At 33.1% G+C, this 144,179-nt stretch overlaps 5 protein-coding genes and 1 long non-coding RNA gene across 7 annotated transcripts; 4 read left to right on the top strand and 2 right to left on the bottom strand.

Moving 5' to 3' along the window:
- Positions 1 to 6,291: 6,291 nt before the first annotated feature.
- LOC143052242 (beta-1,3-glucan-binding protein-like) lies at positions 6,292 to 19,575 on the bottom strand. Its single transcript, XM_076225232.1, has 10 exons — positions 19,416 to 19,575; positions 17,748 to 17,857; positions 13,192 to 13,266; positions 12,674 to 12,740; positions 10,806 to 10,973; positions 10,375 to 10,452; positions 9,527 to 9,641; positions 8,543 to 8,614; positions 7,712 to 7,838; positions 6,292 to 6,619 (listed from the first exon to the last, which is right to left on the bottom strand). The coding sequence occupies exons 1-10, from the start codon at positions 19,537 to 19,539 to the stop codon at positions 6,422 to 6,424; spliced, it is 1,134 nt and encodes a 377-aa protein (XP_076081347.1). The 5' UTR covers positions 19,540 to 19,575; the 3' UTR covers positions 6,292 to 6,421.
- Positions 19,576 to 36,780: 17,205 nt separating this feature from the next.
- LOC143052241 (uncharacterized) lies at positions 36,781 to 43,148 on the top strand. Its single transcript, XR_012971048.1, has 6 exons — positions 36,781 to 36,903; positions 38,731 to 38,923; positions 39,979 to 40,089; positions 40,976 to 41,112; positions 41,822 to 41,930; positions 42,735 to 43,148. It is a non-coding gene; the product is annotated as an uncharacterized LOC143052241 (long non-coding RNA).
- A 2,581-nt stretch (positions 43,149 to 45,729) lies between these two features.
- LOC143050762 (papilin-like) lies at positions 45,730 to 83,188 on the top strand. Its single transcript, XM_076223882.1, has 16 exons — positions 45,730 to 45,921; positions 47,284 to 47,476; positions 48,523 to 48,690; positions 50,176 to 50,312; positions 50,769 to 50,877; positions 52,534 to 52,745; positions 66,264 to 66,456; positions 70,513 to 70,677; positions 71,496 to 71,620; positions 72,066 to 72,180; positions 73,097 to 73,254; positions 77,724 to 77,919; positions 78,968 to 79,132; positions 79,957 to 80,084; positions 82,070 to 82,181; positions 83,031 to 83,188. The coding sequence occupies exons 1-16, from the start codon at positions 45,877 to 45,879 to the stop codon at positions 83,177 to 83,179; spliced, it is 2,370 nt and encodes a 789-aa protein (XP_076079997.1). The 5' UTR covers positions 45,730 to 45,876; the 3' UTR covers positions 83,180 to 83,188.
- A 14,789-nt stretch (positions 83,189 to 97,977) lies between these two features.
- LOC143052239 (uncharacterized) lies at positions 97,978 to 112,894 on the top strand. Of its 2 annotated transcripts, none has more exons than XM_076225228.1 (11): positions 97,978 to 98,096; positions 100,265 to 100,411; positions 101,432 to 101,665; positions 102,328 to 102,537; positions 104,302 to 104,364; positions 104,895 to 105,017; positions 105,776 to 105,919; positions 107,593 to 107,649; positions 108,866 to 108,979; positions 110,989 to 111,553; positions 112,691 to 112,894. In XM_076225228.1, the coding sequence occupies exons 1-11, from the start codon at positions 98,045 to 98,047 to the stop codon at positions 112,878 to 112,880; spliced, it is 1,899 nt and encodes a 632-aa protein (XP_076081343.1). In that variant the 5' UTR covers positions 97,978 to 98,044; the 3' UTR covers positions 112,881 to 112,894. The 2 variants fall into 2 exon arrangements, with proteins under 2 accessions (XP_076081343.1, XP_076081344.1); XM_076225229.1 differs by having other exon boundaries at positions 97,991 to 98,096; positions 100,265 to 100,415.
- A 5,533-nt stretch (positions 112,895 to 118,427) lies between these two features.
- On the top strand, positions 118,428 to 131,528 carry LOC143052240 (Rieske domain-containing protein-like). The gene is made up of 3 exons (XM_076225231.1): positions 118,428 to 118,819; positions 129,453 to 129,568; positions 131,219 to 131,528. Exons 1-3 carry the CDS (start codon positions 118,627 to 118,629, stop codon positions 131,318 to 131,320), a joined length of 411 nt encoding a protein of 136 aa, XP_076081346.1. The 5' UTR covers positions 118,428 to 118,626; the 3' UTR covers positions 131,321 to 131,528.
- A 3,855-nt stretch (positions 131,529 to 135,383) lies between these two features.
- LOC143052238 (potassium voltage-gated channel protein Shaw-like) lies at positions 135,384 to 143,142 on the bottom strand. Its single transcript, XM_076225227.1, has 3 exons — positions 142,803 to 143,142; positions 140,714 to 141,016; positions 135,384 to 137,505 (listed from the first exon to the last, which is right to left on the bottom strand). Exons 1-3 carry the CDS (start codon positions 143,130 to 143,132, stop codon positions 136,597 to 136,599), a joined length of 1,542 nt encoding a protein of 513 aa, XP_076081342.1. The 5' UTR covers positions 143,133 to 143,142; the 3' UTR covers positions 135,384 to 136,596.
- Between the last annotated feature and the right edge of the window lie 1,037 nt (positions 143,143 to 144,179).

Genomic DNA, 144,179 nt, shown 5'->3' with positions numbered 1-144,179 from the left:
TCTATGTCTTTTTTCACATAATTTTCAGGGCGGGGGGGGGGGGGGGATAGAAAGAACCTTCGATTGCAACACTTCATAGAAAGCTAAAAAAAATGAAAAATAGGAAAGTGCCCATGAGGTAAACATTTAAATACACAAAACATTGACCAGAAAGCAATCGAAATACTAGTTCTTGTTTGATAAATATGGATGTATACAAACGACTCAGTGAACACTTAATTATTCAAATCAACCAGGATCGTTAAAAATGTTGCAATATGTTAGCGTACAAAAATACCACACAACACATGAAGCAACTAATTCGCGCATCAACGTAAGTAAAGCTGAATAGACGAGAACATTTGTTGTTTTTCATCGCCTTCCAACTTGTTTTGATGCAACGTCATTGTAAATCCCTTGAACACGAGGTCAGAGCAGTTACTAATCAATTACATCACAATATGTCAATGCAACCAATTTAAAATTTTATAAAAAGAAAACAGTAAAACTAGAATACTTTTTAGATGCCTTTTTTAAATTCTTACAATAAAAACAATAGTTTTATAGATACAGTTACCTTCATATTTCATCTTTTTTTCAAGCTACTTTATTATTTAAACAAACTATCAATTATTTCTTACCACAAAAGATATGGCGTTTCTTTTTTTTTATATCGGATTTCCAAAAAAATTAAATATATCTTACATATCAAACAAGATTTGGTATTATTTTTTAAGAGACTAAATTTGTTAAGTCTGCTATCATCGATAAGGTAAATGTGATATTTCTTCAATACATATATATATATAAAAGAAAAACTGGAATTCATGGTTCAAAAGAAAAAGGAAAAAATGTATTTATAAAAAATTACCAGGTCATAGAGTTATGTCGAAAACAAATTACAAGTAATGTAACTTAATTTTCGTTAACCTCACATAGAACATTAGAATGGTGTACATACATGTGCTGGTGATATGTTGTTGTTGTACCAACTATCATAAAGGCGTTTTAGGTAAGACACTATCAGTCATCTAAGTATCTTAGCATTCTTTTGATATTATAACTACTACAAACTTTTACAAACAAAGCAGTTAAAGATACTTGACGGACATTCTTACTAATAAGTCGAAAATAAAATGACAACGCCATAGCAAAAAAGGGAACTAGACAAAAGGACAAAAAACTGTACAAAAAGCAAACCATAGAACACTACAATTGAGTAACACAGACCCTAATGCATATTCCTTAATACCACGTGAAGTTTGAGGAGACATTCACAAAATAACTCAATATGAAATTATTCTTTTCAAGAACACACGAGTTCACCTTCGATGTTGACAGTGGTAGTTCTAAATGTCATCTATGTATTTTCAGCTTTCAAGGGTTTTTCTGGCGTTGTGTAGACAGAAGTTCCGATTGCAATAATACATAGTAAACTCAGAACTAAAACCACGAAGCACCCCTGACGTAGACATTTGAAAACACAAAAAAACAATCTTTTTTCAAACGTGTCATCAGATGGATGGAAGACATAATCTTTCATTCAATTTAATTTACGTCTCGAGCTGGCATGTCAGTTAGGAGATATATATAACTGTATCGTATTCTAAGCTCCGACGGCATCAATTGGGGATTTGATGGTCTCAAATTAAGTTTACTGGCGACTCGTTAGCGGAGACAGTAAACGGGTATTTGCGACCATCAAATCCCCAATTGATGCCATCGGAGCTTAAAATACAATACAGTTATCTCCATTCTAATGAAACTGACAGAAAACAACGTTAAAACATGTATTTAAAATCTGTCATATGCCGTCTGCGCTTGCGCGTACGTCACATAGCATCAATTATCAATTGATGCCATGTAAATAAGTGACGTTATCCAATCAAAATGAACGTTACAAACGTTGTTGCATAAGAATAATTGTTTGTAGTACTTTGTTAGTTTTGTGTATACTGGTCATCAGATGGAAGACATAATCTTTCATTCAATTTAATTGACGTCTGGAGCTGGCATGTCAGTAATTGTTTGTAGTACTTTGTTAATTTTAGTGTATACTGGTCAGTTTGCTAAGTTTCTTCTGTTATGAGAGGGTTAGCGCTATAAAACCAGGTTAAATCCACCATGTTCTACATTTGAAAATTCCTGTTCCAAGTCAGGAATATGACAGTTCTGGTCTATTCGTTTTTGATGTGTTTTGTTATTTGATTTTGCCATGTGATTATGGAATTTCCGTATTGATTTTCCTCTAAGTTCAGTATTTTTGTGATTTTACTTTTTTCTGTTACCTATGCCCAAAGGGTGAGTGGGGAATATAAATGTGGTCACGATTGCTCTTCCTACGACCGGTAGTAGAACCCTCGCCAAAGTAGGGCGTACGTTTGGCTGTACAAGATGTATTAAGTTCGAGCCCCGTCTGGTCAGAATGGTGACGCTAAATACTATATCTCGTATAGAAAGTGTACCACGCTCTTTGTACGTTGAGAACCATTGTTTTTTCTTTCTTAATTGTGGTTCATTCTTGTGTTTTTGGAGTTCCATATTCGATGAAATAGTAAACAGATTAGTCAAGCTGAAGCTGCCATTTTGGTGAGGGATTTTTTTGCTGTGTTTAAACCCATTGGTAGCCTTGGGCTACGTTCTGTCTCTTGGTCGGTTTGTTTACTCTTTTACGTGATCCCCACTTTGCATTGTATGTAACATGTATTTTTGTGTTATATGATTTTGCCATCCTTATGATGTGAACTAATATGCAATACTTGACTTATTAAAAACGACACATTTCCTAGTAAATTATATATTTAGTATTGATAAACCTTCTTTTTTATTTAAGTTAGGGGTCAATGTATCACAGAAACAAATTTGCCGATCAATTGATTATGATTTAATTATCTAAAATGTTATCATGGTTATTGAAGCTTTCAATTTGTATCTGTAGATTCATAGTTTAACCCCAGATTGCAACACATTTTCAATTGACGACGTGTAGAATTTTACATTTTTCGATTAACAATATAAATCCATGTTATTTTAGGTGATCGTATAAATGAAGTATACATTGAAACGTTTTTAAATGATACAATAAACGTTGATATAAAAGACACGTACAAAGGCTACACAAATCTTACACCTTTTGGATTAGTTCCGCCAGTTTCAGAAAATATAATCATCTTGGAATTTGCTTGCTTTGGTGGTTGTATATTACTTACTCAGAATGCGGATCTAACCGGAACCGAATTCTATGAAGTTTGTTTCGCATTTTACGGTGATTTGATTATAATGTGGAAGATATCAGACGGGGAATCAGTTGAACTTGCCAGAAAAGCTGTTCCGAACCTTCTATCTTGTTCTGAAATGACTGTAGTCTGGGTAACATGGGATAGCGGTGTGATAACGTTTGGTACCGGAAATCCAGAAAGCAATGGAGTTCTATCAGCAATAGATGACAGACCCTTTAATATTCACGGTGTTGGCGTTACGTCTATAATCCTTGGTGTATGGAAATTCATTATCAAAGGTAATAATATAAGTATTTGAATAAACTTTAATTAAAATAATGAATTGAAAATAAAATTTCTCATAAATGTTTTTTTTGAAAATCGGCTTGGTTTTACGTAGTTTTTGCAAATATTTTTTTTAAAACGTCTATGATTCAGCAATATCAAGACTTTTACATCAGAAAACTATTATTATTTCTACACCGAATGTTTAACAAATGCCATTTGTCGGCCCCTTCCGACGGACTATCATCGTTTCTCATGACCATACTCGCAAATAGTGCCAAGGGAGAGCCGCAAATTCAGTTCACGAATTATTTTCCCCGCGGAGCGGGGTTCGAACCAGGAACCTTTGTCATGTTTGTGTTACATGTAGCCAGCTGTTCTTAGAGATCATTTAAGTCATTATTAATGGAAATGAAGGTCATGCGGTCACATGTTAGCGTTCGCTAGTTAAGTCTGATTTGAAAAAAAATATTCCTAGTAATGAAGAGAGCAATTAAGACCCTGGGCACCAGTTCAGTCAAAAACTGCATCCGTGCTGACTTTGAATTTGTAACGGTTTACTTTTTAATAAAATGCAGGACAAGCACGATCAAATTAAAAGTAACGACATGAACACGGAATATAAATCCCGGGAAATACGAAGCACCCACATCGAATCTAACACGGGAAAACGTCTAAACACGAAAACATGTTAAATAAAAAGGCCAAAAACGTTGCATGACAATACTCCTAATTAACAATTTGTATTTTCCCCATGTATATGTTGTGTACAAGATGTAAGTGTGTACAAACTATAATTTGTACAGGATTTTTGTACAAATTATAAGTTTTTTGACACATACCTTTTTGCACCAATTGATACAGGTTTATCTTCTAGAATGTACTAGTTTAATGTTCTGAATTCAAATTTATATACCTCAACCTAACAGTTAGTGCTAGTCTCTTTGACCTCAAACTGGAAATAGGTTTAAGTTCTAATTTTATTTTTCTCCTTATACCATATTCGTACCCATAGAAAGGTTTTTTGTGGTCTTATATTTTTTTTGTAATAATGCTCAATATTAGAAGTTATGATGAAGTTGTGAAAATGTGACAGAAATCTGCAAAGTAAAAGACTGTGTGTTTGCATCATCCATTAGTGTTAAGCAGTTCCTAAAACACTAAAAACTTGTACAAAAAATCTGTACAAATTATAACTTGTACACAACATGTATATGATATGTATTGTTTGAAACGATACTTTTACGGATGATACATGTACAATACACTTGTACATACATATTTTTACTTAAATTACAATACTAAATATATGCATATTCACCTTTTAGCAAATCCAACAGGATACTACTGCAGAATGTCGTATACTTATGCAACAGGATATCTTATATCAATAACAACACAAAAGACGCGCACATATTGCGCAATAGAATGTCAAAAGTCGAATGACTGCCTTGGATTCAACTTCCGGTATGAAGGCATATTGAACTGTGAACTTGTTGAAGGAGGACAACTCGTTATAAAAGATGAGCATTACGAGTGGCATTTTTACTCAAAATGCTTACAAGACAATGATGGTTGCGTTTCGTGTAATGTTTAAAAAACGTTCAAAACACAAATTTGAAATGTTTGCACGATACGTAAATAAAACACTTTTAAGGAAACAAAATATTAGTATGTGTGTTTATAGTCCAGCGGCTAAGCCTAATATATTGTCCCAATTGATAACTTTGTGGTAAAAGCATGAAACTTAGCAAAATGGTTTACCGAGACATTCATATTTGGAACAGCAATACAAGTGGTGTTTCTTTTACTTTTAATTCTAAAATCTTTGATTTACCCGCTCCTGTAAATACTCCCGATTACCCAGTAAGTGGTGTTCCTAAGATAAGAAGCTTATACACAAGAAAGAAAGAAAGAAGTAGAGACTTTATATCTTCAATAAATGTGATATCTTATATGTTCCTATCCGCTTTTAATAGAGAAATAAAGTAGGTTTAACTGATTGATTGTTGGTTGCTTTATGCCACATTAGCCCAAAAAGGCTAAATCGCGGCGAGAGCTAATTCGAATATTTTTACAGTTTAAAGTACATGTAGGTTTAACGTTAGTCAGATTAACGACTTACATTTACGAACATATTCGTAAACTTAATATCAAATAGTGTACACCAATTGTGAAATTCCTTCTTTTTTGTAATCGTACATGTATGTGTTTAAGTGTTGTTTTAGTTTTTAGTAAAATGCCAAAATGCGTGTCTACGTCCATGTCTAAATTATAAGCATCAATTGTCTTTGATTTAAAATAAAATAAGAAAGATGTATTATGATAATGAAAGAGCCAATCCAATATTGGTATTGATTATCACAAGCATAAATTATACAATTTTTTTCTCATGATTTTATGTGTTTACATGTTATAAAATTGAGAATAGAAATGAAGAATGTGTACAAGAGACAACAACAATCCGACCAAAGACCGGAAAACAACCTAAAGCCATCAATTGGCTTTCGGTACAGCAAAAAAAAAATCTGCACCCTTGGGCGTGCTGCATTTCGGCCTGTTCAGTTTTTAGTAAATTACCCACTAGGTGTCGATTTCTACATGTTAGCATCAATTGTCTTTAATATAAAAGAAAAGATGATGTGGTGCAATAATGAACAAGATAAGTAACGATCCATTCAGCCCAAAATCGAAGATGTGAACAATAACGGTCACCGTGCGGCCTTTAACAATTAGCGTAACCCGTACTATATAGCAGGCTATACAGGTTTTCAGTCTAACAAAAGGTAAAATCATGCAAAAACGAAAACCGAACGACTGAGATTTATTACAACAAAGATTTATCAACTAAAGACACACTTTATGAAGAGTAAAAACAGTTCAAATTACAAAAAAGAACGATATATTTTACAATTAACACATGAACTCTTCCATGTATATTAATATTGGATCATTTCAACGTAATCAACAATCATTGCAGCATTATCACCTTGCCATGAATTTTGCCATTGGTTTCGGTGCTCCCAAAAATCTCTCTTTGCATGGCGAGACGAGTCTGTCCATGGACGTGTATAAGCATACTGATAATCGTTTTTAAACCAATTGCCTCCCACAGCAACATTAAGTACTAGCTGAAACTAAGAAATAAAATAATATCTATTAAAACGCACTTTTTCTGATCAGAAATAATGTCCTACTGTATAAAGTCATAACTAGAATGAAATTCAAAACAGTGTAGCTGTGGCCATTGATTGACACATTAAAATCATCCATTGACTGGGACAAGTTAGGTGAACGTTTGTATGTAACGACCAATGCTCACTATGTACTTTTTAAAGACACTTAAACTATGGGTCACCAAAGGTTCTCAACACCGAAATAAAGTAATTCGAAAAATTAATCAGAAATAACACGATATTTTGATTTATATCAATTATAAATCAAAACACAAAGGTTATTCCTGATTAATTTTTCGAATTATTTTATAATTAAAGGCGTTAAGAAACCTTTGGTGACCCCACAGTTTAAATGTCTATCGTAGGTACGTCGTGAACAGTGGTCGTTACAGACAAACGTTCACGTAAATTGTCCCAGTCAATGGATGATTTTAATGTGTCAATCAATGGCCACAGCTACACTGTTTTGAATTTCATTCTATTACGTTTGCCTGTCGTATAGTTGATTTTTCCTTCAACTAGGAATTGTTTTCATTCGGTGCTTCTAAACAGTAGTATGTAGCCAAAAATCTATATTACGTACCAAACCATAAGCCTAGTATATTTTGAGGGATCGTACAACCCCTGGACCGATACTGATAGTGGTGGAAGTTTTGTCACCAAGAAATAACAGGGTTGTCGCCCATTAACGGCAAATGTTACTGTTAATAACATGTATTTAAATATTTGCAAACCTGAATTTTTCTAGATTTCTAAAGTCTTATTGGTTTAATGTTTTAGTTTTCAATGGATTTCAACTTTGATTCGCTGTCTAACTGTTATGATTGTTCGTTTTGTTTTCTATACACGAAAATGGCGTATGCATACAAAATGTATTCTTTCTTTGTTTTTTTTTTTTTGGCAATTTGAAGAGACACCTATGATGGTTCACTTATATAAATTGTAACTTGGATGGAGAGTTGTATCATTGGCATTCAAACCACATCTTCCTATATCTATATAGAAAAATTCGGAAAATGCCTGACATATAAGAACAACTCAAACCAAACTTACGTATTGATCGAATGGAGCATCTTTGCCGCCATGTTTCCAGATGTTGTCCCCCGAGAAACCTCCATATGACCAATAACTATTACTAGGTGTGTCAGTCCTCAAAATAATTTCATTGTCAACATAGGTACTAAAAAGGATAAGAAAACATTAATACAGTTATACAATTAATGATTAGATTGGTTTCCTGTAAACGAAAAGTTGTATGCAAGCCTTTCGTAATGCAGCTTCTCGAGGTAAAAAACAACCTTTATTCACACTATACGTTCTTTGAAAGTCATTTTTTTAATTAAATTGAAAAAAAAGATTTGACTGTGGATTCATACTACATGTATCTTAACACATACATGTAGGTCTAATATGCAATAAGCCCGATCTTCGCATGATCTAACTGCTACTATTTTGTCTGTACCAAGTCATGGCAGACAGTTGTTATCCACTTGTTTGATGTGTTTGAGCTCTTTGTTTTGTCATTTGATTAGGGACTTATAAAAAAGAAGATGTGGTATGATTGCCAATGAGACAACTATCCACAAAAGACCAAAATGACACAGACATTAACAACTATAGGTCACCGTACGGCCTTCAACAATGAGCAAAGCCCATACCGCATAGTCAGCTATAATAGGCCCCGATAAGACAATGTAAAACAATTCAAACGAGAAAACTAACGGCCTTACCGTTTTGACTTTTTATCGGAGTTTTTTTTTGTGATTTTACTTTTTAGATATGTAAATCTATAAAGATTCCGTGGAATAACTATAAAGCTATGTACAATTGTAATTGCATCGTTTGCTTCTGCTGATTTGCGTTGTACAAATGTAAAATACTAACTACAAATGGTCAGCTGTCCACTCTAAAGTATATACATGGAAATCATCATGCCAGTCACCACTAGATTTTCGTCTGAAATTTAAAAAACTTCTTTTCGTTTAGACAATGAATAATCTTGTTTTTTTGTTTTTTCTGTTAAGACGACAATATGTCTATTGCAGTATTATTAAAAAAAAACAATTCGGTCAAAAAGGTCTATATACACTTTATTTCTACTTTTGAAATAAGATTCACAAGTTCGTTTTACCGATGTAAATGCTAATTCGATCTGTGTCACACCGTATATCGTATGAGTACTCGAATTGTATACCTTGGATTATAAATTGTAAACCTTATTCGATCCGTGCAATAGTTAAAATACGTACACATGTATATAATCGATGTCTCAACTTCCAGGATTGCGTTTAATATCGTAGAGGCTACGTAGTGCTACATTATTCCGTCTACTGAACGAGTAGCTAGCCTAGTTGCTATCAATATGTATGTAGCAGCTAGGCTAGCTACACGTTCAATAGTCATAAATCTACGTAGCCCTATGTAGCCGCTACGATATTGAACGCAAGTAACCCTGCACTTCTAAACTAAATTGTAGTTTCTCTCAATGCATATGTACTATACGGTATTGATCTTTTCTCATTGTTGAATGCCGTATGCTTGCTTATAATAGCTTACATCTGCTTCATTGTTACTGTGACGGAAAGTTGTCTTATGGACAATAATGTGTAACATTACAACATTTCATATCATTTTACAGCCTTGTTCACAAATCCGCATTTACGCATGTCGAGTCAACATCATTTAAAGGTACGACTGCTTGACAAGCACTAAAGAGACAATTACAAGCACACACAGAGATAGTCTTCTAAATTAAAATTCAAAAAATGTCAATCATATCATTCGTTCAGATACTGGTATACACATTCCGAAATTTGTTTTACAGTTTTTTCCAAGAGCCGTGTTTTTGTACTTAAATTATTTACTTACTTGAATACCTGCGTTTTGTAAAATTGACTTGTATCTCCAGATGGACCCCAATCTAGTTTTGACATTACTTCATTAACTCCATGATTAACGCCGCCACCCATTGCAACGGCGTTACCTGTACGTATAAACAAAAATGACAAGAAAAAGAACAGACATGTCTGATATTAAGGTATAATTTCTCGTTTCTCGTTTTTTTTTTTTATATAGATTAGACCGTTGGTTTTCCCGTTTGAATGGTTTTACACTAGTAATTTTGGGGCCCTTTATAGCTTGTTGTTCGGTGTGAGCCAAGGCTCCGTGTTGAAGGCCGTACATTGACCTATAATGGTTTACTTTTATAAATTGTTATTTGGATGGAGAGTTATCTCATTGGCACTCACAACACATCTTCCTATATCTATATAAGGGGATTAAGAGTTCCGATCGCTTGAGGTCGACTTATTTTAACATTCTATTTCATAGGTTTGTTTAGCATACGTGAATGTTGGTAGGAATAGGGTTTACAGAGTAGGAAACAATGGGCGAAATACATTGACAAGAGGAAAACATGTCGAATAAAATTTCGAATAGAGAATGATAGAATGATATCAGAAATGCCGGAAAATAAGATACAAATTGTCGATCTCTTGAAAACCACATTTGGAAACCCATTTATATTGTCTAGCATATAGTGGGAGATATCGTGGCTGCTGGCCAGATGCCCTTTAAGATTTACATATGATAGTGGATTTTCAATCTTGTTTTTTTAAACGTGGTGTAGTTAATGTGTTTACTCCTGACACAATCGAGAAAGTCACATGTAACTGTATGTAAAAGACGAACTCAAATGTATCTTAATCAAAAGTTACCTCTCGATTCCATGATATCCATAGCACCAGACTGAGGCCAGCCACCATACGTATTATTACGTGGTAACGTCCATATTGCTACAATTTTGATGATACTAATTGTAATTTCATAATTATTTTGTTCCATTCCCATATGATGTCCTAACAATATTTACAACAACAAAAATATTTACAACAACAAAAACACTTACATATAAATTATAAAAAAAAATGATCAGTGCCAATGGGACTATTTTCGATCAAAGTCACAATGTGTAAAAAGTTAACAATTATAGGTCAAAGTTCATACATATTTTTGTTTCACATTTTCAATAAATGCCAATCGTGCTCTTTAGAATAGTATCAAATTTAATAGAAACTACGGTTCTAATTGTAATTTGCATTTCAAAATGTGCTTTGTAAATTTGAAACATTACGCCTAATTTATTTACCTGGCCATGTCCAATCTGCTTTTGGAAGCTTTGCCCTGATGTTCATTCGTCCGTATTTGATGGCCGCTTTAGTAGTTATATATCCTGACATTACTGGTGGTAGAATATCCTGGCCGCCATGTTTGTTACATCCGCTGTTACTCCCCTGTGTACAATACCCCCATAGTCCTTAGCAAATAAAAAAAAAGATTTGGTGTGAGTGCGAAAGAGTTACATGTGTAGCTTTCCATCCAAGTCATAATGTGTAAAAAGTAAACAATTAAAGTTAAAAGTACGACCTTCACCACGGAGCATTTAAGTCTTAGCTCACACCGAACAGCATACCAATGGGATATCAAAACTCTTAAGTCAAAAATGAACATCAATACTATGGCATAAAAAAACCACTACAAGACAAACACCTGTACACAAAACAGAACAAATAAAACTAAAGACTGAGCCTAACAAGTTTTATATAGTTATAAAGGGTCCCAAACTAACTAGAATAAAATGGTTTAGATAAAGAAAACCAAAGGTCTAATCTATATAGAAAACGAGAATCACTTATGAGCCACTTCAACAAACGGCAACCATTGGACAACAGGCTCCTGACTTAAGGATGTTTTCTTCTGACTTTTCAGTCTCGTTCAGTCTCGTTGAAATCTCGTTCTTGAATTATTTCCAAAACATGTGATACAAGTGGAAAATATTAATGAATTTTAAAAATATTATACATAACTCTGTGAAAAAATTGTGTATTAACAATGAATGGTTTATGAGTAATCCAGTTTTCAAATTTTAAAATCAATCAAGTCAGTTTTTTTAGCCAAAATTTTGAGAAAATGGGTTAGGGATACAAAAAATGATTTTACAAGAAACATGTACATCCCATATCATTTTGGTCTTTTCAAATTTCTTAGATATGTATTTTTTCAATCATTTATAACAAAAAAGTAGAAATAATATGCATTTTGTTCTTAAAACTGAGAAAAATCACAAAAATACAAAATTGACAGCATGGTAAATTTTACACAAAAAAGCGTCAAAATATGATAAAAACTTTCTTATATTAACACCTACCTATAGTTTTTTAAGTAAAATTTATTCAAATTGGTTCACTCCATCTTTATAGAAAGTATGAAAAAAGTTTAATTGTGGAACTGTGATTTTTTTTCACGATAATAGCCCAACAATAGGTAAAAATCAATGAACAATGGGAAAATCATCAAAATTGGGCATTTTCAAAGGTCCATAGCCAAAAAAAAAAGTGGACCACCATATGATTTTTTTCTTAACCAATTATTATGTTACAGTCTTTTAAACCCAAAAATTAGGTTAAGAAAAAAAGTTTAATTCTAGAAATTTTTGGCTCCTCAGAGGTGTACATCCTTAAGAAAGACAACGTTGAACTTTTTGTAACAACATATAAATAAGTTAACCACATTGGTGTATGCTTAATAGCTTAAATTCAGCAATTGTTTTTTTTTCATTTAGAAACAAAAAAACTATTGATAATTTGAAAATCGGGGAAATTTTAATTTGGTCATTTTTAATAGTTACTGTAAAAGCAAGCATCTACCATAAATACATTTGCAAGTACCAACAAACATGTGTTTAAAGGACAATGTGTTGTCTTTTGTTGACAGCAGAAGTAAACTGAGCATCAAAAAAGTGAAATCAGCGTAAACATGAAATACAACATGTTGATTGGTTTATTTTGGAGTACGAGTACAAAAATCGTACTCGAAATTTTATGACCGTGAGGCCAGATGATACAACCCTTAAACAATTCAGAGATAAGAAACAAAGTTTATGAACACGAAGGCAAAACTCTTGGAGAAAAAAATGGATACACAAAACGGATTATATACAGCTAAAAAAGAACCTACCATTTAGATCCATTTGTCCGTGGTACAGCTTCACTTCGTCAAAATCTGGATGATTTACTGTCAACGTCTGATAAATAGATAAAAGTCCGAACAATGAAGATGAAATTCATTTCTTTTAACATTGTAAATTTAACAGTCTTATTATCGAAATGAACTTTTATTATTTATAAATAAATCTGACGTACAATGTGTTTGCTGATATTAATAAAATCACACAGTACATATATATCTTCTACCTATTTGGTATCATTTTGAAGTATACAACTTCGACTTGTTGAACTGATTATATAAATTTACGTATTAGCGATATAAAATACAGATAGGGTTACTAATTGCTCTTTATTGTATACCGTTTATGATATAGTGGGATGTGCTAAATATAAGTGTTGTGTATATTGTTTTGTAAAGACTAACGGACATACTATTTATTTGATAGGGGTGTTTTTTTCGCGAATTCGCTTTCACTGACTTTAACCAATCATATCTGTGTACGTGTAACAATTTTACTGTACACTTACGGGTTTGATGTACAAGTGACCATTCTTTGTGAATAGATTTGATTGTCCCGGAGTATAAACCTGTAACTCGTTATTCTGAAAGAAACAAAAACAATTATTACATATAACGTCAGCGAAGGATCTCAAAGGGTCCTTGATCCTAGTTTGGAACCTCTTTTAAAAATGGCTTGATACGCTCCAGACCTTTATTATTATTACAGTTTAAATAAAAGAAGATGTGGTATTATTGTCAATGCGTCAACCCTCCACAACAGACCCAATGACAGATAAATTCAACCTTCGACCTTTAACAATGAACAAACCCCATTTATTTGGTTATTGAAAACCACATTTAATAGCATAACTTTCAAATACATTCATTCTCATCTTCCTTGTATCTCCCCAAACATTGATATTAAACAAGATTTTGTTCGAACGAAAAAAATATAAATATTGTTTACTTTTTACGCATTGTAAATTGAATGGATAGTTGTCTCAAAGGCACTCATACATGATTTCTATTTATTTTTTAATTATCAACTGTGATTATATGGTAATTAAAAGTTAATCATTTTGTTCGATTGTACGCATTCAAAATTAATTTTAACGATTATCGTCTATTAAAATGTACACTTTTAAAATAACCCTTCTTTTTTTTAACATTTTCAATTTATTTTTGCAATTATTGTTAATATCTTCCCTCTGCAGTTCATTCATTCTAAAAAGGTATAACATAAACAAAACTTATATACAAGTATCCTGAAATTATAATTCAAATGCGATTTGTTTTCATTTCCACGATTCATCAAAAACTCGAATTTCCGTTTGTTAACTTTGTTTATTTTACAAAGCGAACTGACTCTAAAGTACCGCGCTAGCTAGAATTCTTGCCTTTTTTCAGGCTTGATCAATACAAGAGTCCTCAACAGAGTTACTGTCTTCTTCTGTTATGAATCAATACGAGTGAGAGCAAAGACAGGTAAACTAGGAGTCAGAATAAAGTGTCAAAATTTTAAGATATGACTTGAGAGCTATTACACTTAAATTACGACACGGCATATGGTTGCGTTACTTGCGTAGAATCGATATATATATTCTAATCCAAGTGACATGTTGTGTGAATATGATTGTAATAATTGTCGCTGGACGTTAGACAATCGTCTAAAAATGCATGTGATATTTGTCGCTGGACGTAAAGCACTCGTCTGAATATACAAGTGATATTTGTCACTGGACGTTAAACACTCGTCTGAATATGCAAGTGATATTTATCGCTAGATGTTAAGCACTCGTCTGCATATGCATGTAATATTTGTCGCTGGCTGTAATCTCTCGTATGAATATGCATGTGCTATTTGTCGCTGGACGTTAATCTCTAGTATTATTTAACCCATCTCTTTCCTTCCACAAAAGCAATCGTACAATACTACCATGTCAAACCTGCTGCATGTGTTTACACCTGTCCTAATACAGGGACCTGTTGTTGTACGGTTTGTGTGGCTTGTTGGTGTGGTCCATAAGTGTTTCTCCTTTATCGTTTTTGATATAAATGAGACACTGGTTATTAAAACGTTGGTTCTCCCGTTTGAATTTTTTTACACCAGTCATTTTGGGCCCTATGATGCTTGCTTTTTGATGTGATTAAAGGCATTGTTTCATATAGCAGTCCTAAGTATGAAATTGTTCAAATTATTATGGCATATTGTTATTCTAAACTATTTCCCAAAATTGATCGCCCTGAAGATCATAAAAAACATTTTATTAAAAAATTAAAGATTTTGATTTTGTAAATATTGCCGGTATATTTAACGACCATTCTGTTAAAGAACAAATTCCTGCATATTTTGACAATACTGAGCTACCTATTATTTGTTATCTTTACAAGAAATCTACCCGGAAATTTGTGTTTAATTATAGTCAACTGTGTAAAGATGTTGATATCAGTGAAAATACACCTACTTCGTGTAATTGTAGTACCTCCGAATATATTTATGGACCCATTTCCCATGTTATAACAGGAGATCTTAACATCGTTCAAGACCGTGAGTTAAAAATCATTCCTCAGTAAAGGACCTAAATATCGTCCCCCGTCAATTATTAATTGGAATGAGTGTCGTAATATCATCAACGACTCACTCCATACTTACTGTATGAAATGGATAAAACGGGAAAAAAGCTGACAAAAAATCTTTGGACTCTTTTTTTAAATTCAGTAATGAAGATAGTTGATATACGTATTCAACATTTTAAAGAACATTTTACTATTAACAATAACCACAAAAAACCTATTTCTCGTATCAAACATAAACTAAAAGAACTAGCCAAGAAATTTGTTTTTGTCCCGACCGATAAAGCTGCTAATAATATTATTATTGTTTGACGTAAATTTTACATTTGAGGTTCTGAAAAAAGAAATCACCAATTCACCAACATTCCAACTGACTCCATTTTCAGAAAACGACATCTGTAACAAACATAAACTTTTAGCTACCGCTTTACAAGCAGAGCCAAATACAATGAAAGTTTCAACTATGTACTGGCTTCCGAAGCTACACAAAACACCTTACAAATATAGATTTATTTCGTCTTCAAGCCATTGTTCCACTACTAAATTGTCTATTCTTCTTACCAGCACACTTGGTACAATTAAAAACCTGATAATAAATTGTTCAAATAAGGCCTTCGAAAATAGTGGAATTAATTACTTTTGGATTGTCAAGAACTCGTTGGAAGTACTTGATAAATTGCATGCTTATATTGGTGATTTTAAATCTGTTCAAAGTTTTGATTTTTCTACCCTGTATACAGCATTGCCTCATATTCTCATTAAGAAAAAATTCACACACCTAATTAAATGGGCATTTAAAAAGTCAGAATGTGAATATATATGTTCAAACTCTTTTAGGTCATTGTTTAGTAGCAATAAACAAAAAAAACTATGTCAATTGGACATGCTTTGATACTATATATGCCCTTGAATTTTTACTAGATAACATTTTTGTTCGCTTTGGGGATTCCGTATATCGTCAGATTATCGGAATTCCAATGGGGACTAACTGTGCACCACTTATTGCGGACCTGTTTTTGTATTGCTATGAGTTACAATTTATGACAAAAATAAGCAAAGACCCATCGAAACAACATCTGATAAACAAATTTAATAATACTTTTAGATATTTGGATGATATTTTGGCTCTCAATAATGACGACTTCAGTATGTATATTAAAGAAATTTATCCTGTTGAACTTACTTTAAATAAAGCTAATACTAACAATGACCACTGCCCTTTCCTCGATCTTGATATCTGTATCACTAACGGAAAGCTGAATACTAAAATTTATGATAAAAGAGATGATTTTTCATTTCCTATCGTTAATTATTCATTTTTAGATGGTGACGTTCCCTTGTCACCATCTTACGGTGTTTATATATCTCAACTTGTACGATTCGCTCGTGTATGTAACAATGTTTTAGATTTTCACTAGAGAAATTTATGTATTACTGAAAAATTATTACACCAAGGTTTTCGATATCACAAACTAGTCAAAACATTTACTAAATTATATCATCGGTATAAGGACATCATTCGTAAATATAGCTCAACATGCAGACTTCTTATACGTTCAGGTATTTCACATCCAATTTTTTATGGAAATATTCGTTATAAAGCACAAAGGTGTCAGTATTCACCTCAAAAACCTTTGAATAGACTTATTAAGAAGGGATATAGTTACGATACTGTTGTCAGGTCATTAAAGATTGCACATTTTGGCATTAATATTGATTCACTTATAGGGTCCTTGCATCGGAACTAAACACATTTATTCAAAAACCAGTTGTTGGCATGACATGGGTTATGTTCTTCTCATATGTGTTATGATGGTATGATACTAAACCCCTAACGGGAAGGATTGTGCCTGATGTTCATATGATGAAATCATAATCTTTCAGTCAGTTTAATTGAAATCTGGAGCTGGCATGTCAGTTAACTGCTAGTAGTCTGTTGTTATTTATGTATTATTGTCATTTTGTTTATTTTCTTTGGTTACATCTTCTGACATCAGACTCGGACTTCTCTTGAACTGAATTTTAATGTGCGTATTGTTATGCGTTTACTTTTCTACATTGGCTAGAGGTATAGGGGGAGTGTTGAGATCTCACAAACATGTTTAACCCCGCCGCATTTTTGCGCCTGTCCCAAGTCAGGAGCCTCTGGCCTTTGTTAGTCTTGTATTATTTTAATTTTAGTTTCTTGTGTACAATTTGGAAATTAGTATGGCGTTCATTATCACTGAACTAGTATATATTTGTTTAGGGGCCAGTTGAAGGACGCCTCCGGGTGCGGGAATTTCTCGCTACATTGAAGACCTGTTGGTGACCTTCTGCTGTTGTTTTTTTTTTTTCTATGGTCGGGTTGTTGTCTCTTTGGCATATTCCCCATTTCCATTCTCAATTTTATTGTGTTGAAGGCCGTACTTTGTTTTATACATCTAAACTTGGCTGAAGAGTTGTCTCATTGGCGCGCATACCTCATATATCTATTTATATGTAATTGTAGTAAGCAAAATTATCTTACCCCTCCTCCCCAAGCAGTGCAAGCCACGTGATAGTTGTTGGGATTCCAACTGTTAAAGTCATCTCTAAATGCCGTCACAGATCTAATAGTCTTTGGTGGTAAAATAGCTTCTGAATTGAAAAAAAAAATAATGGGCATCTTCTAAAATTAAATAATTAATTAAAAATGAACAAAAACAATTGCTAGTATCCGAACCTTATTCGTGTTAATATAAACATTATAGATTGTGAAAACAGAATATAATTAATAAGTCATTTGAATAATGTAAGAAAAAGAAATGTGTTTTTATAAAACAAACGGTTCATCATGATAACAACATATAAAATCAAGAATGGATATGAATAACGTGTCAAAGAGACAACAATCCGACCAAAGAGCAGACAACAGTTGCATGAAATAATATTTATTTAATCTTTTTTTTTATAAATAATTCATGTGTGTTAAAAAACATACAAATTATTGATATTGTTCAGAACTTATCATTTAGTTTTACAACGATAAAGATGGAAAGTTTCTTATTTGTAAAACATTGGATTATCAACAAACTAAACAATATATCAATGAGTATGTTGTAAAAAAGGGGGTAAGAGGTCACACGTGGGTAACACGTTATTGAAAAGACTTGCTCATGTACAGTCTCGGGTTACGAGTGTTTCACCTTTCGGAGATTTCATTTTTTTTTTGTTATATAAAACACATTCCTAAATAAATAAAACGTATACTTAAGATATTTCTTGTCCAAACAGAATGATTTTTTTTAATATCAAATACAGTTGAGATGTTCGCTTTTTCTTGTATAATTAACGAAAATAATTTTGTTATTAATATTGTTAAAACAGGTGTTTGTAAAAGACACATACAAATTCTGCAGGAAAAAATGTATAATCTCATATAGGAAATATTACACCTTATTCTATATTTGTATACAAATATTGATATCTCTGTACTGAAATAACGTAAATATATTTCAGAAAACCATAAAAAGAACTGTAAACATTTGTGAGTTAAATTTTTCTCAAAATCGGACCTCAAATTAGTTTTTGACAATATTCTCAAAAAATGTGTTTTACATAAAATAATAGAAGAATTTGGAATAGGTGAAACCCAATTGATCAAACAATGTAGTTGTTTAGGGGTAGAAACAACACGGATCGTAAAAAAAATACACATGCGCTGATATGATTGATTGATTGATTGATTGATGGTTATTTGCTTTACGTCCAGTTGCAAATATATCAGGCATGTTCAAGACAATAACAATTTTAAAACAATATTAAGTAAAATAGTGGTCGAGCGGGATGACAGGCAATTGAACGATGACGGAAATTAATCACGCTCAAATGCGAGTTTTAAAACTTTATTTTTATTTTGCCCAAACATATCAAAAGGACAATAATAAGACTTTAATGGAAACATAATATGTTTTTTTTCTTTTTGTCTCAATCTTATAATATACCACTTTCGAGTGCTCTGATAATGATGATTATGAATACGCTTGATGTATTTTCATAGTGCAGGATACTGCCAATTCCTTCTATCTGGAAAATGATATTGTATAGCGCGCATAAATAGACGAACTTTTCCGGTGAAGGACATATTTATAACTCGAAAGTGGTCAATTATTAAACATTTATGCATTTTTCCAACACCTATACTGTTTTAGTATACCTTTAATTAATGTTCGACTGCTTTTTTGATCCGTCGTTTCCCTTTTGTGTTGAACGCTTTCAAATGAACCATCGGTAGGAAAACTTACAGCCAAAAGACAAAACACATTGAGAAAACTAAACATTTTTAACCTATATTCCTCAAGTAAGTTAGACGTCTTATTTATAAGATTATGCCAATTGACGAAATGAGACGATATCCTGATAAGAAGGCAATGTACTGACTAAAGTACACATTATGTTTCAATAAGTCATTGACCCAACTAGTGATCATTGGTACAAAAATGTATATTACCATATTCAGATTCGCAGGTATCCACAATTTAGAGCAGATTTATGAGGGTGTGGACTGGGTTTACAGAATAGAGAATATTTGATTAATTAAAAGCGCAGAATAGAGGACAAAAATATAAAGAAAAGAATAAAGAAAAATAGGCAAAATTTGTTTAGATAATAACGGGGTGCTAAAATATAAAGAATGAAGAATAATGAACAAACTCAATAGAGAATAGAGAATAACGGCTTAAATTATAAAAAAAAAAATACATAATTAAAGGATCCCCTTGCAGACCCTCATCTATTATCTGCTGCACATCGACACATCACTACCTTATCGATATTGCTTCCCATTAAATTGGTGTATGGTCAGTTCATATATCATTCTTAGTAGAAAGCAGGAGCGGGTCCAGCCAATTTTAAAAGGAGGTTCCAACTTTATGTCCCCATTCAAATGCATTGATCGTCCAAAAAAGGGAGTTCCCCCGAAACCCTCCCCCTGGATCCGCCACTGGAAAACATATAATACCACACGAAAATTACAAAGCTGACCATAATGGTTATTATTCAAGAAAAATATGTGTCCTAAAGGAAAAATTTAATTTAAGTTCACCAATGAACATCATTCTTACGGATACAGACAAATGTTGGCACACCAAAGATTAAATAAAATTAATTACTATTTTAGAAGAAAAGAAAATTTGACGTATTAATTTATCACTTCTATGTGAATCGGATGTTATCGTATCTTTATGGCTAACGTCCCTCAGATCCGAGAAACTAATATGTAACACATGAAGTTGAGAATGGAAATTGTGAATGTGTCAAAGAGACACCCGACTGGGATCAAACCCGCGATCTCAGGCACCCGAAGCTAACACGCTTCCACGAGACTACCAAGGTGGATACATAATTTAAGAGTTATTAAGAATACTGATAAAAAGAATACAATAGCCGCTATATTTTTGATAGGTTCTTTAAAATTTCAAAACTTTTATACAGAACAACCCTTTGCCAGACATTGAGCCAGCTGTTGAGTGAAAATAACTAAATGACATCTAGGGAGACAAATAGTTTTCAGCTATTGACATGTATCTTGAATTTTACAATATGTCAAACACTAAATCGCCCGAGTCTAGAAAACATTTGAATGAATTAAATAAAAAGAATTAAAAAAAAATTTGCTATTTGACAAATATTTTCATTGGTCTGTATCGATTATAACGTCACAGTGTATTGGTTAGTTATAAGAAGATCTGGTATGAGTGTCAATAAGACAACTCTCCATCCAAAAAAAGTCAAACGGGAAAACCAACGGTCTTACATGTATTTATATAATAAACGAGAAACATTTATGAATCTCATTAACAAACGACAATCATTGACCATCAGGTTCCTGACTGAGGACAGGTGCGTTACATATTACATATTTATAAATCATTTCATGTTAAAATGTATATACAGTGAAACCTGTTTAAACCGAAACTTTTTGGGACTATAGATTTTGTTCGGTTTTACCCCATGTTCGGTTTTATCAGGTTCAAAAGCCATACAATTTAATATGACGGTGCTTAAGAGCATGTTTGGTTTATGTGTATGTTTATTATCCTCATTAAGGAGAGTATGAATATACATGAAACATACATACAAATGAGGTATAATACAGAGCGTTGATAATGAGAATTTAAATAACGATTTGAATAAAATAAAAGAATAAATAAATATTTATATTAATGAATTATTAAATAGATCATTGAATAAATAGAATAGATAAGTTAATGTTCAGATGAATCGAAAAATGTCTTTTAAGATGTTCCAGTTGTAATAAATATCAAGTTATCTGTCATATTCCTTACATAACTTATATATAAACTTTACACATGAGTGGGTGAAACTATCTGCATCTGATTTTTCAAGAATGAAACATTTGTCACTATTACATGATAGCAGAGTTAGTGTCAAGTATATGTCTTCCATAGTATGGAGCGTTGCACTAAACACAATGGGTCCAATATTTATCAGATCTATCCAAAACAAGTCTCTTGACATACGCTACACTACAACATTGTATTAAAATGTGCACAATTGCGTTGTCATAGAAAAAACACACTTATGACATAACAGTAATTCAGCATTAGGTTCGCTTGGCCTAACCAGGGCGCACAGAGATATGACAAATTTTGCTTGAAAGTTCAAAGATAGATACTGGCGCAAGATGGTCCAAGCACGATGTGGTTCAATAGAGTTATGAATAAGTTTAAAATATTCAAAGTCATTGTCACTATCTAGGCGCTGTTTAAGAACGTTCTCTTCATACTCATATACACGTTTTTTAACTATCGATTTCCATTGCTTCTGCACAGGAAAGTTACTTGTCGATATTAGTTTTTCAATATGGCCTACTGATCAGAATCGTATTTCTGCATTATCTGGATGACATCATTCACAAAGCCAAAGTTATTTTCAGTACGTTTGTGGTAAAACACCAAAAGTCTTGACATAAGGACGTTTTTCGGCAAATATTTAGATGGCATTTTACCCAGCCTCCCAAAGAATAACAACTTATTAATGTTAATGATACTTTCAATAGGAATCCACCCTAGCAAAGAAGTGCACTTGTCAGTTCTCGTCAACCTAGGCAATCCTTGTACGTATTTGCAAATATACCGATGCGTTCTTTCAAGTAATAATAGTTCGTGTTTAGTCAAGTTGTTCCACAGTTCACATCCATACAGGCCTTTGCTATAACATAGTTGGACAATAATTTTTCTACATGTGATTGGATTAAGTAGAGACGAATGAACACCAATTCTGATTATAATTCCGTGCTGATCTTATAGATCAACTTGATAATTTGCGTGAGGAAAACCCAAAAAGTTATTGGACTTTATTAGAATCCCTTAAAAATTCAGACAAAAAACAGAAAAATCATCAAATATAACAAGCACGGAGTGGGCTGAATATTTTAAAGATCTTAACAAAAAACCAGTAACTCCTTCTCCTAATATAATAGAATTTTTACGTAATTTAGAAAATGCTAAAGTTTTTACTGAATTAGACATCCTTATCACAGATAAAGAAATTTCTGATGCAGTTCATACTTTAAAGAATAAAAAATCATGTGGCCCAGACAGTATTTCAAATGAAATGATAAAAAACAGTCAAAGTTTTCTAATTAAAAGTTTAAATCATGTTTTTAATAAAATACTAGTACTTTCAACTGGAAACTATCCTCAGATATGGGCTAATGGTTTTATAACTGCCTTATTTAAAAATGGTTCAAAGGATGATCCATCAAATTATCGTGGACTAACTGTGACTAGTTGTCTCAGTAAAGTATTTACAAAAATTCTTACTAAAAGAAAAATTTTGTATTAAAAGAAATATCATTTGTCCTGAGCAAATTGGTTTCTGCAAAGGCAAGCGTACTTCAGATCATATGTTTGTCATGAAATGTCTTATTGATAAATATACTCAAACAGGTTTAAAACATTTGTATACCTGCTTTATTGATTTCAAAAAAGCCTTTGATAAAGTTTGGCATGAAGGTTTATTTTATAAATTAAGAAAACTTGGTGTTAGTGATCTATTTTATAATGTTGTTAAAGATATATATAGTAAAACTTTATTGTCAGAGAAAATTGACCCTAATCATGTAACTGACACTTTTTCATCTTTTATAGGAGTGAGACAGGGAGATAATTTAAGTCCCATCTTATACAACATTTTTGTTAATGATATTCCATAAATATTTGATGAGGATTGCTTTTCAGTTAAACTAAATAATACAAAACTTAATTGTCTGATGTATGCAGATGATCTATTTTGCTTTCTGAAACTCCTAGGGGTCTACAAGAATGTCTTGATAAACTATTGCAATAATTGGGGACTGGAAGTTAATATTACTAAATCCAAAGTCATGATTTTTAGCAATTCTGGTAGACTTCTTTCTACTCAATTTCATTTAATTAATACCCCCCTAACGAACACAAAAAAATTATACCTACTTGGGTGTCAAATTTAGTATTAATGGCAAATTTACAGATGCCCAACATGAAATGTATAATAAAGGGTTAAAGGCCTTATTTAAACTAAAAAAATGTTTCTCAGGTCATAAACCAAAAATAAAAACTCTCATTCATGTTTTTGACCATACAGTTAAATCCGTCTTAATGTGCAGGTGGCAGTTAGGTCCGCTGCTGTATGCCCTGAGGTAATCGGTGCCCTGAGGTAATCGTGGTAATGCGCCATTGATTAAATACGCACGAAAATATAGTTCTTATTCAGATAGATCTTAATACCAAATTTTAATGTGACCAAATACCAAAGATGTCAACAAACTTCCCAAATGAGTTTATTATTGTATTCACCGATATCATTTATTTCGTATGTACGTGTAGGGTGGGGATGGCTGGTAAAATTATAAACTTTTTTTTTTTTATAAAAGTTCAATTAATGATCTGAAGTATTCATTCATGACAGGGTTACCTGAGGTAACCACTATTATAACAACAAATACAACCATTAAACCCAAGTCAACTGAGGTAACTTTATATATACATCACATAAACAATACAAATCTATGAAGTCCTACATTCTAAATTAAGAAATTGTGTTATTAAAATATAAATGTATACACTAGCAAAGTATGTACTAAAAATTCTGTCATAACAGGGTAACCTGTGGTAACCCAAACAATAACAGCAAATACAACCTATTTAACTCAAGTTAATTCAGATCACCTTTACATATACATCACATAAACAATATAATTTCAATGAATTCCTACATAACAAAAGAAGAAAATGGTTTGTTACAGCTTAAATGCATATACTAGCAAAGTATCTACTAAGTATTTTGTTATGACAGGGTTACCTCAGGTAACCCATAAAATAGCAACAAGTATTATCCATTGATATCAAGTTAACTAAAGTCGCTTTTCCGATATATCACATAAACAATACACATCTATGAGGCCTACATGTAAAATAAAGAAATTGTTTGATTACAACATAAATGTTTTCACTAGCAAACCATCTAATAAGCATTCTTTATAACATGGGTACCAGAGGTAACCCAAGACATAATTACAAATATAACCCACTTAACTTAACTGAAGTAAACTGAGATCACCTTTACATGTACATCAAATAAACAATACAACTTTCATGAAGTCCTGCATTTAAAATAAAGAAGTTTGTTTATTACAATAAATGTAAACACTACCAAAGTATCTACGAAGTATTAATTCATGACAGGGTTACATGAGGTAACCCCAATAATTACAATAAATACAACCCATTCAACTCAAGTTAACTCAGGTTACATTTATATATACCTCGCATACACAATACAAATCTATGAAGTCCTACATTTTAGATTAAGAAATTGTGTCATTACAGAATAAATGCATATACCAACAAATTATCTACGAAGTATTCTTTCATAACAGAGATACCTCATGTTATTTCAAAAATAACAACAAATATAATCCATTCAAATTAAGATAACTAAAGTCGCCTTTCCTGAATATCATATAAACAATACTTATCTATGAAGTCCAAAATGAAATAGTAAATGGTTTATTAGAAGTTAAATGTATACTCTGGAAAACTATCTACGACGTATTCTTACGTGACAGGGTTACCTCAAATAACCAAAACAATCACAACAAAGATAACCCATCTAACTCAAGTTCACTCAGGTTACCTTTAAATATATATACATCACATAAACAATACAAATCTATGAAGTGCTACATTTCAAATTCAAAAATTGTGGAATTACAATATGAATGTATACACTAGCAAAGTATCAACTAAGAATTCTTTCATAGCAGGGTTACCTGAGGTAACTTAAACAATAACAGCAAATACAACCTATTTAACTCAAGTTAATTCAGATCACCTTTACATATACATCACATAAAAAATATAACTTCAAAGAATTCCTACATTAAAAATCAAGAGGTTGGTTTATTACACCATTAATGCATATACTAGCAAAGTATCTACTAAATATTCTGTCATGCACGGTTACCTCAGGTAACTCATAAAATAGAAACAAGTATTATCCATTCATACCAAGTTAACTTAAGTCGCCTTTCCAATATATCACATAAACAATACCCATCTATGAAGTCCTACATTTAAAATAAAGAAATTTTTTGATTACAACATAAATGTTTACACTAGCAAACTATCTAAAAAGCATTCTTCATAACATGGGTACCAGAGGTAACCCAAGACTTAATTACAAATATAACCCACATAACTGAAGTTAACTGAGGTCACCTTTACATGTGCATCACATAAACAATACAACTTTCATGAAGTCCTACATTTAAAATAAAGAAGTTTGTTTATTACAATTAATGTAAACACTAGCAAAGTGTCTACGAAGGATTCATTCATTACAGGGTTACCTTAGGTAACCATAACAACAACAACAAAGATAACCCATCTAACTCAAGTTCACTGAGGTCACCTTTAAATATATATGCATCACATAAACAATACAAATCTATGAAGTCCTACATTTCAAATAAAAAAATTGTGGAATTACAATACAAATGTATACACTAGCAAAGTATCTACTAAGAATTCTTTCATAGCAGGGTTACCTGAGGTAACCAATACAATAACAACAAATACAACCTATTTAACTCAAGTTAATTCAGATCACCTTTACATATACATCACATTAACATTATAACTTCAATGAATTTCTACATTAAAAACGAAGAAGTTGGTTTATTACACCATAAATGCATATACTAGCAATGTATCTACTAAGTATTCTGTCATGACAGGGTTACCTCAGGTAACCCATAAAATAGCAACAAGTATTATCCATTCATATCAAGTTAACTTAAGTCGCCTTTCCGGTATATCACATAAACAATACACATATATGAAGTCCTTCATTTAAAACAAAGAAATATAAATGTTTACAATAGCAAACTTTCTAAAAAGCATTCTTCATGTCATGGGTACCTGAGGTAACCCCAGACATAATTACAAATATAACCCACTTAACTGAAGTTAACTGAGTTCACCTTTACATGTACATCACATAAGCAATACAACTTTCATGAAGTACTACATTTGAAATAAAGAAGTTTGTTTATTACAATTAATGTAAACACTAGCAAAGTATCTACGAAGAATTAATTCATTACAGGGTTACCTGAGACAGGGTTACCTCAGGTAACTAATAATAACAACAAATACAACCCTTTAAACTCAAGTTTACTCAGGTAACATATATCTATACATCGCATAAACAATACAAATCTATGAAGTCCTACATTTTAAATTAAGAAATTGTGTAATTACAACATCAATGCATATACCAGAAAAGTATGTACGAAGTATTCTTTCATAACAGGGTTACCTCAGGTAACCCCAAAAATAACAGTAAATATAATCAATTCAAATAAAGTTAACTTAAGTTGCCTTTCCTAAATATCATATAAACAATACACATCTATGAAGTTCAAATTTATAAAAAAGTAAATCGTTTATTACAACTTAAATGTATATTCTGGAAAACTATCTACAAAGTATTCTTACATGACAGGATAACCTCGGGTAACCGTACCAATAACATCAAATAAAAATACAAATCTATGAAGTCCTACATTTTTAAATTAAGAAATTGTTTGATTAAAATACAAATGTATACACTAGCATAGTATCTACTAATATTTTTTTCATAACAGGGTTACCTGAGGTAACCCAAGCAATAACAGCAATTACAACAAATTTAACTCAAGTTAATTCAGATCACCTTTACATTTACATCACATAAACAATATAACTTCAAAGAATTCCTACATTGAAAATGAAGAAGTTGGTTTATTACACCATAAATACATAATCTAACAAAGTATCTACTAAGTATTCTGTCATGACAGGGTTACCTCAGGTAACCCATAAAATAGCTACAAGTATAATCCATTTAAATCGAGTTAAGACAGATCGCATTTTCTAAATATCGCGTAAGCAATTTACATCTGTGAAGTCCTACATGTAAAATAAAGAAATTGTTTGATTACAGCATAAATGTTTACACTAGCAAACTATCTAATAAGCATTCTTTCATAACAGGGGTACCTGAGGTAACCCCAAATATAATTGCAAATATAACCCACTTAACTGAAGTTATTTGAGATCACCTTTACATATATATCTCATAAAGAATATAACAATGAATTTCTACATTCAAAATGAATAAGTTAGTTTATTACAATTAGTGTAAAGACTAGCAAAGTATCTTCGAAGTATTCATTCATGACAGGGTTACCTCAAGTAACCCCAATTATAACGACAAATACAATCCATTTAACTCAAGTGAACTCATGTAACATTTACATATAATCGCATAAACAATACAAATCTATGAAGTCCTACATTTTAAATTAAGAAATTGTGTAATTACAGCATAAATGCATATACCAGCAAAGTATCTACGAAGTATTCTTTCATGACAGGGTTACCTCAAGTAACCCCAATTATAACGACAAATACAATCCATTTAACTCAAGTGAACTCATGTAACATTTACATATAATCGCATAAACAATACAAATCTATGAAGTCCTACATTTTAAATTAAGAAATTGTGTAATTACAGCATAAATGCATATACCAGCAAAGTATCTACGAAGTATTCTTTCATAACCGGATTACCTCAGGTAACCCAAAAAAAAACAACAAATATAATCGATTCAAATCAAATTAACATAAGGTTGCAGTCTTGTTATTGACTGCTCCATAGGCTTACATGCAAAACAGCTGATCTTAGAAAAAAAATCATGTTCATATCATGTATGTACCAAAGTGAAATTGTGATTTAATTGAAAAAAGGGGGTCTTGCCACGAAGAATAAAACGTTACGCAATCGTGAAGTCAACTCATTTTTTTTTCTACTGTCTGTTTGCTATTTTTACTAGACCTCACCACTTCAAGTAAACATGATATCCTTCCATTTTCCTGGAATGATATCCCAAAAAGATGCAAGATTTTTTAAAAAGTCTATATTTATGTTTCCATTCACCATAAACCTATAAACAAACAGAAAAAAATGAGTTCAGAAAAAAATTCAGTCTACTAAATTATCTGTAAATCTCATTCTTGTCTATCTTTATGAATAACCTGACCATGCACAGTTGTACAGCGGTTCACTGAGGTAACATGACCATGCACATTAGTACAATGGTTCCCTGAGGAAACTTACCATGCACAGTAGTACAATGGTTCCTGAAGTATTCTGACCAGGCACAGTAGTGCAATTGTTCCCTGAGGTAACCTGACCATGCACAGAAGTACAATGGTTCCCTAAAGTAACCTGACCATGTCAATAGTACAATGGTTCCCTGGGGAAACCTGACCATGCACAGTAGTACAAAGGTTCCCTGAGGTAACATGACAATGCACAGTAGTACAATGGTTCCCTAAGGGAACCTGACTATACACAGTAGTACAGTGGTTCCCTGAGGTAACCTGACCATGCACAGTAGTGCAATGGTTCCCTCGGTAACATGACCATGCACAGTAGTACAATGGATCCCTGAGGTAACCAGACCATGCACAGTAGAACAATGGTTCCTTGAAGTAACCCGATCATCATGCACAGTAGTACCATGGTTCCCTGAGGTAACCTTACCATGCACAGTAGTACAGTGGTTCCCTGAGGTAACCTGGTCATGTATAGCAATTTACATATGACCTGAGGTAACCTTGTCATGTACAGTAATTTACAGATGACCTGAGGTAACCTGGTCATGTACAGTAATTTACAGATGACCTGAGGTAGCCTGTCCGTGAAAAAAAGAACATAGATGTTATCTGGACGGACTAAGCTGACGAAGGGAGTTATGAACATTCAATTGTGGTCACCTGAGGTTTGTAGAAAATTAGCGTTTTGCAAAGTTTATCTGCGGTAACATGCAGCTGGTACAATGACCATGAAGTTGTGACCTTAGGTAACCTCACCATATTCTAATATACAGGTGTTCTGAGGTTACATATTTATATACAGTAGTTAAGAAATGACATTAGTTAACATGTGCACTTGACCATGTATAGAAATGCAGAAGTGCGCCGAGGAAAACTAAAAAAATAGTGTTTTGTAAAGTTTATACAAAATGTGGTACCGTATAGGGGGTTATTTTCGCGGGGTGTAAATTTTCGCGGATAGAACAAAATCGCCAAAATAAATTCCGCCAATTTTAAAAATGTACATGCAAAGGTAATGCTAAAAATGTTGAATCCGCCAAAATAATAACCGCCAAAATTTTTCGTATACCCTTTTCAATGAAAATCGCGAAATTTTACACCCGCAAAAATAACCCGCTATACGGTAATACGAGTATGTGCAGTAATACAGAGTAACCTCACCATGTACAGAAATACAGGGGTAATATTAGGTAACCTCACAATGTTCAATCATACAGAGGTGACCTGAGGTAGCTTCACCATGTGAGCAATCATAGATATGATCTGAGATACAGGAAATACACAGTAATTTAGAGATGACCTAAGGTTATCTGACCATGTACAAAAGTCCACTGGAGATGTGAGGTTTTTCCTTGAAAATATCCAACATCTCTCAAATAAGATTGATTAAGACAATTAACATTCTAAAAAAGCAGTTATATACTGTATAACCTGTGCTTGTAACTACGTTATTTTCAAAGTATTGTCAAATGAAAAAACAAATAGATTACTGTTCGTACTGCAATGTTTCTCTTTTTTAATAATGGTGAATAAAATCATTTTAGTATGTACTGGCTGGTCATCATCGCGTATGATACGATTTTGATACTCATACACAGCTAATGAATATTATGCATGAATATAGATAAGATCAGCACGTGTGGCCATAGACTGAGAGTTGTAGATTTGTAGTGTAAATATATAGATGCCGTTTATAGAATACAAAATTAAATCAGAAACATAGTTATTAAAATAGAGAAAGGAAATGGTGAATATGTCAAAGCGACAACCACCCGACCATAGAGCAGACAACAGTCGAAGGCAACCAATGGGTCTCCAATGTAGCGAGAATTCCCGCAGCTGTAGGTGTCCTTCAGCTGGCCCCTAAAAATATGCATAATAGTTCAGTGATAATGGACGTCATACTAAACTCCGAATTATACACAAGAAACTAAAATTTAAAATCATACAAGACTAACAAAGGCCAGAGGCTCCTGACTTGGGACATGAGCAAAATTGCGGCGGGGTTAAACATGTTTATGAGATCTCAACCCTCCCCATATACATCTAGCCAGTGTAGAAAAGTAAAAGCATAACAATACGCACATTATAATTCAGTTTAAGAGAAGTCCGAGTCTGATGTCAAAAGATGTAACAAAAGAAAATAAATAAAATGACAATAGTACATAAATAACAACAGACTACTAGCAGTTAACCTACATGCCAGCTCCAGACCTCAATTAAACTGATTGAAAGGTTATGTGTTCATCATATGAATATCAGGCACAATCCCTCCCGTTAGGGGTTTAGTATCATACTATCATAAAATATATGAGAAGAACATAACCCGTGTCATGCCAACAACTTTTTTTTTAGAAATAGATGTGTTTAGTTCCGATTCAAAGACCTATCAGTGAATCAATATTAAAGCCAAAATATGCAATCTTAATGACCTGACAACAGTATCGTAACTATATCCCTTTTTAATAAGTCTATTTAAAGGTTTTGTTAGTTTCTGAGGAGAATACTGACATTTTTGTTCTTTATATAGAATATTTCCATAAAAAATTGGATGCGAAATACCTGAACGTATTAGATGTCTGCATGTTGAGTTAAATTTACGAATTATTTCCTTATACCGATGATAAAATTTAGTAAATGTTTTGACCAGTTTGTGATATCGAAAACCCTGGTGTAATAATTTTTTAGTAATACATAAATTTCTCTCGCTAAAATCTAATACGTTGTTACATACACGAGAGAATCGTACAAGTTGAGATATATAAACACCATAAGATGATGACAAGGGAACGTCACCATCTTCAAATGAATAATTAACAATAGGAAATGAAAAAAACATCTCTCTTATCAACAATTTTGGTATTAATCTTCCCGTTTATGATATAGATATCAAGATCGGGGAAAGGGCAGTGGTCATTGTTATCATTAGCTTTAATTAAAGTAAGTTCTATAGGATAAATTTCTTTATTATACATACGGAAGTCGTTATTATTGAGAGCCAATATATCATCCAAATATCTAAAAGTATTGTTAAATTTTTGTATCAAATATTGTTTTGATGGGTCTTTGCTAATTTAAGTCATAAATTGTAACTCATAACAATACAAAAACAGGTCCGCAATAATTGGTTCACAGTTAGTCCCCATTGGAATTCCAATAACTTGACGATATACGGAATCTCTAAAGCGAACAAAAATGTTATCAAATAAAAATTCAAGCGCATAAATAGTATCAAAGCATGTCCAATTGACATAGTTCTTTTGTTTATTGCTACTAAAAAATGATCGCAAAGAGTTTGAACATATGTACTCGCATTCCGACTTTTTAAATGCCCAGTTAATTAGGGATGTGAATTTTTTCTTAATAAGAATATGAGGCAAAGTGGTATATAGAGTAGAAAAATCTAAACTTTGAACAGATTTAAAATCACCATTATATGCATTCAATTTTTTGACACTCCAAAAGTAATTAATTCCACTATTTTCAAGGGCCTTATTTGAACAATTTATTATCAGGTTTTTTATTGTACCAAGTGTACTAGTAAGTAAAACAGACAATTTAGTAGTTGAACAATGGACAGTGGCGGGTCCAGGGGTGTTCTGAGTATAGGCACCTTTTTTTTAGATCAATGCATTTGAATGGAAACATATAGTTGGAACCCCTTCCTTGTGTCCTGAATTGGGAACCCCCCTTTTTTAAATGGATGGATCCGCCACTGCCCCTCATGCAGTCGGACAAGATGGACTGATTTTCAATAACCTATCTATTAAATGTTATCATTTTCTACTTATATATGTTACTTTAAAAAAAGTAACCAAAATCAATATATGCGTAATCTGTCCATATGTTAGTGTCATATATTATTAACTACTAGTATTTTAAAGCCAATCGAGTAAAATACGGATCTATAAATGTATGCTTTGCTTAATATACTTTGATATAATTGATAGAATACTTTTCACATATCGATTGTTTGTACAACTTTTATGAGAAAAAAAAACGTATGTGCCTGCCCCAAGTCAGGAGCCTGTAATTCAGTGGTTGTCGTTTCTTTACTATTTGTTTTTGTTCATTTGTTTTATATAATTAAGGCCGTTAGTTTTCTCGTTTCAATTGGATTTCATTGTTATTTCTGAACCTTTTATAGATGACAATGCGATATGGACTTTGCTAATTGTTGAAGGCCGTACGGTGACCTACAGTTGTTAATTTCTGTGTCCTTTTGTGGACAGTTGTCTCATTGGGATTTATACCACAGCTTCTTTTTATATGTATCATTATTGAACGCATACATATCGTCATCTAGGTTCCTCTATTTTAATTGTATATATATATATTTATATCTACTACCCCTTTCGAATAAACAAAGAATGGTACACAAAGAAGCTTTAAATAAAATACATTTCAAGCAAAGATAAGAAAAAACCAACGAAAGTGTTAATTATTTAACAATTTTGCATTAGTGTTAATGCTAATCTTACAGTGCAAGATGCATACACTTAAATTCAAATAATGCCGTGACAGTTTATAGCGATATTTTTTGTAACAGCTCAGTGGCGGGTCCAGGGGTGTTCTGGGGATAGGAACCCTTTTTTTTGGAGATCAATGCATTTGAATGGGAACATATAGTTGGAACCCCCTCCTTGTGTCCTGGATTGGGGACTCCCCCTTTAAAAAAAAAGGAATGAATCCGCCACTGCCTCTCATGTAGTCGAACAAGATGGACTGATTTTAATAACCTATCTATTAAATGTTATCATTTTCTACTTATGTTACTTTAAAAGAAGTAACCAAAATCAATATATGCGTAATCTGTCCATATGTAAGTGTCATATATTACCAAACACAGTGATAGTCAAAGTTTCAACAGGACATTCACGAACTTAGGCAGCAATCATTTCATTTTCAGGGGGGGGCTATGTTTTTTTTAAAGTTTGCTTGCTTCTAACTGTTCTGCCACTATATGTAATGCTAAAATTGAAATGAAAGAAAAAAATGTTTTTGACCTGTCTCCAAAAAATATTGTCTTTCGCCGAAGGAAAAAATTCCATAGCCCCCCCCCCCCCGAAAATCAAATGTTTGCTGCCTTAGGCATGTGTGGATAACTTTTATTCTTTAATAGTTAGTTTAAATAATTGTATATACATTTATTTACATAAATCTCTATGAAACCAGTTTTTGACAACTATTATTATAAAAGTTTAAATCGCCATTCAAAAAGTGTTTTCTTTTTAATTATTTTAAGTCATTTACGTTTCACTAAATAAATATCTGTTCACGTTGCAATAATCACAAATAAACCAAATATTTGAATTTTTTCGTGAATTATTTGTCGTAACTTATTGTAAAAATTGTATGTGTTCCTGTTTTCTCCTATTTTTCGCACATATACTGTCAGTCGAAATAGAAAGTACAATGATGTATTTTTAGTTTATTCTATTTTTAGATCATGTTATTACTACGCAAATGGGCACTATTGCCACGATTACCTGAGGACACCGATTACCTCAGGGCATACAGCAGCGGACCTAAGTGCCATCTGCTCTTAATGTATGGCAGTGAACTATGGGGTGACATTAACTTTCACAAACTAAACACTCAAGGGGATAACTATTTCAAAAAACTATGTGGAGACCTGGCAGTAGAGAAGGCTCATTTAAGCTTTTGTAAATTTATTCTTGGAGTAAGTAAACAAGCAACAAATATTGCAGTTATGGGTGAACTGGGCAGATATCCTCTATTTTTGGAGGTTTTGTTAAATATGTTTAAATATTATATACGTTTAAAAAAATCTGATGACTTATTATTAAAAGAGGCTTTCAACCTCTCAAAATCTCTACATGATGAGCAGAAAAAGAGCTGGTATACCAGTATTCAAACTTTATTTAAATACTTTAGAATCAATCAAAATTATGCACTTAATTTAAAGACGAAGTTAAAAAACTATTTATGCAAAAGATGCAATCAAAATATGATTTAACATGGCAAACTGAGCTTAATAATGATTTCAGAGGCAATAAAGTATATGGTAACAAGCTCAGAACTTATAGACTTTTTAAAAGCAGATTTCGCTTAGAAAATTACCTTTTGCAGGAAAATTTTAGATATAGACATTATTTAACAAAATTCCGTATCAGTGCTCACGATTTAGAGATTGAGAGGGGAAGGTACAAAAATCTGACAGTGTCAGAACGTATCTGTCAATTGTGCGGTACTGAGGTTGAGGATGAAATTCATTTTCTTCTTCAGTGCCACAAACTTTCAAATATTCGTTTCAACTTTTTAAATGAAATAAAATAACGGTTTTAAAATTTTAGTGGTTTAGATATTAAATCACAATTTATTTGGCTAATGTCCTCTGAAGATACTTTCATACTCCAGAAACTCGGAGAATTATTGGAAAATTTATCCTCATATAGGAAAGTTTCCTTAAATGATTTATAGATATAGAAATGCCCAGTGACCCCCCTTATATTATTAAACACTGTGCTTGTTGTATTCTTGTACTTGTCTAAATAAATTAATTTTTGGTTTGTTTTTTTTTTTTTTTTATATAACGCCAAAGACGCATCTTTGCTCTCATACACCTGGTGAAAACTGTGAGCAACCAATTATAATCAAAAGTTTAGAATCTGCCCCCGTTTAATGGATTTTACGAATTTTTGAATATATGCATGATCGTAAAATCATATCTGCTAAATTGAATGTAGGTGTTTCAGGTGTATATCTCAATTGTCCGGTGCTTTCAATCAATGTTAGTTCAAAGGATTGGTATCAGGTGACACAGGTGATTTGCTAAATATTTTGCATGGACGATAAGTTGGTGTGAATATGCACAGCGTAACCTTAAATCAAGATAAGCAACAAAGATTGAAGGCCATTTAAATGATTCGATATCAGACTTCAACTTTTTTCCACCTTTAAACAACGGAATTACTACACTTGTTTTCCAATCAACGGTGTTTTACATTGATCAAAGATTAGACTAAAAAGGTTGTACAAATGTCTCAATAATAATTTTCCGCTGTATTTAATATGCTCATAGGATTTTCCATCAAGCCCACTAGCTTTTCCATTTGGCAAGTTGGTCACAATTTTCGATAGTTCTTAAAAAAACACGGGTCTAATCGGGTCATTATCACATCGATTACGAATAAGGTTCAAAAGTTTGTTGTTGGCTTTGTCTTCAGTATGATCGGACATTTTGGCAATTGCTTCAAAAAGATTTGCAAATTCAGCGCAAACACTTTCGGGATCATTTACAAGTTTATTGTTCAGTTTAAGTAGGATATCAGATGTATTCCGTGATCGACGACTGTTGATAATACACCATGCTAAGCGTTGATCTACGTCGATAGATTTTTCAATATCATTAGACATCTCTGTTACATACTCGTCATAGACTCGACGAAATTCATTCCTAAAACAGTTTTTTGAATTTTTATATGATAAATACGACTCATATTCTTCGCCACGCGGTCTATGTTCACTGATCCATACATTTCGACGTTGAATCATATAATCATGTAACTCCGTTAAAGTTCACAATCCATACAATTTTAAATGACGGTGCTCAAGAACATGTTTGGTTTAAACAGGTTTTCGGTTTATGCAGGATTCGGTTTAGCCAGATTTCACTGTATTAACCTATTTTATTTTCGTCGAAATTGTAACGGATCATGTTATGATTAATAAACACAAACAAAACATATAAAAACAATTGAAAGACAAACAGTTCATCAATCTACTACTCAGTCTGCGTTCTAATACACACACAAGTGTGTACCTGACACTATTACTACTTCTACGTTCTAATACACACACAAGTGTGTACCTGTCGTCATTACCAATAAAATACACACACAAGTGTGTACCTGTCACTATTACAAATAAACTTATGTTATTTACACGGATGCATTTCATTGAAACAACATACTGAAAAGGGGGATTCACTTCGAAACTGATTAAAAAGTACGTGAATATTTGTTTTTATTTGTTATTGTTTTATTAGTTAATCAGGATGTTACAAGGACCATGTATAGTGATTGTTATTTTCTTAGCTTTGGTAAGTTAGAAATTGTAAAGCTCCATTTGTTTTAATCCATAAGATAAGCAATAATTATATAATGAACTGACACATTGGTGAAATATACAAGGCGTTTTTAAATACCATTGAAAATTTGATTACATATTTACGCGTATCCTATGTAGCTATTAAAGACTAAACTATACTAAATTTATAGTGCACCGTGTATGTATTTGTTTGCATTTGTTTGATCAAGCTTAATTTCATGTGGCTAGCTTTCTAGGTATTGTTGAAACAACAGAAGCATGCGAAAACAAGTCATTTCGAACTAACGTGTACAGTGTGTTCTTATGTTATGCTGGTACATTATGTACACCACTGTCCGTTGTAAGGATACGAGTGATAACAAACATAAATATTTCGCGATGGTGTCTTGCCATGGCTTTGTTTAGACTTGTTTGTTTGCTTTTTGGCCTTGAATGTTTTTCCCTAATATTTTATTAACTATGTATTTGCATTCAGGTATCGCAGAAATTTATTCATTCATATGTGTTAATTTACGTTTTTTGATTGAGTTAAGCCTTCCAATTGATATTTTATCGTGTGCTTTTCTATGTTGTGATGTTATACTATAGTTCAATAAAAGGGAGAAGGTTTGGTACCATTAAAATGTTTAATCCCGCCGCAAATGTTTGCACCTGTCCTAAAAGAGGGACGAAAGATACCAAAGGGACAGTCAAACTCATAAATCTAAAACAAACTGACAACGCCATGGCTAAAAATGAAAAAGACAAACAGAAAAACAATAGTACACATGACACAACATAGAAAACTAAAGAATAAACAACACGAACCCCACCAAAAACTAGGGGTGATCTCAGGTGTACCGGAATGGTAAGCAGATCCTGCTCCACATGTGGCACCCGTCGTGTTGCTTATGTGATTACAAATCCGGCAAATAGTCTAATTCGGTAGGTCACATTCATGAAAGGAAAGGGGATTGTAGTTACGACGTAAGGAACATATCCGATATCATTTGTGAAACGGTTATTCCATAACGGTCAACCAACTCGTGATGGCAGGAATCTGATGTACAGTAGTTGTCGTTTGTTTATGTAATTTATACGTGTTTCTCGTTTCTCGTTTTTCATATAGATTAGACCGTTGATTTTCCCGTTTGAATGGTTTTACACTAGTAATTTTGGGGCTGTTTATAGCTTGTTGTTCGTTGTGAGCCAATGCTCCATGTTGAAGGCCGTACATTGACTTATAATAATGGTTTACTTTTATAAATTGTTATTTGGTTGGAAAGTTGTCTCATTAGCACTCATATTACATCTTCCTATATCTATATATTGAATCCCTCAAAATTATTTATCTGCATGTTTAAAGTCAATAACATACTGTTGTCTGTTGGCATATTGTATAATTAAAAATCAGGTCTATATTTTCTTTTTTTATTGATTCAAATTTCAAATGCCCGGTATGGCTCCGTGTTGATTCAGTCCTTTGACCTATAATGGTTTACTTTTAAAAATTGTGATTTTAATGGCGAATTGTCTCATTAACACTCTTATCATATGTTCATATTTCTAACTATTATAAACTATAATTGACCTTCAATTCATTGGGTATAGACGTGCGTACACATTTTTCAGAGGGCTTATTTTGGTGCTCTTTAAAAGTTTCAGCAACTTGATTATGATATAAATTGAAATAAAAAATAAATCTTTATTTTTATTTTATTTTATATCTTTCTTTTTATATCTCAGACAGCTGAAGCACCACCACCAGGTAATGTGTGTGACATACCTAAAGTTGTGGGAACTTGTAATGCCCGGATTAAATGATTCCATTATGACGTACATTCTGGCACGTGTGGAGAGTTTTACTATAGCGGATGTGACGGCAATACAAATAACTTTAGAACGAAAGAAGAATGTAAAACCGTCTGCAATAAACGAGGTTAGTATATATATATATATTATAATTTGTGTCGTTAGAATTGAAATATTGTGTATAGACCGCGATGTTTCCTAATCTTTCAAGTCCGGATAAGTTTTTGAGATTACACAACTATTTCATGACGTACATTTGTAATAAACCATTTATAGATATATAGGGCCCTGCTTGAACAATGTTTCGTGTATAATATTTTTCAATGACATACTGTTAAGCCATTGTTAACACCTTAAGGAAGTTCGCTCCTCTTTTTTTTAAATTTTTGTTGCAAGATATTCGCAATCCTCTGGTGTTATCATTGTAGTGCCATTCAAACAATTTGCCAGATATCTCATACTTTTCTTTTAAATTTTTTTATTGCATATAATTTCAAAAGTCATATTTAAAAATTTTATAAAATCCTTTTAATTTTTTTGTAGTTTTTGAAAGAAAAAAGGTGGCAATTTTAAATGAATAAAATAAAATCTAAATATTTTTTAGAAAAGCAGTAACCTAAATGTGTTCTTTACAAGGTAAATTCACTGAATTACCAAGTATAATCTGATATGGTGTATCCTGGTCCGAATCCAAATGTAACACAGGAAAAATGAGGGGGGAAATCGGGCACACAAATTCTTTTAAAACACAAACAAACATATTTCGTTGTATTTCGTTTTGCAATTGAAAGGAAAGTTCAGTAAAATACATTTATTATAGGAATTAATTTTTCATATTCCGGCATTGATATTCAAACACGCAATCTTTCCGCATTGGGTTTATAGTTCAGCTTACCCATACACAACTGCATGACATCCTTAGAAAATATTTTTTTGATACACATTAAATCACATTGCTAGTATTCAAAGATAATTTTAGCTTTTACCACATCTGTTAGTCATCGAATGACGATGAAACAAGACTTAATGCCATAAAATATGTCTAATAAACAAAATATTTCACCGGTAAGTTGTACCAGGGAAAGAGTATACTATTTGGCTTTGAATGTTCATCATGGAGATTAATCTTTAAAAGCACTTCAAATGCATTGGATTTAAAATGTTTTGTTTTCATTTTCTAAGTAGACACTTTGCCGCTAGTTGGAGGACCAGCAGGTGGAGTAGTTATCTAAAGATGGTTCTACAATTCTGACACTATGAAGTGTGAAACGTTTACATATGGTGGATTGAATGGTAACATGAATAACTTCAAAACAAAAACAGAATGCGAGCGACTATGTAAAGGCGTCAGCAAGTCTGTTCTTTGTTTCTGTTTGTTTTAAGCAATCAATACACGAAAAACACTCGTCATTCTGGGGTGCTTTATAGCTTTCTGTTCGATACTGAAGGCTGTACTTTGACCTGTATAGTTATCAAAGGTACTAGGATTATAATGTAAGACGCCAGACGCGCGTCTACATAAGACTCATTATTGACACTCAGATCAAAATAGTTATACAACCAAACAAGTACAAAGTCGAAAGAGCATTGAGAACCCAAAAAGTTGTGCCAAATACGGCTAAGGTAATCTATTCCTGGTATAAAAACTTATAAAAATAACCATATCATTGATATTCATGTCATCACCGAAATGCTGACTACTGCTACTTATCTTTTTTATACATCGGGACTTGGATGGAGAGTTATTTCATTTACACAGTCATATAGTTGTGATAATTTAGGGAAATAAAGGTTTTTGAAACTTGGACCAAGTCCTGATTCAAATCAAGACTATACCGATGACATACTTTATACTTTATTAACACTTAGGCAGCTACACATGGATCACTTCCTTTCTACCCTATATTTAGGATTATACATTTAGAAAGTACTTTAATAGTAAAAATCGTGTTAAACTTGTACCACACGATACAAACGGTCTATATATTTGTTTTTTTTTTTTCATTTAGTGTATTTTAGATCCGCTTCGAAGTCACAAAAATCTAATTTGTTCTTTTTATATTCGAAATAACTCTATCATGCCATGATTTATGTTCATTTGAACACACGTATAAACCAGTGATAAAAATAATTGCCTTATAATGAATGATTCGTCAATTTGATCAATATAACTTTACAGAGAGAGACCCTTGTGGACGATATCCGCCATGTGCTCAACCTTTTCCTTGAGCAAACACTTGTCTGAGTATCGAACATGCAATAATAAATGGTGTGGATTGTAGAGTAGGATGTCCTTATTACAGGGAGTGTCGGCAGGTAATATTGATATAACATAAAAGAGAGGATCTGATGTGTCGATCTGTGTACGATCAATATTACTACAAAAAAAAAATCAATATGAAAGAGTACTGTCTTTTTTTAAATTCACAGTGTGTTTTTTAGTACTGAGCAAGCACTTCGCCTTAAACAACTGTTAGACGAGTGTAATGTTTAGTATAATTCGTTGCTAGAGATCTGTGTTTAAAAAAAAACACATGCCGTGAAATAAAACATATACATGCACCTGAAAAAGAAATTAGGAATCCTAATAACAAACATTTTTAGACCGTTGATTTTCCCGTATGAATGATTTTACACTATTAATTATGGGGCCCTCTATAGCTTGTTGTTCGGTGTGAGCCAAGGCTCCGTGTTGAAGGCCGTACATTGACCTATAATTATTTACTTTTATAAATTGTTATTTGGATGGAGAGTTGTCTCATTGACACTCACACCACACCTTCTTATTTCTATTTATAATTCAAAAGGCAAACTGATTCTTATAATGCCTGAACCAATTCAGAAAATGACAGCTGATATCCAATCGTTTGATGTGTTTGAGCTTTTGTTTTGACGTTTGACAAAGGGACTTTTTGTTTTGAATTTTCCTCAGCGTTCGGTATTTTTTGTGTTTTACTTTTTGTAGAACATAGTTTACAAAGAAAAATGTTTATTTTACTTTGTATTCAAACCAAGTATTTTCCAGGGATTCTGTCCGAAAGATCCACAAGTAACATGTGCATCTAAGTGCATAAGTGACAGAGATTGTAATGGAAAAAAACTGTGTTGCTCTAAATGTTGCCGAGTTCCAGCAGGTAATTAATATCTTCCTCATGACGAATAGAAAATCAACATGGACCACTTACAAACAAAACTACAGTTGACTTCTAATAATCTGGGAAAATAAGCAACTCCTGTTCCACATTGGCTGGTGGTGTTGTTATTGCATTGTGGGTGGTGTTGCTATTGTATTGCGGGTGCAGTGCAGATGATAATTCTTCGTTTTTCGTTTTGTACAGGTATACATGTAACAAATAAGGTTTGTATCAAATTAAGAAATAAAACATTGACAAGGGAACAAATCTTTGACAGTGGTACAGTCAACAAGATCTGACTCCTCTGAATAGAAAGATATACATGTACTTGCACAAAACTGTACGAAAGCGAACAAAAGTTTTTTTTTATATGAATAAAGTACGCCTCCCGGTGCGGGAGTTGTGCTGTATTGACGACCCATTAGTAGGTTTCGACTGGTGTTTGCTTTTTGGTCGGGTTGTTGTCTCTTTGATGCATTCCTCATTTCCATTCTTAATTGTATTTAATTTTATGATTATAAACTTTTTGTCGAACCATTTACTATAGATACCAAGTCTGCGAAATTTTCAAATGATCCAAATCAATTAACCGTATAACGTGCACAATAAAGATATAATAATACAGATATTACCAAAAGTTTTGGATTGTTAAACAGTTCCCACTTATCAACGATTATGTTGCTGTGACAAATAGAAATACATACACAATTGATAATTACAATAGCGCAAAACACATACGATTGTGGATTAATTTTTTAACATATTCGTTTTATTTTATTGTTGCTTTTTATCCATTTATTATAGATCGAAAACCTGGGAAATGTCCAAATGATTCTAGTCAACTAAACGTACAACGTAAATGTTATCTGAGGAAATCTGAATGTGAACGTGACACCCAGTGTGAAGGTCAACGGAAGTGCTGCCGGTTCTTTTGTAGGAATTTCTGTGTAGACCCTGATTATGCTGAATTTCGAGATAACCAATTATACATTTTAAGGTTACCTCCTAATCATATCTAGGAATATAATTGGTTTAAAACAACCGCGTGGAGACCGTTTATATTTCATATTAGGTTAATAGGCAGGGATTATTTCGATACACGGTTAATAATAGTGTTACATCCCTTTATAAAAACAACACAGTGTTGCATAATAATCTTACATGTTTCTTCTGACGAAAGAATTGATGATGATCAAATGAAATAAATTAATAAAACACATTTAAAGCTAACAATTTGTTGTTATTGTCAATTTTCATTGTATAGACCCATATAACCAGGTTCTTAATACTAACGGTATTGACGACTTGATCACTTTGATAGGCCGCTAGTTGAAATACCATATGTTGAGACAGTTGGTAAGATAAATTTGTTACATAGTGTGCTAGTGACCTAATACGGTATACATGGCATCGCTCTCACCTCATATGGAATTTACTGATCTCACATATATCTAATTAGGTCACTGGCACACTATGTATCTAATAATATTGTTAACGCTTTATTTGTTATTGTATGTTGTGTTATGGTTGATTAATGTATTTGAAGTGTTATGGATCGGACAAAGAGCCAACGCATTAGGTCTTTGATCAGTTGATTACTTTATTAAAGTGATTATTTGAATACTTGACCTAATATTGAATGATTTTTTATTGATTTGATAATATAGGTCTTTATTTATTTATCTCTTGATATAAATCTAGGACTATATTTTTTTTTTATTATTTAATGATTTAAGATTGTTTTTCTTTATTATTTGAGTATCTTATCTAAAAAAAAAATTAATTGAAGATTATGTGATAATTTTTGCAAAACAAATGAGATCATTATTGTTAAGACTACCCCATGAGGGGCCTCGCATATATCAGACATCTTTAAAGTGGTTAATGTATGTTATACACTTAGTTGGGTTGAAGCTTTGTTATATGGTTAGCTATGTTAGTTTGTTTATGTTTCACTAACGTTAACGAATTAGTTCTTAATATTCAATTACAAGTGAAAAAGTTTGTTTCTGTTTCCTTCCTATAATCCCAATTGGCGAACATGACTGGATTATTTCTGCATGAACGATCTATTAGTATATAATAATTATTGTTAGGGAGGAACATATATTTGTGTTTTTCTTTGTCCTGAATGTTCTTGCGTTTATTTGTTCTGTAGTCCTGTCCTGTAATGTTGTCATTTTGATGTTATATCTAACATTGTCATAAAAGTGCGAGGTTGGCTAGCAGCAAAATCAGGTTATCCCCACCATTTTTTCCCTAAAATTTCCTGTATCAAGTTAGGGAAATGACCATTGTTATATTATAAGTCGTTTCTATGTATGTTACATTTTAGTGTTGTTTCTGTTGTGTCGTAGTTCTCCTCTTATATTTGATCTCAGTTTTCCTCAGTTTTAGTTTGTATTTTTTTCAATCGATTTATAATATATGGAATAGAAACACAAACAAAAAATTAATATGTACGAGGCAGAAAAGAAATATAATAAGATGTCGAACAGTACCAGTCAATTTTCTTTTATTTACACTGCTGGTTGAGATTTATTTCCCTGAGGGTATCACAAGCCCAGTAGTCAGCACTTTTTGTGCTGACATGAATTATCATTGATATTGTTATATTTATAAAATAACTGTTTACAAAATTTTGAATTTTTTGATATACTAAGGCTTTTCTACCTCAGGCATAGATTACCTTAGCTGTATTTGGCAACACTTTTAGGAATTTTGGATCTCAATGCTCTTCAACTTCGTACTTTATTTGGCTTTTTGTCAACTTTTTTGGATTAGAGCGTCACTGGTGAGTCTTTTGTAGACGAAACGCGCGTCTGGCGTATATATAAAATTTAGTCCTGGTATCTATGATGAGTTTATTTACAAATAAAAACAGCATTAAAATGCATAGTGAATATGCCATATGTTTTGTCAATGTCCTTTACAGCTTGTTTGCTGTTAAAAATGCACACAGTTATCTGATACTGGATATACTGATGTACCAAAGCTTAACAGGATGTTAAAATTTCAAAACGTTTATACAGAACAACCCTTTGCCTGACATTGAACCAGCTGTCGAGTGAAAATAACTAAATTACATCTAGGGAGACAAACAGTTTTCAGCTATTGACATGTATCGTGAATTTTACAATATGTCAAACACTCAATCGCCCGAGTCATTTAAACGAATTAAATAAAAAGAATTAAAAAAATATTGATATTTGACAAATATTTCCATTGGTCTTTATCCATGATAACGTCACAGTGTATTGGTTAGTTATAAGAAGATGTGGTATGAGTGTCAATAAGACAACTCTCCATCCAAGTCAAACGGGAAAACCAACGGTCTTACATGAATCTATATAAAAACAAAACGAGAAACATTTATGAACCTCATTAACAAACGACAATCATTGACAATCAGGTTCCTGACTTAGGACATGTGCATTACATATTACATATTTATAAATCATTTCATGTTAAAATGTATATACAGTGAAACCTGTTTAAACCGAACCTCTTCGGGACTTAAGATTTTGTTTGATTTGACCGACGTTCGGTTTTATCAGGTTCACATCCATACAATTTGATATGACGGTGCTTAAGAACATGTTTGGTTTATGCAGGTTTTCGGTTTATGCAGGATTCGGTTCAGTCAGGTTTCACTGTATTAACCTATTTTATTTTCGTCGAAATTGTAACGAATGTAATGATTAATAAACACAAACAAAACATATAAAAACAAATGAAAGACAAACAGGTCATCAATTAACAACTTCTGCGTTCTATTACATACACAAGTGTGTACCTGTCACTATTTCAAATAAACATATGTTGTTAACACGGATGCATTTCATTGAAACATTATATGGAAAAGGGGATTCACTTTAAAACTGATTAAAACGTACGTGGATATTAAATTTCATCTTAATTTGCTATTGTTCACTGGTCAATCAAGATGTTAATAGGACCATTTATAGTGATTTTCATTTTCTTAGCTTTGGTAAGTTAGAAAATTGTAAAGCTCCATTTGTTTCAATCCATAAGATTAACGATAATTATATAATGAATGACATGTTGGTGACATATACACGTCGTTTTTAAATACGATTGGAAATTTTATTACATATTTACGCGTATCCTATTTAGCTATTAACGACTAAGCTATACTAAATTTATAGTGCACCGTGCATGTATTTATTTGCATTTCTTTGTTCAAGCTTAATTTCATGTGGCTAGCTTTCTAGATATTGTTGAAACAACAGAAGCATGCGAAATTAAGTCATTTCGAACTAACGTGTACAGTGTGTTATGTTATGCTGGTACATTATGTACACCACTGTCCGTTGTAATGATACGAGTGATAACAAACATAAATATTTCGCGATGGTGTCTTTCCATGGCTTGTTTAGACTTTTTTGCTTTTTTGGCCTTGGATGTTTGTACCTAATATTTTATTAACTATGTATTTGCATTCGTTCATAGTGTGTTAATTTACGTTTTTTAATTGAGTTAAGCCTTCCAATTGATATTTTATCGTGTGTTTTTCTATGTTGTGATGTTATACTATAACATACTATAATATAGTTCAGAAAAAGGGAGAAGTTTTGGTACCATTAAAACGTTTAATCCCTCTGCAAATGTTTGCACCTGTCCTAAGTCAGGAATCTGATGTACAGTAGTTGTCGTTTGTTTATGTAATTCATACGTGTTTCTCGTTTCTCATTTTTCATATAAATTAGACAGTTGGTTTTCCCGTTTGAATGGTTTTACACTAGTAATTTTGGGGCCCTTTATAGCTTGTTGTTCGTTGTGAGCAAAGGCTCCGTGTTGAAGGCCGTACATTGACTTATAATAATGGTTTACTTTTATAAATTGTTATTTGGTTGGAGAGTTGTCTCATTGGCACTCATACCACATCTTCCTATATCTATATATTGAATCCCTCAAAATTTTTTATCTGCATGTTTAAAGTCAATAACATACTGTTGTCGGTTGACATATTGTGTAATTAAAAATCAGGTCTATATTTTCATTTTTTATTGATTTAAATTTCAAATGCCCGGTATGGCTCCGTGTTGATTCAGTCCTTTGACCTATAATGGTTTACTTTTGGAAAATTGTGACTTTGATTGAGAGTTGTCTCATTAACACTCTTACCATATGTTCCTATTTCTAACTAAGCTATCATAAACTATAATTGACCTTTAATTCATCGGGTTTAGTGACGTGCGTACACATTTTCAGAGGGCTTATTTTGGTGCTCTTTAAAAGTTTCATCAACTCGATTATGATATAAATTGAAATAAAAATAAAATCTTTATTTTTATTCATTTTATATTTTTCTTTTTATATTATATCCCAGACAGCTGAAGCACCACCACCAGGTAATGTGTGTGACCTACCGAAAGTTGTGGGAACTTGTAATGCCCGGATTAAAAGATTCCATTACGACGTACATTCTGGGACGTGTGGAGAGTTTTACTATAACGGATGTGACGGCAATAAAAATAACTTCAGAACGAAAGAAGAATGTAAAACCGTCTGCAATAAACGAGGTTAGTATAAATATATTATATTTTGTGTCGTTAGAATTGAAATATTGAGTATAGACCGCGATGTTTGCTAATCATTCAAGTCCGAATAAGTTTTTGAGATTACACAACTTTTTCATGTACATTTGTAATAAACCATTTATAGATATATAGGGCCCTGCTTGAACAAAGTTTTGTGTATAATATTATAATATTTTTCAATGAGATACTTTTAAGCCATCGTTAACACCTTAAGGAAGTTAGCTCTTCTTGTTTTTTTTTAATTTTTGCCACATATTCGGAATCCTATGTGTAGTGCCATGCACACACTTTGCCCGATATCCCTTACTTTTCTTTAAAACATTGTATTGCATATAGTTTCAAAAGTCATATTTGAAAATTTTATAAAATCCTTTTAATTTTTTGGTAGTTTTTGAAAGAAAAAAGGTGTCAATTTTAAATGAATAAAACATCTGTTTTTTTTTTTTTTGTCTAAATCCTTTTTAGAAAAGCAATAAACTAAATGTGTTCTTCACAAGGTAAATTCACTGAATTACCAAATATAATCTGATATGGTGTACCCTGGTCCGAATCCAAATGTAAAACAGGAAAAAAGAGGGGGGCAATTGGGCACACAAATTCTTTAAAAAAACAAACATATTTCGTTTTGCAATTGAAAGGAAAATTCAGTAAAATACATTTATTATAGGAATTATTTTTTCATATTCCGGCATTGATATTCAAACACGCAATCTTTCCGCATTGGTTTTATAGTTCAGCATACCCATACACAACTGGATGGCATCCTTAGAAAATATTTTTTGATACACATTAAATCACATTGCTAGTATTCTAAGATAATTTTAGCTTTTACCACATCTGTTAGCCATCGAATGACGATGAAACAAGACTTAATGTCATAAAATATGTCTAATAAACAAAATACTTCACCGGTAAGTTGTACCAGGGAAAGAGTATACTATTTGGCTTGGAATGTTCATCATGGAGATTAATCTTTAAAAGCACTTCAAATGCATTGGATTTAAAATGTTTCGTTTTCATTTTCTAAGTATGCACTTTGCCGCTAGTTGAAGGACCAGCAGGTGGAGTAGTTATCCAAAGATGGTTCTACAATTCTGACACTATGAAGTGTGAAACGTTTACATATGGTGGATTGAATGGTAACATGAATAACTTCAAAACAAAAAAAGAATGCGAGCGTCTATGTAAAGGCGTCAGTAAGTCTTGTCTTTGTTTCTGTTTGTTTTAAGCAATCAATACACGAAAAACACTTGTCATTGTGGGGTCCTTTATAGCTTTCTGTTCGATACTGAAGACTGTACTTTGACCTATATAGTTATCAAAGGTACCAGGATTATAATGTAAGACGCCAGACGCGCGTCTACATAAGACTCATCATTGACACTCTGATCAAAATAGTTATACAACCAAACAAGTACAAAGTCGAAAGAGCATTGAGGACCCAATATTCCAAAAAGTTGTGCCAAATACGGCTAAGGTAATCTATTCCTGGTATAAAAAAAATCCTTAGTTTTTTAACAGGAAATTTATAAAAATAACCAAATCATTGATATTCATGTCAACACCGAAGTGCTGACTACTACTACTTATCTTTTTTATACATCGTGACTTGGATGGAGAGTTATTTCATTTACACAGTCATATAGTTTAGGGAAATAAAGGTTTTTGAAACTTGGACCAAGTCCTGATTCAAATCAAGACTATACCGATGACATAGTTTATACGTTATTAACACTTAGGCATCTAACGTAACGGTACCCAAATTGCACCGAGTACCCAAATTGCACCTATTTAGCAAAACTAGCAGCGAAAATCTTACAAGATTTCATAGAGACTAAACAATTTGTATTTTTATGATTTGATACTAAGCACATCTTTCAACATAGGTAAAACTATTTAGATATGCACAAAACGTTCACAGTATTTATCAACAGATGAAATATTTACTGAAAAAGCAAAATGTACTGAAACGTCGCCATGCGACGTCATCAAAACGTCATCTTTTTAAAATGAGCAAATACAATATGTTACAAGTATCCTTTTAAAAAATAATGAAGAGTAAGCATTGAGTAATATCCAATTGTTCAAAATATTTACAGAAATTTAACAAAAGCTCTGTTATTAGACTTTTGACGATGTGAATTTAAGCATGGATGCAATTTGCGTACTCCTCATTTCAGAATCATTGATGGTTTGGAGGTCAGTTTAGACCAATTTTTCTATGATTCCATATGGAATAAAAATCAAATTGGTGTACCTTTATAATAAAGAAGGATACGGCTACAAAATAAACACAGAATGGACATTTTTGTCTTTATCATAAAAAAAAAACGTAGATTGAAAAACTGTCAAAATAGGTGCAATTTGGGTACCGTCACGTTACACATGGAGCACTTCCTTTCTACCCTATATTAAGGATTATACATTAGGTAAGTACTTTAACGTTAAAAATCATATTAAACTAATACCACACAATACAAACGGTCAAGATATCATTTTTTTTTTCATTTAGTGTATTTTAGATCCGCTTCGAAGTCACAAAAATCTAATTTGTTCTTTTATATTCGAAATAATTCTATCATGCCATGATTTATGTTCATTTGAACACACGTATAAACCAGTGATAAAAATAATTGCCTCATAATGAATGATTCGTCAATTTGATAAATATAACTTTACAGAGAGAGACCCTTGTGGACAACGTCGGCCATGTGCTCAACCTTTTCGTAGAGCAAACTCTTGTTTGATTATGGAACATGCAATAAGAAATGGTGTAGACTGTACAGTAGGATGTCCTTATTACAGGAAGTGTGGGCAGGTAATATTGATAACATAAAAGAGAGGAACTGATGTGTCGATCTGTGATCAATATTACTACCAAAAAAACTCAATATAAAAGAGTACTGTTTTCTTTTTTTTTTTTTTTAAATTCACATTTGTTCTTTAGTACTTTTACCTTATACAACTGAAATTCTTAGACGACTGTAAGGTTTGGTGTAATTCGTTGCTATAGATCTGTGTTTAAAAAAAACATGCCGTGATATATCGACAAGGTTTAAAACATATACACGCATCTGAAAAAGAAAGTAGGAATCCCAATAATAAACATTTATAATTCAAAAGGCAAACTGATTCTTATAATGCCTGGACCAAGTCAGAAAATGACAGCTGTTATCCATACGTCTGATGTGTTTGAGCTTTTGTTTTGACATTTAACATATGGACTTTTTGTTTTGAATTTTCCTCAGCGTTCGGTACTTTTGTGATTTTCCAGGGATTCTGTCCGAAAGATCCACAAGTAACATGTGCATCTAAGTGCATTAGTGACAGAGATTGTAATGGAAAAAAACTGTGTTGCTCTAAATGTTGCCGTGTTCCAGCAGGTAATTTATATCTTCCTCATGACGGATAGCAAATCGACATTTCTGTAAACATTGACAATGCAATTTCCCATAGAAACTCCTTTTACGGCTAAAACTATACCACTTTTACTATGAAGTTTTAAAAAAAATCTTATCCTAGAATTAAAAGTTCATATGCACTACAAATTTTTTTTATACTCTAGCTTGTATTTTTTTATGCCGTGGGGACAAAAAACAAATTTAGGTGTTACACAAACACCCCATAAATAATATTCAGGAAAGATCGATGAGTTTCAATGACTGCGAAGAGTAAATATAAGCACTTCTTAACCATTTAACTGACAAATATGCAACTATTATGAATTAATTTTGTATTCAGGACTTTAAGTAAACTATGCATACTGTAAACTGTAATTTATGCTGAGTCATCATATCTAAGGCCCAGGATTCTATCAATCTTCATGAAATATTTATAAAACTTCATATTTGAGTTAATTACTTTAAAATCTGTGAGATAAAGCAAACTTGGTTAAATTCTGCATGTTCTCTTTTTTCACCCTATAAAGGTTGCATTTCTGTAAACATTGAAAATGCAATTTCCCATAGGAACTCCTTTTATGGCTAAAACTGTACCACCTTTTACTATGAAGTTTTGAAAAAAATCTTATCCTAAAATTGAAAGTTAATATGCACTACAATTTTTTTTAAAGGTCAAAATATAGGTCTGTGCTGCATATTTTCAACGTTTATATGCCCTGAATTTTTTTAGAGTTTAAACTTGCACTAATTTTCTTTACTACCCCTACCTCTAATGAAGGGCTACCACAGATTTCAATGTAAACAATATGCACATGTATATTTACTGGTAACATTCCCAAGTTATGTCTCTATGAGATGGAACACAGAGAGCAGAACTGGGAACCAGTATGTAAACAAAATTAATTTTCTATGAAAATTCTAAATCTCCCCAAAAAAGGCGTGGTTTGAGAAACAGCTGTTTTTACAAACTGCAACCTACAGTTGACTTCTAATAATCTTGGAAAATAAGCATGATAATGATAAGATGATAATTCTTCGTTTTTCGTTTTGTACATGTATACATGTAATAAATAAGATTTGTATGAAATTAAGAAATAAAACATTGATAAGGGAACAAATCTTGGACAGTGCTACATTCAACAAGATCTGAATTCTCTGAATAGAAAGATATACATGTACTTGCACAAACTGTACGAAAGCGAACACGTTTTTTTTTTATATGAATAAAGTACGCCTCCCGGTGCCTTCGATTGGTGTTTGTTCTTTGGTCGGGTTGTTGTCCCTTTGGCGCATTCCCCATTTCCATTCTCAATTTTATTTGATTTTATGATTATACATTTTTTTGTCGAACCATTTACCATTTTACCATTTACTATTAAAGATTCCAAGTCTGGGAAATTTCCAAATGATCCAGTTGAATTAACCGTATAACGTACTCAATAAAGATATACTAAATACAGATATTACAAACGTTATTTGATCGTTTAACAGTTCCCACTTATCAACAATTAGGATCATCCGACATATAGAAATACATACACAATTGATAATTACAATAGCGGAAAACACATACGATTGTGGATATATATTTTTTAACATATTTTAGTTTAGTTTTTGTTTTGTATCCATTTATTTTAGATCGAAAGCCTGGGAAATGTCCAAACGATTCTAGTCAACTAACCGTACAACGTACATGTTATCTAAGGAAATCTGAATGTGAACGTGACAGCCAGTGTGATGGTAACCGAAAGTGCTGCCGGTTCTCATGTAGGAACTTCTGTGTAGACCCTGATTATGCTGAATTTAGAAAAAAAAAAGTATACATTTTAACCTTACCTCCTAATAACATCTAGGAATATGATTGGTTGAAAGCAACCCTGTTGAGACTATTTATATTCCATATTAGGTTAATAGGCTGAGGTTATTCGATACACGGTTAATAGTACTGTTACATCCCTTTGTAAAAACAACACAGTGTTGCGAAATTATCTTAAATGTTTCATCTGGCGAAAAAAATGATGATGACCAAATGAAATAAATTAATAAAACACATTTAAAGCTAACACTTTGTTGTTATTGGCAATTGTCCTTGTGTAGACCCATATAAGCAGGTTCTTATTACTAACGGTATTGACGACTTGATCACTTTGATATGCCACTAGTTTAAATACCACATGTTGAGATAGTTGGTTAGATAAAGAAGTAGGTCCGGTAAGGGCCGATTTTGGCCTCAAATTTCAAGTTCATATAACAAAAGATTTTAGGCACTTTATAGATATTTTGATATAAGCGTCACTGGTGAGTATTGTGTAGACGAAAAGTGCGTCTGGTGTATTAAATTATAATCCTGGTACCTTTGATAACTATTTAAACACTTAAGTGTCTATTTCAATTGATTCGATTAGTTTATGTGAACGATTTTGACTAATTTAGTCATTAAAAACACACCGATTCAAGCTAAAATATAAAAATTCTATCAAATATGCAAAAACAAAACACGTCACTTTTCAGATAGTTTTTGTCAAAAAAAGTGGCCGCATCCGTGTTCATCTTCAACCTTTATATATATTTTGTATTATCATCAAATACAACTTAACTTCAATATTATGAATGAACACAAATGCGGCCACTTTCATTTGAGTCGGAAACCGTCTAAAATTTAACTAAAATGCTAAAATTGTGAAGATTTCCATATTTTAGCATGACTTAATGATGCTAGTTCCTAATATATGTGCATTGTATTGTCAAAAAAGCCCAAATTTATGTAGCAGAAGCATTCTACTTTCCAGTAAATAGCTTGAAGATTAAATTTTCATAATTTTGTAAAACTGCTATTTTTTGGGGTAAAAAAAAGGTCTCTTACTGAACCTACTCATTTGTTACATAGGGTGCTAGTGACCTAATACGATATACATGGCATCGCTTTCACCTAATATGGAATTTACTGATCTCACATATATCGAGTTAGGTCACTGGCACACTATGTATCTAATTATATTGTTAACGCTTTATTTGTTATTGTATGTTGTGTTATGGTTGATTAATGTATTTGAAGTGTTATGGATCGGACAAAGAGCCAACGCATTAGGTCTTTGATCATGTGATTACGTTGCTGTTTTTAAAGTGATTATTTGAATACTAGCCCAAATATTGAATGATTTTTTAATGATTTGATATTATAGCTCTTTATTTATTTATTACTTGATAATCTAGGACTTTTTTTTATTATTTGATGATCTAAGATTTTTTCTTTATTATTTGATGATCTAAGATTTTTTTCTTTATTATTTGATGATCTAAGATTTTTTTCTTTATTATTTGAGTATCTTATCTAAAAAAACCTAGAGGCTCTAAAGAGCCTGTGTCGCTCACCTTGGTGTATGTGAATATTATACAAAGGGCACATGACAAAATTGTGTTTTGGTGATGGTGATGTGTTTGTAGATCTTACTTTACTAAACATTCTTGCTGCTTACAATTATCTCAATCTTTAATGAACTTGGCCCAGTAGTTTCAGTGAAAATGCTAGAGAAAATTTACAAATTTTATGAAAATTGTTAAAAATTGACTATAAAAGGCAATAATTCCTTAGGGGGTCAATTGACCATTTTGGTCACGTTGACTTATTTTTAGGTCTTACTTTGCTGTACATTATTGCTGTTTACACTTTATCTCTACCTATAATAATATTCAAAATAATAACAAAAAAACGGCAAAATTTCCTTAAAATTACCAATTCAGGGGCAGCAACCTAACAATCGGTTATCTGATTCATCTGAAAATTTTAAGGCAGACAGATCTTCACCTAATAAAGGGGTAAATTCGGTAAAAAATCTCCCATTGACTTTAATGCTAATCTATGTGTGGAAATACATTTATACCTGATTTACCTTTAGAAATTAAAAACTTTCATATATCATTCATGAAAGTACAAATGTAGCCCTATCTTTTGCAACAATAAAAACATAGGGTCATGCGGCATTTCTGGGCATTCACATGGCCTTGTTTACAAACAATGTAGATTCGCACTGAATTCCTATACTGACCCCCATTACTTTTCAACCCTGTAGGGAAAAAAAGTAGTACATTCAGCATTTTTTTTTTAATTTTTTTTCAACTCTAGTTTTGATCCATCTACCAAAAAATATTTATTACAAACATTATCTACCAATCAGAAGAGAACATGACTTCAGTTTTAGACAGAAAGCTCTCCCCCAAATGGGCGGTCCCTGATGACGTATATTTATTTACTGAATTCCTATAAGGGACTTTTTTACTTCTTTTCCCACTTTTTTTGTAATAAACATGTAATGTATCCAATTTTCAAGTTCCAGTTTCAATACAACCTTCATAAATGCTGAATTTGTAAAGATAGAGCAAAATTTATACTACAGCCCATACAGCGGCCAATGTATATTTGGTATTTTTGATTAAATACCATGAAAAGACCACAAAAAGACTTTTCAAAGGCTTTTTTAAGCAGTTTCATACCAAATAAAACAACAATTATGTTTCATTATACTAAATCCGTGTTTTAATTACTTGTAAATTTCAAAAAATGTCATTGACAATCACTCTGCAGAAATTCCTGTTACCCCAACATCAGGATGGATTCTTCGCCAAGACTAGACAGCCAGAACGTCGTCCGTCGTCGTTAGCTTTTACAAACATCTTCTCCTCTGAAACTACTGGGCCAAATTGAACCAAACTTGGCCACAATTATCATTGGGGTATCTAGCTTGAAAAATGTGTGGCGTGACCCGGTCAACCAACAAAGATGGCCGCCACGGCTAAAAATAGAGCATAGGGGTAAAATGCAGTTTGAATTAATTTGGTCCATTAGTTTCAGAGGAGAAGATTTTTCTAAAAGATTTACAAAAAATGGTTAAATATTGACTATAAAGGGCAATAACTCCTAAAAGGGTCAACTGACCATTTTGGTCATGTTGACTTATTTGTAAATCTTACTTTGCTGAACATTATTGCTGTTTACAATTTATCTCTATCTATAATAATATTCAAGATAATAACCAAAAACAGCAAAATATCCTTAAAATTACCAATTCAGGGGCAGCAACCTAACAACGGGTTGTCCGATTCATCTGAAAATTTCGGGGCAGATAGATCTTTGACCTGATAAACAATTTAACACATGTCAGATTTGCTCTAAATGCTTTGGTTTTTGAGTTATAAGCCAAAAACTGCATTTTACCCCTATGTTCTATTTTACCCCAATGATGATTGTGGCCAAGTTTGGTTAAATTTGGCCCAGTAGTTTCAGAGGAGAAGATTTTTGTAAAAGTTAACGACGACGGACGACGGACGACGACGACGCCGGACGCCGGACGCCAAGTGATTGGAAAAGCTCACTTGGCCCTTTGGGCCATGTGAGCTAAAAAACTAATTGAAGATTATGTGATAACTTTTGCAAAACAAATGTAATCATGATTGTTTAGACTACCCCATGAGGGGCCTCACATATATCAGACATCTTTAAAGTGGTTAATGTATGTAATACACTTAGTTGGGTTGAAGTTTTATTATATGGTTAGCTATGCTAGTTTGTTTATGCTACACTCTACGTTAAGGAATTAGTTCTTAGTATTCTATTATTAGTGATAAAATGTGTTTCTGTTTCTCACCTATAATCCCAATTGTCGAAAGTGACTGGGGTATTTCTGCATGAAACGATCTACTAGTATATGATATTAAGGGTTAGGGAGGAACATATAGCTGTGTATTTCTTTGTCCTGAATGTTCTTGCATTTATTTGTACTGCAGTTCTGTCATGTAATGTAGTCATTTTAATGTTATATTTAACTAGTGTTGTCAACGGTTAACCGGTTAACCGGTTAATCGGTCGAACGACCGAATACCGAATACCAAAAACGTTAACCGGTTAACCGGACTTTTTTCAATTTTGACAGATTTGATATAAATTTGTATTGAAATTATTAAATAGTTAGGTTTCATTTAAGAATTGTCGTCTTGATAATTAATTTGACAGATCAATTGTCCAGTAAATTGATTGCTATTGTTAATCCTATACACATAAAATTAATTAGAACTTGTCTCTCAGCTCGGGGCACGATCTTAAAGAAACATAATTAGTATACATGTTTTTTTAACAGTAACTTTAAATCATTAAGCGATTAAATTTTACGATTTACTTCATTATTTCGTTTCTGATCTAATGTTGTGTAAACCTTCACCTAAATGTACAACCTCCGTCGCGCAAGGCTTAGTCTTACTTTAAACGAAATGCTTGTCTAACACATTCAATGTCCTTAACTAAAAAATTGTGAGATGCAAACCAATGTGAATGTACTCAATGTATACGTGATAGTACGAGTAACATGCAAACAAAGTAAACAAACGGTGACCTATAGTGAATTTCTGTGTCATTTTGATCTCTTGTGGAGAATTGTCTCATTAGCAATCATCTTCTTTTTTATAATTAATCATTTAAATTGAAATACTCCACATGATTTTCGGAGTCAACAAGTGAAAAGGAAAGAATATTCAGTTTCAGACATATTCAATTCTACGAGATCAAGAAGGTTTTTTCTATTTTTCAATCTGAAGTTGGTACAAACGCTATAGTTGATACGGTGTAGTTGATTCTTAGAAGTCAAACTTCGCCAGGAATCCTCACAGACAAGCCTTATAACAAAGAGGACAAACTTCAATTCTAAAAGCGTAAATTTATGACTTGGATGAAAGGTTGTCAAATTGACACTCATACCACATGTTATATCTATGTGTAGGGTACTATTGATAAGGCTTTCAAGCACCAACTCAAACTACCGGTTAATCGGTTAATCGGTCGAACGATTATCCGAGTAACCGGTTAGGCAAAAGTGTACGATTTGACAACACTATATTTAACATTTCCATAAAAGCGCGAGGTATGGCTAGCAGTAAAACCAGGTTCAACACACCTTTTTTCTTAAAATGTCCTGTACCAAGTCAGGAAAATGGCCATTGGTATATTATAGTTCGTTTCTGTGTGTGTTACATTTTAGTGTTGTGTTTCTTTTATGTCGTAGTTCTCCTCTTATATGTGATGTGTTTCCCTCAGTTTTAGTTTGTAAGACGAATTTGGTTTTTTTCGCAATCGATTGATGAATTTCGAACAGCGGTATACTAGAGACACAAAAGAAATATACAAATGTACGAGGCAGAAAAGAAATCATATAAAACCTTGAACATTACCAGTGAATTTTCTTTTTTTACAAGTAAAACCAGCTTTGTAATGTATATTGAATATGACCTATGTTTTGTCAACGTCCTTTACACCTTGTATGCTGTTAAAATGCACACAGTTATCAAATATTGGATATACTGATGTGTCACAGCTTAACTGGATGTTGATATGTATTCATTCACCACAACTTACATTTTGTAACTGGATGTTGTCTTTTACCTTCTTCCATTACACGACTCAAAAGACATTAATTTTTATTGATATACCACAGCTAAGTCGAATTTACACTGGTTCATGGTGAAAGTATACAGCATCTACACGTTCTAGACAATCCATTGTGTCCTCTATAGAATGTAGTCTTGTCGTTTATTTTCTACCAACATGATAATTTAACATAATATGTTAAATATTTAAAAACAATCATGTAAGCAATACTTTTCAAAAGACTTCGGCTCATTTGTCGAGTTAGGAAAAGGCTTCCAAATTGCTTTCAGATAAAAAAAAAATGACAATATAGAAGGAATGATATGATTACCAATGAGAAATCGTTCTAACAAACACAAGAGCACTGTGCTTGGTTTTGTTTTTACATATACCACATATAGATTGATTTTCTGATTACAGCTTTTGATGAGTTATTTGGTGTGTTAGTTATGCCTACTCAAATAAAAACTTAATAAATTCCAAAATATTTGTTAACGCATAAACATACTCCGAAAAATAATCATTTTATAACTCATTATTTAGAATAGGCAAACTCAGTCTTATAAAAAAAGATCAACAACACTAACAGAATTGTTTGGTAATTTTATACTGCTACCTTATTTCAGTGTTGGAAAGAAATTCAATAATCAGACAAATATAACAAAAGTTTGCAGTTTCGACATTTAAAATATTTTAAATTGTGCGGAAACTACATCATGTGCCTAGTTTCATTTTTTAGAAAAAGTAAAATTAATCCTTTTATCTGAACAAACATCATGAACTATGATTTTTCAAATTTTACTATATTTCATTTTCGTCATTTGAATCAGCCGTGATATCAGGCTGACGAGATTGAGACTGCAACCAAAGACAAATAAATTTAAATACATCTCGAGGGCAACATACAGTTTTCTACGATAGACAGTTATCTTAAAGCATTATTATACCTCAGTTAACATTTTCTATATAGAATAAGTATAACTCCGTGTTAAAGGCCGTACATTGGCCTATAATGGTTTACTTTTTTAAATTGTTATTTGGATGGAGAGTTGTCTCATTGCCACTCACACCACATCTTCCTATATCTATATACAATGTTTTGACAACTTTTTTTTAAATTGTAAGCGTTGAACTTTTGGACTTGTCAATAATTTCCAACTATTGGACCTACGGTCCTACATCGCCTTTTTAACACTTGTTTTACGCATGGAATAGTTCCGGACTACTGGGCCAAGAGATTCATTCATCCGCTTTTTAAGAAGGGAAAAGACTACAGAGGTCCTGCAGGATATCGATGTATTAGCCTCATCTCAACAAAAGCGAAAACGTGCAGCAATATTTTTAATACTCGACTTCAAGAATATCTAGAGGATAACAGTTTACTCAGCGAGAAACAGAAAGGATTTCGGAAACTCCGATCATGCTTGGACCATATATACAGGTTGTGCACTATTCTCCGAAATCAAAAACTTGCGTAAAAAGACACTTTTCTTCCTTTTATCGATTTTCAAAAGGCGTTCGACTATGTAGATCACAACCTACTTTTTCACAAACTATTGTCAACTGCAATTCATGGAAATATGTACAAAGCGATCAAGTCAATTTATGAAAAGCTTCAAGCAGAGGTACGCTTCAACGGATCTCTAACAGACTGGTTTTCAGTATAAATAGGTGTCCGTCAAGGTGACAATTTAGCACCGGACCTTTTCACAGTGTTTGTTGACAATCTAGTGACGGAAATAAAACGCGTTGGTAAAGGAATTAACATTGGAACAGATTCATTGATCTGTCTTCTCTACGCTGAAGACATTTTACTGATCTCAGATACAGTAGATGGATTATAATCATTCCTTCATTGTGTATCCGATTGGTCAAAGACATGGGACTTAAAGTGAATACGGACAAAACGAAGATTTACTATGCGACTATAAGAGTTACATAAAAAAGAGCAAATATGGTCAGTTTTGGTTGATGCGGTCAAATGTGGTCAGTTTTGGTTGATGCGGTCAAATATGGTCAGTTTTGGTTGATGCTGTCAAATATGGTCAGTTTTAATTGATGCAGACAAATAATTTTGTTACATGATTACATGTTACTGTCAGTCTGAGGTATAAAACTACTGATATTTGTTTCTGATGCGATATTTTGAATAAAAATAGGAAATGCTGGCACTCTCAATTGATGCGAGAAAAAAAATTGTGGTCATTGATTTCCAATATTGTAGTTATTTATATACTACAGTCCCTCTTGACCTAAAATTATAACTGAACTACTGTGCAGCTATTTAGATTTACATAAAAAAAAAGCAAATATAGTAAGTTTTGGTTGATGCGGTCAAAAGATTTTATTATACGACTCAGTCTGAAGTATGAAAACTACTGATATTTGTTTATGATTCAATATTTTGAAAAAAAGAGGACATGCTCATTGGCAGATCAAGGGGGAGGGTTCGGGAGTTTTAGTTGGAACCCCCCCCCCCCTTTTTTTTAAATGGCTGGATCTGCCCCTGCATGCTGGCACTATAAATTGATGGGAACAAAATTGTTTTCCAATATTGCTGTAACTTGTATAGTACAGTCCCTCTTGACCTAAAATTAAAACTGAAGTACTGTGCAGCTATATAGATTTGCAGAAAGAAAGAGCAAATAATGTCAGTTTAGATTGATGTGGTCAAAAGATTTTTGTTAAACAGGTCCGTCCGAGGTATGAAAACTACTCGTTAACAGATATTACATTTGGTTAATGAGGTCAGATAATTTTGTTATGTGATAACGAACCATCCTGACTCCCAGAATAACAAATGTAAAACAATTCAAATAATACCCCCCCCCCCCCTAATACTAATTAACGGCCTAATTTATGTACAAAAAAATGAAAGAAAAACAAATGTTTTATGTTACACATCAACAAAAGAAAATCACTGAATAACCGGCTCCTGACTTGGAACAGGCACATACATGCAGAATATGGTGGGGTTAAACATGTTCTCTTGCCGATTATAAATCTGAAATAAAATCGGCAAAATAGCAAAACTCTATATAATATTAATCGCTATTTTGCCGAAGCCTCTATATTAAGACAAATATTTCTTGAAACTTATAAATCAATTCTAGCCGTAGAATTTATAAATCAATTTTAGCCGTAGAATTTATAAATTAATTCTGGCCGTAGAATTTATAAATCAATTGTAGCCGTAGAATTTGAAATCAATTCTAACCGTAGAACTGTTCTAGAAGTAGAACTGACCAAAGATTTGGTCAGTTCTAGCTAAAACTGTCTAAAACTGTTCTAGGGTAGAACTGTCAGGATCAGTTCTAGCTAGAACTGTCCAAATCAGTTCTAGGTAGAACTGACCAAATCAATTCTAGCTAGAACAGTTCTAACCTAGAACTGACTAAAAGGTGTCAGGCTGACACTTCTACATACTGTTCTAGAACAGTTCTCCTGACAGATTTTGACTGAATTTATGAGAGGTTAGAACTGATCTCCACTGTATCTTGGACTTGTAATTAATGAAGATTTGCATTATATGGAAACAACAAACGAACTAGTTTCCAGTGGAAGCAGATCATTAGGTTCACTTGTGTCGAAGTACTATGCAATAGATGGAATGGACTTTGATACATATACGAAGATTTTTGACTCGACAGCTTTACCTATACTAGAGTATGGATCCGCTGTTTGGACATAAACGCTATGATTCATTAGAAAGACTACCATATAGAGCTATACGTACTTTTCTCGGTGTAAGTCTTACAACGCCGATACCTGCAATCACTGGAGATATGGTATGGTATGCGATTCATCATAGAATTCAGATCAATAGTGTGCGTCTTTATAGTAGACTAGTTAAATTATCTGACACTAGAATATGTCGTAAAGTTTTCGTCTGGGATCAAAATTTGTCTACCAGATATACGGGGTTCAATCACGCAAAACAACTGTTTGATTCATGCGGACTCAACGATGTACCGTTTCTAGAATATCAACATATTATAACACCATACTTAATCGATTCTGTGATAACGCATTTAGAAAACGAACATAAACAATCTTGGTTAGACAATATTCAGCAAATGCCTAAACTGAGAACGTACAAACTTTTTAAAACAGAATTAGAAACAGAAACTTTTCTAAAACGTTGCTTAACTAGAAGTCAGCGATCGTCTATTTCACGTATGCGTTGTGGGACATTTCCTTTAGAAATCGGAAAGGGACGAGTTAGAAACATTCCAGTAGAACGCAGAACTTGTAAAATGTGCAATACAAACTCCGTTGAGGACGAAATACACTTTTTGATCCACTGTCCAAAATATACAGAGAAAAGAAACAAACTGTTTGAAAATATTTGTGTAACAAACCGTGATATATCTGGTCTTTCTGAGCTTCTTTCTAACCACAAACTTAGCAAACACGTGGTAAATTTTATAGCAGACTGTTATGATATCAGAACTATAACACTATGATCATTTGATTGCAATTATTTATCTTATCTTTTTTTGCAATTCGCTTATATATATAACAATAATAACAATAACGGTACCAATTTTTCTGCACCAGATGCGCATTTCGACAATACATGTCTCTTCAGTGATGCTCGTGGCCATACTATTTGAAATCCAAAGCTTATATAAAAGATGAAGATCTATAATAATCCAAAAGTTCCAAAAAGTATAGCCAAATCCGTGAAAGGAATCATAGCTTTGCATGAGGGAGATACATTCCTTAATTTATAATAATTTATAACATTTTGTAACAGCAAATTTTAATAAAACAAAAAATCCGTATTTTATAACATGACACTAAATTTTATGAACAATGATAAAGTCTCTTAATTATATGTATGTTAAAGGTTTCACTTTGTAAATACAGCTGTTTCTGACAACACGCCTCTTTTGGGGAGAAATTGAATATTCATAGAAAATTAATTTTGTTTACATACTGGTTCCCAGTTATGATCTCTGTGTTCCATATCGCAGAGACAGAACTTGGGAATGTTACCAGTAAATAAACACGTGCATATTGTTTACATTGAAATCTGTGGTAACCTTTCATTCGAGGTAGGGGTAGTTAAGAAAATTAGTGTAAGTTTAAACTCTGAGAAGTTCAGGGCATATAAACGTTGAAAATATGCCGCACAGCCCTTTATTTTGACCTTTTGAAGTTTTGAAAAAAATTGTGGTGCATATGAACTTTCAATTCTAAGATAAGATTTTTTTCAAAACTTCATAGTAAAAGTGGTACAGTTTTAGCCGTAAAAGGAGTTCCTATGGGAAATTGCATTGTCAATATTTACAGAAATGCAACCTAAATGACGATTCAAACAGTGCATCATACGCCTATTTGGCTGGCTGAAGTTTTATATTATGTATTTAATGTAACGATATACTTTATATTTAGGTTCTTCTTCTTCTTCTATAATAAATCACTTACTGACTGAATATTCGTGGAAAAGTAAGTTTATTGTCCCTCGAATACAACTATTGCCCTCGGCTATGCCTCATGACGATAGTTGCTCCTCACAATGCACTTACTATTCCACTCATACCCAGTCAATAAGTATACAACATGTCACGATTTAGTCCTGCTCAAATCTATAAAAATTAAATACAAATATTAAAAAACTGAGATCATCAATCTATACAACTACTATTGCGTACAAACACATAAACAAATACGTAATTATTACAAATACACATTAGTTGTTTAACTTATTCATATTGAAACAACACATTGCAAAAGGGATTAACTTGGTGTAAAATTGATTATTAAGAAGTTATTATAACGTGCACGTAAATATAAATTTTGAATTGGTATTGTATATTGGTCTATCAGGAATGTATATTGGATCATTAATGATCGTCCTGCTCCTAGCTCTGGTAAGTTTGAACGTTGCAAAGCTGTCTTTGTATGATTTTCATCATTAGGTAAATGATATTCATACATTGTCAATGTAAAAACATTTAGGGTGAAAAAACAAAGCGTAATTATAAAATTGGACATCTGCTTCAGGCGTAACTATACTATTGTAGTTTACATCATGTTTTGACAAGCTTAATTATGCGTTGGTAGCGCCCTGCGGTGCTCGAAGTTTTAACTATATGTCCTGAAGACAAAGTCTCTGAGAATTTCATAATTAAATATCGGTACATTTATGAAAAATTTAATAAAATAAAGGATTTTTTTTTTAAAGTTCGCGTTCTCTTTTTTGTAGCGTTAATAAATCTAAGTATATTAATCATGTTTAACTATGTTTTTAACTTTGAAGTTTCATAAGACTGTAATACACCTTATCGCTATTTATTCCATACAAGGTAAGTTCTAAAATTTCACAACTTTAGCATCCCGTTTATTCTATCTGGGGCCCTGTTCAAACAATGCACCATTCATGATACTTAGTAATGAGAGTCCCGTTTAAATCATCGTAAATACTTCAAACAAAATATTTTTTGACTATAATTCGATTTTTGAAAGTATATTATAATCTATCAAAGCTTCCTAGTGATCACTTTCTAATTTTCGCCTCCTTCAGCTCGTTACTGATACCCTTTTTTGTGGGGGCCTGTGGATTCAAACAGGAAGTTGTCTTAATTGCTTTTTTCTAGGATTGAACAAAATAGCGGTAAGATGTATAAGTTATCAAAGGTACCAGGCTTATTTAAAATTTAATACGACATACGCGCGTTTTGTCTTCATCCAGTAAGACTAATCATTGACTCTCAGATCAAAATAGTTAAAAAGACAAATGAGTACGGTGTTTCAGAACATTACAGACCTAAAATTCCAAGTAATTGTGCCAAATACGGCTAATGTAATAAATGCCTAGGATAAGAAAATCTGTAGTATTTCGAGTAATTCATTCTTTTGCAAACGATAAATCTATAAAAATGACCGTACACATGGTATAATTGATATTCATGTCAAACCGAAGTGCTGACTACTGTGCTTGTGATACCAGCAGTTGCATCGACCCAGTGGAATGAATAGTTTTCAAAGGTACCAGGCTTATAAATCTTGTGCTAAATACGAACATGCTTACATGTAGTATAAAAATGACAATATAATTGATATTCATATCTACACCGAAGTGCTGACTACTGAGCTGGTGAAACCCTCGGTACAAAAACATCCACCAGTTACATCCCTTCGTAAATTTTACGGACGCCATCACCAGTTGGTTGACCGTTATGGAATAACCGTTTCACAAATGATATCGGGTATGTTCCTTACGTCGTAACTAAAATCCCCTTCCCTTTCATGAATGTGACCTACCGAATTAGACTATTTACCGGATTTGTAATCACATAAGCAACACGACGGGTGCCACATGTGGAGCAGGATCTGCTTACCCTTCCGGAGCACCTGAGATCACCCCTAGCTTTTGGTGGGGTTCGTGTTGTTTATTCTTTAGTTTTCTATGTTGTGTCATGTGTACTATTGTTTTTCTGTTTGTCTTTTTTCATTTTTAGCCATGGCGTTGTCAGTTTGTTTTAGATTTACGAGTTTGACTGTCCCTTTGGTATCTTTCGTCCCTCTTTGACAACGGCTAAGGTAATGTATGCCTGAGATGAGATTTAAGTATAACAATGACCATATAATTGATATTCTTATCAACACCGAAGGGCTGGTGATAACCTTAGGGGCGAAACGTCCAAGAGCATTGGCTTCGACCTAGAAGTGTATGTTGTCTTTCAAAGGTACCAGGCTTATAATCTAATATGCCATAAGTCGGCAATGAATTCTATTGAATTTGTTTTCGCTATGCATCTGAGTAATGTACTTCTATTTTGTTGCGCGTAAACATCATTACACATAGCCGGTGAAAGGTAATGAATGGATGTTTTTATAACTATTTAGTGGTGAATCGTTTCGCTTAATCACTTGTGACAAGAAAAACATTAATAAACTCATAACTTTATATTTTGTTCATTATTATATCTTTCTTTTTAAATAACAGACAGCGGAAGCACAACAATCAGATAATTTATGCGACCTACCAAAAGTAGCAGGACCATGTAATGCCCGGATTAAAAGGTTCTATTTTGACGTAAATTCTGGCATTTGTGGAGAGTTTTACTATGGTGGATGTGACGACAACGAAAACAACTTCAAAACAATTGAAGAATGTAAAACCGTCTGCAATAAACGAAGTAAGAATATATATCATGCTTTAAGAAAATGAAACATTTTTCGTCAAATATTGCATATATAGTCTGATTGCTATTATTTCAATCCGGATAAGTTCTGAAATGACACATCTTCACTGTAAAAACAGCGTTTAGATTTGAAACGGATCTACAACATGTTTAGGTCTAAACGTGTTTAGGAAAGCGTTTAAGATCTAAACGGATATTTATCGAAACACATAAAAACCTAAACGTGTTTAGAATTTAAACGTGTTGCAGAGTTATTATCAGTGAATGTTATCATATAAGTTAAACATTAAATTGCATCTAAACACTTCTGAAACACTTTTCTAAACACCTAAACACTTTATAATATTTCAGTACTGGTTTCACCTTTTTATCCGATGTTCCTACATATAACAACATATTCTGTGAAACTATGATATCTTGGCGGTTTTGAATTAAAATTATTCAAACTTCAGTCCCAAGTATGCGAAGCTTCTTTACTTCTTTACAAATCATAGCATCTTCCCCGACCTTCCCCAACTGAGTTTCCCTTTTTTGTGTTGTAAGATTATAAAATTACGTTCAATTATTTTGTTTATAAGTTTAGCAATTAATTATTTTCACCAGGGTAATATAAAATAATCTTTTATAGTATTTATAAGGAAGATGTGAGTGAATATTTCAGTCTCTAATTTCTTAGTCGTTGTCCGAATATGATCTTATATTAATTAACGAACAGAGTTATCTATCGTGGTAATTTGATACGGACGCTTTAGGACCCACCAAAGACAAACAACATTTAAAACAATGGATCCCATCTATCAAGCATATATATCTATTGACGATGTAACAGATACAGAACTTCATATTAGAATATTGACGGAATCAAAAGCCATCTTAACAATTATTACAGCAGCGGAAGGTAAGCAGATCCAGATTTCGTAAAAAGGGGGAGGGGCAGAAACCATAATTTAACAGTCTAATTAAAGGAATATGTGCGTTAAACTGTTAACCTATGCTATTTCAAGTTCACTATTGTGGTACCAATCATATAATATACATACATAATCAGTCAGAGGGACCAAGCATAACATAAGAATGAGCTAGTTCGGAAATTTAAAATGAGATTTAATAGTCTAAACTGTCACTGTACATAATGTCATAAAATCATAGTTTCAAATAATTTAACTTTGCAAGGAAAAAATCCCAATGGCCCATAGTGCAACATCCTTTACACAAACACTGAAATTATAGTTTCACTTCATTTGTCAAAGAGAAACAAACATTCAAACTCATAACTTGAAAATAAACTGACCACGTCATGGCTAAAAAGTTGAAATAACTGACCACACCATGGCTAAGAAGTGGAAAATAAACTGACATTCTAACTCCAATGTCTAAAATAAAATGTCGAGTTGTTCTTTTTTATTTAAGCCTTTACTAATTATTTGTATGTATGCATTTATAGGACTGTGACACTGTATTTGGAATGAAAAAAAACAAAGAATAAATTCATATCATAGATCAAAGTGAAGAACAGATCAGAAACAAAGCAACGAAGAAAGAAAAGGATGACTTAATTTCAAGAACAGATGTAAGTAAAAATATATAAGTATATTATTAAGTTGCCAATAGAACTATAATATGATTGAAAAATGGAGGTGAAATCATTCTCTAATATTTATCCTGTTGAATAGGTAAAAAATGGGCAATTTAAAAAAATAGATTCATAATATTAGGATAAAATAGAAAAAAACAGGCTGTAGTTCTCAGAAATCAAGGATTTTGTTTTATAATATAAAAAAAAAAACTTGCATGCTTGTTTGTTCTATATACTGTTCCCTTTGATTTGTTTGTCTTTTGATGTGTACATTTCAAGCAGGGATTTAACTTAAGACTTTGGCAATTGTAGCCCACAGCTTAAAAGTTTTGTAGCCCACATATATAGTCCAATACAAGAAAAGCTGAAATTTAAGTAGCCCAAACCAAATTTTAGGGGCCATTGGCGAGTGGGCCCCTGCTAATTTCAAACCCTGATTTGTACAAGGTGTAAAGTATTGTCTTTTTAACTACAATTTGTATTTTTCTTTTGAAAGAATCTTTTTCAAGAAGCTTGTTTAATGTATTTTAATAAACATGATCTAAGAATAAGTGACTGTTGCATACAAATGTACATGAAGGTTTCATTTTTCATTTCAGGATACAAAAGTTTACCTGACAACCAAAAGGAACTGCACACCAACATGACCAAGAGCCTTTATCATTCAAAAGAAGATTGTTTTGCAATGAAAAATTCCTGTATGATAGGAGATGGACTGATAATTTCTGTTTTGTTGAGGATAAAAATCATCAAATTTTATAATTGTATTTTTTGTTTGCATTTAGTGAGACTTAAAAATAAATTATTGAAATATTTTGAATAGATTGTTTGTTATGTTTAAGACTAGATCAGAATAAAGAAAAACAAAAGAACCAGACTCCAAGTTTTATAAAAAGGTAGAAGGTCCATCGAAAGGAATAAAAAAAAGTCATATTCCTGACTTGGTACAGGCTTTCCCTTTAAAAAAAAATGGAGGGTTAAACTTTGTCTAATTGTTTACAGACTTTTCAAAACTTGGTCTTATTGTTTACAGATTTTTCTTAACTTGGTCGTATTGTTTACAGACTTTTCTTTGGTCTCCAGGAAGAATAAAATGTGTAACTCTATTATTGTTAATATTATTATCATTACTGAAGTTTTCCAGCTTTAATATACTATATAGACAAGTCAAATAATTTTATTATGGCAAAAATCATTGAAAGAACATTAAAGCAGAAATGTACACGTTTATTGTATATTCTAAAATATATTGTGGACTATTCAACCTGTAGTGCTGTACCACAAGTAGTTCCTGTGAAATCATAGTATTAGTAGGCTAACCGTTGGAAGGTCTAAACACCATATAGTTCTTAACATATAACATCTAAACACTTGTTGAAATCTAAACACTTGTTAAAATCTAAACATGTTTAGATGCTAAACGCGTTTCAAAACGTACACAGAAAAAGTGTTTAGATAAGTGTTTAGAATCTAAACACTGTTTTTACAGTGTATTTAATGTCGTAACAAACCAGTAATAGCTAACGGGGGCCTGTTTTTGCACTCATTTTTTCACAGGTATTGAAAGGTCGACTTTACCCCTTAAGGTTGCATTTCTGTAAATATTGACAGTGCATTTTCCCATAGGAACTCCCTTAACGGCTAAAACTGTACAAATTTTACTATGAAGTTTTGAAAAAAAATCATATCACAGAATGGAAAGTTTATATGCATTACTATTGTTTTCCAAGGTCAAAGTATAGGGCTGTGTGGCATATTTATAACGTTTACATGCCCGAACTTCTAAGAGTTTAAACTAACACTAAATGTCTTCACTACCCCTACCTCGACTGTAGGGTTTACACAAATTTCAATATGAACAATTTTCACATGTATATTTACTGGTAACATTCCAAAGTTATGTCTCTATGGTATGCATTCTACAGATCAGAAATGGTAACCAGTACGTAAACGAAATAAATTTTCTATGATTATTCTCTTTCGCCCCAAAAGAAGCGTGGTTTGAGGAACAGCTGTATTTACAAAGTGCAACGTTTATTCAAACTGGTTAGTAGACCATCAAAATTCTTAAATATTTGTTTTTTAGCGTCTCACGGCTATTACTGATGATATTTTGTATACAACACTTGATCCCTACAGGAGATTGTATACTCATCTGATTTTCTCCGGATATGATTAAATAGAAATAACGAGTAAGATGAATTTCTGTATTAATAGCACAACTTACCTTGTTCACTAAAAAGAATAGGTTAAATTTAAAAGATCATTGTGTTTTTATAAAGCAGGGTTTTCGGCTGATCGGCTTAGAAACATCCAGAACAGTGCTTCAAACGCATATTATTATGCTCTTCCACTTTGTACTTGTTTGGCTATATAAATATTTTATGTAGACAAAACGAGCGTCTGACGTTCTAAATTATAATCCTGGTACCTTTGATCAATATTATTCCTTATATGTTGTATTCTTTATTAAGTATGCACTTTGCCGCATGTTAAAGGGCCTGGTGGAGTAGCTATTCAAAGATGGTTCTACAATTCTGACACGATGAAGTGTGAAACGTTTTCATATGGTGGATCGAATGGTAACAAGAATAACTTCAAAACAAAAACAGAATGCGAGGGACTATGTAACGGCGTCAGTAAGTCTTTTGGGTTTCTGTTAGTTTTAAGTAAACACTGTACACAAACACTGTTATGTAATTCAATAACTGATCTCTTTATTCCACACATAAAATTTATACATAAAGTGTACATAAACGTGTAAAAATGTGCTTTCATGCAATGGTTTACCGCCATAATTCCGAAAAAAATGAAACTCTGGTTCCAAGTCAAAAAACAAGACTTTAACGCTGGAATAATTCATACGTTCTAAACATGTAAAATTCACATTATTTGAATTGATAATTAGATATAGGAAGATGTGGTGTGAGTGTCAATGAGACAATTCTCCATCAGGTTAGTTCAACACATTGAACACTTCCTATCTGTGCAATATTTAGTATAATGCAATAAGAAAGTTTAAGTTTAAAATACCACATAACATATTTCGTCTAGATATGCTCTTTTGGATTTTTTTCATATTTGTGTTATTAAATTCATGTTTATATAATGTTAATAGTATAGGCTTCTTATGGTGAATGCGTATCCTCTATTAAGCAAATGCTGAACACAATATAGTTGAATAATTGTTTTATATGCATGATATATACAGATAAAGCCAAAGAGTCAAAATATTCATGTATTCTGGTTTTGCAAGACATTTTAATCCAATCAGTACAGTATAAGCCAATCTAATCAAATATACCACAGGCTTAAAATTGTACGGACTTACACACTGAATTTTATGAAAACGGTTAAATAGAATTAAAGACGAAATAAACAACGTATATATATAATGCAATAACAAAACTTGCAGCATATTGAATGACTTTTTTAAAACTATGTATTGTTATTACAGAGAAAGATCCCTGTGGACCGTTACCATCATGTCCTCGTCCTCCATTTGGCTCTTGTTTTGGTTTCACCTATAACATCATAAATGGTGTGAAATGCATATCAGGTTGTAGTTTTGGTTGCCCGCAGGTAATATCTTCATTAAAAAAGAAATGGTTCAGTGTCAAACTATGACACACAATTACCGACGTTACTCAAAATGATAAAAACAAAAGCAAGAGCAAAGCATTCCCTACTGGTCTTCGTTTTAAATTTAGCGCAAGCTGAACATTTAGAAAAAGATTTAAAGTTGGTCTCTTGTGTCGGCATTTGTTGATTTTTTTTACTAGCGGTGGTCACGTTGAAACTATGCATTGAAACACAAGTGCAGTGTTATATCAACAAACTATAGGTTTTATTTAGGAAATAATTCTAATAAATACTTTCATTAACAATCAGATAACCCACCTAGAAAATAAAGAAACAAAGCCAGCCTTTAGCATTTTTATATAAAACGACTTATAATTATAATAAAGAGTTTTTGAAGAAAGATATGTTTAGTTTGTAGTCAATGACATGTATTTTTTTTTTCTAGAAACCCTGTCCGAAAGATCCATTAGAATCATGTATATCTTGTATTCCGGAGCTTGGCGATAAATGTAGTGGGGACAAAATATGTTGCTCCGGATGCTGCCGAGATCCAGTGTTAGGTAGGTAAGATCTGTCTAATGTGGAAGGGATAGAATATGAATATTACCGGAAAAAAGGGGTAAACTGGTAAAATTTAGATGTGTAACAATTTGATGATATTGCTAAGGTTAAATACATGGTCACATATATCGTCGCACTTGATTCATGAAAAAAAAATCAGCGGTTTGTTCCTCGCTCATATTGTATGGGAAATACAAATACTACCAAATCGGTAAAATAACGACGTTTAAAAATCATTATGCCAAATTTGTCAACATTCCGAATATTTTCAAAAAAAGAGCATACAAATTATAAGTTATGTGTATTCCACAAAGCCAAGTGCCAAACAATTTAACATTACAATATTATATATTTAATTTTATTTTCATTTAATAAAAATAAGTAGGTTTTAATTACTAAACACTTAATTATTCATGTTCATCGTATGCAGCGCTTGCTAGAAGGACTAGGGCATTTAACATCTCTATAGAAACACGTGACGTGTCTTAAAGTTTCTAGCCTCCTTCGTATGCACAGTAAGATATATAAATCGTACACTAATGATATATGATGATAATGATCAGTGGGGAAAAAACAAGGCAATTTAACAATAACTATAACGCAGTAGTGATGGCAAGTGAGGACGACAAACAACATCGTTTCCCCTTTTTTAACAAAATTTAGAGGTTCGCCGAGTTCCACATGTAGAGAAAGCAGTTTTAGCTTTTTCATGAATAAACGTTTGTGTTGTTTGTTCAATTAAAGATATTGTGATAAGGCTCCGCTTAATATGTTAAATTATATATTAATCAAATAAAAATATAAAACACAAAAGGCTGACTAGCACAAATATTAATCACAAGCACAACACACACGATTTTCAATATTTTTCTAACATAAATGATTTAGTTTAATGTTGTTGTTATTTTACCATAGATCCTAAGCCTGGAAAATGTCCAAATGATCCAGGCCAATTAACCGTACAACGTACATGTTATCTTAGAAAATCTGAATGTGAACGTGACACCCAGTGTGAAGGTAAACGGAAGTGCTGCGGGTTCTCGTGTAGGAATTTCTGTGTAGACCCTGACAATTAAATAAAAAAAGTTAAACACTCATATTTTGTTAACGCTTTACAATTAAGTCAATATTTTTGTAATTATGTTAATGAATCTAATCAATGTCATTGAAAGTGATATGGAGCAATAAACATACAGCACTCAAACTAAACCTTAAATAATTCAAAATTTGGTGACTATGTTGAACGCATCTATCTCATATAACTAGAGATATAAGATACAACAGATACAATTAAGTCGGCTTCATATCTTGACTTACCTCTAAAAATTGACAATGAGGGCTGGTTGAAAACAAAACTTAACGACAAAAGAGATGATGTCAGCTCCCCAATTGAGATTTTTTAATTTTTAAGTAGTAACATTCCAGCAGCGCCTGCATAAGAACTGTATATCTCCCAATTGATACGATATTCCCGTGATTGTATTTCCTCTCATGATTTCTTTGATAGAGGACTGCTCAAAAGAAAGCTATTGAACCAAGAGTTCTAATGGTGTAGTTGCAATCATCCCTTCGTAAATTTTACGGAAGTCATACCGTTTAACACGTGATATCGGATCTGTTCCTTACATCGTAACTACAATCCCTTTTCCTTTTCATGAATGTGACCTATCGAATTAGACTATTTGCCAGGTTTTAATAACATGAGCAATAAAAGAGGTGCCACATGTGGAGCAGGATCTGCTTACCCTTCCAGGCATAGATTACCTTATCTGTATTTGGCAAAACTTTAAGAAATTTTGGTCCTCAATGCTCTTCAACTTCGTACTTTATTTGGCCTTTTTAACTTTATTGGATTCGAGCGTCACTGATGAGTCTTTTGTAGACGAAACGCGCGTCTGGCGTATATACTAAATTTAGTCCTTGTATCTATGATGAGTTTATTTCCAGATTACCTAAGATCAACCCCAGATTTGGTTGGATTCGTGTTGCCTAGTCTTAAGTTTTCTATGTTGTGTTATGTGTACTGTTATTTGTCTGTTTGTCTTTTTTTTTCATTTTTAGCCATGGCGTTGTTGGTTTATTTTCGATATATGAGTTTGACTGTCCCTCTGGTATATTTCGCCCCTCTTTTAAAGTAATTAATGTAATCTGTACAGATGAAGCTGTAGAAGTCGTCTTCCTAAAAGAAGCTATGCACACTTTTAAAAACGTTTTTAAGTTAACAATTCATGCACAATATTGATCGCCTGATGCAAATAGTCTAGCTTGATTTAAAAGACTTTGCTTCACTCGAGAGTATTTGAATTTGAATCTAAAGAAAAGGAAGGCAGGCACCAGTAAATAGATGCGGTTAACTTTCATCAGTTAAGTCACAAAATTTCATGTATCCACTACAGAACAAATAACATTGATGTATAGATACATGTGACATTTTTTTCTCCAGGCACTACAGCTTCCTCCTCTGATAGGCACTTCCCACCATGAAAAGTACACTAGTGCCGAAACTGGCGTTAAAAACCAACCGATTAATCAATCAATCAATGTGGACACCTATTCGACACAGCAAGACTAATTCAATACTGATTATGTTTTGTTTCTTGGTTAGAAGACAAAGTTTACACAACTTTATACTCCTAAAGATTATACTTTTTATTACTTATATCCTCGATAAAGTACACCGAGAAAATACAACAAACCCTAACGGAAGTGATTCGTCTTTGCAGAAATTTATGGAACTCCCTTATTTCAATTACACTTGTGAAATTCAGTAAAATAAACAAACACACATGATGAAGGAATCTAGAACCAGTGAACCACTGTAGATTGTGCGGAAGCTGCAATATGTAGAAGTTCAATTTCCTATAGTGAGTAAATGAAATCGATTCATCACAACATAAATTCCGAAGCTTATATTTATATCTACATTTGTAACTATGCATATATTCTTTAATTTCACCCTTCTAATTGTTGACAACGAGTCTGTATATTCGAACTCAATATCAAATTCGGTGAAAACAACAAATACCAAACCTGAATAAATTGTCTATGGGCATTTTTTTCCTGTTGAAATTCCTAAAATAAAAAAAAATTTTCAAAATTTTCAAAAAAGGAATAATGATTTTTTTTAAAGAATAACATAGAAAAATCACATGGCAGCATCTGACTGCATGCCAACTTCCATCAAGGACACCCTTGGAATTGAGAAAAAATATATCATCACTTTAAGTTAGGTAAGTTTAAACACGGAAGTACTGAAAAAAAATATGACATTAACGCATTAATCTACTTAACCACATTACGTATTACATATAATACATAATATGTATTTATAAAATAAAAACGCCCTCTTCTGCATTCATTTATTGGTACGACATATGGCACAATAGGATTAATTGTGTGCACAGACAATATACATATTTGAATACTGTTAATTATCCATTATATAATTTGTACATTCAGGATGCATATAGGAAAACAGTTAGCGTTTCTAATTTACATTACGTTGGTAAGCTTACATGTAAATAATATATGACGCATGATAAATCACTGTGTTGTTGTTGTAATTTTACAATTAACTTTCTTTATTCTGCTATTTTTTGCTATCTGTCATATAACTAAATATTAAAATTTAAAATAGTCTTAAGGCTGGATATTTTGGATTTTATGAATTTTTTCGCGTACACTTAGAAGTCATTGACCTCCTATGAATGTGGAAAAATCCTATATGTTCCAATTATAAATCCAAGGAGACAATATATATGTTGACTACCTTTTTTAAATGGACCTTAATGGGAGACAGATAAGCAAGTGGTTAGAGTGTTGAGTTACTACAAATGAAAGACTTTAAAAAAAACGCCAAAATGGTCATAGGCAGCCATTCGAAAAATCGTTGTGTTGACAGATTCGGCTTAACCATTAATTGTCATTTGTAATAATTGTATCAGTATATATAAGATTTATTTTAAGTAGAACAAAGTCTCCAACAAAAAATTACAATATTTGTATAATATGTACATGTCTACTGGTTAATATAAGTAATATGTAAGTATGGTTACATTTGTAACCTTAAAAAATCTGTGACGACTTCAAGGTTATCATACAACATTATAATGTGTAATAAAAGGTTGTACTATAATGAAGGTCTCTGACATAGTAAAATTCATCTAATTCTAACCCAAATAAACTCATCATAGATACCAGAATTGAATTTTGTATATACGCCAGACGCGCGTTTCGTCTACAAAAGACTCATCATTGACACTCTAATCCTAAAAAGTAAAAAAGGCCAAATAAAGTAAAAAGTTGAAGACCATTGAGGACAAAAATTCCTTAAACTTTTGCCAAATACAGCTAAAGTAATATATTCCTGATGTATACCTTTTCTGACCTATTGAATATCTTTATTTAATACACATGTGGTTCGTTTGATCTCAGTCCTTCGTTGATCAAATTTCTATAATAAAGTTTTCTGGATATTTTCTGAAAAAACCTATCACTTTGAAACCATCCAATATATTAATATCCCCCTTAGCATGCTTGGTGTGATTGCAATGTTAAACGTAACTCTATGACAGTATGTCAGCATAATGTGTTGATACATTTATAGGTTTTACAGTTTTTACATAATTTACCTGTTAACAAGAACATATTTTCGTCAACCCTAAAGTAGCTTAAGTTGTTTTTATTGTATTCTGTCAAAATTAAAAGATGTTTTAACTGCATTAGGTGTAATAACAAATATGCATAGCAACTGAAAGATAGAAAGACTTTTAAATAAACTCCTTTTCATGGAATAAAAATTGACTACAATTTATAATAAAAACGAGTCAGAATGAATAACCAGACGATAAGACGGAAACTAATTGATAAATGCCATAAATTCTTTGAATATAAAGAAGGCAACTTCGATCCAAACGATTGATGGATTTACCAAGAAAGTAGCATGCATTTGATCTAAAGCGACGTAGTAAGCAGTGGTTTAATTTTGACGGAATATCACAATTCGTTCTTGTGTTATTTGCATGAGTGGATTCATTGTCAATATATGTACGTTTTTGTGGATGAATTTTACATGTGTATTGCAGACATTTGTACAATTGCAGAATATTTATATAGTTTTTCAACTGCTGTGAAGCAAACAGTTTGGTAAAATGCATCCAGCTATTTATATTTTAAGGTCATTTTGGTTATTTGAACAAGATATTGGTTCAAATGAACCAGACCTCACATATGTTAAGGTCCTCTTCAAATTTGTAGATTCTCCCGTGTCATCAACTTTTAACCATTTGGCTTTGAGTGTTTCTAATGAAGGTAGACAAAGAATCGTGTTCATGTATTGCTTATTCAATCAGGTTTTAGCAAGGCGCTTTTAAAGTTCGAAGTCTCCAGCAAGATCTGATAGAAGGCGGAAAATATTCAAAATTGATATTATTATATGTGATTATAACTATTTATCACAATGGAAAATTAATATAAATAACCATCATCTATAAAGTATACGTACGTTAAATAAATGGTTTAATCGTCTTTATTTTTTGTTTAGCAAATAAGTGATGCACAACTAGTAGACAATGTATGCGACCTAAAGAAAGATGTCGGTCCATGTAATGCCCGGATGAGCAGATATCATTATGACGTAGATTCTGGGGAGTGTAAACAGTTTTTCTATGGCGGCTGTGACGGTAACGAAAACAACTTCAAAACCAAAAAAGAATGTTTCACCGACTGCGAAAAACGAGGTAAAATGTATAAGATGCATAAATCAGGATTCAAATTAAAAAAAAAAGGTGTGCGTCCATTTTTGCGATATACATAGTTTAAATAGTTTGTTTTTAAAATTTAAAAACTTCCTGCCAGCCAATAAGAAAACATGTTCACAAGTGAGACAAACGTACCCGAACAACTCTCACAAAAACATGCATCCAGTTCGATATCAAAATAAAAATTATGTTCCAATGTTTTACATTACGAAATACATAGGTAATATGTATGTTTGTTAACATAGAAATTATTAATTTAGAACATTTGCTAGGCTTACAATTCTAAATTTTCGCTTAACATGTTAAATAGTACGTAAATGCTACCAACTGCTTCACTAAACCTTGTGTACGAAAAGTAAGACCCCGTTTACACTGACAAAAAAATCGATCTTTGGTCAAGTGAAGACGGGTAAGATCGATCTTCAGTCGGACTTAAAAAGTTTACCTCTAGAGGCGGTTTAAAAAAGATCGATCTTATTTGAATCGATCTTTTTTTTTTTTGTGTAAACGCTTGGATCGATCGCGATCGATCATTTTCAGGTGAATGTTATAGTTAGATATGAAAATAAAGGTCAGATCGGTTCTTTTTATGTTGTAATGTAAACGCACTGGACTAAATAAGATCGATTCGATCGATCTTGCTTGTGCAATGTAAACGCGAACTGGTCTTTTTAAGATCGATTCAAATAAAGATCGATTCAATTCCTTTGCCAGTGTAAACGGGGTCTATCAAACTCTACACCGATCCAAGGCTGGATATTGAATAAAATTTAATATATAATAAATCAGACATTATTTTTTTTTTTCTCGCATAGATTTAACGACTCTCGTGTGAAATAACGATATATTTCTTTCCATTACGCAGTAGAGAAAAGTCATTTTGAAACTTGTAAGCATGTAAGCATGTAATCTGCTCTTTAGTCAGTGGTTGTCGTTTTGACACATTCCCAATTTCCATTCTCAATTTTACAAAATTATGCTGTGTTAAATTTAACAACTTGATATAAGACATTTTTTCTCTCTACAGTATGTACTTTGGGAGTAAATTATGGGTCTGGTGGAGCTAAAATTAAAAGATGGTTCTACAATTCTGAGACGATGGAGTGTAAAACTTTTATATATGGTGGATCATATGGTAACAAGAATAGCTTTAAAACAAAACGAAGCTGCAAAAAGCTGTGTAAGGGCGTCAGTGAGTGCATTATATTTAAGTTAAAAATAAAATACAAAAACGCATTATACAGTAAATATGATGCAAATGATAAAGTTATGAAACTGAAATTTTAAACTTATTATTAGTTGGCTTCTTTAGTGAAGATTTTTTTTTTAAATCAGTTTGACCAGAATTAAGTTTTAAACTTTTCATTTGTGAAGAAAATATCCCAAAAACTGCATAAAGCGACACAGTTCGATAAAAGAAATCAAACCATAATGTTTAATTTGAATCAAAGGTAAGCTAATCCATAACAATTTTTGTAGACATTACTATTTGAACACTTATTTTGACATTACATGAATAATATCAAGGGATTTAGAATACTTGCATCAGGCAGTATTCAAAAGAAGAGAGGAAGTATGCTAAAACCATAGTCATGGCTAACAACAATACAAACTGTTTTTGATGTACAATTACTAATTTTAAGGTGGTACCTAACACTACAGGGAGATAACTCTGTAAAGTCATCTAAACGTTTTAATTACGTTGTGTTGTAAAAGCAATATTAAGCTTCTCAATGATCAAAATTGGTGTTTGTCAAACTGCTATATAACCAGAGTAATTTTTCTGACAAAACGGTTGGTTCAAAATTAATGAAATTTTTATATTTTTGTTAAAGGGTCAAAGTAAATACTTTGACAAAATTTTATGAAAATTAAACGAGCCAAATTAATTTTACTGAAAGTGTTGGGTACCACCTTAAGTCATGATTGGATACCCTATATAGTTTCTTTTCTATTATCAATACATTTTTCACTTTATAAACACTTCAAATATAGATCATTACTTTTGTATTGCAGAAAGAGATCCTTGTGGGCATATACCACCGTGTCTTCCTCCCCAACCGAATGAGTGCAGTGATTTTACATATGACATTATAAATGGAGTAGAGTGTATTGTTGGCTGTTTTAATTCACGATGTAAACAGGTGATATATCTAGATTTACACATAGATTTCATACTTAAGTTTGTATATTTGTTATTCTCGTGGGATTTTGTCTCATACTGTGTCCGTTTCTGTGTGTGTTACATTTTAGTGTGGTGTCGTTGTTCTCCTCTTATATTTAATGCGTTTCCCTCGGTTTTAGTTTGTTACCCCGTTTTTGTTTTTTGTCCATAGATTTATGAGTTTTGAACAGCGGTATACTACTGTTGCCTTTATTTGTACATCCATAATAACTTTTTGAACATAAAAATTTTGTCTTGAATTTTTTTTTAGCTGTAATCTCTGTCCTGCCTTTTTATTTTTCACTCTGTACGGTCCTGCCTTTTTATTTTTCACTCTGTACGGTCCTGCCTTTTTATTTTTCACTCTGCACGGTTCTGCCTTTTTTTTTTTAGTTTATCCTGACTTTTTTACCTAAATTGTCGTCCTGCCTTTTTTTTTTACTCAAAACTCCTGTCCTGCCTATTTTTTTCAAATTTCATCCTACCCCCCCCCCCCCCCCCATAAAAAATAAAATGGTAGCTCCCTAAGCCGTAAAATCTGCTCACCTTTCGAGAGCACCATATTGCTTTTTGAAAAGAATCTCGCCGGGAACAATATCATCAAAATGCTGAACTAATTGATAGATGACGTATTTGTTTAGTGATATTTCAACAGACAGTCCACCTTTACATATATTGATGATGTCCTAGCACTTAATTAAAAGCATTTTAATAAGTAATTGCATCTCATATAGCCCACTACCTTTAAGATAATGGCTACTTTAAACCTAGAAAGTCTGTTTTATTTCTCGCTGTCTGCCTCTATATTGACAGAAAAGGACGACTTAAAACTCGTCTATAAAAAAAAACGTGATGTTTTCAACTTTTCAATAGTCAACTTCCTATTCTTCACTAGTAACATCTATCGTAAAGTGTTTATAAATATCAATTGGGCGTGTTGTTATGATATGGTGGTCATTAGCTGGTTTTTTTTTCTCATCTGTAAATAATGTTGCAACACAAGTTTAAACTCATTTGATATTTTCCCTGGTCAAGTGAGGCTGTTAAAAAACAGGGGTCCCTAAGTATGCGACCTGGGCTACTTAGGTATTTATATAGCAGGAAATAATTGAATAAAAATATTTGTTATCGTTAAAAAAAAAAAAAAAATGATGATGAAAAAAAAATTAAAAAAAAAATGTTGCAACACAAATATAAATATGCACGAATGAAACATACTATACAATGATGTTACGATCGCATTACAAGTTGATTGATGTGTGTATCTTAAATCACTAGTGACATGTTTGTGTAATTGACACGAGTATATCTGTAGGTACTGAAAAAGTCGTGTAATATGGTGTTTTATGGGGTTCGTGTTGTTTATTCTTTAGTTTTCTATGTTGTGTCGTGTGTACTATTGTTTTTCTGTTTGTCTTTTTCATTTTTAGCCATGGCGTTGTCAGTTTGTTTTAGATTTATGAGTTTGACTGTCCCTTTGGTATCTTTCGCCCCTCTTTTATCACATGTTTCCCTTTCCCGATTACGACATTTTGACTGATTGTGGATTTTCACGACGAATGGGGCTTTGATAAGAGAAGACGTGGTCACGCTTAACACTTTCTCGGTTCATTTTAAGCTCATGCTTTAATTTCAACATTTTTTGTGTGATATCTTAATTTGTCTTTTTTGTCGGTTAATAAAATTTGAATTCGATGAACACAAAATTTAAATTCGTTCAATTTCGAAAAAACTAAAGCCGACGATGTATTATGTTTGTCAAAAGAAAATAAACAGAGAACATATTTGTATCCTGAAATTAATTGTTCCTTGTAATTGCTTAACATTCAGTGCTTTGAAGTAACCAGGTTATTGTAAGTGCACCCCCCCCCCCTCCCCCGCGGTTTAAGGTTTAAGATTGCATTGTTTCTTAGTTGGTATAACGTAACTATCTGTTTAAAAACAATAATATTTTATTACTTTCAGGGATCCTGTCCAACAAGTTCCTTTCCAGTATGTACAAGTGAATGTTTGTTGGATAGCGAATGTGCTGGTAACAAGTTATGTTGCTCCGGTTGCTGTCGAAGTCCAATTCTAGGTATAGAAAAAAATGGTTTTATCGGTTTTATATTATGTGTGTACACAATGCATATGAACCTCATTTACTGTGTATCTATGAACAAAATAGATTAACTAATTCAAACCGGGGATAACATCTAATCAGGTATAATCACTTTTGATGTGATCAATTCTAAGTTATTCCTCTTTTTGTAATTAATTTTGCCAATAATGTTGTTTTGCAAACTGAAGTATTTGCATTAGTGTGCATTAATATCAAGAAAATGTATGGTAAAATCGTTCCAATTGCTGTAACAGCAATCCCATCATCGTGTGTCCTATCATGACTTCAGTTTATTTGTCTACTGGGTAATTGTGAAGCTGAATGTGCCTCCCGTTCGTAGCATATTATATCACCTACCAGTTTTAGGTAGAGTTCTGTTGTTCGGTCTTTTATCGAAATAAAGGATATGGGGTTTCCATCTTTGCGTATGATTATTCAGAATAAAAAAAGAACAAGAATGTGTCCCCAGTACACGGATGCCCAACTCGCACTATCATTTTCTATGTGCAGTAGACCCTGCAATTGGGGTCAAAACTCTTATTTGGCATTAAAATTAGAAAGATTATGTCATAAGGAACATGTGTACTAAGTTTCAAGTTGATTGGACTGCAACTTCATCAAACACTACCTTGACCAAAAACTTTAGCCTGAAGCGGGACGGACGAACGGACGGTACAACGAATAGACGGACGAACGGACGTACAGACCAGAAAACATAATGCCCCTCTACTATCGTAGGTGGGGCATAAAAACACAGTAAATACATGTTGGACAGTTTTGGAGCAGCATTTTTTTTATTGTATCATTCTTTTTATTTTATATCAGATAACAAACCCGGAACATGCCCAACTGATCCTGGACAACAACAGTGTTATGGGAGAACATCGGAGTGTGAAAAAGATAGTCAATGTGACGGCAAGCGAAAGTGCTGCAAGTTCTCATGTATGAATTTCTGTGTAGATCCAGAAAAATAAAATAGAAAAAAACTGTAACACTGTTTTAGGTGTTATATTTTCTTAATTATCATTAGTTTAATAAAATAAAAAAAAGGGAACAGATGCAGATGTCAAGTGACATGTCGACAATACATAATGTCTTACAGCCTATAAGAACAGTTTTATTCCACATACTCTTGAAAAGTGGAATTCACTTGATGGAGAAGTTAAAAATATTTTAAGCTTTACAGGATTTAAAAGAATACTGAATGCGGACATAAGTCCTTGTCCTGTTTTCTTTTCCACTGGTTCACGTAAAGTTAATATAATCCACTGCCAATTAAGAAATGAGGCTAGTGATCTAAAAGATCATCTCTTCTGTGATCATTTGTCGGACAGCTCTATATGTGCCTGTGGAGATCCAGTAGAAGATAATTTTCATTTCTTTTATATTTGTCAATTTTACATTTATCAGAGATATGAGCTCTTTCGAAAAATAAGTAACTTTAATAATGTCAATCTTGATATCCTACTACAGGGTTGCTCAGACTTTAATATTGATGAAAACACAGAGATATTTACATATGTACAACAATATATTCATGAAACTGGAAGATTTTTATAATATTTCATGTGATACTATACTGTTTAGAAATCAGCTTATAACCACAGTGTACCACACTTTAGTCTTAATTAAAGACAAACCTAACTTTTAACACAAAAAAACAACCAATTGTGTTTAGCATCTTTTTGCAAATAAATTTATATATATTTTATTTTATATTTTGTATTAGTAATTATATTTTCAAAAATCAGGAAATTAATAGTCTTGTAATAAGATGGTAAACTAAATTACTTATGTATTGCAAAAAAGGGCCAATCAATTCTTGTTATTCATATAAATAGAACAACTTTTTTGCAGTGAGTTTGTGAATTTGAGTAAAAAATTACTTAATGATCTACTTGATTCCTAACCAACACTTATTAATGTGGTATAAAATTCGACACCACCTTCAGTAGGTCTTGCTTTGACTTTGTTAACATAGTTATTTATATACGTATACACAATAAAATACTTCAAGAAGTGGGAGAATTGCCTCCCCTGACTCACTGCAACAACGTATGATCTATTAACTTATCAGAAAATTATATACTATCATGCATGTTATTCAATCCATCTTGTATGGGAAAGGATTTGTATAGGCACTGCCTTTTGTCCAATCCCTTTGTTTAAATGTACATTTGATATTTGAACAATAAAATATTTTGAATTGAATTGAATACATAATGTCAAAATAAATTTATGTAAGTTTAGTTATAACTGCACAATTTGTTTTTATTGATTTTTTTTTTTGGCATTAATTTGTTCTGTTACTCAGTCATGTAGAAAACTGTAACAAAGAGGGACGAAAAATACCAGAGGGACAGTCAAACTCATAATTCGAAAATAAACTGACAACGCCTTGGCTAAAAATGAAAAAGACAAACAAGCAACCAATAGTACACATGACACAACATAGAAAACTAAAGAATAAGCAACACGAACCCCACCAAAAACTAGGGTTGATATCAGGTGCTTAGGTGAACAACATGTTCTAAAATGTTAGTAATTTTATTTTTAATACTTGCAATTGTATTTCTGTGAGAATCACTCTATAGTTGTACTTTAAAAAACAATTGTGTGCAATGAAACTGAAAATTCAGGGAGAGGACACAAGGAGAACAACCAAAAGTCATGAATCAAAAACAAACTATAAAGACATTTGCTATAAAGGAAAAGGAAAACAACAATAACAAAATATTATCAGAAAGAACTATAGATAAGTACTTGTACAAATGTAACACGAACCTAACCAATACGGCTTTGAACTCGGGTTCTATAGAGAGTTACATAAAATTGCTTGACTCATTATTAATCTCCCACATTCAACATAATGAATTTGTATTCATTTCAATTTCCATTCGAACAGAATGATTACAAAAGAATATTTCGAATAGGGAAAAATTAAAATAACAAAAAACAACTAACTCAAAGGGAAATTCAAATTGGAAAGTCTATTCGATGGCAAATCAAAAGACAAATCACATCAAACATATTGATATACAGTGGAGATCAGTTCTAACCTCTCATCAATTCTGTCAGAATCTGTCAGGAGAACTGTTCTAGAACAGTATGTAGAACTGTCAGCCTGACACCTTTTAGTCAGTTCTAGGTTAGAACTGTTCTAGCTAGAACTGATTTGGTCAGTTCTACCTAGAACTGATCCTGACAGTTCTAGCTAGAACTGATCCTGACAGTTCTACCCTAGAACAGTTTTAGACAGTTCTACCTAGAACTGACTAAATTTTTGGTCAGTTCTAAATTCTATGACTAGAACAGTTCTACGGCTAGAACAGTTCTACGATTAGAACTGAGTTTGGTCAGTTCTACGGCTAGAATTGATTTAGTCAGTTCTATCCATAAACAATTTAATAACTTTTTGCAATTATAATAGATAAGTCAAAATAAAAGAAAATAATATATAAATTATACATTGTATATATCGCAGAACTGTTTTAACATTTCTCGTTACGGAAAATGTCCATAACCGTCTTGGTCGCTTTTACAGCGGAAATTTTATTACGATGGATGATGGAGGAGATGATGGCAAAATAAACAATTTTATGAAATATTTGAACTCTCAGGTAAAGAAAATACCAACTTCATTATTTAGAAGTCATAATGAACGACTGGCTATATTCTGACGGGAAAGGGGTGACACTTTTTGTGGATGGAACATGCTTTTTTGTTTATCATAAAATTTATAAGCTTGTTACCGTTTGATCATTGTTGATCTAGGTCACTGTTTTAGCTTGTTCACATTCTTCATAACTATTTTATTTTTTAAACCCTATCTTGTGCAGAGCTAGCAATTTTATCAGGCCTAAGAATACTGTAACAATAACATACATGTACTATGTGTTACTGTAATATGATATCTGATTATCAGCCCCACCCCTTGTCCAAATAATTATGACGATTTGAAAGGCTATTATATTTTTTTCTTTGACGCCTTGCATAAACTTCTTGCACTGCGGGTAAATTATCACTTTGTGATTGGTTTAACGCCGTCATGTGGTGACCCCCTATGAGACTGTAGGGGGTTGGTGACGCGGTATTGGTGACGTCATCTATAAATGTTGTTGTGTTTCTTTGATTATTTTTCAACAAAACGCAGCAGAAAAAGTCTAGTGTGCGATAAATTTGTTATACGTTTAACTACTGACCCCCTACGGATCCATAGAGGGTTTGTAAAATCCATAGGGGGTGAGGTCGGAGTCCGAATCACTTATGGATTTTATTCACCCTCTATGGATCTGTAGGGGGTCAGTAGTTAACCGTATAACTTATAATCTAAGGCTTCAAAGAAAAAATACAATAGCCTTTCAAGACGTCATATTTATTTGGACTACCCCACCCCACTCTTATGGGGGTAATGTATTTTTTTTATATGGAAGAGGGATATTTCGTCAGAGCTTACTCAATGTTGAATAGCTGATCACAGAACTTCACAGCGTCTGAGATCCAAAAATTTTCATAAGTGGGGCCCACTGCTGAAGAGTTGTGCTTCAGTGATTCCCTATATATTCATCCATTTTTCCCCCTCATAATCCGCCACTGGTTTCTAGGAAATACATCAAAACTGTTCAGGAAAAAAAAGTTTAACCTTCATCACAGAAACGTTAATAAAATTTATATATAGCAGTTGAACTTGACACCAACTGTTTTCACAACATAAATTAATTCTGTTCAATGTACCTCCTTGTGGCTATTTATATAGCTCTTCTTTCATCATTGTTCATGTTCTTTCTATGTGACTTCATCAGGCATGGTCACCTTTTCTCATGCCGTCACAATAAGAAATTCAAAGGAAAGCAAGAAAATTCAATGTCACGATCTGATTTTAACCAATGAAGTACTGAGATCAAACAAACCACATGTTGATTAAATTTTTTTATACAATGGGTGCAGAAAGGGATAAATTATCAAAGAATTAGAGAAATACATTTTACATGTTCTACATGTATGCTGTTTTATATCTCTTTTGAAGAAGGTTCCTGTTAAGCAGCACCAATTTCCTTTATTTTGGGTCACAGTTAGAAATTTATTATATGGCTTGACCACATGTTATTTTGATATTTGAAGATTATGAATCTGATTTAGTGTTTTAAACAAACAACTCATTGTCCATGGTCATTACTAATAGTTTAATATTTACAACAGTTATTGCTAGGGACTGTTGATATTGATAAGTGGCTTCTTGAGACACATTTCCCTTTTTGTAGACCTTTAGCATGTTTAGGTAGGCAGCCATATCAATGATATTATACAACTTGAGATCATTATTAAATAAAATGAAACAAATTAAATTGCGCTTTCCCTGTTTGTTAAAAAGCAATTTTGAAAAGAAAAAAGGGATAATTGATCTGATACAAGTATATTATGACTTTTTACTATGCATATATAAAGACTCTAGTTAAATTATTCATTGCATGCATGTACATAGTGACTATTTCATGTGCATTCCAACATACTTCTGATAAATAATTATACCCCACGCAACGAAGTTGCGGAGGGTATAATGTTTTTGACCCGTCCGTCAGTCCGTCCGTCTGTCCGTCAGTCCTGTTTCTTGTCATCGCAACTCCTCTCAAACCACACAACAGAATTTCATGAAACCTTTTCAGATAATAAGGACATACTATGTTGTTGTGCGTATCAACGGGAAATTACGATTCAATTTTATTTCTAGGAGTTACGCCCCTTTGAACTTATTTGCTTCAATGTACTTCTGCAACAGTTTGTCATCTCAACTCTTCTGAAAACACACAACAGAATTTCATGAAATTTTGTAGATAATAAGGACATACTATGTAGATGTGTATATTAACAGGAAATTATTATTCAATAATTTTTCTTATACAATTTTTTTTTCTTATACTTATTTAATTTCTCCAATGTCAATGTGGGGACGTGGGGTATGTGAGCGTGCTCACTAAGGTTCTTTAATTTTACTCAAAAATATATATTGTGACTTTTTTCCTGTGACCTGGTGAGTTTTTCTTGTGATTTTTTTTACCAGGTATTTTGTGACTTTTTATTTACCTTTCATCAGCTGTTTTTTTATGCACATAGATATAGGAAGATGTGGTGTGAGTGCCAATAAGACAACTCTCTGGACATCCAAATTACAATTTAAAAAAAGTAAACCATTATAGGTCAATGTACGGCCTTCAACACAGAGCCTTGGCTCACACCGAACAACAAGCTATAAAGGGCCCCAAAATTACTAGTGTAAAACCATTCAAACAGGAAAACCAACGGTCTAATCTATATATATATATATAAAAACAAACCCAAGAAACAAGAAACACGTAAAAATAACATAAACAAATGACAACTACTGTACATCAGATTCCTGACTTAGGACAGGTGCACATGGTAATATGTATTGCTATATGTTTCTAAAGACACTAAGGGAGCCATATGGCATTGATTCTAAAGGTATAAAATTATTCTGAATTTGCCGATCCATATTTCATAAAATTCATTATACACTTTATTTTATCAAATTATTATCTGCACAAAAACGAAGCCATCAGAAGTACATCCTAAATCATCAGGATTTTCATCACCAGATCTCTCATCAACTTCTTCCCGAGATCACTTGTCACCTGCCAAACCCTTGGAATACGCTTCAACTTCTTCTTCACAAGATCACTTGTCACCTGCCAAGCAGTCAGATCACACTTCAACTTCTTCTTCACCAAATCACTTGTCACCTGCCAAGCAGTCAGATCACACTTCAACTTCTTCTTCACCAAATCACTTGTCACCTGCCAAGCAGTCAGATCACACTTCAACTTCTTCTTCACCAGTTCACTTGTCACCTGCCAAGCAGTCACCAAGCAAATCTTCAGTATACCAACATCAAGAGAACCGTTTAAGTCTCACATTCCCAGACCTGGACAGTATAGTAAATCAGCAGATAGACTCAGGTAGATTATTATCCATAGAGAACACAGTAAAAGATATGCACACTATATTGCTTGGATGGCAGTCTGTCAAACCAATACAACTTTCTGCATGTACCACTGAAGTTAAGTCACAACAACAATCTGTGCATCCATCTTCAATAAGTACCTTGCCAGATGTCAGCAAAATTCCAGCTACAAATACAGAAGATGTACCTTTGACATGTTTCACTGAAACAGCTTCTCCAATGCCTCCAACAAGTCAGGAACCATCACTCAGAATAAACAATACTGATATAGACAATTTCACTGCATTTGTTCCGTCAGCTCCAGTTTCTACATCCTCTATCAGCATAGCGCCAACAACCTTATGCGACTCAATTAATGACCTCATCAGCCTTGACAACAACACTACAAGATTTGTACTGTCAGAAATAGAATTGAACAAAGAAAAACCAGCCAAACCTTTAGTTGCAGATGCCAAATTTTGTCAACTCTCTGTAGCCACTATTTTAACAACTACGCCATCCGCTTTAAATTTAAACATATGTACTATTCCAATTGCGATTAATACAACAGACCTAGGAATTCCAGATAATATTATACACAAGTCCAAACTAAAAGCAGGTAGTGACAGAAGAAAGTTTGGTGTTGACTTGTTTAGAGAAATTTGTTCACTGAAAGATGTGTACCAAAAAAATGTCAGTGGTAAATCCAGCAACAAGTCGTTAGTTAAAGAACAGATCAATCCAGAAAAGATATCGGCCATCAGAACTACATGCCTGAACTATTTTCCCGTAACACCATCAGACAAGACAGGTAGTTGGAATGATGTTGCACGAGCGATCGACAAGGCAAACTGGCAATTTCACAAGCACCTGGAAAAAGAGTTTGACCTGTCATCATTGTAACTTAGACATTTGAGACTCAGTTATGTGTTGTTACATAATCACAAACTCTTTATGTTATAACAAATTTTTAGCTTCATGAATATATATGCTTATAATTGGTTCTAATTCAAATGAAGAAAAAAAGTTTTCTTTTATATTTTTTATGTCATGCATATACAACACATTTGTCAAAAGAAACTTCATTATATGGTAAAACGTATGTTTAAAAACAGCCAATTTAAAAAGTTTTAGCTGAACAGACTTGTTATTTTTTGGGTGCATTAAACAAGATTTTTGGAGAAAATTTTCATTTTTGTTTAAAAAAGATTCTGTAAATTTTCAAGATATTGAAAAGATTAAAGATGTACATAACAAAACTAAGAAGAAATTGTATAACTGTATAAAAAAGTTGCTAATTTAATGTTGCTACTATTAAATCTTCATATGATTAATTTATTTTAAAATGTTGAATTGTTTGAAAGTATATTTTATAGTGTATCTGAAACCAATAAATCTTTTAAAACAAATTATATGTTTTGTAACCTATTTAGTTTAAAAGTACCAGTCATTTACATTGAAATGCAGAGAGTAAAAATATGATTATTCTTCTCATTTATCTGGTAACATTGTATGAAGTCAGACGATACGAAAGTATTCAAAGGAATATAGAATCAAAGCAACTCTTGGAAAACATGCTGTGAAAAAGTGAACTTAAAAAGTATTACATGAACAACACAATAAACCTTAAACAGAATAAGATTCAATTGGAAGGTTCAAACTTTAAAAAAGATGGAGTAATTACAATATAAAAAAGAAGATGTGGTATGATTGCCAATGAGACAACTATCCATAAAAGACCAAAATAACACAAACATTAACAACTATAGGTAACAGTACGGCCTTCAACAATGAGCAAAGCCCATACCGCATAGTCAGCTATAAAAGGCCTCGATAAGACGATGTAAAACAATTCAAACGAGAAAACTAACGGCCTTATTTATGTAAAAAAAAATGAACGAAAAACAAATAAGTAACACATAAACAACCAACAACCACTGAATTACAGGCTCCTGATAGACTTAATAAAACAGCCATCACCAAATGACCAAAAAAGCATAAGATATCAGCATCTATCAGTCACACATTACAGCCTTCAACAATAAGCAAATTAGCAAATTCGATTCTGCATAGCACCAAAATTATGATTCCTCGTACTATGAACAGGCACATACAGTTATGTGATAAATTATGTTGGAAGTGACAAACAAAGAGTATAAAACGGTTGTTCTAAATTCTTCATGTGCACTAGTTTCAATTGAAACAGACATTAAGCGTCTGAGGAGCAATTCAAACTCCAAATTTATATAACCTAGAGATCTAGAATCTAACATACAGACCAAAGCTTAGTTTATTTTCAAACAGACTGATGGTCTGAAAGCCTCTGGGTTAAAGATTTCTGGTTATGTTGAGGGCTCATTTTTGGTCTTAGGCTATATTCTCCTTTTTGTCTTTGGTCATGTTGTTGTTCTTTGACATGAATTGTGTTTTGATTCTTTCTACTGTTTAAACTTTAATGATGTTATTTTCCCATTGACATGTTGAAATACTGATTTTGATCTTTCATAAGTTTTCACAACATGTAGCTTAGTCAAGAAATCAAACTATTTTTAAATATCTTAACAGTCAACAGTTTTCAGGCTGATGAATCGACTCTCAAGGTCCTTTATGGCAAAATGTTCTAAGTATTTACTACTGTTATCACTAGCCAGACTGAGTAGGTGAGTTAGAATCTAGCTTGTGTTGGTGCACTCAACTCAATCTTAATTGGCTAGAATTGTCAGTTTTCCTATTGAAGGTCATTGTTTTCTCAAGGCACTACCCTTTCTCCACCAAAAAAACCTGACCGCTACGAAATAACCCTGAAAGTGGTGCTTAAAAACATTAAAACACCAACAATCAATCAATCAATGAAGACATTCAACAAATTTCTAGAACTTAATTAAATGTAATGATTCCTAAACAATGGATGGATGTAATGAAAAGGCAAGTTTGAGAAAGAATGAATAAAACTGAAAACAGAAGTACACTTTCAAATAAGTTTATTAAATCAATTCTGTTCTGTAGATTGGAAACATACTTACATGCATGGTTTATGACTTTAGATAATATTTCTTTATATCCCAAGACTCCAGTAAGTTCTTATCAGGTGCTTGAAATTTGCAACATCATAAAAAAATAGGAACCAAGATATGTACATGTACCGTATTGCATAAACCATCTGAAGAAACACTAAATCTGCAAGCTTTACTACGCAGGTTTCTTGTATGTAAAGTAATGACAATTTGTTGGTTATATTATGATGAAAATGCAATGTAAAAATTTAAATAAAATGATTTGATGAGTGCAGGTTGATACGACAGCAGATGTTTAACCCTAAACAGGTGGGGTCTGATACAGCAGAGTCTTCAGACATCCACGATGTGATAGCAACATACTAACACATTTTTTAGCAGACATATAAAAAAAGAAAATGGTGTGAAATTACCATTAAACAGATATAAACAATTACTGTAGATTGAATTATTTACAAGGATACAAATTTCATAGATTAAGGCAAACATGCATTTTTGTTGATACTTATGTACTTGATTTTGTTGTTTTCAAATAACCTTATGAACATGATAAATCTACATTCAACAAAAACATTTAAACATATAAAACCTCCAAAAATTACATTATCATCTTTAATCTAGTATACAATAAGATAACATTAAAAGGTAAAAACGCAATACAAGTACAACTTAAAAAGAAAATCTACAATATATACAATTTCAATATATTGTTATGTTATAAAGATCACATAAAAACTGTTCCCCTTTTCATCACAGAATTTCTTTCCATTGAGGCAGTTTAGGTGTATGAAAAATTAGGCTAGAGTTCAAACCTCATAATCTAGCTGACAGGAAAAATTCTCTCACCAGTAAAAGAAAAAAAGGAAGTTATGAGAAAAACTGCAATAATGGATAGAAACTATAGAAAATAACTTATAAAATATTTTCACTGGATTTATACTAAGTTAAGAAAATGTAAACAACAGCACAGTTCTGGAAAACTTCCTTTTGCTTCATAAAAAAAGGTATAAAATACCAATACAATATAGAAATATGGGTTCTAGTCCCTGGGAAAGTCTATCTAATGCATCATTACATAAATCATAACAAGCTGTTTACAATGTTCAATATCCACTTGCTTCACCATTTACATCCACAACTTTTGGTACAACCTTGAAAAGATGGTCTATGTATCTGCAACATACAGCGGGCGTTACGGTATCCCAAAACTCTTGAATTCCATCAAGTAACTCTTGTTGGTTGGTAGGTTTCTTTCTCCTCCTGTAAAACATTATTTTGTTTAGTGTTACATATTTGTTTTTTGTTTTATTTTTTTTACATAAATCAGGCATTCAGTTTTCTCGTTCGAATTGTTTTACACTATAATTTGAGGCCTTCTATAGTTAACTATGCGGTATAGGCTTTGCTCATTGTTGCAGGTACGTTGACCTATAGTTGATTATTTCTGTGTCTGTCTCTTTTGGTCTCTTGGAAATCATACCACATCTTCTTTTTTTTTATATTTTCTTTACTTTATAGTCTATTGTCATAATTGTTACTGTTGGAAACTCGGATTTCATTTATTACTGCATTTATTTTTAGACATATAAGTTAAATGGCTTCTCATTTTCTAAGGAGTCATTTAGGGGCCTTAAATAGCTGACTATGCGGTATGGGCTTTGCTCATTGTTGAAGCTTGTAAGATGACCTAAAGTTGTTAATTTCTGTGACATTTTGGTCTCTTGTGGAGAGTTGTCTCATTGGAAATCATACCACATCTTCTTTTTTATACTAAAGAATACTAACCTTATGTGATATTTCAGTGATCCCCAAAGATTCTCTATAGGATTCATGTCTGGGCTTTCTGGTGGAGTTACCCAATGGTTAATGCCATTATTCTGCATGAAAGCCTTTGTAGATCTGCTAACATGTTTCGGGTCATTGTCCTGCATAAAACGATGGCCATTTGGATACTGTTGCTGTATGAATGGAACCAGTTTCTGTGTTAAAATGCCCTGGTACACAATACTGTCCATTATTGATGTAAATATATACAGGCCAGTTGCTCCCCTCCTAGAAATGCCTCCCCAAACATGTACCTAAAATTAATTAAACACTTTAAGTCATATATCTTTTTTTTAAATAGAATGTTATACATGTAGCTTTTTTTTTTAAACATGATAAATTTATAATTGTTTACTATCCTGACTGCAGAGTAATAGCAAAATCAAATAGTAGATAAAATGCATTAATTTACTAAGAACTTTATTGCTGAATAAAAACATAAAAATATTGCAAGACTACATGTATAATCCAGGGGAAGGCTACTTGTTATGTAATCAGTGGTAGAGATGAGCCGCTGGAATAGGTGACTTTTACAAGCTTCATTATATATATGTATATATATATATGAAAAGGGTGCAAAATTTAAATTAATATATCAATTCGACAGGGTTTTCAACTTGCCTTTGAGGATTATATGATATCATAAGTGTCGGAAAAATTAAAGCAGTCCAAATCTTTCGGGTGTGGTTAAAACCACAGTTGTGAATGTATTAGACAGTTGCCATATCACGTTTATCTCTCTATTAATCTTCACATGTATGAAATATTTTCATGGGTTGAACTATTCCACTAGTGTTGATGCTGTTAATCACATTTTTAACTTTTGCACCTAACTGTGCAAACTAAAATTCAGAAATGTAAACAGGAAATAAGATTACAATTATAAATAGGAATCTCAAAAGTGTCAGCAAGTTTTGAAAGGGAACGGCAATCTATCTTTTATCCATTTATACAATGTATGTATAGGTCTATTTGTTGTTCATAAATATACGACAGGGTATATATATTTTGATATACATGTCAGATATACAAAATATATGAAAAGGTTGGGATGTGTGATGTCTCAGCTATACTCAAACACCCCTACCAAAAACATATTATAAGTTATATGGTTCGCCACTGACCCCCTACGGATCCATAGAGGGTTAGTAAAATCCATAAGGGGTGAGGCCTGAGGCCGAATCCCCTATGAATTTTATTCACCCTCTATGGATCCGTAGGGGGTCAGTAGTTAACCGTATAACTGATTTATCGGACGCTGGACTTTTTCTGCGGCGTTTTGTTGAAAATAAACAATGAAACACAACAACATTAATAGATGACGTCTCCATCAACGTGTCATGAACTCCATATGAAACTTACTAACCCCATACGGTCTCATAGGGGGTCACCATGTGAGGGCGTTTAACCAATCACAACGTTATAACTCATCTGTGGTCCGATAATGAAGTACATTGTAGATCCCACCCCCTCGCATGTAATAGTTTGAAGATATTATTGAATCTTGCCCACCAGACTGCCCCATAATCATGATAATACTTGAGGGATTTTGCTGACTTGCCAAAGAACAGTTTATGGACATGATAGACTCTGATTATAAGGTGGATTGACGATCAATCCATTTGAATGGGCACATATATTTGGAATCACCTCCCTTCTCCTGGTTATGTTGGTTGGTGGAGCCCCCTATTAAAATGTCTAAATCCGCCTCTTGCTGCCTGCATTCTCCTTTTGTAAACCTTAATACCTTTACCAGTGTTTTTTATGATTGAACAACACATGACTTTATGTTTACCTTTTGTTTTATTTTGCCATGGTTGATTTGTACGGTTTTTTTAAAAGCTTTTATGGCCTCGTCCTAGTTACTGACACTGTCGTATCTACTAAATGTGTAAATATAAAATCGAGTTGGATAAGTCAAGAATACAATACGGAAAGTGTACATTTATGCTTACCTGATATGGATGCTTTGGTTTAGCTGTCTTTATGACTGGCTCCCCTTCCTTCCTAAATGATCTTCCTGTTGTGGTTTGAATTTTAACTGTGGTCTCGTCAGTGAAAATAACATCATCAAACTGTTCATTGTCTGCGAGGCATTTCAATGCATGGTCCAGTCTCTTTGGTTTGTTCTGATGTCTAACCATCTGACAGTATTGTGTCGCCGAACGTGTCCACCCAAGACTCTTCCTGGCTCTTTTGATTGTTGCCACACTTATGTTTATGTGAAAACGAGCATTAATTTCTCTTGTCAGTTCCTGTGCCGAAATCTCCCTGTCGGCATGGATTTTTTCGTCTATAAAGACCAATTAGTGTCTATCTTGCAGGGTTTTCCTCCGACCAGCTGCCTTTGGTGGATCACTAAGAGTGCCATTTGCACGGAAACGGGTATAAAATTTCCCGATGGCCTCTCTTGAAATAGAAACTCCCTCAGTGTCAGATAAAATACTGGAAATCTTCACATACGATTTTCCACTTTGGCGCATATTAACTATTCGCTGTCTCATATACATTGAAATTCGGTTAACTATGACGGGAGGCATTTTGAGTGTGGCTTTATCAACGATAATAATAACACTGAATGGCGACTCGAGAGATGCCCTAACTGCAGTGACGTCATTTAGAACTGTTCTACAATCCTGACAGGTTTGGTCAGTTCTACGGTTAGAACTGATTTAGTCAGTTCTGCTGACAGTTCTACGGTTAGAACTGATTTGGTCAGTTCTACCTAGAACTGATTTGGTCAGTTCTACCTAGAACTGATCCTGACAGTTCTACCCTAGAACTGATCCTGACAGTTCTACCTAGAACTGACTTGGTCAGTTCTACCTAGAACTGATTCTGACAGTTCTACTTAGAACAGTTCTAGGGTAGAACTGTTCTAGCTAGAACTGTTCTAGGACAGGTTAGAACAGTTCTATGACAGATTAGTCTGACAGTTCTAATGAGAGGTTAGAACTGATCTCCACTGTAGGTATCCTCCTTATGTAAAAAAAAATGTTGAATCACTTGTTTGGCAGTCGGATTAAATTCTCTTTTATTGACAGCAATGTGTGAAAAAAACAAACAGACGTAATAGGTGAGAATGCCTAATTAATTGGGATACAGAAGTATGGGTATATCTCCTCTCTTTTTATGGATCGTCATCTCTATGTGAAGATTTGTTGCGCTGACTTTAAGGCTGTTGACTAAAATTCAGTTTTGTATTGACATTTTTATCGAGATTATTCAAAGGTACACGAATATAAAATAGAAGATGTGGTATGATTGCCAATGAGACAACTCTCAACAAGATACCAAAAAGACACAGACATTAACAACTATAGGCCACCGTACGGCCTTCAACAATGAGCAAAGCCCATGCCGCATATTCAGCTATAAAAGGCCCCTATAAGACAATGTTAAACAATTCAAACGAGAAAACTAACGGACTCATTTATATAAAAAAAAAATGAACGAAAAACATACATGTATATGTAACACATAAACAAACAACAACCACTGAATTACAGGCTCCTGACTTGGGACAGGCACATACATAAATAATGTGGCGGGGTTAAACATGTTAGCGGGATCCCAACACTCCCCTAACTTGGGACAGTGGTATAACATTAGAACATAAGAACGAACTATACAAATCAGTTGAAAAAGGTTTAACTCACCAGATGGACAAAAATACAAGTAGTCTATTTAGAAATTGATGACGTAATTTTAGATTCCCTGTTTGTGCTATCTTAATCTATGACGCGATTATGGTAGCTATACGTATAAAGTCAAAAATTGCGTAGCCCTATACGTAGCAACTCCGATATTGATCACATCGACCCCTGGTAGATGATTTTTTTGTGTTTCTAGATTGCTGTCTCATCTAGGCATACTGTCATCCCTTATACCCATAGTCTTGAAAACACCAAAATGTTCAAAATAAATTGTGTACCCATTAACGTAAACTATGACACTAACAACAGATATACAGGTTCTTATCACCCTCCAACAGGTGCTGTCGATATCTGTACTATGTGACATTGTTTACAACAATACTTAATATGTCAGTTGGAAAACTTATAATAGGAATTACATATTTCGCAGTTACCTATGGTATGTTTATTTTATTTGATACTAGTACATATAGAAAACTTTGATTTAAAGTTAGTCTGTCTGTGGAAAACTAGAAAAGAGTCCATCAATGATTATTATATTGGAAAAATAAGCGATTGACATATTCCCGACATGACTAACACAGAAGGATTGATTGTTGGTTGCTTAACGTCCAGTGGCAAATATTTCATGCATGTTCATGATGATTAATGCAAAAGGATAAATTCCAATGATTTAGTTAGGGGGTCATGATTAACGCAAAAATGAATAAATTTCAATTATTAAGGAGGAGGATATCAGTAATTGGCCGTTTCAGAATCTAAAGATATCATGGGTAATTTCATTGTTCGTACCCCAAAATGAAAATAACGCCACGTCATTGGTTAAATTTCCATTGTTTATGACATTTTTAACCAATCAGGACGTTGTGGTGTACACTTTTGAAAATATTACCCAGGATGCATTAGATTCTGAAACGGCGAAGTAATTAGATCTTACTTTATGATAAAACAGGATAAATGCAGGATATCCAATCGCAATAAATGTTACATTTTGCATGTACAATACAGAATAGGGGATACCGTTTATCGGAATGTTTAGCAAGCTAGAGGCATTTGTGTGTTGGTTGAAATTATGCCTTGTTTTAATAGATCATTTAGATTCAAATAAGGGAACCACCATTTAACTTATAAAAAGACGGGGTATTTTGTTTCCTTAAAATACATTCTGATCCCCTATTTGAAAAAAAAAAAATTTGGTCAAGCAGATGACAAAAACAAAATATTCTGATTCCAGATTTCCCCCAAACATTTGTAATGTTACATTTTGAAACAAAAATTTGATTGATAGCGTCGAAAAACAAAAGAAAAATGTTTGCGCTTTGTGCAAAAAACAAACTTTGTGTCATGGAGGAAGGTGATGGTTGCTTCCTCATTGACGTAAATGTACAGCCCACATATCTAGTAGTTTATAAACAACAACGATTAGATAAAAAAAGATAACGGTACGTGGACTTATATTTCAAAGATGTAACTGAAAAAAAAAATCAAAAATAAAGATAAGAGAAAAAAAGTGCAAAGAAGGGAAGTAAAATAAATATTAATTTTAACTATACACACGTCAAGGACCCCCAAACCAGACCCTAATAACTGTATATTAAAGAGTGATTACGTTCCTATTCTTACATAGTACAAATGACAGTCCTTGCATAATCATTACTGTTCAATACAATCAATATCATTTTGAATTAATTACGTTGACCAAACAATATAAATGATTTTCAAAGTTGTCTCACTTTGAATGCTACATGTATTCTATATCATCTTACTTTCTATAAATTTCTTGGAATATGATTGGTAATAAGCTATATTTCATATGAAAAGAGGGACGAAAGATACCAAAGGGACAGTCAAACTCATAAATCTAAAACAAACTGACAACGCCATGGCTAAAAATGAAAAAAGACAAACAGAAAAACAATAGTACACATGACAAAACATAGAAAACTAAAGAATAAACAACACGAACCCCAACAAAAACTAGGGGTGATCTCAGGTGCTCCGGAAGGGTAAGTCATATTAAGTTAGTAGGCAGGATTATACCAATACACGGTTAGTATTGATGACTAACGTTTTTATTTTATTCTTTTATATTTATTCAAACTACATGTATCTCTATTCACTAAAAAGTTGTGTACAGCTTGTTATAGGTTTCATGTTTGTTTTTATCATAGAATTAAAAAGTAAAATCACAAAAATACTGAACTTAGAGGAAGATCAATTGGGAAAGTCCATAATCACATGGCAAAATCAAATAACAAAACGCATCAAAAACGAATGGACAAAAACGCTGGTTTTTGTTTGAAAGTTTATGCTAAATAAGATATAAAAAAAATGTCGATAAAAGAAAAAAACATACATGTAGCCTGGAATTCATTTTTCACTTTTATATTTTGTTGCGTAACGCGTTTAATGCGCTTTTTGGGGATTTATCTTTATCAGGAATTAAAAAAAGATGAGAACCAAAATGCCATGCAATATACGTAACAAAACACGTGAAGAGCTACATATATATGATCATAAGTGGTCTCTGTCTTCTTTTCGTATGGGTGTTATCTTTTGAATTGATGATATATAAAATATGCATTTTGATTTTAATTTCCATTTCAGCTCAAACGCAGGCCACACCATCGTTTTATGCCCTTGACAATCCATGTTATGATAAATTTAAGCTATGTTCTTCATCGTGTGAGGTCGTAACCTTGAAAAATGACGTGGTGTGTGAGTTTTGTATTTGTAAAAACCCAGATAATAATAGTAGGTAATATATATTTTAAACTATAAAACACATATACTTAGACTTTTTAGGGAAACAAATATATTTGTCGTTGTCAGTTCATTTCAATCTATGAGTTTGACTCCCTTTGGTGTATTTCGCCCCCTCTTTTATTTTATTTTATCGAAATCTTCAAAAATGTTCTGCTATTGAATTGATGTCTTCCCGTGCCATAATTTACCGACAGCTTTCTTGAATGCAGTGATCATAACCACGGTCACGCCCACCTCATCTTTCGTTTGAAGTTCAACGTCACAAACAAGGTACTAAAGGGAAAACCTTTAACTAAAGACATTAGAAAGTAAATAAACATGGAAAGTAGATATTACCTATCGATTATGTAAACAATATTTTTATACGTCAAATTATTTAACTAAAGCAAATAAACATGGCTCAACTATATCATTTTAATATTTTCCATGCGCTCTATTATTCTTTGTTGATTGTTTATCAAGGTCCGTCGGTAATCTTCGACACCATGAAAAGCAGCAACAACAACAAAAATAATCTCAAAACAACACGAAGCAAAATATAAAAAAAGACCATTTGTCCTTGAACCAGAAACTTTAGTCTGTACACGAACGGACTGTACTATGTTATAGTCTTAGAGAACAAACACACCAGCACGTGACCCAACTTCCTTCTAACCCACGTGTCTTATCTATGTTGGAGAGCCCTGATTCAGTATACTATGTCCTAGGTGGTTAACATTCAAGTAAATCAGGTTACATGTACCCTCTTTATCCATTCGGGATTTGTGCGTACACCACATATGGAAGTCACGATACAAATAATCGAAAACCTGTCTGAAAATCGCTGCTATACGGAAAAGGCGTGGGATAGATTTTTAAAAAATTTAGTGAAGATTTGTCCAATTTTCTAAAGGAACAAAAAATGTGTATTTTACGTAAACATTTTTTTTAAATATTTTTTTATGTAGATTCACATTGATATATAAAATAAGACTATGTTTAATTCGTTTTCTGGAATATTTATCGTAGTTCTATGGCCGACGACTGTTTCAACTGTACCAACAACGATTCCACCAACGATAACAACGTCTGGAACGAGATCTCCGTATATCACTGTCAATAACATTACGTATGTAACCTTGAGGAACCCATGTCAACAGAAATTAGCCATGTGCCCGACGTTCTGTGACAAGTCCAATGTGTCATACCATGGTCGTATTTGTGAAACTTGCGTGTGTAAAGTTCTTCAGAAGGAATCGTTTGGTAAGTTCTGTCGACATACTTTTATATATATAAACGTAAAAACGAAGACACGTGTTTAATTTTAAAAATATAACGGAAACAGCTCTGTATGAGATTTGAATAAGGGTTCCTAATTTCTTTATTCTTTAACTTTTTGAAATTTCTTTTTAATTTCTTTAAATATATTTTGACAATTTAAAACAAAACAGTTCGTTTTGGCCATTAAAATCAGGAATGAGACAACTCTCCATCTAAGTCACAAAAAAGAAAACAATTACTGTATCTATGATTAGTATTTTAGGTCTAAGTATTGCTACATGTGTTTCCTTATTCTACATTGGAGAGAGGTATAGGGGGAGGAAAGAGATCTCACAAAATTTAACATGTTTCATCCTACTGCATGTTGGCGCCTATCCTAAGTCAGGAGCTTCTAGCCTTTGTTAGTCTTGTATGTTTGTTTTTTTTTTAAATTTAAGTTCATTTATATAATTTGGAGTTTAGTATGACATCCATTTTCACAGAGCTAGTACACATTTTATTTTGAATATACCATGGCGTTTGTCTTTCTCTCTATTTTAGTTTTCAGTTGATATTAGTATACTTCAATGTTACACCAAAAATAAAAGTTTCTCGGTATACTTTTTATTTGTTGTCCTTATTTTTTATTTTTATTTTTTTTATAGGAAAACGTGACAATCCACTGGGCAATGTCGTGCTCCCTGATCGTAAGTTAAAGCGGGAAAATACGAGAGACAGAAGTGAGGAATTTTACAATAGGAAAACAAAGCGATGTGTACCATTCTTCTGTCCTTTATTCCGTTGCCCTGCTGGGAAAGTTTTTGAAATAGGACCTGACGGATGTCAAATATGCCGGTGCATCAAGCAACATGCTGGTAAATATATTACAGTGAAACCTGGCTAAATCGAATCCTGCATAAACCAAAAACCTGAATAAACCAAACATGTTCTAACGCACCGTCATACCAACTGTATGCGTTGTGAACCTGATGAAACCGAACATCGGCCAAAACTGAACAAAATTTTAAGTCCCGAAGTGGTTCGGTTTAAACAGGTTTCGCTGTATCTTAGTTTTTAAACACATCTGATAAGCTTTACATGTAATATGCATGTCAATCAGACAACAACCAAATGTTTGTTAATAAAAGGCATATATAGAGGTCAGCATACTCTTTAACATTAGACAGATAGGCAGGCATAGAGGCTATACTACATGTATATGTTCCCAGCTTTACTTTTGTGCACTCAGATTGAACGAGTAACAATTTGACAGCTCAGTAAAGTACACAAAATGTATTATTGTAACACGCTACGGGGTTCTATACAACTTGACATGGACCAAAGATCTACCATCAGCACCTTCTAGCAATTGGCCACACACAAAAACTATGACACATATAAGCATCTCCTGCTTAACATACATAAACCGCTATACGAATTAAAACACGCAGTCAATAGGACATAATATATATGCGTGTAGGTTAGGTGATTTGTTTGTTAGGTAAGATCTCATACCGCAGAAACCCGTCGTCAGTGAGTAGAGAAACTGGCGCATAGTATCGGTAAACTAATTCGCGATTGTCCCGTAAAACGTGTGAAGAGTCAATTTCAGTTTTTTGTTCATTCTAACGGTGCTCATATAAATATTAAGCTAAACACGCATTAAGTGTTTTTTCTTCTTCTGTAGACAATGAACTAACATTGTGTCGTGCTCTAATATTGAACTCAATAAATCAATAAAATTGAGAATGGAAATGGGGAATGTGTCAAAGAGACAACAACCCGACCAAATAAAAAACAACAGCAGAGGGTCACCAACAGGTCTTCAATGTAGCGAGAAATTCTCGCAACCGGAGGCGTCCCTCAGCTGGCCCCTAAACAAATATAAACTAGTCCAGTGATAATGAACGCCATACTAATTTCCAAATTGTACACGAGAAACTAAAATTAAAATAATACAAGACTAACAAAGGCCAGAGGCTCCTGACTTGGGACAGGCGCAAAAATGCGGCGGGGTTAAACATGTTTGTGAGATCTCAACCCTCCCCCTATACCTCTAACCAATGTAGTAAAGTAAACGCATAACAATACGCACATTAAAATTCAGTTCAAGAGAAATCCGAGTCTGATGTCAGAAGATGTAACCAAAGAAAATAAACAAAATGACAATAATACACAAATAACAACAGACTACTAGCAGTTAACTGACATGCCAGCTCCAGACTTCAATTAAACTGACTGAAAGATTATGATTTCATCATATGAACATCAGGCACAATCCTTCCTGTTAGGGGTTTAGTATCATACCATCATAACATATATGAGAAGAACATAACCCGTGTCATGCCAACAACTGTTTTTTAGAATAAATGTGTTTAGTTCCGATGCAAAGACCTTATCAGTGACTCAATATTAACGCCAAAATATGCAATCTTTAATGACTTGACAACAGTATCGTAATTATATCCCTTCTTGATAAGTCTATTCAAACGTTTTGTAAGTTTCTGAGGTGAATACTGACACCTTTGTGCTTTATAAAGAATATTACCATAAAAAATTGGATGTGAAATACCTGAACGTATTAGAAGTCTGCATGTCAATGTTTATTTAGACAAAAACTATTATTGTTATTCTTAAAGCAACAAGTACCCTGGAGCCGTCAACGACACAAGTGGTAACCTCAACAAAGATTGCACAATCAGGTATTATAGCGTTACAATAATTCAGGCAACGAAGACTTTATATAAAAGTGTACTAATTTTTTTTTATCATTTATTTTCATTTTCTTTAAACAACTTTTTTCGGACTTTTTCACGTATATATATATATATATATATATATATATATATATATAAATACAACCCTACAGGCATTCAAACTTCTTCCTCTGCTGAAGGGCTATAAAAAAAAATCTACTCTGAATCTCTCAGTTTATAAAGTACAGAGTTCAGAACATATTTGTATTTAAATTACCGTACGCGATGGAGTTGCATTCGTTATATTTGCAATTTAGATAACTTCGCATTACAAGGGACATACAAATGCGAATGTAATAAATCACGAACTGGTTTGATGAATTGATATATGTACATTCCATGAAAATAACCACTTTTTAATTACAGTTAATGTATTTGTATAAAACTGGGGTTATATTGCTACAGATACGCAAACCATTACACACAAACTACATAGTATTACGTTCTCGATGCACAATGATGTGTTTCTGTTTTAGGCCCGAAACCTGATCCTACCGAACTGTTCTGTTTGCCGGGCCCAGAATACTGCCACCGTGACTGTCTGGTACACAACATTACAGTCGATGATTGGCATTGTTTCTTCTGTCGCTGTCCACAAGGTTTGAAGATGTAGATATAAGAAGATATGATATATGTGCCGATGAGACAACTCCCCACCCAAATCTTGTATATAGATATAAGATGTGGTATTATGAGTGTCAATGAGGCAACTCTCCATCATGGTCAGAATTTGTAAAAATAAAAAAAAAAAACATTATAGTTCAAAGTACGACCTTCAACACGGAGCCTTATCTCACACCGAACAGCAAAAAGTAAAATAACAAAACTAACGATCTCCAAGGAAAACTCAAAACTGAAAGTCCGTAATCAAATACTAGTAGCAAAATCAAAAGTTCAAACACACCAAGCTATATAGGGTCCAAAACATGACTAGAGTATAACCATTCAAACAGGAAAAAACAACGATCTAGTCTATATAAAAAACGAAAAACGGGAAAACTGTAGTTTGCATATGTCTTAAAACTTTTAAAATTTTAAATCACTGCACTGCGATCAGTTAATTGTTGATACTGTTATTCTTTTTTTATTCCGCGTCAAATTTTTGATATTAAATTGCCAAGAAAACAACAATCCACACCTGAGTCTAAATGCTTGGATTAAAGTAATCCTTCATTGTCGGAATTTGATAAGTTTCCTATTGATAAAACCATAAACTAATATTAAGTTCTGCAAAAATTACACCCATCTGACAGATAAATTAAAATATTCCAAGGAATAGTTTTGATTCTTCTTTGGTCTTTCTTTTATTCAAATTTAATTTCGATTTAATTACAAACAATGTGTGTCATTTATCTAGGAGAAGTGTTTATGGCTATGATAAATCCTTGCAGCCATAAAGTTCGTGTTTGTCCATCATATTGTACGATCCGACATTTAGAAGATATAATTCTTGGAACCATACAATGCGATTACTGCGACTGTAACACAACAAACAAACAAGGTAGGTACACTGTCATATTGTATAAAATTGAGAAAGGAAATGGGGAATGTGTCAAAGCGACAACATCCCGACCATAGAGCAGACAACAGCCGAAGGCCACCAATGAGTCTTCAATGTAGCGAGAAACTCCCGCACCCGTAGGCGTCCTTCAGCTGGCCCCTTAAAAAACATGTATACTAGTACAGTGATAATGGACGTCATACTAAACTCCGAATTATACACCAGAAACTAAAATTAAAAATCATACAAGACTAACAAAGGCCAGAGGTTCCTGACTTGGGACAGGCGCAAAAATGCGGCGGGGTTAAACATGTTTTTGAGATCTCAACCCTCCCCCTATACCTCTAGCCAATGTAGAAAAGTAAACGCATACCAATATACGCACATTAAAATTCAGTTCATGAGAAGTCCGAGTCTGATGTCAGAAGATGTAACAAAAGAAAATAAATAAAATGACAATAATACATAAATAACAACAGACTACTAGCAGTTAACTGACATGCCAGCTCCAGACATCAATTAAACTGATTGAAAGATTATGTCTTCATCATATGAATATCAGGCGCAATCCCTCCTGTTAAGGGTTTAGTATCATACTATCATAAAATATATGAGAAGAACATAACCCGTGTCATGCCAACAACTGTTTTTAACTTTTTAAATAAATGTGTTTAGTTCCGATGCAATGACCCTATTAGTGAATAAATATTAAAGCCAAAATATGCAATCTTTAATGACCTGACAACAGTATCGTAACTAAACTATATCCCTTCTTAATAAGTATGTTTAAGGTTTTGTAAGCCTTTGAGGTGAATACTGATCCTTATACGCTGAGTAGGAAGTAGCAAACATATTTACAAACATGTTTGTTTCTTTTCTCCGAATAGTCTTCATTGGAATGTTTGCCAAATGATATCATATAACTGACTGGATTATTTTTTAGATCTACGTTATTAATGCATTTCGAATATATTACATCTAAATAGGGGGTCTCATTGGGGGGTTGCGATCCCGGATCCCGCTTACTGTTTTGTCAGATTCCCGTACACGTACGTAATCATTTCTCATTTTTTTGGTCTTTTCCCGGGTCCCGCTAGACCTCATTTCCCGTTTTCACGACACAATAATTTGATTTTCACGTGTCATGCTTACAAAAAATCGGCAATCCCGCGTCACGCTTAGACCCCAATGAGACCCACTTAATAGCTACGGGCATGCCATTGTACATGTATCATAGCAGTCAAACGGACAAGCTTCATAAGAAATTTTATTAGCATAGGGCTATATGTAAAATTAAATATATCTTTTAATCTATAATAATTGTTAATTGGATGGAGAGTTGTCTCATTGGCACTCACACCACATCTTCCTATATCTTTTAATCTAGCGTCAAGAATAATTACCATCACTAGTACAGAGTTATTTCGCAATAAAAAATTAGAGGAATAAAAAGTGTATTTAAAAAAAGCAACAATATCCGGAACAAGTAATAAATTAGGAATTAAAAAGGCAACGATAAAAAGGACCAATTATAACAGAATCGCGGCGATCCGAAACAACCGAAGAATCATCGAACACTAATGAATTTGAACAAAATTATCACGTTTGTCACAACATATAATCCACGGATATCATGCATATATGTAGTAATGTTTTAACTTATTTTTACACAGACTTAGAAAGAGAATTAAGATTTTTACTCCAAGATGATTTAAAAGTTACAAATAGTGGTGAGTATAATATTGACTAAGAACTAAAACTAGCAACTGTGTTGTATTATGGAATAAAACCGGTGTAAAAGAGGGACGAAAGATACCAAAGGGACAGTCAAACTCATAAATCGAAAATAAACTGACAACGGCTGGCTAAAAATGAAAGAAGACAAACAGACAAACAATAAAAAACATGACACAACATAGAAAACTAAATAATAAGTAACACGAACCCAACCAAAAACTAGGGGTAACATATTCTTGGTCAGACAAAGAAGATATTTTCAACTGCAACACTGTTATTTACTAGTTAGCGAAAAAGTACAAAATTTGCCAATTTATATTTAACCCAGAACTTTGTTAATTTATGGGGCGATGTCAAGACGTATATATGCATATGCATTGTCACATTTTTTTCGATTGCACAGCCATGTTTCTATTGTTGGGAACTCGCTTCGGTAGGAAAACTGAAAATCATTTAATAATTATGTTTGGAGTCGAGAGCGCCTGCTGCCACGTGTGGGATTCGAGCTTACAACATCTGTGAGGATAGGATAGTGATACAGTAATTCGACTACTTAGACGAATCGGCCACCGAGGCCCTCCACTTAATGAAGTTTGCATTAATATACCAGATATATTTAAAAAGAAGGACAATAAACATTTGCACATTTACTGATTTACTAAATGCCTTGTGCTTACTATCCAGTGGAAACTTTAACAAGAACATAATTACGACGATGTATTGCTTATTGAACCAGTCTCCGAATTCAAATTTCGATACATATTCCAGAATATGTAGCATTAATCAATTGAATGGACATCATGTAGGAAACGCGAAAATTAACATCGTCAGCATTTTATGTTATTCACTTGGTATTACAATGGATTTCCTACCTTTATATAAGTGTCTTCAAAAGAGCAGTATAGTCGACTTTACGGGTGTGTTGGCTTTTTTATTGTACGTTTTGATGATTTTTATGTTAGCGTCACTGATGAGTCTTTTGTAGACGAAACGCGCGTCGGTGAACATACAAAATTTCAATCCTGATATCTACATTGTATGATGAGTTTACTTACGCCCATTATTGTTCAAATCTACTCTATTTGAACATTGGTGGATAACTGTAGTTGTCCAATTAGCAATCATACCAAGTCTCTTTTCTTATATTAAATATTTGAGTTACCAATGTATGATATGTTTTGTTATAACAAAATGTTTGATTTTTTTCAGTTATAGCTTCAACTATACATTGTCTTGAATATGCAAGTGACTGTCCATCGCACTGTCATGCATTCACAGTTCACAATAACGCCTGGAAATGTCACGTGTGTCTTTGTCATGGAGGTTTGTTTTCCTTTTAGAATATTGTTCTGGGCACATGAACATGTCGTACAAAGTTCATTAGAATAAAAACGTAACTTGATAGCCCTTATTTAGGGAGTTGGGCATTTTTTCATAAAGAACGGGATGGTAAACCAATGTTGTATTATAATGAACGAATAATAAACAATGAGTGGATTCCCGACATGGGAATAATAAGTTTAGGCTTAAACATCATTTGTAAAGTTTTATTGTAGGTCTAGACATTTTTGAATATGTTTTATTTTTGTTTGCGTTAAATGTATATCGCAGTTATGCTACATACTGTTTTATGAAAATACTTGTATACCATTCATTTGAGTGTAAAGCCTCGGTCACACCTTACCGGATAGCACGAACGGAAGCCTAACGGATGAAAATAAAAGTTGTCCGTTGACAAAATTGTTATCCGTTGGGAGTCCGTTGATGTACTGACCGAATAAAACGGACGTGTAACGGATGCATAACGGACACACACCGGATATGCACTGTACAAGAAACGGACACGTACCGGACAGAACGGATGTCGAACGTACATCCAACGGACGAGTAACGCATAAAACGGACACCTAACGGAAGTGTACCGGATAAAACGGATGAACAAGATTTACGGAAAAATCAAAGGCGACAATAATAATACATGTAAATCGCATAAATATTCAAAAAGTTTCTGTGTAACTGGTTTAGGTTTGTTCTTCAAAATTCCGCCAAAGGGCAGTGTCTGGCCTGAATAAGAACTGCTTGATTGTGAAGACGTGCCTATACTCTAAGATCGATTATGAATAATAAGAATTCATGAACCTTAAGAAATCAGACATACATGTACCAATAATTGGCATTTCTGACGCGAAATGTTCAATTGTCATTTATCCGTTTCAGATCCGTTCTGTCCGTCATACGTCCGGTAGAAGTCCGTTTCTCATCCGTTCAACATCCGTTTTATCCGTTAAACGTCCGGTAGAAGTCCGTTGGTGAATTTATCTTCCAGATTTCCAACGGATGTATAACGGACACGTAACGGATACAAAACGGAAACGAAACGGACGAGTACCGTACAAAACGGACGCCTAACGGACGTTCAACGGACATTTTATCCGTTGGACGTCCGTTCAAAGTTTTGAACATGCTCAAAATTTTCAACCGGACAGAACGGACGTCGACGGATACAACGTACGCTTAACGGACATGCAACGGATATGGACGGACGTCTAACGGATAAGAACGGACGTCTAACGGACATGAACGGATTGAAAAAAAGTTATCCGTTAGGCGTTCGTTCGAGCTATCCGGTAAGGTGTGACCGAGGCTTTAATGTAATGAGTTTATCAGAATTATTTTGTATTCAATAATTAAAGCAGTCTTCGATATACAAGGCAAATATGTTCACGAAAAGTATTATTAAGAAGGATTGGTATTTTTCTGTACACTAAACGTACTATTTCCGTATATTCTCTATATATTGAAATATATTTAAAAAAAAAAGAAGATTGATTCACCAACCATAAAATTGAGAATGGATATTACAGACCAGAATACTAGGATTTAAACGGATATATGAAATTTCAAATCCATACACGGAGAAGACCACTTTTGCTGAAGATTAGTTGATATCTCAAAATATTGAATTACTCAGTTTACAACTTTACAGTGTATTTTTCAAAACAACATCTTTGAAACAATATTAAGCTGTTAAAAAGTAAGCTAGGCTAAGCACTTGCAAGTAAAAGTGCAAACTTGAGATAGGAAGAATACAAGAGGTTTTTGATGGCGTTCCTTCAATTCTGTATTCTTTAATTCTTTTATGGCAATTTATCTATTTTATATGTGTTTTGCGAATTACTAGCATTCAATATCCTTTTATTTTTAAAAGCCCCTCATTCTATCTTTTTTTTGGGGGTGACCTTTTTTCTCTATTCTATTAAACCTATTTATACCCATTCAGGTATTTTATAACGATTATGAACTTAATATATATAAAATAACTTTTTTCATAGTTCTCATCCCAAGAACCTTCATTCATCATCTACATTCATCGTCATTAACATCAAGAATGGCATCGACGTCAATCTCAACAATACCATATAACTCGAAGCCGGATTCAACGAAAACATCAGAAAGTCGCACAACCAGTGAAGAACCAGTCACAAGTAGTTCCCGATCGTCGCCACTGCCAACTAGCGAAGAACCAGTCACAACTGTTAACCGGTTGTCTTCACTACCCTCTACCAAAGAATCAGTCACAACTATTTACCGATCGTCGCCACTGCCAACTAGTGTAGAACCAGTCACAACTGCTAACCGGCCGTCTTCACTACCTTCGAGAGAAGTACCAGTAACAACTATTAAACGGCCGTCGCCAATACCTACTAGTGGTTCTACTTTGTACCCACACACAACTAATGTCAACAAACCCACAACCAATGGTGGATCAATTAGTTGTTTTATATGCAATTCTACAAATTGTAATGATGATGAATTACAGTTATGCAGTTCCGGTAAAAAGTATTGTATGAATACCTTAACTGTGCACACTGATGGTACAAAAGATATATTTAGAAGGTAAACGTCTTTTTTCTAGCTGATAAATAAGGGTGTTCCTTCTGTTTGATTGAGGTCTCATCAAGCTTAGTTACTTGTTCTTTAATTAGTCCATTTATGAGTGCCTGAGTGGGTTTACATAATAGCAAAAAGTACAAATTGATAGCCGCCAAAAAAAAAAAAAAATGGGAAAATTAGTCCATAAAAATTTAAGAAAGTGCCCAAAATTAAAAAAAGAATATCAAATACCAAAATAGAGGATAATCCGCCCTAATTTAGACTCACGAAAACCTCACAATGCCCTATTTTTGGGCTTTACAAATTGTGACTTGGATGGAGAGTTGTCTCATTGACACTCATACCACATCATTCATACTTTCGTGGTATTCGATGATCTTTAAATATAAACTACCTTTATAAAGACGTCTTTCGATGTTGTGTTCTGTTGTGACCTTATATCAAATACACAAAATGAACACAAATATGAAATTATTTAGATACAATTAATTTCGAACATCTTCGTGTCTCTTAATATGTTTTTATTGATCATTTGCTATTCTATATTTTTATTCATATTGCATCATTTATAAATGATGCTACAAAAATGTATGCATTACAATTAAAATGTTAAAATGTTTTTTACGGTTTTGGCCTTTTATCGATTCCTCGGCACGAAGATATATTTCTTGTACCATACTCTTCGTTAAAATGTTATTTTCCAACGGTTGTGGCCTGTTATCCATTTCTCGCACGAAAAGATGTTCCTTGTATCTCAGTGCTTGTTAAAATCTTATTGTACTTCGGTTTCGGTCTGTTATCCGTTTCTCTCACGACGAGGTATATGTATTTTTGTTATCACACGGCTCGTTTAAGGGTTATTCTCCTATGGTTGTGACCTATGATCCATTTCTTGCCCGATGAGATATTTCCCGTATCACAATGCTCGTTAAAATGTTATTCGCCTACAGTTGTTGCTTGTTATCCATTTCTCGTATGAAGAGATATTTCTCATATGACACTGCTTGTTATTTATTTCAAATATTATGTATAAAAATAAAAAAAATATTGAAAACAGATTTTAAACTCGAGTTCATATCTAGCAACACCTAACTCTCATTCGTATAAATATTGAATAATTGTCTGTTATTGTGTTTTCAGTTGTGTATCTGAAGATGAATGCAATAAGAAATGGTGGCTGAAAACTGCAGACGACCCTTTGTGTCTTACTTTACAGAATGGCGAATCTGTGGAACTAGCGGATACCAGAGAGTGTAATTTTTGTTGTACAGAAAATGGCTGCAATAAAAATCTGAAAATTGACGATCATATATTTATTGGAAAGGAATAAACGATAACATTGTATTGTGTCAGTTTGTTACGTGCATTCTGTAGTTTAATTTTATTTGAGTAAAATATACTCCGGGAATAGAGGATGATTGCGCCAATGTCCCTCATTTTAACGAAGAAAGAACAAAAACCTCCAAAATATCACGGCAAAGAAATTGATTATTAAGATATTTAAAATTCATAAAAAGGAAAAAAGTCGGTAAATTTTAAATTAGGGAGATGACGGATGCTTGAATATTAAACAAATATCCGCCAGATGAGACTAAATATACATGACTGTTCTACCATCAGCGATCACTGATAATTTAAGAACTACCTAAAATGTGTCCTGTTCACAAGGACCTATGGTAATTTTAATGACAGAATTCCTTTGTTTTAAAACCTGGCACTTACACTGACACTTTCTAATTTAATTGCCATTTTTTCAAAAAAAAAACCCAACAGATTCTTCCAGGACTTGGTCAAATAAAGAATAAGACACAATCAATCCATTGATACAAATCATAAAATTTCTTTTCCAACGTAGGATTTCAGAATTGTTCAACGGTTTTAAAGGACTATAAATGAAAATAAGAAAAGCTGATATAAAAACAAAAAAACAGCTGACATAACAAAGGTACAAGTTACATGTACAATGAAAATTATAAAGTGTCAACAAATTAAAACAAAATAGTGATAATTGATGAAACCAATAAAGCAAAATGATTTTAACACATGTTAATATCGCGATAATAATATATTTACTAATATGACTTTTTTATTTACACCAGGCAAGTCTTATTCACGCTTTTAAAGATGATTAGAACATAATGATGTAAAAAGACTATAGAAGTCGAAGCTTATTACGTATTAAGTTGAACAGTACACTCTCCATACACAAGTCATTGAATTAAACATCAATTTTTCGAACCGACTTGGCTGCGTTTTATACACCCCACACAGCCAATTACAAACAGTACTACCGGAAAGCCAGGCAACCTTCGGTGTTAATATTGTCGTCATATTACTGCTGTTGCATACATGTTACACTTATACCTTTTTAATGTTTTGTTTTACTGTGCGTACTGCCATGTGTTTGTTTATTATTTATTCTTCTTTGCTAGAGGTATAAGAATAGAGTTGAGATTTCACAAAATATGTTTAACACCATCACATTTTGCGCCTGTCTTAATTCAGGAGAATCTGGATTTTGCTAGGCATTTGCAAGTCTTGTGGATTTTTTTATTTCAGTTCCTTTACATGGTTTTGGTTTCGTGACGTTTGTTTTCAGAGGCCCCTCATGGGGGGGGGGGGGGGGGTCCTAGTAATCACATAATCACCATTTTTTTGCCAATATAATCACATAATCATTAAATATTTGCTTATCTTTAGTAATCAAATAATCATAAACTAAAAATGCAGTCCTAGGTAATCAAATAATCATGAAATATTTGGCTTAATAATCAAATAATCATTAAAAAAACGGCCAAGTAATCACATAATCAAAAAACCCATGAGGGCCCTCTTTTCACGGAACTAGTGCACTTATTCAGGAGGTAACTGAGACCCGCTTCAGGTGCGGATATTTCTCGATATGTAGGAACACGTTGGTAGCCTTGGATTGTTTCCTACTCTTGGTCGGGTTGTATTGTTGGCACATTCTCCATTTCCATTCTCATTTTTATCTAGCACGAACAGATTTGAAAATTTGAACTCTTTTAACCATATCTAAGTTTAATCAGTACCGATGTTTAAAACCATAACAGCTCATCAAATATACAAGGCTTTTCTTTTGGTGCGTTTATCGCGCGTTTTGACGTGTACGTATATGCAACTAAAGGCTCATCATTTGTGCTCGCAACAAAACGGTTAAGCTAGGTTCACACTGCCGATCAGACAGACTCGATCAAGACAAATTAAGCGATCGGAAGTCTGCCTCAATCGACAAGAATGTTCGGGGTGGTCTACCTTGGTCGTCATCGATCTGACTTTCTACCCGAGAGTTTTTGACATGTCAAAAACACTGGAGTAAGGATCGAGAAGCCAGTCACTCGAGAAGAGATCGAGAAATCGTCGAGTAGCGGTCGAATTGGTCGGGAAAAGATCATGTAGTGATCGAGTTTTGTCAGAATACAAATAGTTTACCGATCAGTACTCGATCATTTCGATCTTTGCTCGACTAATATCCGATCAATTCCCGATCAACGACAACCTGTACGATATCTGGTCAAGATTAACCCGACCATTGCCCGATCGATTCATGTTCACTGCGACTTCTATATTTTTGTCATCCCAGACCAACTCGACCAATACATGATCTCTACGCGACTACATTCGACCACTCTTTCATCTCTACTCAGCCATTCACGAGTAAACATAACTGCTGCATGATTCGTTAAAAATGTGTGCAGCTCTGATTAACTCTCATAACTTTGCTTCTGCAAAAATATATTGTCACTTTTTATTATAAACTGTACACAAATTCCTCCATGCACAGTACGCGTTTGTTCTTTTGGAAGGAGACGTAAAATTTCAAAAGAAAGAACACAGATACCAAAGGAGCAATCAAACCCAAAGGTCAAACTGACACAGCCATATTGAAAAACGAAATCCGACGAGAAGACAAACAGAAGTGAACATAACACAACATAAAAAAAAACTTCGTTGACAATGTAATGGAATTCGATGCGACTGTCATACAAGTGAGAGGTTTAGCTAGCTATAAAACCAGGTTCAATCCACCATTTTCTACATTAGAAAATGCCTGTACCAAGTCAGGAATATGACAGTTGTTATCCATTCGTTTGATGTGTTTGGACTTTTGATTTTGCCTTTTGATTTTTGATTTTCCTTTTTGAATTTTCCTCGGAGTTAAGTATTTTTGTGTTTTTACTTTTTTTTTTTTTAAACATAGCAACACGAAACCCAATAAAACCTGGAACGATCTCAGGTGTTTCGGAAGGGAAGTAGATTCTGCATTTTGACCCCAGAGGATTTTTCAAAATATGAAAGTACGTGTGCATTAAAATTCATTATTGGACAGTTTATGTCTAATTTAGCCTTTTAAGTTAGTTTTTAAGAAAATCAATTTTATATTTTAGCTGTTTAGTGGGCTATTTTATATGACTGTCCCTATTTTCCGTATGTCCAGAATTTTTTGTAGTATAAAAATAAGAAGATGTGGTATGATTGTCAATGAAGCAAATCTCCACAGGACAACAAAATGACACAGAAATTAACAACTACATGTATATGTAACCGTACGGTCGAATGTTTACAAACACTTTTTGTTCATACGCTTTTTGATACAATTTTATTAAAAAAATGAGACGAAAGACAGATGATTTTTATTTGAATTCGTGATAGATATATGTAAACAGTTTTAGAAAACTTTAAGGTATTCTCATTGAGATTCTATTTTTGTCCAAATTTTAGGAAATATGTGACATCTTTGCCCCCTTTTTTGCAATATTATTAGTTAAAAAGGCAGGTTGTTGCCATGGATACATCAAAAAGGAATATCATTGAACCATTCAACTACTGGGTATCAAATCTATGGAAATACTGATTACAGACATATGCACCTATATGACTCAAAAAGTAGGCTTAATTTGCAAGAAAGCAAGGGAAAGGGGATGGTTACATTTATCTATATTGTTATCTAACATCAATAATTCACATCAGCGTCCTACTCTACTTTCAGGAAGTTTTATAACCCTTGGGGTCCTCTTTGTTCAGCTCCTGCAAGTCTCTCATACTTTTGATTTTGCCATTTGATTAGGAACTTTCCGTTTTGAATTTTCCTCGGAGTCAGTATTTGTGTGATTATCATTTATACTGCCCACACAGTGGTCGCCTTGTCAGCCACTACATATCTAGATTTTTCGGAACCCTTTGCTGTCTACCCCTTTTTATTGTTTTCTATGTTATCTCCAAGCTACGTCACAGCTATTAACCTGTCTATCTGAGCTCTAACCACCTTGCCAAACAATCCAACTGCTTTATTTCCTTGTAGATATTTTAAATGTAATATTTTACTCAGATCTTCTGTAAACTACTGAATATCACCAATTGCAAATAAACGGAGAACGTGTCTATTGGACACAGATAATGTCCCTGCTTGCATATAACGTTATAAAGAGTCATTACTCAAGAATGGTAAAAGTGACAACACTCAAATTCGCACTTGATCTGTGTTTTATAGTATTGCGTTTCTTAAAATTTGGTTGATGCAAAAAAAAATTAGAGAATGGAAACTAATAGTTGTGTATACGTGCTCCTCCGCTGCTGCGGGTGATATGAAAAAAAATTCAGATGTTTTTATACTGAAATTGTACATATCCGACCAATGTCTGACTATCCCTACGACCCCTATACGATCAAGTCGATATAGTTTGGCTGAGATCATGCTGAGATCGAGTATAGTTGATTTGGTCTAGTTAGTCGAGTAAAGATCGCGTTAAGATCGTGAATTTGTCGGAATTATCGAATATGCATTCAATAAGTGGTCGTGTTTGAGTCGTTAGGGATTCGTGAATGGTCGGGTTAAGGTCATGTACAATCGGATAGCAGTCGGGTATAGAGGTCGTATACAGGATCGATCAAGAATTCGGTCACGCTTGGTCTTGGAAATTTGGACAATCGGGATCATCGAGTTGATCTGATCGGCAGTGTGAACCTAGCTTTACACGAAAGAGCCAGTTAAACACGAAATAACAGAAAATTTCTAAAACTGGTGCCAAATAGAGATAAGACTAACTATGCCTGGAGGCGGACTTACTTTTGTGTTTCGAAACTTGTTCAATACTATTGTGTGACGATTGGACGGTCCCCCTTCTCAAGAAACTCTGTAATGTTGTTTTAAAAGAAAACGGCTAAATTAATGCTAAAATTGAAAAGCGAAAAAGAAATGAAGGTGGATAGATACCAAAGACAGCCACTGGATTGCATGTAGGCGTATATGGATATATGTAACATCAAGTACACAAATATACACAAATTAGTTTTCTCGTTTGAATTGTTTTAATTGTCATTTCGGGTCCTTTTATAGCTGACTATGCGATATGGGCTTTGTGCATTGTTGAAGACCCTACGGTGACCTTTAGTTGTTAATTTTTGTGTCATTTTGGTCTCTTATGGAGAGTTGTCTTATTGGCAATCATAACACATTTTTTTTTATACAAAAAACTAAATAAAAAAAAATTGAATACACCATCGATTGAACACTTCGAGTGCACTAATATAATGGGTTACGTGTTTATCTGCCTTGATGTAACATCGAGAACACCTATAACACAAAAAAAGTTGAATATGTCAAAGATGGAAAATCTCTTTTTTTACCTACCTGACTCTTTTAAATAACTATAGAAATGTGCGTAATCAGACGAAGCATACTGACTTGAAAATACATTTAATACATGATTAAAGAAAATTATTGAGAATTAGACTCGGCGATCTAAATCAATAGCAGACATGACATTGATATAAGTTATCATTTACTTTAGTTTAACTACATCTCTATAGTTACCGTAAACATCACTATAGATACACGTGACGTATTGATCGTCTGTTGGTAAATATTTAAACAATGATTTCTTCGCACATTGCTCGTTAATGCTAACTTACTAGTAGTTATTCATCAGCTGTTATAAAAAAGAGAATTCGATTTTATGGGGAAATCATAGATAAAAGAACCGATGAAAACGTTATAAAAAAATATCTAAAGCGTAATATTTAAAGTATTCATTTTGTTTTTTATTAACCCAATCATGGCAGAACCTAGAGATGTTCCTAAACCGGAAGTAGAGGAAGAAAATAAATGGCGGTATGTTGGAGAAGTTAAGGAGTTGAACAAGAAAAAATGTCATCACGTGCACGCTAAATCTGGGAAAAAATATGACGTAGCCTTATTTTGTGACGAAGGGAAATTCTATGCAATATCAGCATGGTGTTCGCATATGGGTGAGTACTTATTTTATAAAATGACATGTTTCTGAATCATTTAAATTTGTCGTCAACCTACCCAATGAAATCAACGAAAATTTGCGTCCAATGAAAAACAATTAATCAAGAGTTAATCAAGTTGAATGAGATAAATTTTTGTTAAAAATAAACGATTGAATGATACTTAAAGTTTTGTTTTATTAAAAGGTAAAATGTAATTACAAATTTAAAAGATTATATGATGGTATAATACTAAACCCCTAACAGGATGGATTGTGCCGGATATTCATATGATGAATACATATAATCTTTCAATCAGTTTAATTTAGGTCTGGAGCTGGCATGTCAGTAACTACTAGTAGGCTGTTGCTATTTATATTATTGTAATTTTGTTTTATTTTCTTGTGTTTCCAATTCTGACATCGGAGGTATATGGGGGATTTGAGATCTCAAAACACTTGTTTAACCCCGCCGCATTTTTTGCGTCTGTCCCAAGTCAGGAGCCTTTGTTAGTCTTGTATCATTTTTAATTTTAGTTTCTTGTGAATAATTCGGAGTTTAGTATGACGTCCATTATTACTGAAGTAGTATATATATTTGTTTAGGGGCCAGTTGAAGGACGCCTCTGGGTGCAGGAGTTTTTCACTGCATTGAAGACCCATTGGTGGCCTTCGGCTGTTGTCTGCTCTATTGTTGGGTTGTTGTCTCATTGATACATTTCGATTTCCCATTCTCAATTTTATGTATTTTAGGATCGAATTATTAAACAGGTGTTGATAAAATCAGGAAAATATTCTGATTTCTGATATTCTGTTTTCTTTTGTTGCTGACTATGTGGTAGGGTTTTGCTCAGTGTTGTAGGACGAACGGTAACCTATAGTTAACATCAATGTTATTAGGTGGAGAATCATTTAAAATACAAAAAAAAATATATATTGTAACTAAAAAGAAAACTATAATAGTTAATGAAACTTTAAAAAAACAAGTGATATTAGGAATGAAGAAAATGTATTGTCGCATTTCTATCCAAAATCGGGTTTCAAAGATATGTACGACGAATCTTTAATTTCGATTTTCCACATTTCAGACGGTAATTTTGAATGCTGATTTAACAAAAGGATTGGATGTATTTCTAGTGTAGGCTTAAACAAACATTTAAAACAATATATTAGATAAAACTTACCAAACAGGACTTGGTTTTTAAAAAGTTAATGCGGTTTTTTTTTAATGCTTAGTTTACGAACCGATGCCTTACGATCATGCCACGATGCATATGAGACCTGTTAGACAACACGTGCTTTATATTGTTGACAACCGAATATAATATTTCACTTTTTGTTTACTCTTAATCAGCGGTATCGACATTTATATTTTTATCAATCATTTCTAAAACCCAATTGTTGATTCTTTACTTGAAAAAAGCACTAAATTCTGTTATTTTTAATCATTAATTGTCTCAAAGGTACTATAATACATGTATTTGATCACCCTTGAACAGTTGCATATCGGACAGGACGATGGCTTTGGATTCAAACAAGTCGTTTTTCAGACTTACAATGCATATTTAACATGCATTAGTCTTTTTAGTTTCTTGCGTATAATTCTGAGTTTAGTACGACGTCCATTATCACTGAACTAGTATATATATTTGTTATTGGGCAAGCTGAAGGACGCCTCCTGGTGTGGGAGTTTCTCGCTGCATTGAAGACCTATTGGTGACCTTCGGCTGTTGTCCGTTCTATGGTCGGGTTGTTGTCTCTTTGACACATTCCTCATTTCCATTCTCACTTTTATACTAGACTCAACCATGAAAATTTCGAAACTGAAATTCTATTAGATATAAATAAGGTGTAGTATGAGTGACAGGAAAACCAACTGTATAATCTATATAAAAATCGAGAAACAAGAGACACCAGTCATGTGAATCCCAACAACAAACGACAACTACTGAACAAGATGCCAGGTGCTAAAAAATGCAGCGTTCAGTTTTGAAATTGTATAGTATTTATTTGATGTTGCATTTTACCCCATAGACTGATGTGAATAGAATCTTCCTTTTGTACACTCCTCATTTTCATGGACGTTGCTGATTTGTGTAAATACATGTACGTGAAATAGTTGATGAAATGTGTACTGGTCAGGACACAGCGACGTCATTGTAGAATTTTCTAGTTTGTTTCCTAATTAGCATTATTTTTCTATTATTGCAAATGAAAGCTCTTATCTTAATTTGCCTTAACAGTTCATTCTAACGAATGGTATTTCCCTTTAAGCGACAAATTATTCAATACACAGCGGACAAATCATTGTGTTTGTTTGTCACTAATCATAGTCAATTACGTTTGCAAAATCAATTATTAGTACTTGTATCCATCACATATTAAACACAAGCTAAAGATATGATGGCATTGTTAATTTCCGACTAAAACATCATTTTACCATGTCAATACAATTCGAACTGAATGACAACAAAGGGTAAAACTTAAACAGTTTGTTTTAAACAGATCCGAAATGACACGGAATAAAAGACAATTTGATTTACGAGAAAAACAATAAAAAAAAAACAAAAATGATACAACCAGCAAAAGTACGAGAACCACTGGAATTGAGACTTGCTGTGTGTTTATGGTAGAAAAATGTAGTCCTCCCTCAGTGGGTTATGGCAATGTAACCAAAGCTTTTTTGACATTGCGACAAATTAATACTGTCATCACTTTGTGCAACGAGGCTTAAATTAATATTAAGCATACCATTGGTTAGTTGTTTTATTTTTAGCTCACCTGGCCCAAAGGGCCAAGTGAGCTTTTCTCATCACTTTGTGTCCGTCGTCCGTCCTCGTCGTCGTCATCATCGTCGTCGTCCTCCATCGTCGTTGTCCGGCGTCGTCTGTTAACTTTTACAAAAATCTTCTCCTCTGAAACTACTAGGCCAAATTTTACCAAACTTAGCCACAATCATCATTGGAGTATCTAGTTTGAAAAAATGTGTCTGGTGACCCGGCCAACCAACCAAGATGGCCGCCATGGCTAAAAAGAACATAGGGGTAAAATGTAGATTTTAACTTATAACTCTGAAACCAAAGCATTTAGAGCAAATCTGACAGTCTAATCGTTCATCCGGTCAACATCTATCTGCCCTGAAATTTTCAGATGAATCGGACAACCCGTTTGGGTTGCTGACCATGAATTGGTAATTTTAAAGACATTTTGCCGTTTTTGGTTATTATCTTGAATACTATCATAGAAAGAGATAAACTGTAAACAGCAATAATTTTCAGCAAAGTAAGATCTACAAATAAGTCAAACATGATCAAAATGGTCAGTTGACCCCTTAAGGAGTTATTATAGTCATTTTTTACCAATTTTTCGTAAATTTTGTAGTCTTTTACAAAAATCTTCTCCTCTGAACTGCTAGTCCAAATTTTACCAAACTTAGGCATAATCATCATTGGAGTATCTAGTTTTAAAAATGTGTCCTGTGACCCGGCCAACCAACTAAGATGGCCGCCATGGCTAAAAATAGAACATACTCATAGGGGTAACATGTAGATTTTGGCTTATAACTCTGAAACCAAAGCATTTAGAGCAAATCTGACAGGGGGTAAAATTGTTCATTAGGTCAACATCTATCTGCCCTGAAATTTTCAGATGAATCGGACAACCCGTTGTTGGGTTGCTGCCCATGAATTGGTAATTTTAAGGAAATTTTGCCGTTTTTGGTTATTATCTTGAATACTATTATAGATAGAGATAAACTGTAAACAGCAATAATGTTCAGCAAAGTAAGATCTACAAATAATTTAACATGATCAAAATGGTCAGTTGACCACTTAAGGAGTTATTTCCCTTTATAGTCATTTTTTACCAATTTTTCGTAAATTTTGTAGTCTTTTACAAAAATCTTCCTTCTCTGAAACTACTAAGCCAAATTTTACCAAACTTAGCCACAATCATCAGTGGAGTATCTTATTTAAAAAATGTGTCCGGTGACCCAGCCAACCAACCAAGATGGCCGCCATAGCTAAAAATAGAACATGGGGGTAAAATGTAGATTTTGGCTTATAACTCTGAAACCAAAGCATTTAGAGCAAATCTGAAAGGGGTTAAATTGTTTATCTAGTCAAAATTTATCTGCTTTGACATTTTCAGATGAATTGGACAATGGGTTGTTGCGTTGCTGCCCCACAATTGGTAATTTTTAAAGAAATTTTGCTGTTTTAGGTTATTATCTTGAATATTAGTATAGATAGAGATAAACTGTCCACAGCAATAATGTTCAGCAAAGTAAGATCTACAAGTAAGTCAACATGACCTAAATGGTCAGTTGACCCCCTCAAAGAGTTATTGCCCTTTATAGTCAATTTTTAACAATTTTCATTAATTTTATAAATTTTTGTAAATTTTTACAAAATATTTTCCTTTGTGTAACTAAAGGGCCAAGTTTATTATAGATAGAGAAAATTGTAAGTAGCAAGAATGTTCAGTAAAGTAAGATCTTCAAACACATCACCATCATCAAAACACAATTTTGTCATGAATCCATCTGTTTCCTTTGTGTAATACATGTATGCACATAGACCAAGGTGAGCGACACAGGCCCTTAAGATCCTCTAGTTATCGTTGTCAAATGTTATTGTTGCTGATCATTTCTTTCTTATTAGATTTTCCGTTTACTGTTTAGTCTTTAATCGGGCCGTTCATTTATATTTTTTTTTTTTGGTTTAAATTTTTCAACCATTTTGTCATTTCGGGCCCTTTTTAACTGACTATAGGTAATTGATATTTGTTCATTTTTTATGACCGTAATCTGACCTATAGTTGCTTAAACCCGCTTCGTTATGACTGTGTTATCAATGGCAATCATACCACATACCCTTATCATAGTCAATAAACGTGTAAAGCACAGAAACCTGATATATGTCTTTCTTCCGCACAAGATAAATCAATGTTTTCTCGGACTAGTATGTGACCTTCAAATCTTACGGCAGTATATCGAAATTAATGTAATGAGAAAATAACGATCAGCAAAAACAGGTATTAATAATCTTTGTGTGTTAATTTGTTATAATATCGATTTCATAGATACATTATATCATTCTGTTATAACAAGGATCCCGAACAACGCTATGTTCTATGACAGTTCAAATAATGATTTATTCATGACACAAAATTACCAAAATCGCCTCTAAGTTGTCAATTTCTGCTTATTTTCTATGGCTTTTGTATCTACAATAATCCAATACAAAACAACAGACCATCTTGGTATTTGTCATAAGTGCTAAAAGGCAAGTTTAACCATAAATTGAGTATATTTATGCCCTTTTAATGCCGGGGAAGAGTTGACTCATTTGGTCATCATACCATACATTTTTTTTGTATCTCCTTACTGCTTAATATTAATTTAATTCAGTCTCAAGGGTAGAACCTTAAGTCCAGTGAAGTAATTGCAACTATTTGATTATTACAATGTTGCCTAACTAATGCTATTGAATGTATCTTTTGTATTTTTTGTAACAGACCATCTTGGTATTTGTCATAAGTGCTAAAAAGCAAGTTTAACCATAAATTGCGTATATTTACTCCCTTTAATGCCGGGGCAGAGTTGACTCATTTGGCCATCATACCAATTCAGTCTCAAGGGTAGAATATTTAGTCCAGTGAAGTAATTGCAACTATTTGATTATTACAATGTTGCCTAACTAATGCTATTGAATGGCTTTTAGATATGTTTACAATGTTGCCTAACTAATGCTATTGGATGGCTTTTAGATATGTTTACAATGTTGCCTAACTAATGCTATTGGATTGCTTTTAGATATGTTTACAATGTTGCCTAACTAATGCTATTGAATGGCTTTTAGATATGTTTACAATGTTGCCTAACTAATGTTATTGGATTGCTTTTAGATATGTTTACAATGTTGCCTAACTAATGCTATTGAATGGCTTTATGATATGTTTACAATGTTGCCTAACTAATGCTATTGAATGGCTTTATGATATGTTTACAATGTTGCCTAACTAATGCTATTGGATGGCTTTTAGATATATTTCATATTTTGTTATCCTCGCCGCTTTGTTTAGCCTTCTATTTTGTATTTTATTCTCATTGTTGAAGTCCTTGGTGACCGTCAACATCCCTTAACCGCTTATAGCGAACTTGCCTCAAATGTGGGTGTAATGAATACGATTTTCCTGTGCACAAGTCAAATATTTTAAAATTGGTAAATGTATTTGCTGATACTCCACTCATGAACATGGAATTAAGGAGTAAAAACAAATACTAATAGGTTTGAAGTCAGAATTATGTGTTCAGTTAGTGACATACAGTATATTCATGCGTCCTGTTGCCTCCTGAAATGAGTTGAGCACGATAATAAGTGTGTCGTTCTTGTACAGAGCAGAGTTTAAGACTACTGCCTTTTAAAAAACCCTCAAAAACATGGTTCTTTGAAAGAAGTTGTTCCATTTCTATAAATTTGTGCGATTATATTTTAAATGACCTTGTTACGAAAATTTTATTACAGCACTTTCAAATGATTACTTACATGAGGGATTGGTACTCGTTTGTGAAATAGTTCCCCATTCGGTTGGTTGTCACAAACCTGTCAATACTTATTTTTATACCATTATAAACCTATAATGTTACTGGAGATACCAGGAACTTGATGTTATATCGTACATAATTTCAGTCTTTAATACCAAACATGATTTTAGAAAAAAAAAAAAAAAAAATAAATGCACCCACATAATTTCCTCTCATGTAAAATTAATGATGTACTTCAATATAAATCCCATTAGCAATAAGACATAATTTTCTTCTTTGTCAAAACGTTAAATTGACTTTCAAGAATTCGTTTATAGTGTACAGATATTGCTGTGCTAATGAATCATAAATATCTGCATTTTTTTATTTTCTTAGCTTGTTTAAGTTTGTCGCGGTTTGTCTCCTTTGAAAGGTATCTCCGAACTTCAATTAAATTTTTTATTTTGTTTTAAGTTTAAACTTTGCTTTTTTTATTCAAAATATCTACAAAGTTCCTGGATAAAATTGATTTCAGATACAATCGTTATGTTTGCCTTCACTAAGACCGATCTTAAAAACAGATATTTCAATTTCACACGAAAAAAATGATTTTTCTCTTGAACTACTTAGACTATTCGACCACCGATTAGATTAAAAAGACAAATTGAAACTTCGATTGGGCGGACAAGCTATATCCATCTATATTCAACATTTCCCGGACCTAGAGTGGTTTAACTTTAGTTTTAGTGACACTTCTTTCATATTAATGCTAAGTATGTCAAAAATACATAAAATGCATGACAATTTACAATCATACCTTAAATAGTATAAATCAAGCCATACAAGCTTTACTTCCGCAACGCCCGCACATTACGGAGGTAGATAAAAAGTAATAGCTGAATGTCATGCACGATGCTGTAATGATGGTAAAACGGTACTTTTATGATGTTAACAGTTTTGAATCGATTTTTCATCAATTACTATAGACATCGACAAAATATTACACTTTGATTCAACAAGGAATTGCGTTTTAAACAACATTGAAATGTCCATTCGCAAATGAGACTTTGTGTCTGTACTTTTCGCCAGTATTCCGTAGAGTTTCGGTTGATTTGGATAGGACGTAGCGGTAGGACAATCTTCGTTAAATTGTTCAAAAGATGTATTTGTCAATGATATTCCTGAATTATTTGAATGAAAACAAATATTTTTTAATTAAAAAGGTTAAATATGTCCATCTCGATTCGCTCGACAAACTCATTTTACGACCCCTTCACTTATTAGCCACAAATCCTGGTTTTTAAAAAGTTTAAGTAATCAAGGAACTAAATATAGAAAAAATATTACTCTAAAATAGCAAAAGATTATCTATACTATTAAACGAGAAGACCTCGTTTTGTGTGTCGCTTCTCTTCCTTCCACAATAAATTAATCACCATGCCTCTGTGTTCTATAGGTAACATGCATAGTCGTATTTGTCATCTATTCTTATGACTATTCAGTTACGCTTTTTTTGGAAGAAAAAACAAAATAAAGTCGTCATGGTATTGTTTCCGTCATTGGACCAACTTACATGTATATGTAATACAAGACTTCCGGTTTTAAACTTGCACATACATATCCAGAAATCAACGCCACTTTGCTCATTTGAATATTATACAAAAGAAATCGGATACGGTCACGGACAATATTAAAATAATAGGGAATTTTGAAAAAAAAGGTTTTTTTTTAATTTTAATTTAAGTGATAGACAGGTTGCCGGGGCAGAAAATAAATATATACAACAATATACACCATTCAAATGAAACATAATGATTGTTGTTGCAAACATCAAGGTTCCTGAGCTATTTTAAAAATCGAAGCGAGAGGCTTTTAACATTGCAGTGTAAAATACAGGCTAAAATGGCTGAAACGTCAAATTTGCAAATTTCGTGTTGAAAATTGGCTTACAAGGTCATTAGAAAAACAGGTTGCCGGGGTGAAATGTGAAACTTAAATGTCCAAAGAATAAGCAAGTCCAAACCTTGTATGTGTAGTCGTTGAACTCTAGGTTCCCACGTAAAGTTAAAATGACCCTATTTCAAGAAGAATAACCTCACGTAAACACGAAAAATCACTAAATTCACGTTCATTGTATTGATTTTGACCGCCTGACAACTTTACGAAATATCAGAGTGATTGTAAATAAGGACTCTGTGACGGACAACTTATAATATCTGTGTTTTAAAGATTTTAATGAAGTTCAAACTATTATCACGTGGTACAATTCTCATTTACATATAATGAATATTAATTAAAAAAAAGCACTACTAATTTCTGGCTATGAATAATAATAATAATCTATACATATGGCAAAATCAAAAGCGCAAACACAGCAAACATGTCAAACGAACGGCAAAAAAAAAATGTTCAATGATATTTCTGACTTGGTTCATTTTGGTTATCTATACTATTAAACAAGAAGACATCATTTAGTGTGTCGCTTCTCTTCCTTCCACAATAAATCAGTCATCATGTCTCTGTGTCCTATGGGTAACATGCAAAGTTACATTTGTCATCATTGCTTATGAGTATTTAGTTTGGGTTATTTTTGGGAGAAAAACGAAAATAAAGGTGTCCAGATATTGTTTCCGTCATCGGGCGGAATTTTATGTCAGACAAGACTTCCGTTTCGGACTGTTTAAAATCACAGTTAATTTTCATAATTACTTGGGGACAGGACAATTACTTCGGTTTTTTCTGTATACCACGATCATACATATACTATAAAGAAAATGTATTTGCTATTTACTAAAAATTCCAAGTTTACTATCCGCGGCTGTCACTGATATATATTACATGTATATAAAAATCTCTGTAATGACTTTATGACTTGTAAACTTGGAATTGATAGTAAATAACAAATATACTTTATTTATAGTTATAGTATACATGTATGTATTTTCATAGTATACAGCAAAACAAAAACATAAATAACGGACTTTGGAAAAAACGTTGGAGGGCTAAAAAAAAAAATGTCCTGTCACCAAATACCTATTACTTTTTATACGTACCTTTCCTGAAAATTCTCCAGTCATAAAATCTTAAACAAAAATCCATTCTTCAAAAGTACATACTTTTAACCACGCTCTAAATTACCGCAATTTCGCGGGTGTGTTCTAGTATAAATAAATTCTAAGCGTCTTTGTTACACGCGCTTTGTTTTAATTCTGTTTCACATGGATACATAAAGGTTTTTCTAAAATTGCATATAAAATACAGAACTTTTGTGACGAGTGATCCCCGTTAACTCATAATTTGTAGGTTATGATCTATCAACAGTGTAAACATTTGATTAGGCTGCATGGTGATCTAACGTTGGAGTTTAAGTTTGAATGCATTCGTGATTGCAACAAAAGTACAATGTAAAAGTTTACATTTTTTTACAAGAACAAAGATCGACATATATCTAGAACTACATGTACTAAAGAATGAGAAAAGGCGATTTTGGGCCACTTAAAAATATAAGCGAAAGATGCAAAAAAGGATATGCAAACTCATCAATCAAAAAATAAATAGACAACCCTTGACAAAATACAAAAAATTAAGAAAAGACAATCAATTGTACAAAAAGACATAGAAAACTAAAGACTGAGCAACACGAACCAGTATTAAACAAAAACCCAATCTGATACATGTAACAGGTGCTTCGGAAGGCACTACGGTGACCCATAGTTGTTAATGTCTATGTCATTTTGGTCTCTTGTGGACAGTTGTCTCATTGGTAATCATACCACATCTTCTTTTTTATACAAGCAAATATTGCTCCTCGTGTGGCATCCGTCTTGTTGCTCATGTAAGAACAAATCCTGTAATAAGGTTAATTCCGTATGTCACATACGACTGCATGTCTTGAGAGAGAAAACAAGGACCAAATTCAGTTTACAACACGGAAAACTAAAAACCCGATAACACAAACACGTACCACCAAAATTGATAGGACGCCATTTTAAGAACAAATTTTTGGTTCTGATAGCCATCACTTAGCATTCGTTTCCTCTTGTTCGTTTTGAAACGTTACATTTGTGTTTAATAATTTTATTCTTGATAGACGAAAATAATTGCATTTGTTTTTTTTAATTTAAAGGCGGTCCCTTATATCATGGACAAATCGAAGACTACAATGGCAGATGTCATGTGATGTGTCCGTGGCATGCCTACATGTTTGATTTGAAAACTGGTACAAATGATCTTGGATTACAGGTAAATCAATGTCAAATACATGTAAGCTTCACATAGATTAGACCGTTGGTTTTCCCTTGTGAACGGTTTTACACTACTAATTTTTGGGGCCCTTTATAGCTCGCTGTATGATGTAAGCCAAGACTCCGTGTTGAAGGCCATACTTTGACCTATAATGGTTTACTTTTATAGATTGTTATTTTGATGGAAAGTTGTCTCATTGGCACTCACACCACATCTTCCTATATCTATTTAATTAAATAACAGTATTCCTTTAGACGAAAACATTATAAAGAGAGCTTGGTGTGCTAGAAAAGTCATGAATGAGGCGTGATTGTACCGCTTTCTCCACGTAAATAACAATGAAACAAGGCTTTCTGTACCATCATTTTCCTGTAGCAGTCCAAATTTCCACGAACTTCATCACGGATGATATATAGACATACTATCATATCTTGTCCTTGTCCTGACAGTGCATGCAATATTTGCAACTTGACGTTAAGTAATACAGCAATAAGTCTTTTATGATGAAGGTCAAAGCACTACCCCATTTTTATGTTATGTATTAAAACGACAACACGAGATAACGCGGGATTACACAAGACTACATGTTCATAACTCATTTATTCAACTAATACAATGTTTATAACCACCGTTCAATTTGCGTAATCGATATTACTTTTTTACTTTGGTCTGCGTTTGGTGTTATTTGATAAATTTCGTTTTAATATGTGGAGATTGAATGAGCTTGAGAATTGATGAGATTGAAGTATTTGAATTCGTAAACTACACACATGTACAAATGTACAAAATGTAGGATCTGCATATCTCATTTCGTAATACTATTTTAATGAGTTTTTTTTCTGAATATGTATTATAAGAATTGCAGATAAAAAAAGTAAAATCACAAAAATACTGAACTCCGAGGAAAATTCAATCGGAAAGTCCCTAATCACATGGCAAAATCAAATAACAAACACATCAAACGAATGGACAACAACTGTCATATTCCTGACTTGGAAAACACACTGAAAGAGATGCGTTCAAAAAATGATATTTCAATTTGACAAAAGGGTTTATACAAGATTAAGGAGTTGTGGTATGATTGCCAATCTTAATTTCCACTAAAGGAGTTGTGGTATGATTGCCAATCTTAATCTTAATTTCCACTAAAGGAGTTGTGGTATGATTGCCAATCTTAATTTCCACTAAAGGAGTTGTGGTATGATTGCCAATCTTAATTTCCACTAAAGGAGTTGTGGTATGATTGCCAATCTTAATTTCCACTAAAGGAGTTGTGGTATGATTGCCAATCTTAATTTCCACTAAAGGACTAGTATGTGAGTACCTACAGTAACCACATAAAGCCTTCAACAAAGAACAAAACCCGTATCCTAAAGGAAGTTGATATACAAATGATTGCCAACGCTTCGTTTATAAAGGTGTGTCCACGATCGGTTATACTTTCAGTTGAAAAGACCATTCGATATCCTTGGGGGTTTGTCTTACATGTAATGATATGCATCTACAAATGTGAAGGCATATATGCAATTATTACCAGAACATATTGTAGTCGAATTATTGTAAGGCTGGACACAGGATCTTTATTTCAATCAGGTCAAACTCGATTGAAAAAAAAAATTACAACTTAGTTTTGTTTTTACATTGCAGCAAGATATTTATGAAATAAAGTTTGAGAAAGGCCAACTGTATATACAGCATGATTCTGAACTGTCACTTGGGTCATATGTTATAACATGTCCAGTGAAATAAGATGACCACTACCACCACAGGCAACCGGTTCAGGATCTGATACATTCCTATGGATAGTAATATAAAACTAAAGCGACACTTATACATTATTTTTATAAATAACATGTTAAATACTGAGTATTTTAGTAATCATGCATACATGTATCAGATTGATTGCGTATTGATTAAAAATTATATTTAAACATTTAAAAATAAAAATTTAATTTTTTTTTTGTGTTTCATCTTCATTGTGCTATGATTTAGGACCAGCTCCTCATCTTTACGTAAAAGTTTCAACTCTCCCAGGTATAGTTGACCCAAGATGGATACTACCATATTGTATATGTCCTATCTAAGAGACAATTGCATGTTCCTTTGTCTCAGCGGGAGACCAAGTTTAGGAGACACAACGATGCTGTTCTGTATACGCAGATATTGAATGTCAGCCTTATTTAATTACAATAAACTGGTGACGTACAGTGGCGGATGCAGGAATTTTCGAAAGGGGGGTGCTAGCCCAGGGCAAAGGGGGGGGTGCAAAACATATGTCCCGATTCAAATGCATTGATCGGCCAAAATAAAGGGGGGGGGGTGCGCACCCCCGGAACCCCCCCTCTGGATCCGCCACTGACGTAAATTCAATACGCAGTGCTTCAGGTGTTTTCCCTTCTACTACAAATGTATATATAGCAGACGTACACGTTCGAGTTCCTTTGCTTAACCTCTTTAGTATTAAATTGTACAATAAGTGTAATGCAAATGCGCAAAATTCGATATAAGATAAGCATAGTTCCTAAACAAAAATTACCTAGTTAATAATTGGCAGAACACTAAGGCAGCAACCATTTGATTTTCTGGGGGGGGGGGGGGGGCTATGGATTTTTTTTCCGGACAAACTTTTTTTTCGTCTGCGGCGAAAAACAATCTAATTTTTTGGTGACAAGGCGAAAACAAATTTTTTCTTTCAATTTTAGCATTACATAGAGTGGCAGCTGAGGGTGAAACAGACAATTTTTTTTTCTCAGGGTCTAAAACTAATTATTTTTTTCTCCAAAAACTGGAAACAATTTTTTTTCCAAAAAAATCCATAGCCCCCAACCCCCCCCCCCCGCCTTTCCCCACACAGAAAATCAAATGGTTGCTGCCTAAATCAACTTCTTCATTTCAGTAAATTTCACCAGTCATTTCATTGGCGGATCCAGGGGGGGTCCGGGGGTTAGAACCCCCTTTGTTTCGGCCGATTAATGCATTTGAATGGGGATATATAGTGGAAACTCCCCTCCCCCCTTTGTCCTGGGTTGGGACCCCACCCCTTTTTAAGATGACTGAATCCGCCACTGCATTTCATAGCAATTGTATTTGTGGAGTAAGCATGTAGATAATAAAAAAAAATACACTAAGTAAATTGTTAACAGCAATAGAGTGCAATAAAGTATATTATCCACGTTAAAAAAAAATAAAATAAAATAAAAACAGATCCAACTACCAAACAACATGTTTGAGCATCAAAATATGTTATCCGCATATAAGAGAGTTGTGTGAAGCCTTCGTTTATGCATGTACTGAAATATCGTTGGCTGTTGTTTAACAGTACTGTCCATACTTTATTTATACATAGTACATCTAGGGCAAACATTGTTACATGTAGTCATTATGTTATATTTAAACACTTTAATTATAACATAAATTAACAAAGTTTAAAGGTATAACTTGAAGTTAATTATATGATGAAAGCTAGGTAAATGGAGATAATGTCTTATTCATGCATTTGATTATTGAATGGGTTGTGGATAAAATTACATGTTGCATAGACATCTAAAGGTATCGTGTTAAAATTATGATCGTTTAAAATCTGATTACAGATCTTTATAATATTTAGAATTTAATATATGTATGTATGTGAGGTGATAAATATGGATAAGGAGGCTGGTGTTGTTTGTATGGGTTAGTGGCTCTGTATCTTTGTATTCTTCAATTTAGATCTGATCTCCATTGTTTGTTTCAACTTTAGTTTTGGTAATTCTTTGGTCTATTTTAATTTTTAAACTATTATTATATTATTTATGTGCGCGTGTCTCTGAGCTATGTTTTATTTTGCGTTTATTTGAGCTGTATTTGTTTAACACGTAGTGGTGTCATTTTAGCGATATTTATTTAGCATTGCCATATAAGCGGGAGGTTTGGCAAGCCATAAAACAAGGTATAACCCACCATTTTTTGCTTAAAATGTCCTGTACCAAGTTAGGAATATGACAGTTGTTATAAAAAAGTTATATGTATGTTGCATTTGCGTTAGTTTTTGTTGCAGTGCGGTGTTTCTGTCCGTTGTTTTCTTTTTATAGTTGACGTGTTTCCAAAGTTTTAGTTTGAAACCCGGTTTGTTTTCTCTTACTCGATTCATTACCTTTGAACATCAGTATGCTGATGTTTCCTTTATTTTTCTATTCTTTTTTACCGTTATTCTCTATTCTGTCAACTCCATCGATAATATCGTACATGTATGTGTATTCAATTTCTGTTTGCCTAATGATTTCACGGTAAGATTGTTCGCGTTTCCATGTCTGAATGTAATTAGTTGATACATTGTCTGTAGTGTTGAAAGATCGACAGCACAAATGTCAATTAATTACACACGTGGACAGAAATTCATCAATTTGTACCAAAGGTTACCATTACATTGACAACCTGTTGACATGTACAGCTAATCAGCCGTTACATTAAACATATGCTTTTATAACGCGATTTGAAAGTTCTTACTATGATATAAATAAACTCATTATAGATACCAGGACTAAATTTTGTATATACGTCAGACTCATCAGTGACGCTCGAATCCAAAAAAAGTTAAAAAGGCCAAATAAAGTACGAAGTTGAACAGCATTGAGGACCACAATTTCTAAAAGTTTTGCCAAATACAGCTAAGGTAATCTAAAGAAAAGCCTTAATATTTAAAAAAAATCAAAATTTTTGTAAACAGTTAATTTACTGCAACAAAATTACTGCAACGTCATTTGATATTAAGCGTATCGATTATTCATCAAACGATGGAAACTATATATTCTGTTCACTAAAAATATGCAGGATAGTCTAGATGTATCCATTTGAATTTTAAATGAAATACAAAGATCAATAGCATAATATGCAGCAATGCATTGCTTTTTGGCATGCATTTATGTTCATCGCATGAATAAACTGAAACTGAAAGATAAATCAACTTGAATCTGGTAATAAGAAAAAAGTGCGAATAGGTTTGAAGGGATATTTTTTTCAGAATGTCTATTTTCACGGCTATCCATTAGCGGATGCGTACATGTTAAATATCAACAGAAGTGTCATGTGACGCGGAAAGTGACTCTGATGAGGTGTCGGATTTCAAACGCGCGTATTACTTTCGTATTAGATACTAATATGATTGGATGTATTGTTTGTAGTCCTTTATTTGATATTAAGTTAACGTGTCTGTTATTTTGGCCTGATGAATTATTGATTGATTGATTTTTTTGTTGCTTAACGTCCAGTGGCAAATGTTTCATTCGTGTTTAGAAAGATTGGATACACAAAGGGGGCGTCTCTTCATTTTCTTTTTATTGGAGATGTTTTAACACTAACTCACTCAAGGGCTAATATGTACTAACATATATACATGTTCTTCTTTTCTCAATCACAATCTTGAAGCACATTTTTTACACCTATACAATCATATATTTTATACTATATTCCATTCCCGTTTAAATGGTTTACTTTTACAAATTGTGACTTCGATGGAGAGTTAGTTGTCTCTTTGGAACTCATACTACATCTTCTTATATCTACATATTATATATGTGTACTAAATGACTACATGAGTGTTTCAAACTGTAACATTTTGTAGAATATGATAAAGCAATTTGGCTTTGGTGTATGACCTTATACATTTGCTTCATACAAATATCTCATCAGAAATAAATGACCTCTGTTGAAAATACTCATCGCGAAAAATCTTTAACGAGTTTTTCCTTAAAGTGGAGAAAGAGCTGATAATCCATTCCACAGTACTCGTACTCTTGGTTAATTTTGTTTGTGAGGGGGGATTCGTGTTGCTCGATCCTTTTGTTTTTGTGTGCCTTGTATCTTCTCTATACTTTACCTTTTTGATATGAAAAAATGTAATGTAGGGAAAAATCAATATGACGACAAGCAACAAAAGATTAGAACTGTCATAATAATAAGATTTCTGTTTAGTTAGTTTGATTATATTCTGTTTTTAAAACATGCTGGACCAACAGTAACGATCAAAACTACATGTATGTTAATTGTCTGCGATAGCCGCTTATAAGGAGAATTTGATTGCATTGACAATGACACCTCCAAAAAATCTTTAAGCAAAAAAAAATAAAAAAAATAGATATGTCATGTTTATTATTTTTTTTTAAAACGATGATTTGATAAAGAAAATAAAGATACGTACAACTACTCAGTTACTTGATGGAGACAATGAACCCTAATTGCTATTGGAAAAGAAAACACGTCATCAACTGGTTTCTATGAAAACAGCTTCTAAAAGTCTACATATAAAAGAGGAGCGAAAAATACCATAGGGACAGTCAATAATAATGACTCTTTGCGTGCTTACAAACATGGTGAATAAGATTCTATATGCTTACATGTACCAATACTGACCTTTTGAAATAACGAGATTTTCTGGCATTGACATATAATATACCGAATGAACTAATAATGTACCGAAACAGTCAACAAATGGATAGATGTCCCTACATAAGTAATACATTTAGGTAAAGTATTTTACAAATATAGATACATTATTGATATCTTTTGCTTTGGACTATTTTCTAAATGTCAACTTCATGTACAGTAACATGTGTATGACAATAATTAAATATGCAACTGTTGTAGAGAAGGTATAACAAAAATCAATTTACGTTCTAACATGACGTCCTTCAAACGCTTTGAGTACACACCCGTGGAAAAATATGAATATATTGTTTGGGCTGTTCCGATCGTACTCACACGTCATATGCTGTTTTATGAATGAGATCCCCCATGAATTATTTCTTAATTTTATTCCATAATTCTCTGTGCATTTAAACTAATTCTGGCCAGTCGTTCCTTTTTATTACACCTAATAGTGGTTACATTACGGTCGTGTAATTTCCGGCCATATTCTCGAAAAAATATTATTTGAAATGTGAAAATTAATTTTCTCAAGAGAGAGAATGAACAACCATTTTTTTTTCAAATAAAACGTGTTCTGGTAATATTACTTTATCAACGTACAGTTTCTTATTAGTATATTTAATTCACAGTTTCTCACTCATTTCCAAAGTAAATATATGCTCACATTTGTTATTGTTTTCATTGGTTGATAAATTAAGTCCACCATTGTTTTTAGAACTGTGCGATGATTCATGGGAAAGTTTAGCACGTTTCAATCTCTCTTCGTCTATGGCAATCTCAGTATATTTATAATACATAAGAAAGTTGTTGACAAGAATAGGTACCGAGAATCCAATCATAAGAAGACCAGACAGGGCAGTAAGTGAGCCAATCACATACCCCCATGCGGTCACGGGGTACATGTCGCCATAACCAACGGTTGTCATAGTGATTAGAGCCCACCAGAAACTATGCGGAATGCTTGTGAAAGTTTCTCTGTCATCAACAAAATATATTAGAGATGAAAATATCAGCATCCCCACCATTAAAAACGCAGTCATCAATAACAGCTCCTTTAAACTTGCTTTTAAAGTATAAATTAAAATCCAGAGTCCGGGAATATGCCGGACCAGACGGAAAATCCGTAGAACACGTGTAACTTTCAAAATGGCAATAATCTTGGCGGTGTCTGTTCCAGCAAGAACAGGATCAAAAGCCAATATGAGTAGCTGAACATAATCTGGCAACAAGGCAACCAAATCGATGACACCCATGACTGAACGCATATACCGTAATCGCTTCCTTGCTGTAAGAACTCGTATCAAGTATTCTATAGTAAAAAATATCATACATGCTAAGTCTATCCTTAGAAGTACAGGGTGAGGAACTTCTTCTGATTTCTCAGCCACTACATCAATTGTTGCATTCAATGTTTCATTAAACACACGTGTTACTTCAGTGTAGTAATTTGTTATACGGTTTGAAGGATGTGATTCGGCAAGAAACGATGTTATTGATAACGTAACGACCAGCAGTGATATAACGCCATACACCTACAAAAGAAAGAATATTTACAAATTATGAACGCCTAGTAAGGACCACTAAAGAGGACCACCGACGTTCGGCAGGAAAACGGACAACGGAATGCATAGAGAAGATCCCGCACAGTGGACAGGGATTGATATAATTTGCAATAACTTGTTTCCAAATCCACTATAGATACATATATTTAAACTAAACCTAGAGCGGATCACTTCAGAGGACCATCAACGTTCGGCAGGACAACTGACAACGGATTGCACAGAGAGGACCACCAACGTTCGGCAAGAAAACTGACAATCGATTTAGATTTCAGTCAAACTCAGAACCCAACAGTTTACCAGCTTGTACTACAGTCAATGAAATATTTAGCCCACTTGGCCGCCGAGGCCCGTGGTATATTGACAGGCCTTAACACAAAAACTGAACCGAATATAACTACATATATAATTATGAAAACAAATGTACAATATACATGTACAAAATCATCATTTTTTTGCCTGATCTGGTGAAGTATTCGATTAAGTGCAGTTTTAAAAGACTTTAGAAATATCTCTATACACTAGTCTTACTATTTCAGCAAAAACAAAAAACTTAAAATTTGAAAAACGTAGAAAAATATCTAATTGAAATTACAACAAAAAATATTTATTTGCTGTGAAAAACTGAACGAGAATTTCCATTCATTTTGTGGTTTTGTCGTTTCAATACCAGGATATATGATTGGTTGAGGACAAGTAAACATGCATATTAAATTAACAACATGTGAGGGGTATAAATATAGACCCTGTAGATTTCAATTAATTTTTCTTTTAAGTTTGGTAGTGTAATGATGCATGTCTTTACCACGCGTAACAGTTTAAGAAGTTGTTTACAAAATAGAATCTTAAATATGTATTTGATACTGTGCATTTATTATATAATGGTGCAACTATAAGTATCTGAACTATCAAAACGTTATAGTCTGATGAATCTTGTGTAGACGAAACGCGCGTCTGGCATATACAATTTTAATCCTGGGGTATATGATGCTGAAGTTTTCCATAGAGCAGATAATTTTGAATTTTATACATTGAAACTGTTTTATAATTTTACACATGTATACAAGATACAAAAATCTCAATTTAAAAGAATTGTAAAGTACTTCTGTTCTTTCAAACAAACAAAAACATCAATGTAAAGAGGTTACCTTTTTTCACAAATACTTCGAAACGACAATTTAAAATCATTCAAAAAAATCGAGAGTAAATTGAAGGAACTACAAGTATCTAAAAACAGTCCTATATTTAAAAACTGTTGATCTACTTTCATTTCAAATACTATTTTTGAAAAGCAACTGAGAGTAAACCTGAAGCATTCCAGAATTAGGGATATGCGAAAATTAACGAATCCAAAGTCTAGTCATTCATATGATGAGGACATATTCTTTCAATCAGTTTAATTGAGGTCTGGAGCTGGCATGTCAGGTAACTGCTAGTAGTCTGTTGTTATTTAATGTATTATTGTCATTTTGTTTGTTTATTTTCTTTCATATTCTGACATCGGACTCGGACTTCTTTTAAACTGAGCTTTACTATGCATATTATTGTACGTTTATTTTTTCTGCATTGGCTAGAGGTATTAAGGGGGGGGTATCAAAAACATGTTTGCACCTGTCCCAAGTCAGGATCCTCTGCATGCCCCTTTTTAGTCTTGTACGGTTTTTTATTTTAGTTTCTTGTGTATAATTCGGAGTTTAGTATGACGTCCATTAGTTTAGGGGCCAGCTGAAGGACGCATCCGGGTGCGGGAGTTTCTCGCTGCATTGAAGACCCATTGGTGGCTCTCGGCTATTGTCTGCTCTATGGTCGGATTGTTGTCTCTTTGACATATTCCCCATTTCCATTCTCAATTTTATTCAATTATATGTATAGGAAATGAATGCTTACTAAAGAATGTGTATTTGTATCGTATCTAGTCTATTTCCAGAAAAGATATGCTTTATTTTTTGTTAAAGTGCTTGCTTATTAAAAAAAATGAACAAAGAGACGTTCTTCAAGTCCATTGCTAAATATTCCAGTGAAATATTTATGATATTATGCTTTTAAACGTCATATTTAATTTCTTGACATTTAGAAAAATGGCACTCCATCTAAGCACGCAACCATGCAAACATCAATGTGGAAGTTACGCTTCATTGAAGAGACATGAGTGGAGGTAGCTTTTAATCATGATACATACCAAAATATATAAAACCATATAAAACTACGACAAGTTACCAAACTTTTATTGTAAAAAGTTATATCGAAAGGTTATACTTTAAAACATGTTCATGTAGGTGTACATTTTAAGTTGTAAATTACTATTTTGTTATTAGAAACATCTGTATCGAATTAGACAAACAAGATGTAGAATATTCATAAAAGCCTTCACTTTCAAGTTTGACATTTGTTTTCTTTTGGTGCATATATATTATTCTATCATTTTATATACAAACAAGCGTGTCTTAAAGCTTCCTATCTCATATTAAACATTACGAATTAAATGATAATATCCGGGTAACTATTACGGCCATTTTCTCACAATTTAAATCGGATTAATTCGGATTATACACCCGTCATTGAAGATGAAAGTAGAACACCTTCGATTTAATTTATTTAAATGTGTAATCGGATTAGATCCTGCTATCAAAGTAGACATGAAACTGCCTTCTTAATTCAAACGTCAAATTGACGAAGATTTCTGTGTCATCGCTAATTCTTATTTGTTGAGAAAACACAAAATTACATAATAATTTGCTGAACATTTATAGGTCACCAACTTAAAAAGAAAATCGGACAGTGGCATTATGATGCAAGAACTCTATAGTTTTTAACTGTTTTGGAGCTTCGTAAAAAATGCAAATACTTTCTGGGAGGAAGTGAGGTGCAGGTATCTTGTCAGAAACTATTTACCCCCCCCCCCTTTTTTTTTATAACTATGAAGTAAATACATAATAATCCAAAAACATGCGTTAAAGGCGAACAGTTTTCTTTTGTTTTTAAATGTGTGTATACTAGTATACTTAAAAGATTCTAGGGGTTTATTTTAAGGAGTCGGTATACAGGAATATAAACACAACAGAAGAAATATTTCATTCAAACTGAGTCTGGTGGACCCTTTATGTCAAATGTGAAACGCACCGAGTTCAAAACTATGTTCAAGTACTACATGTACTATAGGTCATGTGATCAGCTATCTTACCTTTGCCATAAGGCAAGAATCTGGTTGGTTCAGAACAAAAGACACTTTTGTCCGAAAGCTATCTATCTTAGAAGTGTTTTTAGAATTGTTGTCCTCTTGTGATAAAATAAAGCTGCCTTTTCGGTCATGTTCAAGTTGGTTAAGCGCCTCAAGAGTTTTGTTGTATGAATTATAATTCATGCTGCAGCATCTTTCTATTAGTCCTTCCGGTATCCCCCAGAATGCAAGTTCATTTTTGATGGCTGGACCACATATATACGTCGGTAAATGGAGTTCGCCGCTACGTAAATAGTTCAAAACAACCTGCAATTATAAATCTGCACTTATGCCAAGGTTGTACTGTAGTTTTTATATGTGTCAGAATATTGAATTTCTCGGTTTTTAAAAAAAATATAAACGATTTTTTTTTTTTTTAAATATAAAAGATTTGTTTTTTTAAAGATAGTTTCACAATGCTGGTGAAATAATTTATAGGTCACCAATTTAAAAAGAAAATCGGACAGTGACATTATGATATGCATAACTCTATAGTATTGACTGTTTGGCAGTTTCGTAAAAATGCAAATACTTTCTGGGAGGAAGTCAGCATGAATGTATCTTGCCAGGGACTATCCCCCCCCCCCCCCCCCCCACCCCTACCCCCGCTTTTTTGTGATATCGCTAAAATTTATTAAACATATTTTTCATATGTTGTTGCGAAATTTCGTCAATGTTGGTGGTCGTACAAATCTACATGTACGTGACCTGTATAGTGCTTATATCGACGTCACTTGAACTTTGGTTGATAGTTGTCTCATTGCAATCATATATCACATCTCCTTATTTTTTTTTTATATAATGATGAAGGTAATCATATACTCTTGTTTACAGCTAATGGACTATGTCATGTAAAGGATATAAAAAGTAACGGTAGATAATATGTTTTCTAATAAATAAACTTTTATTAGGTAATTGACCAGTTGACCTCCAAAAACGCATTGTCACTGTCAATGATTAACGATCATATCATACTGAATGTATATGGTTTACTATTTCTTCGGGGTATTTGTTTGAAAATATTTTTTTTTCAATTGTTAATTTGCATTTGTCAATTAACTGCGAAGTACAATATAGGTAGATAGAACAACGGTCGATCAATTCCGGAAAACAAACGTTGGATCCGAAAATAACCATTTTGAGCTATAATACAATAAAAAGACAAAACTAATTAAGGTGGTACCAAACAATTTAACTTAAATTAATTTGGCTCGTTTAATTTTCATAAAATTTTGACAAAGTATTTTCTTTGACCCTTTGACAAAAATACAAAAATTTCAAAAAATTTGAACCAACCGTTTTATCAGAAAAATTACACTGGTTATATAGCAGTTTGACAAACACTTATTTTGATCATTGATAAGCTTAATATTCCCTTTACAACACAACATAATTAAAACGTTTAGCTGATTTTACAGAATTATCTCCCTGTAGTGTTAGGTACCACCTTAAGATACCGACCTCCGAGAAAAAACAAAAAAACGAACGGAAAGTCCGTAATGAAATGGCAAAATCAAAAGCTCAAACACATCAAACGAATAGATAACAACTGTCATATTCCTGACTTTGTACAGGTATTTTACTTATGTAGAGAATGGTGAATTAAACCTGGTTTTGTTGCTAAACTTGTCACTTGTATGAAAGTCGCATAAAACGCCACGAATGTAAATACATTGCAATGAGCTTAAACATTATGTACCGTCGTATACGGTATGTTATTTTCAAAGTCATCTGGTCTCTTGATTTCGCATTGGTAATCATATTGCATGTTCTTATTTGTATATAAAATAACTTAGAAGGTACTGATTGTACTGCACTTGATGCATCTTCATTGACGCTCGCGGCCAACTTGTTTTAAAATACAAACCCAATACAAACGTCGAGGAGCGTTAAAACCGAAAAAAGGAACATAAGTTAGTCGAACCCGGTAAAAAAATTCACATATTTGTGCGAGAGAGATGGAAATGTCAATGACGTCTAAAAGCCTTTTTTTCTGATTAAATAAATTGAAAATTTAGAGAGATAGAGATAAAGGAATTATTGGTTATGTTACCTTAAATGTGTCCGGGTCTCTATCAAAGAAATAATCTTTGAATTCTGGTCTGTAATGCTTTAACAAAAACTCCTTTTTTGCAAGCGAACTTTTTGGTTGTTTGAACAGAGTAGAATGGTATGTCTCAAATTTCACTCCGCCGATGTTAAATATCAGTGTTTCTGGAGAAATTCCTACATTCACTGAAATCTTTGCGCCACCATTTGTAATTTTAGCGCCAGGCAATAGCGCATGTAATGGACTGATATTTTCACATTTTCCTTTTTTCTTCATTTTCTTTCTTTGAAATGCACTAGAAGAAGGATTTATTATTCCACTGAAAAACGACATTTTTTTATAATTAAATAAAAACAAAGTGAGACCCTCTTTTAAATGGTAATCTGAAATACAATCAGGACATTTCCCCTCTCAAAAAAATATTATATAAGGGGGGGAGATTAAGATAACCCCCAGAGGACAATTTGTCACATTTATAATTAATGTCTTTAAATGAGGGATTAAAATAATTTAAAATAATTAAATCAAAGCGCATACCTCTATTGTTAGACGCTTACCTGTAGAGATAGACGGGAACATATAGTACAGGAAAATGTAAAAAGTGACAAACTGTCTATAGGTTATATACAGGTAATGACAGAGACCTTATTTATAAATAAATGTTGGGGGTTGTTTGGAATGTGATGGTTCAATTGAACGTATTATAAATATTGGATGAAAATTGTTCAAAATATTCATTTCCCACGTGGCTTAACCCTGAAAATTGTAATATTCATATTTTTCTTTTTACACTAAAATAAATTGAATTGAAAGTTACTGGTTTGTGACACATTTCTTTTTTTTCATGGCGAGTTGACAAAGTAAACTTTATCTCTCCTCTTCTTCATTTAACCTTTTTTTCAAAATTCAACCGTTATCCGGTATTTACAAGAGGGTCTGACAGGGAATTTGGACTACAAAAACTTGTGGGAAATGCGCAGAATGAATTACAAAAAAATAAGAATAGAGAAAAATAGAGGAAGACCAAACGGAATGCAAATTAAAAATATAAAGAATATAGAAAATTCCCCCCCCCCTAAAAAAAAAAAGAATACAGAAATGAAAGATCATGAAAAAGACCAATAGAAACAACTCTGTTTATATTCGTCACTATAGTTGGTTTCGTAAATTCTCATCATAAAATTCAGTTAAAATGGCAAAAAATATTTTTCTCACAGAAAAAACATTACACATCTACATTACTTCGTGTTTTGTGGACTGCTGTTTGTCTAACTAATGGTCGATTTCCCATAGCATTGCACGTTTGTTTCCGACTTTTGGGTATTTTCCCACCTCTATCGTTTGGTTTTAATGAAGATGAAAATTGTACCATTTTGGAAT

The sequence above is a fragment of the Mytilus galloprovincialis genome, chromosome 11 (genome assembly GCF_965363235.1).
Source record: "Mytilus galloprovincialis chromosome 11, xbMytGall1.hap1.1, whole genome shotgun sequence".
Lineage (NCBI taxonomy): Eukaryota > Metazoa > Mollusca > Bivalvia > Mytilida > Mytilidae > Mytilus > Mytilus galloprovincialis.
This window is presented reverse-complemented; position numbering and strand designations above follow the sequence as displayed.

What these genes read in the sequence shown, in the direction of transcription:
- LOC143052239 (XM_076225228.1), top strand. Translation starts at nt 98,045, where the DNA reads ATGTCAGTTGGAAAACTTATAATAGGAATTACATATTTCGCAGTTACC. An exon ending in GTGCATCAAGCAACATGCTG is followed by an intron (nt 102,538 to 104,301) that starts GTAAATATATTA and finishes TTATTCTTAAAG; the next exon opens with CAACAAGTACCCTGGAGCCG. An exon ending in CTTCTGTCGCTGTCCACAAG is followed by an intron (nt 105,018 to 105,775) that starts GTTTGAAGATGT and finishes TCATTTATCTAG; the next exon opens with GAGAAGTGTTTATGGCTATG.
- LOC143052238 (XM_076225227.1), bottom strand. Translation starts at nt 143,132, where the DNA reads ATGTCGTTTTTCAGTGGAATAATAAATCCTTCTTCTAGTGCATTTCAA. An exon ending in GAGACCCGGACACATTTAAG is followed by an intron (nt 141,017 to 142,802) that starts GTAACATAACCA and finishes TTATAATTGCAG; the next exon opens with GTTGTTTTGAACTATTTACG. An exon ending in ATTCTTGCCTTATGGCAAAG is followed by an intron (nt 137,506 to 140,713) that starts GTAAGATAGCTG and finishes TTTCTTTTGTAG; the next exon opens with GTGTATGGCGTTATATCACT.
- LOC143052240 (XM_076225231.1), top strand. Translation starts at nt 118,627, where the DNA reads ATGGCAGAACCTAGAGATGTTCCTAAACCGGAAGTAGAGGAAGAAAAT. An exon ending in AGCATGGTGTTCGCATATGG is followed by an intron (nt 118,820 to 129,452) that starts GTGAGTACTTAT and finishes TTTAATTTAAAG; the next exon opens with GCGGTCCCTTATATCATGGA. An exon ending in CAAATGATCTTGGATTACAG is followed by an intron (nt 129,569 to 131,218) that starts GTAAATCAATGT and finishes TTTACATTGCAG; the next exon opens with CAAGATATTTATGAAATAAA.
- LOC143050762 (XM_076223882.1), top strand. Translation starts at nt 45,877, where the DNA reads ATGTTAATAGGACCATTTATAGTGATTTTCATTTTCTTAGCTTTG. An exon ending in TTTTCATTTTCTTAGCTTTG is followed by an intron (nt 45,922 to 47,283) that starts GTAAGTTAGAAA and finishes ATTATATCCCAG; the next exon opens with ACAGCTGAAGCACCACCACC. An exon ending in AACCGTCTGCAATAAACGAA is followed by an intron (nt 66,457 to 70,512) that starts GTAAGAATATAT and finishes TTCTTTATTAAG; the next exon opens with TATGCACTTTGCCGCATGTT.
- LOC143052242 (XM_076225232.1), bottom strand. Translation starts at nt 19,539, where the DNA reads ATGTTTAGTTTTCTCAATGTGTTTTGTCTTTTGGCTGTAAGTTTTCCT. An exon ending in GTCACTTGTACATCAAACCC is followed by an intron (nt 12,741 to 13,191) that starts GTAAGTGTACAG and finishes TCTATTTATCAG; the next exon opens with ACGTTGACAGTAAATCATCC. An exon ending in CGGACAAATGGATCTAAATG is followed by an intron (nt 10,974 to 12,673) that starts GTAGGTTCTTTT and finishes TTATTTGCTAAG; the next exon opens with GACTATGGGGGTATTGTACA.